This window comes from Periplaneta americana, chromosome 4 (genome assembly GCF_040183065.1).
Source record: "Periplaneta americana isolate PAMFEO1 chromosome 4, P.americana_PAMFEO1_priV1, whole genome shotgun sequence".
NCBI classification, from domain to species: domain Eukaryota; kingdom Metazoa; phylum Arthropoda; class Insecta; order Blattodea; family Blattidae; genus Periplaneta; species Periplaneta americana.
In genome coordinates, this window is record NC_091120.1 from 183,497,200 (window position 1) to 183,625,383 (window position 128,184).

Sequence of the window (128,184 nt, forward strand, 5' to 3'; positions counted from 1 at the left end):
CCCTTAACTTTTTACTCCACCTTCTCCGACTGACAAGCAAACTTTCTGATGGGGGCAGATAAAAAAATTAATTTTTTTCTTCCACCAGATTAATAATGTCAAAAGAAATGGTTATACAAATTTTGGCCACTCGACCGCAATTACGAGGGCCGTAAAAATAAATTCGTCAGGGGCCGTTAACAGAAAAAAAAACACAATATCAAGGACAAATTTATTGGAACAGACAAAGCAATTGTTGAGCTATCTTTCAACATATTTTCCACCGGAACTGAGACATTTCTCATATCATGGGATCGACAGAGAGAGGTGCAGACGCAGTCAAACGCTGGTTCCGATCTGAGGCGGCTGACTTCTACGACACAAAAATTGATCCCATTGTATGACAAATGTCTCAATTCCAGTAGAGGATATGTTGAAAAATAGCGCAACAATTGCTGTATCTGTTTGAATAAATATTTCCATGTAATTGTGCTTTTTTCTTTAAACGGCCCCAGGGAAAATCACTTTCTGAACGGCCTCGTAATTGCGGTTTGCCTGTGAGACAGTAATGTTTTGGTGCGGTACGAACAGTCAAAAAGGTCAGTGAAGTATTGTATCAAGCGAGCATTATATTTTTATGAACTTTCGGCTCTCGCTGGTCGTATAAAATCCACCACTGATGCACAGAGCTTTACTATATGTTTGTTTATAAGGCGGTATAGGTGAACTGGACATGGGCGGGAATTTATGCGTCCCTTTTACTTCCCTTCTTATGCCCAGGGCTGTTCCATATAATTTACGAATTTTAGTACGTTTTAGTTCCATAAAGAGGGAAGACAACAAAGAGAAACCGAACTATTGAATCCATTGCTAAGAACTGTTCTTAAATAATTCAGAGCTTAACTTCGGTTTCTGTGATAACTCCTCTTCACAACAGAACAAACAAATATATTCTCTTTTCTCTTTTTTTCCTCATAATATTGTGAATTGTAAATCCGAAACTTCCGACTTTTCTTCATCTAACATACAATTTCAGAAAACTAATATTGACACACCAGAATTAATAATGAAATACATCCCCGCATTTTATTGATCAAATCAGTCAGGTTGAACAAGGGAATATCGGTGATACTCTAATCGCTAGAAACTTGAAACAGAAGGAGGCAAGAACGACTTCGCTCAAGGACGACAATTGCCGATTAAAGCGACGTACTTAGAATTCACTACGTCCCAACATTATCGCTCGAGTTTCAATTTGAGCTCTTTTTGTATTTCATGCAAAGGCTACATCCTACTTACAGTCTCGTGAAACGTGTCTATGGCAAACAGCTAATATATATTTACACAGAGAAACGAGTGACATACCCCCAGGAAAACAGTCATGCTCAGGAACTTAAGTTTCATTGTACTTGTTCTCGCGTTGTACGAGGAAGTGAATGGTGACAGCAAAGACAATCCCGAGGCATTTCTGGACTTGGTGAGTCTCCATACGTACTCTACTGCCAACAAGATAATTTTATTTTAAAAAGTTCAATATCAGTGAAATAATGTGATAAACTGACAACAGAGGGAAATCTCGATCGCCAAACGCGGTATCTTACTAAAAACAATTCCAAATTAGTAGGTTCTCAAGTGTAGATTCCAGCATGCATTTTTTTTGGCGCAAAAGAGCAGCCATAGCAGATTGTACGGTCTAGGTAATACATCAGTTCTATTAATACTTTGACAGTGACATTCCAGTTAATAGTTCGTATAGATACATACATGTATTATCATCATTTAATTCGAGAAAAATTCGTTCCGGCACCGGGAATCGAACCCGGGACCTCTCAGCTCTGCGCGCTGAGTGCTCTTTCCAACTGAGCTATGCCGGGACACGATCCACTGTGCCGGCCGAACTCCTCTCGTTGTAATGTTTTACGGCCTTACTACCTGCACTTTAGACAATGTAAGTCATACATACCGATTCCCGGTGCCGGAACGAATTTTTCTCGAATTAAATGATGATAAAACACATTGGCTACTTCATAGTAGTCGTGTAATATTCAATGAGGTAGGCGAGACCTCATATATAATGAATATGTGATGTACATACATGTATGTTACAATCAGAACGCGAAATTTGTCAAAACCCGAAGTTTCTAGGATATTATAGTTCTAACAATGTTCTTTATGAAATTCTAGTTGGCCACCGGCGTAGCTCGGTCGGTTAAGGCGCTTACCTGCGGATCCGAAGTTGCGTTCGGGCGCGGGTTCGATTCCAGCTTGGGCTGATTACCTGGTTGGGTTCTTTCCGAGTTTTCTCCAACCATAAGGCAAATGTCAGGAAATCTATAGCGAATTCTCGGCCTCATCTCGTCAAATATCATCTCGCTGTCACCAATTTCATCGGCGCTAAATAACCTCGTAGTTGCTACAGCGTCGTTAAAGAACCAAGTAAAAAACAATCTAGGTTTGACTAATACAGGGACATCATTTTATTTTTACTAACATTTTTAATATTAACTTGCCTATACCTCTGGATCAACGCCGTTTGCTACCCCCTTCCACGGCTGGAGTTCGATGATACTGGCGTAATATATCAACAAATCACTTTACTAGGTATAGGAGGGAAGAAAAGTAGTTCATCCATTTACGTAAACTAGGAAATATTGCGCTTTTGAGTTCGATCACTTTCATTAGGTTTTTGTTTAATCAAAGTACAGTACTGTATTAATAATGAGTGTTTTTACTCACGAAGTGAGCTGTCCATGTGGACGTAAGCTTATTCATTATGCAGTGTATATTATACTATCTGCAGCACATTAGCGTACAATATAGAGAATGAAATTAAATTTAAAAATAATCATAATATGGATATTTAAACACATTTTTTAAAATGGTGGACGTTTATTTGGATACAGTCTTCAGTTCTTTTGTGCATATTATCGTACTATAGACTATTGTACCTAATTTCAAGTACCAGTTTCGTCCTTCGTACTAGTAACTCATGTTGAAATAATTCTGTACCTACTTTATAAAAGAGTACATTACGTACTGTAAATTCAAGCTTCACTTCTGCCAGATCCGAAAAGATAAAATTACTCAGACATATATCTACTGTCCGTGCAAGGGTTTTTTTATTGGGTTATTTTACGACGCTGTATCAACATCTAGGTTATTTAGCGTCTGAATGATATGAAAGTGATAATGCCGGTGAAATGAGTCCGGGGTCCGGCACCGAAAGTTACCCAGCATTTGCTCGTATTGGGTTGAGGGAAAACCCCGGAGAAAACCTACACCAGGTAACTTGCCCCTACCGGGATTCGAACCCGGGCCACCTGGTTTCGCAGCCAGACGCGCTGACCGTTACTCCACAGGTGTGGACCCAAGGGGTTTTGTCGTAGCGTCGTAGAAAGGGGGAAATCACGTGACAGTTAATTACATAACGAGGCCCTTTCATTTAAATTATTTTAATTAGTTGTATAATATTACGTAGACGTCCAATTCCTAACAGAAATTAATGTTTTCAGAAAAGAGCTAAGACAGCCTAGGCACTAGCTGGCGAATAAAAGCTGGTGGGGGAAACCGGAATGCGACGTAGGCAAATGGACGACAGTATCTGTCCGAAAATGATTCAAAATTGAAAGCTCTTTCGTCACTGGAAAACGCGAACATATTTTTGGAACGTACTGTTTACTGTGACCGTAAGGCTACTATGACTGTATATGCGGTCTTGGATCTGTGTGGAGGACTGTTGAACTTCATTAGTAGAAGGGGTGGGAGTGAAGTACAGGTACAATAAAAATTGAAGTAAAAATAAAATGATGTCCCTGTATAATTAAGTTAGATCTGGAAATAAATGATTGTTGTTAGTAAAAACCTGATGTAACGATTTCAGAACGTGTTTATGCATTTTTTGTTGAAGATCTGAATTGTTACTTCTTAAGAGGTTGTGGGAAAAATCTATATCCACCTACAAATTAATTTCAACAAATAAAATCACAGAAATTCTGGTAGGACTGATGTATGACATGTTCATATTATCCAATCAGAAACAATCTCTTACAACATGCCTTTGGTACATTAGATTTTTCGTTTATGGTAAATCAGTATCAGTCGCTACCAACTCGTTTCCACTTTCACGTGTACACCCAGTTATTTCTTTGTGTTTGTGTGACTACCTACATCGACATCCTTCTAGTGCAATTTTTACAAACGGTCCACGTGTAATATAATATATTTAGGCTATATGTGTTTATTTAAATATAAACAGTGAAACTGCCAAAGGTTAAATTATCGAAAAATGTGGTGATACAACAATGGATCGAGCATTTACCAGAACTTAACAGCGATGCAAAGTGATTTTTTTGTCAATATTGTAATAAAAAGGTACTGTAATGTTGTTAAATATGTGTATGTAGAAGGTGAACTTGAAACTATAATTGGACAGATGAATGCAAAGCCGGAAGGAAGATAAGCACAAGAATAAGAAGAAGGAGAATAAGATTAAGAGGTGTTGCTAGCTAGTACATCGTGAAACATCTACGTAGCCAGAAAGGAAGCCCAAGAAAATTTAAAGAAACAGGCGAAAAGGATGAAGCTGATTTCCGATGCAATGCATCCGGAGGTATCATCATAATATGCATTCCGGGTGTCAACAGGGGAAAAGCCGACTTGCGAAAAATCATAGGAATCGTGCTTGAGACAAATGGCGACCACTTGTAGAGAATGGGAACAAAGGATGGAATTTTGAATAAACTATATTGCAGGTAGGTTGACTGAACTTTAAAAACTGAGAGATTAGTTTAAGAATTGGTTTTTCTGAACCGACGCAAGCGACGTGCGAGATGCGAGGCACGCCTCGCACAAATCCGGACAACACGAGAGATAGTGAGTGGTTTCTATGAGCGTATTCCGAATCTCACCGGTGAGCAATCCGATTGCATCACGGTGTTCCGAATTCCACCGATGACGTCATTGATGCTCCACCAGGTGTCGCACCGGTGCCATCAACTTGCAGAGGTGGTGGCAGTCTCCATCAGCCGCCATCAGTGAATCTGATTGGTTCTTGTATAGGGCGGGAATTAGCAGACGAATAACATCATGCACTGTTGTGTCATGGCGGTGTGTTCTGCTTTAATTCTGCTGTATTGTTTGTAATGAGCACAACGTAAAAACAATATGTTAATGGCTTATGAGCGAACATGTTAACGGACCCGTTATTACTGCCGGTTCAAAGAAATAAATTGTTTATGCTATCTTTTCTTTGAACGAGATGGGAGTACGAAAATTTCGCAAAATTTTGCTAGCGTAGCACAGACAACAACTTGTACAGTCGCCATGACAGCCATCGATCCTTCCAGCAGTTTTGTTCCTTATTTCGCTGCAACGTGACGTCATCGATGCCACCGGACCGGTAAGATTCGGAATACGCTCAACAGGACTAACTGCGAGACGCGAGGTCTGCGCACCTCGCAACTATAGAAACCATTCACTATCTCACGTGTTGTCCGGATTTGTGCGAGGCGGGCTTCGCATCTCGCACGTCGCATGCGTCGGTTCAGTAAAACCAAGCCTTAATTTCATCAACACCCAGTACTTAACATTTTCTTTCTTTAGATCCGAATTTGATGTATGTATGTAACTTTTTTCAATGAGGTCCTGACGAAGGTAGGAAAGAGTCTTCAAAGTCCGGCATAACGATTAAACTATAATGATACTTTTCTTCGATCAGCCTGTGTGATATACTTCTTCGTTCCGTCGCCCTCGGTAGCGCAGTTGGTATAGCACTGGCCTTCTATGCTCGAGGTTGCGGCCGAGGTCGATGGCATTTAAGTGTGTTTGAATGCGACATGCTCATGTCAGTAGATTTACTGGCATGTAAAAACTCCTGCGGGACAAAATTCCGACATACCGGTGACGCTGATATAACCTCTGCAGTTGCGAGCGTCGTTAAATAAACCATAATTTAATCTTAATTTCTTCGTTCCGCTTGTGTAACATTTTCTAGACCTTCAAGTGTTGACAGTTGCTGCCCTCTCTCGCAATATCATTCATGGCACAGATCTTCTCATTACCATCAAATTATCTGCCAATTCTTCGTTCCTTCACGTTTCTCGACGTATCACACTCACTATAAAATTTCTTCCATTATTTTCTTTTGCATACTGAACTTCTACAATCAATAAATTAATTTCTTAACAAATATGGTGGTGGTCATGGCACACCTGTAGTGTAAAGGAAAGAAGTAATTAGTAACACTACATTTGAACTGGATTTGGACTTCGTGTGTTTCTTCCTTCAACCAATGGACTTCAAATGTTCTTAGTAAGAACACTAAGAACCATAAGTTTTGATGCGTGATTAAATTATACTATGATTTATTTTTTCAAATATATTATTCTCAAACGGAAGACCGGATCCTATTTCACAATATTCCGTCAAATTCTTAATTTTCGAATTTTTGGAGTTCAATTTTTGTTTCTGTCTAACCTTCAGTCCCATTGAACACAAAAAAATTTCTGAATATGTATGATAAGAACTTTCTTGTATTAAATTTTAACGTACCTTGTTAACATGTTTCGACCTATTTTGGGTCATCTTCAGAACAGGGCGTTGTTGGTCTTGGCGCCTCTTGTTTCCTGTGAGGGTGCGTTCATAGTGTAGAGTCAAAGAGTGTATGTCTTTTGAAATTGAGTTGTGTGTTGAGAATATCGTTGGGGTGTGTTTTCGTGTGTCTGTATATTTCATACTGTTCTAGTGTGTTGAGTTTCTGGCTTTTTGGTTGGATATGCAGTATTTCCATGTCTGTGTTGATGTCTTTGACTCTACACCACGAACGCACCCTCACAGGAAACATGAGGCGCCAAGACGAACAACGACCATTTCTGAAGATGACCCAAAATAGGTCGAAACATGTTAACAAGGCGACCCTCACAAGTTTTAACATTGTAACTCATTTTCTTCCATTTTTCAGGAGAAGCAAATAAAGTTTTTAAATTATCGTGTAAATCAGTGTATACAGATAGTAACAATAAGATTTTACATACGATTGGGAAGGTTTAGAGCTACAATGATAGTACTGGAAGAAAAAGAAACAATTTAAGACCATATTAACTAGCATAACTCAAAACCATAAAAAATTGAGTTACAATGTTAGTATTTGGGAGGGTCTAAGATACGTTAAAATTTAACACAAGAAAGTTCTTATCATACATATTCCGAAGTGGTACAGTGTTAAAAGTTGTGTAATCAAGATGTATGTACAAAAAAATTATTAGGTACGCCAACACCAGTACTTAAATCACAATATCCATAATTGTGAATGAATTAAAAATGATTATAAGTAACATGTTTAAAAACTGAACTAAGTTAGAAACAGGCCTACACTGAGGCAGGATAACAAAAAACGTTAACGTTTTCTAGGAACATACTGTCTAGCAGGTATGTAGCAGTAAGTTTCACAACTCTTGCTCCTGATTGGCAAGATTGTCCCTAACGTTTAAGGTGGGAAACGTTCTTCTTTATAACCATCAGACTATAAACAAGTTTATAAACTGTTTTCAAGGAATACGATCTCTCAGACAAGTACTCTGACGTTGCAGTCGGGGATGATAGTGTCCAACGGCTACCCCATGGAGACGCACATTGTGGTGACTGAGGACGGCTATGCCCTGACTGTACAGCGTATTCCTCACGGCCGTGACAAGGGTAATTCCAAGGACAGCGACAAAGGAGTCGTGTTACTGCAGCACGGAATATCCGGCAGCTCCGTCATCTGGGTGTTCAATGGAAAGGACAACGCACTCGGTGAGATATTTCATTTTACTTACACATGCGAATCTAATCTTCTAATTATATGTAACATGTAGTCATTTAAAATAATGCAAAGAATAAGGGGACTTTCATGTGACGGCATGAAAAAAGATCATAAATTTGGAACCATTTTAAACTATAGGGGAGACTGTTGTACCTTTAAACACATTTCACATTTTATTTTTTTTTAATTCTGTGAAATGATATTTTTTAAATTAAAAAATGCTTTAATAGTACATTATGCAACGAGCTTCTTAATTACCATTATAGGCGAGTTTCATACGACTTTTTATGCTCGACCTATTTCTAACTTGATATTATTAATTTTATTTGTATCTGACCTTGGCCAATGTCCCGTATGTTGTGAGATGTGCGCAGACGCGAAAGTATTGATTTTTTCCGAGGAACTGATGTCCACATTGACCTTGCTAGGCCATAAGAACCTACAGAGATAACATTGAAATTAAATTAGACATTGAAAAACGAGATGACAAATTGAATTTATTTGAATATTATTTACAATTAACGCTAATTATTATAGTAACAGAACATAACCTTCTGCGACAGTATTGGATTTCCAGCCTCCGTGACTTTTCGCTAATTCTGTTTCGATTGCATATCCGAGAATAATCGATACTTGCGGTTTTATAACGGTAGAAAGCTGACCTGTCATTGGCTGAACAGTTGTAACCTGAGTCGTCATTGGCTGAAAGACATGACCTTTAATGAGGTGTACTTTAATGACATGCATTAAAGGACTGCTACCAGGTGTATATATACCACATTTCGGCATGGTCGATCATAAATAATTATTGAAGATTCCTTTACAACTTCGTTTATATATTTTCCTGTTCTACACATCTATTAAGGATGGAAAAAATAAAATGTAAAATGTTCAAAGGTACAACAGGTTCATGTACCTTAGAACATACCCTCTTTTAAGTTGGAACACATGTAATATAGCAGGGAATATAGTTGTAAGAACTGACAACCATATTTAAAATGTATTTGCAATCATAAACCAGAGCGGGCTTCTCTGATTGAGATTTTATTTCCTGGAGGAGCAATAACTGCTTCAACAGTTTTCTTCAAGGCATCCGGATCAATTGGGGGCCTCTTAACTGCAGACTTACTTCGTGATATGATCTTAAAATAAAAGAAAGACAAAAACCAATAGTATTATGTACCTTGGAACATGTTCCATGGTACAAGATGTTCTGTGTTCAAAGGTACAAGAGGGTGCACGTCTAAACAAATGTGGCTACCAAAACTAGAGATTCGAATAAATCATGGAAATTAAAATGTGTTATTACTCACCAGATGATACGGAACACATTGTACTTAATGGATGGTAACAAATACAATCTGGTTTTATATATATCATTGAACGAAATGTTTACTTTTGGTACTAAAACTATTCTTTCGTTCACAGAACTCACACTTTGCAATAAATCAAACCATAACTACGACCAGAGCTACTTAGCGGCTTTCCCTACAATCTACTTCAGTTTGAGTCCTCTAGGTAGTAGCAAAAAATAAAAAAAAAACAAAACAAAAAATGTTCAAAGGTATGCTATGCTGAAAGTACAACAGTCTCCCCTACACGCATGAAAAGTTAGAGCCACAATTTGATGCAATTTTTGAAGAGTGAAATTGATCACTTAGTAACATTTTAGAATGCGTAACATAACTTTGATGTTCATAGTTTTCTTTACTCCTATTATACAGAGTGAACCGTAAGTAATGTCATTAATTTCCGGGGGTTATTCCTTGAGATATTTAAAAAAAGCTGAATTCAATTAGCTCGTTTTCCCTTCTTTTTAGAGATAAAAATTGCTGGGAAAGCTGTTCATTGAATTCCCAATATGCTCAGTGAATTTAAGAGAGCACTGAATTATGATAAAAGGAATTTTGTTTTGCCCTTTAAATGTTCAGCAATTTATGACTGGACACGGAAAATTTAATTCATATTTCGAACGTTTCAAAATTCACAACCCAAACGGCTCTTCATGTTCCTGTGAACACCCCACACAAACAGTCGACCACCTGTTATTGGAGTGTCCGCTACAAGAACGCAAGAGATACCGGCTAGAAACCCATCTTAGCATGTGCGATACAGCTTTCTTACCACCAATAACAAAAGTTTCTCTGAAGCAATGTTGCTTAAAGGAATTTCACAGATTTATTACAGATGTGTTTAAGACCTTGTAGAAGAATAGTAATTAGTAACAGTGTCCTATTTATTCTTCTTGGAGCCAAATTTGTAACTATTAAAAGTGTGGTTACTATGTTGAAGTGTATGTGTTGTAACGGATGCTTGATTTGTTATGTATGTGAGTCATAGTTATGGGATGCTTGATGTCGTCGCAATGTCGTAATTATAGTTTGATTGTGTTTGTGTGACTATTGTGTATTAATTTATGATGTATGGTAGTTAACATTTTAATATTAATACTATTCTACTATGGCAGATAAGTGCAATGGATTTAAGCTCCATATATAAAGTATTCCTGAAAACTTTTACTAGAAATAATGGCAACATGAGCCAATATAAATTTACAAGACAGAGCATCACCTATTATAGAACAATTAATCTATTTTCCGGAAAGCTGCATATTTGTATTATAGAAGTGTTACGTATGTGTGTTGTTAATTTGTGTGTATGTCTCAAATTGATGCCTGATGTTTGTTTTGCAATCGCAATGCCTAATTTACGGATTGTTTATGTTTGTTTACATCGCGTAAGCTAATTTAATTTTCTTTTCCATTTCTCTTTATGCTTAACTTTTTTGTGTAAAACTATAGCATACATATGTAAAATAGGGCTAACCCCCATTGGAGATACAATGATAATAATTTGATTAGAACGAATGTAATTTTCGTTCTGCAAACGAATTGTATAATGTTATATAGAAAATTCAGTCAATGGCTTTCCCAAAACACGCTATGAAATGTTTGATATAAAACAAGCAAAAACGAGCAAAATTATGTAGAACAATTTTGTTAGAAATATCTCAATGAATAGCCATTTGAAATTAATGGTATTACTTAAGGTTCACACTTTGTACGTTAAGGATAGAACATATTATGATTCCATACATCTAAAAACAAACTATTTTGCGACCTTCAGTTTTGGACTAGTAGTTCTTAACAAGTAGAGATGGAACAATTCCTTTATAAACAAGATACTCGTATTAGTAGCCTGTAACCATGACGCGAGTTTGAATACATGTTGTCAGGGGAAGGAGTGAGCGTATAGTCTCGTTTCAGGCAACTTCGCGTCAATGGTAGCGGAAGTTTCATCTGTATTAATAAGATAGCCGTTAAACCATACCATTGTAACAGTGTTCCTGTGATTAGTGGCGCTAAAATGTTATTTCATTATCACAATTCAGTCTACTTAAAATGAAAATAATTTCTGTAAAACAGTTAAAGACATGCTTGCATGAAAAAATTAAAAAGAGTCTAATTCTTTTGGAAGACATGAAATAAAATCACTGTACTATTTTTTTTATCAGGAGGGAGGCAAAAATATTTTTATGCTCGACCATGACGAAATGTAGTAATTATACACCTGGTAGCAGTCCTTTAATGAATGTCATTAAAGTACACCTATTCATTAAAGTTCAGATTTTCGATTATTCTCGGACAAGCAATCAAAACACAACTAGCAAACCGTCACGCAGGCTGGAAATTCAATTCTGTCGCAGAGGGTTATGTTCTGTTACTATAATAATTAGCGTTAATTGTAAATAATATTCAAATAAATTCAATTTGTCATCTCGTTTTTCAATGTCGAATTCAATTTCAAGGTTATATCAAGTTTATCTTACTAGATTATATCAAGGTCGTCGACATTCGTTGCCCTGAAAAAATCAATACCTTCGCGTCTGCGCACATCTCATAATTTACGAGATTGCACAAGGTCAGTTTTCTCCCTAGTCACATAAGAATAACATGAATACTTACGAATAATTTCAAGTTAGAAATATGGTCGAGCATAAAAAGTTGTATGAAACTTGCCTATAATGGTAATTAAGACGCTCGTATGAAAATTATGAAACTCGCCTGCGCTCGTTTCATAACATCCTCGCGTTTTAATTACTATCATTATAGACTCGTTGCATAATGTACTATTAGTTCCAATATGATGTTAAAAGACGGATGTTTTATATCATGGTATTTACGAACAAAAGAGACTATATTACTACATAGAAACTGCTGAATAAATAACACGCAGTTTTCTGTAAGACAACTAGCGACATGTGTTTAAGGTTTCCAAACTTTGATAGAGTACCATCAGTTCAATTTCGAACCAACCATGAGAATGATGTTGGGAAGGCTCCGAATTACAAGTCGGTAAGGTTATGGCACCGAACGTCTGAAGAAATTGTATCTGTTAACAAAGTCGTCTTAACCATGAGTCTGTCGTTGGAATGGCTCCGAATTACAAGTCGATAAGGTCATGGCACCGAACGTCTGAAGAAATTGGATCTGTTAACAAAGTCGTCTTAACCATGAGTCTGTCGTTGGAATGGCTCCGAATTACAAGTCGATAAGGTTATGGCACCGAACGTCTGAAGAAATTGGATCTGTTAACAAAGTCGTCTTAACCATGAGTCTGTCGTTTGAATGGCTCCGAATTACAAGTCGATAAGGTTATGGCACCGAACGTCTGAAGAAATTGGATCTGTTAACAAAGTCGTCTTAACCATGAGTCTGTCGTTGGAATGGCTCCGAATTACAAGTCGATAAGGTTATGGCACCGAACGTCTGAAGAAATTGTATCTGTTAACAAAGTCGTCTTAACCATGAGACTGTCGTTGGAATGGCTCCGAATTACAAGTCGATAAGGTTATGGCACCGAACGTCTGAAGAAATTAGTTCTGTTAACAATGTTGTCTTAACCATGAGTCTGTCGTTGGAATGGCTCCGAATTACAAGTCGATAAGGTTATGGCACCGAACGTCTGAAGAAATTGTATCTGTTAACAAAGTCGTCTTAACCATGAGACTGTCGTTGTAATGGCTCCGAATTACAAGTCGATAAGGTTATGGCACCGAACGTCTGAAGAAATTGGATCTGTTAACAATGTTGTCTTAACCATGAGTCTGTCGTTGCAATGGCTCCGAATTACAAGTCGATAAGGTTATGGCACCGAACGTCTGAAGAAATTGGATCTGTTAACAAAGTCGTCTTAACCATGAATCTGTCGTTGGAATGGCTCCTAATTACAAGTCGATAAGGTTATGGCACCGAACGTCTGAAGAAATTGTATCTGTTAACAAAGTCGTCTTAACCATGAGTCTGTCGTTGGAATGGCTCCGAATTACAAGTCGATAAGGTTATGGCACCGAACGTCTGAAGAAATTGTATCTGTTAACAAAGTCGTCTTAACCATGAGTCTGTCGTTGGAATGGCTCCGAATTACAAGTCGATAAGGATATGGCACCGAACGTCTGAAGAAATTGTATCTGTTAACAAAGTCGTCTTAACCATGAGTCTGTCGTTGGAATGGCACCGAATTACAAGTCGATAAGGTTATGGCACAGAACGTCTGAAGAAATTGTATCTGTTAACAAAGTCGTCTTAACCATGAGTCTGTTGTTGGAATGGCTCCAAATTACAAGTCGATAAGGTTATGGCACCGAACGTCTGAAGAAATTGGATCTGTTAACAAAGTCGTCTTAACCATGAGTCTGTCGTTGGAATGGCTCGGAATTACAAGTCGATAAGGTTATGGCACCGAACGTCTGAAGAAATTGTATCTGTTAACAAAGTCGTCTTAACCATGAGTCTGTCGTTGCAATGGCTCCGAATTACAAGTCGATAAGGTTATGGCACCGAACGTCTGAAGAAATTGTATCTGTTAACAAAGTCGTCTTAACCATGAGTCTGTCGTTGGAATGGCTCCGAATTACAAGTCGATAAGGTTATGGCACCGAACGTCTGAAGAAATTGTATCTGTTAACAAAGTCGTCTTAACCATGAGTCTGTCGTTGGAATGGCTCCGAATTACAAGTCGATAAGGATATGGCACCGAACGTCTGAAGAAATTGTATCTGTTAACAAAGTCGTCTTAACCATGAGTTTGTCGTTGGAATGGCTCCGAATTACAAGTCGATAAGGTTATGGCACCGAACGTCTGAAGAAATTGTATCTGTTAACAAAGTCGTCTTAACCATGAGTCTGTCGTTGGAATGGCACCGAATTACAAGTCGATAAGGTTATGGCACAGAACGTCTGAAGAAATTGTATCTGTTAACAAAGTCGTCTTAACCATGAGTCTGTTGTTGGAATGGCTCCAAATTACAAGTCGATAAGGTTATGGCACCGAACGTCTGAAGAAATTGGATCTGTTAACAAAGTCGTCTTAACCATGAGTCTGTGGTTGGAATGGCTCGGAATTACAAGTCGATAAGGTTATGGCACCGAACGTCTGAAGAAATTGTATCTGTTAACAAAGTCGTCTTAACCATGAGTCTGTCGTTGCAATGGCTCCGAATTACAAGTCGATAAGGTTATGGCACCGAACGTCTGAAGAAATTCGATCTGTTAACAATGTTGTCTTAACCATGAGTCTGTCGTTGGAATGGCTCCGAATTACAAGTCGATAAGTTTATGGCACCGCACGTCTGAAGAAATTGGATCTGTTAACAAAGCCGTCTTAACCATGAGTCTGTCGTTGGCATGGCTCCGAAATATAAGTCGATAAGGTTATGGCACCGCACGTCTGAAGAAATTGGATCTGTTAACAAATTCGTCTTAACCATGAGTCTGTCGTTGGCATGGCTCCGAATTATAAGTCGATAAGATTATGGCACCGCACGTCTTAAAAAGTAGTAGTTGTTCACAATGTCGTTTCAACCATGGGCATGACGTTGGGAAAGCTCCGACTTACAGGTTGATAAGATTATGGCACCGCATGTCTGAAAAACTTGGATTTGTTAACAATGTCGGTTTAACCAAGAGAATGACGTTGGCATGGCTCCTATTTACAAGTCGATAAGTTTATTGCACCGCACGTCTGAAGAAATTGGATCTGTTAACAATGTCGTTTCAACCATGAGTCTGTCGTTGGCATGGCTGTGAATTACAAGTCGAAAAGTTTGAAGAAATTAGATCTCTAAACATGACGTAGAAGCTACAGACGTAGGTCAGACGACTGAGGCGCTTGCCTAGTTTTCCAGATTTGAGCTCGGGCGTGGGTTACATTCCTGCTTGGGCTGATTACCTCGTTGGACTTTTTGCGAGGTTTTCCCCAACCTTTAAGCAAATGTCAAGTGAACTATGGCGACACCTCAGCCTCATCTCGCTATTACCATTCCAATCGGCGTTAAATAACTTTGTATTTGTTACAGCGCTGTCAAAATAACCAACTAAAAAGAAAGAATAACGTATACTGTTGGCCACAAGCGTGCCCTCGAAAATTGAACCTTCACATTTCCTATTATACGTGCAGGGTCTCCGAGAATCAGTGACGGGCTTTAGAGTGACTTTTATGAACAACATGAATATGAACGTAAAATTAGTAACCCTACGCTCTATACACGCGTGCGTTATGTGCATTTCTACTCATCACGTAATTTTGAGATAAGGAAGTATAATTTATTTGATGTAAATATGAACGTTATTCACATTTCTTCTCATTCTATATTGAATTTATGACTATTTCATTCATCAATATTTGAATTCCTTTATTTTCAGTGGGGATAACGGATGGTATTTCGAGCAAGAAAGAGTCATGTACTTGATGTATATTTTTGCTGTGAGTTTCAAATAGGAAAAATATGTTTATATATTTTACCTTAATCAGCCCATTTGTCTGGTGGCAATTCCGTCATGCACTGCACGTTACGATATGATACATAACGGTTTCCCTAGGCTGGCCTGCTTGATAATAAAAAGAACTCACTACAATCACATGATTATGAATTGTCACTATGACAACTTCAATCAGGAGGTGAGGTTTAACCTGGTTTGCATTGCATTTATTTGCATTCCATGGTATTCGTACATCGCTTCACAGTTAGAGTAAGGAACATATAAAAAAGTCTAAATAGTACAACAAAGTCTTCATTATAGTTATGGTCTAGTTGAAATATGAAGGGTGATTTAGACCACACGCATTAGGATTTTTTCTCGAAAACTATATTATGCTAGTAGTTGGTCACAAAAAATTTTTGACAACCAAAACCTATGTAAAGAATCGATTGGTGGTAGTACCATTTGCCGTAACAAACTGAAAGTAGGGGTACCTGTGGTCAACTTCGAAATTTCAAATGAGAACATAGGTCATTGAAGGTACTATTGGAAACTACATTTAAAAAGATACAACTTTTACTCGAGTTTTTTTTTTTCCAATTTTTATTGTTTACTCACAAAGCAACAAAAATTTTGTTTCTTCTCAGAAAATGTGTATGTACTACGCGACCAAGGCGGGACCCGTCGTGGCAGAATGAGGAACTCCGTGCTCGCTGCGTATGTTTACTGCTAGAGTGTAGTCACATCCAGTACCTAGCGTTTCAATCTGATCGCAGTGCCGCGTGTAGGAAGACGTGTGTTTCGTAGCCAAGTGCGGAGCATTATTTATAATGCCATAAAGTTTTGTGATGAAGAAAAGACAACTGGTTTATTCCTACCTCTATCGAAGACAATACAGCGTGCTGCAGCTATTGTGAAGTTAAATAAGGAAGCAATTAGTAGAATAAGAAAGGAAGGTAAAGAATGTGAGGAGAAGGGTGTAGAAATATTGACACCGAATTAAGTTAGAGACCTCCTGCAAATAAGGCTGCATTAGACGACATGGACAAATCTATCATAAGATGAGAAGTTCATAAATATTATAGTCTCTACAAAGAGCTTCCAACATTAGGAAAGTTGCATAAATTTTGTAATGAGAGAGAGAGAGAGAGATAGGTTTTAAAGGATGCAAGGCAACTTTACGAAAACTCATACCATTCATGGGGTTTTGCATTCAAAAAATGTAAAGATAAAAGGAAATATATAATAGAACGCTCTGATATATTTACAAGAACGAAATAAGGTTCCATACTCATTGCACTGTCCACAAATGTTGGCAAGACGTAAACGTATCAGAAGTTTATACTAATAGCAGTGCAGGTCAACGACTTATAGTAGCCCATGGTGGTGGTAGTGATGGTTTTATATTGGATGCATTCCTCATATATGACGCCGGAGTCCGGCCACTTTAAAATGCTAAGGTAAGAAATGTATATCAAATGAAATATTATATAAAATACAGTACCTACTTTAGTTTACGTTACTTTCGATTCATGTTCCCTCCTTTACGAACACCGATTTTATTATGTGTTTTCTGAGTAGATTCCTATGTGTGCAAGCTTATGATAAAATAAAACTAAACAACAAAGTTAATTATATATACGAACATATAACATAAAGCGTGTTAATAATAATGAAAGAAGAGCGCAGTTCAGCATGTGCTTCATTTTGCATCTGATGCGGACTTTACAACACGGCCTGTATTGTGAAGAGAATCGCAGGGCCACCAAACAAAACGGTTCCCGCCTTGGACGCGTAGTACGTCCTGTACCGGTTGTAGGTACAGCGTAATTGTAAATGCTGCAGGTCTTGAAACCAAGTCACTTTCCACCGTCTTATTTTGCATAGAAACAGTGAATTTTGTTTATTCGTTCATATCACGTCGTCTCTCTTTGGGTTTGTTATTTGGAAAATTCCATTAACAAATGAAGAAGCATTCGACATGTTAATGATACTTGAAGAATGCCATTGGAATTGCAGAGAAGGAGCACATATTTACGCAGAGAGCAATACATTGCGCGCCCATCATTTTTCCGTTTTCCAGCCTTTTGCAAAGCGTGTGCGTACAAACGGCGTGGTGCAACCGAAACACAACAGGGGTGAGCCTATCAGACGACCTGCGAGGAATGAGAAAGAAGCTGCCGATATCCTCATTGCGGCGATAGTTAATACTCATGACTCCACAAGAGGGAGTACCCGTGACTCAGGATTGCACAATGGTACAGCGTTTACAATTTTCAAAGACAACAAATTTCATCCATACCATATTCATCTCCATCAGGAACTTGGGGGACACGACTTCCAGACTCGTGTTGATTTCTGCAACTGGCTTCTCGACGCGGACCGTGATTTCGAGCTCAGAATTCTGTGGACAGATGAGGAACTTTCAAAGTTAATGGTCAGATGAAACTGTACAATTCCCATTACTAGTCTCCAGTTAATCCACACTGGCTACGTGAAGTGGACTACCAGCACGTGTGGAGACTCAACACCACCTCCTCGGACACCGAATCGTAGAACCATACTTTTTTATAGGAGAGCTTGAATGGTAGAATGTACGCACGCTTCCTCCGAAATATTTTGCACCAGTTGCTTCATGAGGCTTTCCTTGTGCTTCAGTTAATGTTGTGGCTTCAGCAGGACGGCTGTCAGGCTCACTTTTCACATAGGGTTCGGCGAGTTGTTAACCGGTTATTTCCCCTAAGGTGAATTGGACGAGGAGGACCAGTAGCTTGACTGGCCCGATCTCCTGACTTCGCTCCAAATGACTTCTACTTGTGGGGGAGAATTAAAGACATGGTCTCTCAGGTGCGTCGAGCAACTAGAGAGACATGAAACAAAAAATTATAGGAGCCTGTGTGTCTCTCTCAGGTGTGCAGAAATGCTGCGTGAAATCACGGATATTAGGAAATCAGAACGTTGTTTAGCACAGGGTGGCGGATATTTTGAACAGTTACTATAAAGAGTGTACATACATTAACAACGTACAGTATTTCTCAGAAGATATCATGTTTGTTGCTTTGTGGGTAAACAGAAAAATTAGAATAGAAAAAAAGACAGTTTTAGTAAAAGTTGTTTCTTTTTAAAAGTAGTTTCCAATGATACCTTCAAAGACCCATGTTCTCAATTTCAATTTCGAAATTGACCACAGCTACCTGTTACGGGAAGTGGCACTACTACCAATAGATTACTTGCATATGGTTTGGTTATCAAAATTTTTATGAACAACCAGTATCATATAGCTTTCGAGAAAAAAGGCTGATCCGGGTATTATGAAACATCCGGTATATATAAGAGTCTTACAGTATACTAGTGCAACACAAGGGGTTACTGTCGATACTTAATACGATACAGAAATATGCATGCAGCATTGTTGAATATCATAACTTCACCTTCAGAATAGAAGGCATGAAAACTTAGGTAGTCCTATTCCTTTAATTTTGTTCTAAATAATGTTACGTTTTGAGTTTGATTAGGCCTATTTACTGCCATATAACGCACTACTTTCGATAGCACGATAGATTTGTCGATGGAGTATACAAGTCATTTTTTCACGAGTATTTACGATATGAACTGCATTAGATGCAATGTTTTGACGATTACATACGGGGAAGTTCATTAATGGAAAATATATTGAAGAGCCATAGGCATTATTTGTAGTTTTTTTAATGGTTCTACACGATTTTCTAGATTCGGTACCTACTATTATTTTTATTACTCTTTCTTGTAGTAGGAATATACTCTTACTATATGTAGAATTTTCACAGATTATTCCAAAACTCATTACCGGTGGAAGTATGCAAAGTAGGCCTATATTGTTTTTAAGGTATATATATATATATATATATATATAAGTATATATGTATATTTACATATATATTATATCTTGCACAGATCTAGTAGCAAAACACTCGGACTCGGTAGCTGGCCTTCTATGCTCGAGGTTGCGGGTTCTATTCCGGCCCAAATCGATGGCATTTAAGTGTGTTTAAATGCTACAGGCTCATGTCAGTAGAGTTACTGCCATGTAAAATAACTGCGGGACAAAATTCCGGCATACCGGCGATGCTGATATAACCTCTGCAGTTGCGAGCGTCGTTAAATAAACCAGAATTTTAAAAAATAGCTAAACATGGTGAATTTAGGTTGGGGATAATTTCTTTAATACGACTTTTTAAATTTAACATCATATCGATTTGTGAGCCAAGACGTTTAGTTGTTTCAATTAGGGACCTATTTTTAATATTATTGAGCTTGAAATTTACGAGGTTGAATTTGGTCCGGATTTAAATTGGATTATGTTAGTTCTGTAACAATTTTATACTAATTTATTGGCTGAGAAGCAATCACATATTTTGAGAAGAATTGCCTCTGTTGAAAATTGGAGTGTGTTAGATATATTGGCTGTAATTACTACACTTGTATCACCTACAAATAATATGGGATGACCTACATTACATCTTTTATTAGAGGGGGCAAGATCTTTTTATGAACAGTAGGGTACCTAAAATTGATTCTTGTGGAATTCCATTATTAATAGTTCCAAAGAGTTCAATTTCCACTTTGCAATTCCCGCTCCGGCCACCACAATTTCCTTCACGTCTGGCCGGAGATCGAACCGGCCGCTTGGATGGAAGACCAGCGCGCTAATTTCTTCACCTTAAATACGATTTTGTTCCCATCATGCATGAAAATTGTATAAGTTATCGTTGCATGTTGACGTCATCACATATGGTACTTTTATTTTTCCAGCATACATGCTCGCAGATCAAGGCTACGATGTGTGGATGCCCAACCTACGTGGTAATGAGTACTCAACGATGTACACTCCTCAGAGAGACCCTCGGACAAAAGAGTTCTGGGATTTCAGGTAACACCTACAGCTCTTTCAGTTGACTCAGGAACAAAATGTATTTTTTTTCATGGTTCAGCTTATGCTTGCTCCCCGTCCGTTCATCGTCTCCTTTGTTTTCGCACATATTTTGATTCTTTGGTATCGATTACCCATTACTTTACAGTAGTTTATCAACTCTATTCCGATCTCCTTTGTGTTTACACCATAAGTTATAGACTTATTTTACACCAATTTATTCTCAGCCGTCTGTCCACGAGTACATTTAATTAATCTTCCATACATCCAATCGAATAGAACCATATTTTCGTTTACCAATTCATTATCCAAGCTTGCTCTTCCATCCATAAAGAGAACTAGCCAGCCATTCAAATATTCACCCATCCAACCGCCAACACGTTTATACAACCATTCATCCGCCAATTCACTCATCTATCAGCACACCTACCCACTCACCAACATGCCCATCCATTAATCCATCCATCCATCCCTTCGTCCATCCATCCACCAAATACACATTTATCCAAAAATTCAACAATATACCCAAACATCTACCAATCCTCCGAATGTCCTTCATCAACCTGTCCATTGATATATCTATCCATCCGCCCAATTATTATTCCAGCCATACAATCATCCCTCCTCTAATTCAAACACTTAACCATCAATAAATTTACCGAACCATTCTCCTGCCAAACGACCACCTACATAACTCTTGACCAATCCATCAAAGTATCGAGAGGAGAATTTTTGAGGAAAGAGAAAATACCGAGAGAACAGAAAATGACGAAAGAAGAGAAGGTAACGGGGGGAAAAGGAAATAACAGAAGAAGAAAAAATAACGAGAGAAGAGAAACTGATGAAAGAAGAGGAAATTATGAAGGAATACGAAGTGCGAAGCAAAAGAAACTTACGAAAGAAGAAAAAATGAAAAAGAACAGAAAATAACGAAAGAGAAAGCGATGAGAGAAAAGAAAGTGACGTGAGAAGATAAAATGATGAAAGAAGAAAAATGACGAAGGAAGAGAAAATTTCGAAACAAAGAAAATAACGAGAGAGGATAAATTGGCGGAAAAAGAGAAACTGACGAAAGAAGAGGAAATTATGAAGGAATACGAAGTTGCGAAGCAAAAGAAATTTACAAAAGAAGAAAAAATGACTAAAGAATAGAAAATGATGAAAGAAGAGAAAATGACGAAGGAAGAGAAAATTTCGAAAGAAAGAAAGGAGGAGAAATTGGCGGAAAAAGAGAAAATGACGAAAGAAGAGAAAATAACGTAGTTTCCTTGATTTTCTGGACAGTTCACAATATGTTCCGCACCAAAAAGAAATAGTGTTCCTAACATGGGGAGCTCCATATTCGGCATAACACAACTTCCTCATATTAGGAACAGACTACAGTACGTTTGCAATTACTTATATTTCTCATTTGTATAATATCCACAAATTAAATAACACATGGGATGAAAGCCCAACTGAAATTGATTCTATTATAATATTCAGATAATTACTTAAGCTTATATTTCTTCTATAATGAGTAAATGTGTGAAAGAGTTGAAAACTTCTGGCACAAACACAAACACAAACATAAACATAAACAGCAGACTGGCGCGAAGAAGGTAACGCTACGTGTGTTGGAATTTACAACTACAACACTTTCAAATATTTATCTTAAAGTAGTATTCATCACCGTTAGGCTACAGCACTTCCTTAGCATACATTTCACATCTCCCCATATTAGGAACACTCCCCATATTCGGCTCACTTCCAAGATTCAAACATGATTTTAAGTCAAATTGCAGCTTAATTATTTTAATTTAATAAGTTTGTATTGAAATCGTCTTAGATAACAGTATAGTCGTAATGAACCATTACGTAAGCAAAAGTGTTTCAAAATCACATAATAAACTTTTTATTGCTTGCATCGACTTCAATAAATAGAAATTCTGGATGTTCTTAGAATTCATTTGAAGACTGGTGAACAATTTTAAATGGTAAGTCCGATTGCACAAATACCGCAACACCACCTGCACGTTTACAGACATGATTATTTCTACAGAGGGCGTAATTATCTAAACTACAAGAGAATATGTTAGGAAAGACATTAACCACGTTTCAGAGATGAGAATAGCGTGAAAGGACAAGGGTAAAAAATAGATTGAATCTCAATGAAATGACAGAGAAAGCTTTGCGCACTTAAGTGGGCAACTTTTAAACTGTTAGGATGGAAGAGAAGAACATTTTTAACAAGCACGTGTTGAATGCTATAACACTGGTTATAATCCTGTAACACACTTTGTATATAAACATAGTAATGTACAGAGACATCATTTTATTTTTACTGACATTTTTAATATTAACTTGCCCATACCTCTGGATCAACGCCGTTTGCTACCCCCTTCCACGACTAGAGTTCCATGATTCTGGCGTAATATACAAACAAATCACTTTACTAGGTATAGGAGGGAAGAAAAGTAGTTCATCCATTTACGTAAACTAGAAAATATTGCGCTTTTGAGTTTGATCATTTTCATTAGGTTTTTGTTTAATCAAAATACAGTACAGTATTAACAATGAGTGTTTTTACTCACGAACTGAGCTGTCCATGTGGGCGTATTCATTATGCAGTGTATATTATACTGTCTACAGCACATTAGCGTACAATATAGAGAATGAAGTTAAATTGAAAAATAATCATAATATGGATATTTAAACACATTTTTTAAAATGGTAGCCGTTCATTTCGATACAGGCTTCAATTCTTTTGTGCATATTATCGCACTATAGACTATTGTACCTAATCCCAATTACAAGGTTCGTACTTCATATCAGTAACTCATGTTGAAATAATTCTGTACCTACTCTATAAAAGAGTACCTTACGTACTGTAAATTTAATCTTCACTTCTGCCCGATCCAAAAAGATAAAATTACTCACACATACTATGTACTGTCCGTCCAAGTGGTTATATCGTAGTGTCGTAGAAAGGGGAGAAATCACGTGAGAGTTAATTAGCTACTTAACGAGGCCCTTTAATTTAAGTTATTTTAAACAGTTCTATAGTATTACTTAAACGTCCAATTCCTAACAGAAATTAATGTTCTCAGAAAAGAGCTAAGACAGCCCGGCCACTAGCTGGCGAATAAAAGCTGGTGGGGGAAACCGGGATACGACGTAGGCAAACGGACGACAGTACCTGTGCGAAAATGATTCAATATTGAAAGCTCTTTCGTCACTGGAAAACGCGAACATATTTTGGAACGTACTGTTTACTACGACCGTAAGGCTACTATGACTGTATATGCGGTCTTGGATCTGTGTGGAGGACGGTTGAACTTCATTAGTGGAAGGGGTGGGAATGAAGTACATTAAAAAAATTAGGTACAATAAAAATTGAAGTAAAAATAAAATGATGTCCCCGTACAATGTACAAGTGGTTTAATATTTTAAATTGGATTCACACTACAGAAGAAACATAATCCAGAGGACCGTGCCGCCTAGGTTTGTTGTGATTCAAGCTGTATGAGGACAGTACATACTTAGAAAGAATTAATTTATTTTGTAATGCAAACTTCGCTTTCCTTTTCTCTGAAAAGAACAACTTTGCCTTATTTACGCTTTTAATACTTTTTATCCGTTGTTAGGTCCTACAAGATTCAAAAACTCATAGGTATGCTGTAATTTTCTAATTACGAAGTAAAGAAAAAAAATCATCCATTTTGAATCTTGCGTACACTACTTTTAATACTTGAATATAATTAATTGATTAACTAGCGGACTTACTCGTGTTAATTATGTAAGATTTGTGCGGTTTAGAGCTGTTTCAGTGCTTCACGCACCATCCTCAAAGCCTACTAAATCACGGCGTCATCTCGAACTTCTCTGCCTGTTATGTGGGTGTGTTTGATTGTTGAAAGGCGTTGAAGAGTGGAGTCAAATAGTGTGTGTATACTGAAATTGATCTGTGTGTTGAGAATTTGATCGGGGTGTGTTTCAGTGTGTTTGTATATTTCGTACTGTTCTAGTGTGTTGAGTTTTTGGTTCTTGGGTTGTATGTGTAGGATTTCCATGTCCGCATTTGTGTTATTGTATGTATGGTTAGCATTAAAAATAGATAGGTTAAAACATACAAATCTGAGTCCTACTTAAAGACGTATTATTATTATTGATTACAGTTTCAAACAACTCACTGACGTCATATTTATGTGTGAATTGTATCGACTACCAATTGCATTGCTGTCTTAAGACTAGACCCCACTGAATGGGGAAGCGATTATGAAGACGTTAACGGGACGAATAAAATTAACTACAATAAAAATGTTATTTCAAATTCAAAACATTCTTCAGTCCCAACTATGCTCAGCAACCATGAACGCTTAACGCTTAACGCTTAACTATTTTATGCAATTACACGGATTCGATGTTTTCTCTACTTTATTTTGTGTTTGTCATGCATTTATAAAATGTTCTAATTACGTTCATATATTTCTCGCTGTCTACTTAAGGACGATGATATAATCCATTTTTTTTAACTATAACGACTCGACCTACAGTCTCTTGATCACAACTCGATACATCCACTTCGGGATCCATCTACTTATTTGCTCAACTTGTGTCACAGCCGTGGCGAAAAGGCCATGGTGCGCCGAGCCACTGTGTAAGCTGCAACGTGCATAGCACCTATGGAGGGAGGCGGACAACCGAAGGGGAAGTTAATGTTTAGGACGTGTAACGAAGAAAGAAATGAACAAGAAAACATAGGACACATTATCACAACCTAAAATTAATTGTCTTCAGAATGTCTCTGCGACAAAGTTTCAAAATCAGGAATTATGTCACTTACTGCCAATCGTAGTTGATCACGAAGGTATTTGTCTGTCAGTCGTGATCTAAATTTGATTTGTACTATTTTCATTGTTGAAAATAATTTTTCACAAACGTAAGTTACAGCGAACATGGCTTCAACAGAGCAAGCGAAAGAACGAAGCTTCAAATATTTATTTTTTTCCAAAGGTTTGAAAAGTTCAATGTCTGTCAAGTCCTTACATCTAGCTTTCATTTAACGTCACATTGTAAATCTGTGAGTTTAAATTGAAAATCTAACCGCATTATTCGTACATCTGCTGTAAAAGAATCGACGTACAGAGATGATAATGATAATAATAATAATAATAATAATAATAATAATAATAATAATAATAATAATAATAATAATAACCCTTAACCTTTTAATGTTTCATCAGTAACATGTAACTTATAATGCCGTTTTATGTTATACAACCGTTTTCCTAGTAATATTTGTGAACAAATCATACATTTAATATTTTCATCATATTGTAAGCAAAAGAATGCATCCTCCCATCCTACTTGAAACTTTCGTTTTTTATAGAGGTACATGGTTTCGAGAGAGATATTGCGACGATACGCCACTCGCAGGTCCGAGACAAATACAAATAGAACGGAGTTTGACTCCAGTGAGTAAGAGGATGGGGGTTGTAGGTAGGAAGCGAGAGAAAAGCACTGCAAGCCACAATGTGCTCGTGAGTCGCATTTTCGCCGCGGCTGACTTATGATCTTCTACGCATTAACAGTGGCTAATTTTTCCAGCCTGGACGAAGGCAGTGTTTATGACTTGCCGGCTGTAATCGACTATATCCTGGAGAAGACCGGAAAAGAGAAGATCATTTATGTGGGGCACTCCATGGGCACTACCTTGTTCTACATCATGATGTCTCAACGGCCCGAATACAACGAGAAGATCACGGTCATGATCAGTTTAGCCCCTATCGCCTACGCGTGTCATTCAAAAAGTGGTGTGGGTTATGTGCTGGGCTATCTTTACGATCCACTCAGCGTAAGTATCAGTCTGTTATAGCATTACTATTTCAGTACGCGTGGGAGTCAACCGAATTGATTGTGACGTTGACAAAATCTGATGATAAGCAGATACAGTCAACGCAAACTGCACATGTAGATATGACACTCTCTGTAAGCTCGGCTGACGTCAGACTGAGAGTGGGGATTACCCCGCTACAACTCATTACAAAAATATCAGTTCAAGGAGGCATGATTAGCATAACGTCATTCCTTTGGAATAGGAGCTGAAAATTTTGTGAAGGATGTTTACGAATTAGAATATTTGGAATGATTAAAAACATTTTATTTTGCATATTTGTTTGTTTTTTTTTTGTTGTTGTTGTTGTTGTTATTGTAGTAGATATCTGAGAAAACCTCTGGCATATATTTACATAATTTAACACTTTATTATGACATTATCTGTAAGCTCGGCTGACGTCAGACTGAGAGTGGGGATTACCCCGCTACAACTCATTATAAAAATATCAGTTCAAGGAGGCATGCTTAGCATAACGTCATTCCTTTGGAATAGGAGCTGAAAATTTTGTGATGGATGTTTACGAATTAGGATATTTGGAATGATTAAAAACATTTTATTTTGCATATTTGTTTGCTTTTTTTTTGTTGTAGTAGATATCTGAGAAAACCTCTGGCACATATTTACATAATTTAACACTTTATTATGACACTATCTGTAAGCTCGGCTGACGTCAGACTGAGAGTGGGGATTACCCCGCTACAACTCATTACAAAAATATCAGTTCAAGGAGGCATGCTTAGCATAACGTCATTCCTTTGGAATAGGAGCTGAAAATTTTGTGAAGGATGTTTACGAATTAGAATATTTGGAATGATTAAAAGCATTTTATTTTGCATATTTGTTTGTTTTTTTTTTGTTGTTGTTGTAGATATCTGAGAAAACCTCTGGCATATATTTACATAATTTAACACTTTATTATGACATTATCTGTAAGCTCGGCTGACGTCAGACTGAGAGTGGGGATTACCCCGCTACAACTCATTACAAAAATATCAGTTCAAGGAGGCATGCTTAGCATAACGTCATTCCTTTGGAATAGGAGCTGAAAATTTTGTGATGGATGTTTACGAATTAGAATATTTGGAATGAATAAAAAAATTTTATTTTGCATATTTGTTTGTTTTTTTTTTGTTGTTGTTGTTGTTGTTGTAGTAGTAGATATCTGAGAAAACCTCTGGCATATATTTACATAATTTAACACTTTATTATGACACTATCTGTAAGCTCGGCTGACGTCAGACTGAGAGTGGGGATTACCCCGCTACAACTCATTACAAAAATATCAGTTTAAGGAGGCATGCTTAGCATAACGTCATTCCTTTGGAATAGGAGCTGAAAATTTTGTGATGGATGTTTACGAATTAGGATATCTGGAATGATTAAAAACATTTTATTTTGCAATTTTATTTTTGTTGTTGTTGTTGTAGACATCTAAGAAAACCTCTGGCATATATTTATATAATTTAACACTTTATTTCAAATATGATATATATTTTTTATTTCAAAGATATTCTTGTCAGTAAATCGCTTTAAATTTATTTTACTAGCATCACCCGCCACGCAAGGAAGTGTTCGGCGAATTGATATCATTGCCATTAAGAACAACTCGGCATACATTCTCGATCTCACCATCAGATTTGAGACACATGCAGATCAACCGCATGAGGTGGACAGTGAAAAGAAACGGATCTATGAACCAACAATCCCGTTCTATAAAGATAAATATAGCCTGTCCCGCATTGATGTAATAGGTCTGATGGTGGGAGCACGAGGTACCATACCCTTCTTCTTTGCCAACAAACGTAAAAACCTGGGCCTAACACACAGCATTGTGAAGGAAATAGCCATTAGTACCCTCAAAGAATCAGTTCGGATATTGAGAAATCACTTGTATGGGAGTGATAATGGAAATTTCAAGTTATCTTAACCGATGGCTGTTGGTGGTTTAGATATCAATGCCAATCAATCCGTACTAATATTTTTCTCGCGGTATATGGCATTCAAATCATTCTAACCTATCTGATGATATTCCCCCCCCCCTTTCTTAACTGTGAATGAGCACAAACCCTTCTTAAATGTAAATTTTTCTGACATTTTGTATATTCGATTCTCTAACAGTTTCAAATGTATATTATTTTACCTTTTAGGTGTGTTTCCAAATTATATGTAATACGGTTTGTCAAATCTGGCAACATTTTCATAAGGGAAGCTATATTTATTATTATATATATGGATTCTGGTATTCTGGGGATTTGAAGTTGCGACCCAATGAAGGAGAGCCCGACTCCTTAAAATATGGCATTAATTGTGTAAAAAAAAATTCATATTTAATAAATGTGAAACTCTTACATTCTATAACTAGCAAAGTCAAGTGCACAGGTTGTAACTTTAATAACGGCAACTATTTATTTATTTATTTATTTATTATTTATTACGTATCTTTCCTGCACGTTGTAATACGACAGATGCCATTGGCAATAATATACGATTGTCGTCTGGTCAAGTCTACTTACCAATCATAGAGTGGCGTTCAGGTTTAAAAGTTAAGCTAACAATCAATCTACGATTGTCGCCTGATCAAGTTCTTTTAATATTGATAGAGGGCAGTTCAGATTTAATAGCCTAGTAAACAAAATCCCTTTACGATTGTTGTCTGATCAATTCGATTTACCATTGATAGAGGGGGTGTTCAGGTTTAAGAGTTTTGCTGTAACATGTTCTCCTCTGTAGTTCACGAACCATCAACAGTCGTGTATGAGCTTCGAATGCATCTTTAGTGCGGTTTATACAGGGTGTTTCAAAAATACAAGGCATAATGTCAGGTATGTATTTCCCACATGTAGACAATCAAAATAGTTCATTACAACATGTGTCCGGAAATGCTTTATTTCCGAGTTATAGCCTTCACAACATTGAAATTCACCGGAACCATACCTTATGTTTTAGAAGACACTCCACTGATCAATCGTCAACACATTCACTTCTTGCTTGCATGATGGCGCTCCTGCACACTTCAGTCGTACGGCTCGTCGCCGGTACTTGGATCGAAGGTTTCCTGATCGATGGATAGGTAGAGGTGGCCCAATTGCTTGGCCTCCACGCTCACCTGATCTGAACCCTCTCGATTTCTACTTGTGGGGCCATTTAAAATCATTTGTTTATTCGTCTCCGGTGCCTGATTTGGAATCCCTTCGGAATCGAATTGTGGCATGTTCTGAGGACATACGCAATACTCCTGGAGTTTGGGATCGTGTTTGCAGGTAAATGAGACATCGATGCGAGGTCTGTATTCAAGCAGGAGGTGGACAGTTTGAACATCTTCTGTAATGACAACGACCTGCGGAAAGAAAAACGTTCCGGTGAATTTCAATGTTGTGAAGGCCATAACTCGGAAATGAAGCATTTCCGGACACATGTTGTAATGTACTCTTTTGATTGTCTAATTGTGGGAAATACATACCTGAAATTATGCCCCGTATTTTTTAAACACCCTGTATATTTCTTTTTTCGGCGTGATGAGCAGATAAAATGACACAAAATCATAAATCATCATTTTTTAAATTACGATTTTATATAAGTAGCCTATGAAAGATCTTTTACAAGTATAAACATTTCGTACTCTATAGACATCCTTTACATTATTTTGCAAAATTTTTATAAAATTTAACTTACAATTTAGTCCACATTTTGAAAAATGTTTCTCGATATGTCGGCCTATGTACTAGCGTCGTGCATTACAGACACTATGATCGGCTCAAGTTTATCGAATTTGGCGAAGTTAGATATTCGCCTATGTTCGCTCTGCAGGGCGAAGCCTGTCCTATTTGTTTCATCATGTTAAAAAATATTCGCTGTCCTTCACTCCAGCCTCTTCATGTTTTAAGCCCTAAAAATTCCAGCACATATCTTGCGATTAGTTTTTCATGTGAAAATAGTTTTGAGAATACATCTGGAAGATATGCCAATATACTTAGCCACATGTCATCAGCTGATGTGCAGGGAAAAGATGGCGAGAAACACCACGTTCATAGTGCTTTAAATCCCTCTTTTGTTGCTGAGAGTAGATTGGGAAGACGGTAGACAGGTAGGGTAATAAATTTTATAAAATGTCAGTACTGGGAGATCAAGTGAAAGGTGATTGACGTGTGTCATTTCCAAACTCTGAGATTTTCAGCTATAGTGTGATATGCAATTCGTTTTAATTTTATTTTTTCTTCTGTCCTTTTTGAAGGACCACAAGGGCAGATCTCGAGGACCACAGGTGGTCCACGAAACATAGTTTGAGAAACGCTGTATACCTGAGAGTGATTTTCATAATATTACATTACTAGCCGTACCCGTGCGCTCCGCTGCACCCGTTAGAAATAAATATAAAGTAATTACATAATTAAAATAGGACATTTGATCCTGGGAACATTCGTGTTTGATAGAGGGATAAATCGTTTAATATGTTACTTAATTTAAATGGCATTCAAATAATTAAAATGCGATCATTTTGGTTCAGAGACACTCATTTGGTGCAATGACAATTCCTTTAACATGTTTCTTAATTTTTATTTCATGCAACCACAGTTTAATGAAGATTGACATCATTTAGATTTAATGTGTATATTTTATTTTACTTGTTATAGGTTTCCATTGAATTATGGTAATAACTTAATTTTAACCATTGTTTTCTACGAATTCAGTAAATGGCGCTTGGCCCACTATGGTTCTGAACCCTTCAAATAACTTAAATTATATTATATAATATTACATATTATATTATATTATATTATATTATATTATATTATATTATATTATATTATATTATATTATATTATATTATATTATATTATATTATATTATATTATATTATATTGTTATATATCAGAAGTTACTGCAATAACATTATAGCATTATGTCCATCTAAAGAAACTACACTTTCCAATGGTGAAATAATAATTAATTATACAAATCGGTTAATTTAGCTTCCGATATTACTTCATACAAACACAGAAACATTCTCTGTAGGCTATCTTTCATAGCTTTCGATTGTTGCTGTCCAAGGCCCCTTATAGACGAAGTCATTTGTTTTTAATTCATTACACGGCCTTAGATGGCAATTATTTTAATTTTAAAACTCATTTATCTCATTAAATATCAGTCCTATAAAAATTTTTCAAGGAATAAAACTTATCGCAAATTATTTTTAAAGAAACATTTGTTATGTAACATTTTTCACAAAAATCAATAATAAGCGAGATATTTCGATTTATTTAATTCAGGCCCCCTTATAACCCCCCTTTTAAATAATGTATTTTGAATGTCATATAGCCTAAAATCTAAGTTACAACGAACTTAATTTATATTCCAATTTTCATCGAAATCTGTTCAGCCATTATCGCGTGAAAAGGTAACAAACATACAGACAGACAGACAGACAGACATACAAACAAAAATTTCAAAAAAGCGATTTTCGGTTTGAGGGTGGTTAATTATATATGTTAGGACCAATTATTTTTGGAAAATCGAAAATCACCAGAACAATTTCGGCTACAGATTTATTATTAGTATAGATTTACGAAATGACGGACTCACAGCTTTGATGGTTGAAAGTCACAGTCTCGACCTAGAATGTTAAGAGCCGTTTATTATCCTCAAAATAGTATCATCATTCAATTTTCAGATAATGTTCTAATTTCTTAGACATAATTGGGACAAATGTAAATGGTCTATAATTAATCTATATTTGAGTCTGAAGTTAAGTGAGTATTGATCTATAGTAGCTAATACAGAGACATCATTTTATTTTTACTTCAATTTTTATTGTACCCGAGTTTTTTAATGTACTTCACTCCCACTCCTTCTAGTAGCAGACTTCCACATATAATCAAAGCCGCAAAGTCGTCTTACGGTGAAAATAAACAGTACAGAGTGAGTGAGTATAGTATGTTTCAGAAATATGATCACATTTTTCAGTGAAGAAAGAGCATTCATTCACTATTGAATCATATTTTCGCACAGGTACTGTGCGTCCGTTTAGTTACGTCGCTTCCCGGTATCCCCCACCCGTTTCTGCTGACCCCTCTGTAAAGGCTAGTTGCTGGGCTGTCTTAGCTCTTTTCTGAAAACATTTGCTGTTAGGAATGGACTTCTACCTAATATTATACAACTATTTAAAATAATTTAAATAAAAGGGCATCGTTAAGTAAGGAATTGTCACGTGATTTCCCCCCTTTCTAAGACTTTCCTACATAACCACATGGACGGGCAGTAGTTAGCATATCTGAGTAAATTTATCAATGCGGATCGATCAGAAGTGAAGATTGAATTGACAGTACATAACGTACACCGTTATAGAGTAGGTACAGAATTATTTCAACAGGCGTAGGATTATGGCTCCCCCATATCTCCTGATTTGAGTGCTTTGCATTATTTCTTTGGGTTTACTGTGAAACAGTTGTGTTTGCTAAACATCCTACAACAATAGAAGAATTAAATAATTACATTCACGAAACCATACATTCAATTTCAGAAGATATGTTTGAAAACGTTTTTGATAATATGCACAAAAGATTTGAAGCCTGTATCGAAATGAACGACCACCATTTTCAATAATTTGTTTACATATCCATATTTTGATTATTTTTAAAATTTAAATGCACTGTAAATATTGTATGCAAATGTGCTTTAGACAGTATAGTATACACTGCATAATAAATACGTCCGATTGGATAATTCAGTTCGTGAGTAAAAACACTTATTGTTAATACTATACTGTATTTTGATTAAATAAAAACCCGACTGAAATGATCAAACTCAAAATCGTAACATTTGCTAGTTTACGTAATGGATGAACTAATTTTCTTCCCTCCTATACCTAGTAAAGTTATTTGTCTTGTATTTTACACTAGTGTCATGGAAGGAGTAGCAAACAGTGTTTCCGGTTCTCAATCATTATTCCAAAGGTGAAGTCAGGTTAATATTGAAAATATTAGTAAAAATAAAATGATGTGCCTGTATTTAATACTAATGGTTACGTTTTCCAGAAACTCCTGAATCTGATCGGTCTTAGCCACATCAAACCAATGCCGCACGGTCTGTCAAAGATTGGCCAGTTACTCTGCATTGATACGCCCGTGATCAATCTCATCTGCCAGAAAATTGTAACATCAGTTCTGGAGATTGACATACAAGGCATTAATCAAGTAAGTAGCAGTAGTACTAGTAGTAGTAGTTTTATTTTGCCTGGCAGAGTTAAGGCCATAAGGCCTTCTCTTCCAATCAACCAGGTTTCAATAATAGACATGAAATACAAAATAGTGATAGATTACAAAACAACAAAAGTAATCTTAAGTATTGAATAAATTAAACAGTCTGTGGTTATCTAGTATTACATTTATAGCATTAACGTTTTCAGTACGTGTGTACCACTTTCAAATGCGAATGCCTGTTACATTTAAATAGGTCTGCTTGACTGTGGAATTGGAACATTCGTGAACATCATTGATGCCGTTAATAAACTACATAAAAACACATCGAGGATGAAATAGATAAAAATATATATGTTAACAATAGTTCACGTGATCACTTCGATGACATGTTGTTAGAGTAGCCTTCTCTTAATGTGGATCATCGTAGTTAAATATTATAAGATCTATACTAATAATAAATCTGTAGCTGAAATTTTTCTGGTAATTTTCGATTTTCCAAAAATAATTGGTCCTAACATATATAATTAACCACCCTGAAACCGAAAATCGCTTTTTTGAAGTTTTTGTTTTTATGTCTGTCTGTCTGTATGTTTGTTACCTTTTCACGCGATAATGGCTGAACGGATTTCGATGAAAATTGGAATACAAATTAAGCTCGTTGTAACTTAGATTTTAGGCTATATGACATTCAAAATACATTATTTAAAAGGGGGGTTATAAGGGGACCTGAATTAAATAAATCGAAATATCTCGCTTATTATTGATTATTGTGAAAAATGTTACATAACAAAAGTTTCTTTAAAAATAATTTTCGATAAGTTTCATTCCTTAAAAAATTTTGTTAGGGCTGATATTTAATGAGATAAATGAGTTTTAAAATTAAAATAACTGCCATAAGGCCGTGTAATGAATTAAAAAACAAATGACTTCGTCTATAAGGGGCCTTGCACAGCAACAATCGAAAGCTATGAAAGATAGCCTACAGAGAATGTTTCTGTGTTTGTATGAAGTAATATCGGAAGCTAAATTAACCGATTTGTATAATTAATTATTAATTCACCATTGGAAAGTGTAGTTTCTCTAGATGGACATAATGCTATAATGTTATTACAGTAAATTCTGATATAATATAATACAATATAATATAATATAATATAATATAGTATAATATAATATAATATTACATATTATATAATATAATTTAAGTTATTTGAAGGGATCAGAACCATAGTGGGCTAAGCGCCATTTACTGAATACGTAGAAAACAAGGGTTAAAATTAAGTTATTACCATAATTCAATGGAAATCTATAACAAGTAAAATAAAATATACAAATTAAATTTAAATGATGTCAATCTTCATTAAACTATGTTTGCATGTAATAAAAATTAATAAACATGTTAAAGGAATTGTCATTGCACCAAATGAGTGGTCTCTGGGCCAAAATGATCGCATTTTAATTATTTGAATACAATTTAAATTAAGTAACATATTAAACGATTTATCCTTGTATCAATCACGAATGTTCCCGGGATCAAATGTCCTATTTTAATTATGTAATTACTTTATATTTATTTCTAACGGGTGCAGCGGAGCGCACGGGTACGGCTAGTATCCAATAAAATGGTAAATGTTAAAATTAACTTGCACTGATATTGGATATTTTATAATATTTAACCACGATGGTCCACATTAAGAGAAGACTACTCTAACAACATGTCATCGAAGTGATCACGTGAACTATTGTTAACATATATATTTTTATCTATTTCATCCTCAATATATTTTTATGTAGTTTATTAACAGCATCAATGATGTTCATGAATGTTCCAATTCCACAGTCAAGCAAACCTATTTAAATGTAACAGGCATTCGCATTTGAAAGTGGTACACACGTACTGAAAACGTTAATGCTATAAATGTAATACTAGATAAGCACAGACTGTTTAATTTATTCAATACTTAAGATTATAACTTGCTTATCGGAAACTTCATACATAATGAAATTAACATAAAATTAGTTACCTTAGAAATTACATAAAATATAGTAGAAAATTACAAATAGTCAAGATCAGTTATATAACATAAGGAGAATATAAAATAAAGTAGAAAAAAATTACACATAATCAAAATCAGTAACATAACATAAGGGGAATATATACAATTTATAAGACATAAACTGCTCGAGATAAATTCGACGATTAATTCACTAGAGTTATAGTATACCGTTAATATACTAATAGAATACATGTGGGTTACAAGACATAAGAAGTTGAGAAGCAAAAACGTACTATATGGCATACAGATACAAATGATTAAGTAAAATATCAAGATAACAAAAAGAAAAAAAAAGGAGAGAGAGGAGAAAAAAATAACAACTTGGTCATTTAAGATATTTAGAGACTTCCGCAAGAGTCTAGGTCTGTTCAATAAAAACATTTCTAAGTAGAGTGTACTTAAAAGATTTTAGACTCCGACTGCTCCTGATTTCCTGTGACAAGGAATTGCAGGAACGGACTGTGTGTATTGTGAACGAAGCAGAGTGGACAGATGTTTGATGATATGGAATTGATAGAACAAAGTTATGCTGTGAACGCGTATCACGGTTGTGGTGGGGTGCTAAAAGTGTGAAGCGAGGAACTAGGTAAATAGGTGTAGAATTATTTAGAACCTGATACAGCAAACAGAGTGAATGAACTGAATGTCTCTCTCGTAATTGAAGCCAAGATAATTGTAAGAAATACTCGGAGACATGATCATAGCGACGGCTGTTAAAAAAGAAACGGACACAAGCATTATGAACACGCTGAAGCCCCAATGATAATTCAACACCAAGGTCTCTATAAAAAATGTCGCAATAGTCAAAGTAAGGTATCACTAGGATATGTATCAAGATCTATATCAGTTTGGAAGGAAAGAAATTGTTCAGTCTTTTCAATGTTGCAAGATTGAGAAAGTTTTCTTACAGACATATTTTTACACGTACATTCTAGCTGAGATTCGAGTCGAAATGAAAACCTAAGTTTTTAACGGTAGTACTGAATGGTATTATAGTATTACTTATGTCACTGTCAAAAGTGTATTAATGCTGATGGAAGATATTAATCTTTGATGTCCTAGTAGAATTACTCGCGTTTTACCTGGATTAAGGTTTAGCCCGCATTTTCTAGCCCAGCTGCTGACTAACGTAAGATCGTGATTTAATTTTGAAAGCCTATCATTAAGTGAGTTTGGTCGTGAATGTATATATATCTGTAGATCATCTGCACAGAGATGATGCTGACAATATTTAAGAACAGTAGAGATGTCGTTAATGTAAATAGCGAAAAGTAGAGGCCCTAGTACAGATCCTTGAGGGATTCCTGCCTTCACGTCTCGCCATGAAGAAAACCGATAATTGTGAGACATACATTGGTGGCGATGGCGAAGGTAAGACTCCATCCACATGATTGCCGTGTCTGATAAATGCAACATTTTAAGCTTTGCAATAAGAATATCAATATCGATAGTCTCAAATGCTCGAGAAACGTCCTGTAGTGATAGTACGGTCACTTCGCGTCTGTCCATAGCTTCACGAGCATTTTCAGTGACCTTATGTAGGTAGTAGAGGTGCTATGATTTGGTCTGAAGCCGGACTGGAGTGGGTCAAGGAGATTATGCGAGTCAAGGTAGTCGGTGAGCTGCCTGTGGACTATACGTTCTAGTACTTTAGATAACGTCGGAAGAATACTTAGGCCTACTGGTCTGTAGTCGGTAGGAGTGGTAGGCTGAGTGACTTTAGGGAGGGGTCGAATAAGTGCATATTTCCATTGTACAGGGTAAGAGGATGTGATAAGAGAAGCGTTGACGATATGTGTAAGAGATGGAAAAATAATGTCGATTATTTTATTAAGCATTATTACGGTAATACCGTCGGTGTCTTGTGCTTTTGTTTTGATAGGTTTTAAAGATTTGATTACGTCTGTAGGAGATACATCAGACAGAAAAAAATTTCTCACGCATAGGGGGAGGTCGGGATATGAGTTAATTTATAACTTGTTGTTTTGTGACACTGTCAGGACAAATGGGTGGTGATGAAGTATAATGGTCATATGTTCGTCGAGTGAAATGCTAATAGTCTCAGTCTGTGGTTTTTGTTTACCTAGACCCATTGTCCGTAGGTTTTTCCATAAGATATTTGCTGTGGTTTCAGGTTCGATAAGTCTGTGGCTATGCTGGATTCTGGCATTACGTATTATTTGCGTCGTTCTGTTTCTCAGGCTTTTGTAATACTTCCCGTTATTAGCGGTTTTGTGACGCTTATAAGTACGAAAAGCCGCATCCCTTCTCGTCATTAGTTCTCTTATTATGTCGGTCATCCACGGGACAGGAAGTCTGGATACTCGTCTAGTCTTTATGGGTGCATGTTTGTTGTATAGTTGTAATACCACATAATTGAAATCTTCCACTTTCTCATTAACACTGTGCAAGCTCCAAATATAATTCCAAGACATTTCTAAAGCGTCAGCTGTAAGTTCAGTTTCATCAGTGTTATTCATGTCCCTGTAAGATATTATCTTGGATATCCGTTTAGGACATTGAAGCCAGTATTCTACGTAAATTAAGTCATGTACTGAGGTACCGGGCACTGGTAGTTGTCCGTGTCTTAGGATTCTCTGTGGATGAATGGTCACAATTAGGTCAAGTATTATGTATTAACATATATTTAAGTGTGGAGTGAGTTTTCTTATATTAATTGCAATTTTTACGAACAAAGGCTATTCATGTGCGATGAGATAATATTACAGAAAATAAAGCGAAAGTGGCAGAGAAAAACAAAACGCATGCAGAAAATGTATCTTTACTTTTGCATTGTTCACAACAAATTCCATACATTCCCTTGAATAAGGGAATGGGTTTCGTTGGTAGAATCTTGACAGCTTTATTTTCCTGAACAAGATCTTCTAAGGGTTAGTGACACACAGAATGAACAGTAAATAATTTAATTACTTTCAAAGGGATATTCTTTGAGTTATTCAAAATAAATATGTTTAATACAATTTTACTCGTTCTTACTTATAACAATATTCTTCGTTAAATGTTGACGTCTCGTGTTGCTATGCATTCGCTTGCGTTATAGTCCAAATTCAACATCGGAATTATGATGGCGAACTTCCTAGTTGTCATTACAATAGAAATGAAAAAATTGTCTCGAAAACAATTACGTGTTTAATATTATGTGCCACATACGAGATAGACTATTAGATTCACAAAGTAGTTGTTCACCTGATGATAGTAAGAAATACTGTATCATATTTAAAATTTGCTCCAGTAACATCTTCTGACGTAGAACGAATATTTTCAGAGTACATTGATTTCTTCTCAACATAAAAGCAGTTTTTCGATAAAATTAAAATCACAATTGTATACTTTCTATGTTATTTTATATATATATATATGAATAAATTATTTTAGTGTTGGGGGTAACGAGGTTTATAATTACATATTATTGTTTTTATATTATTTGCTTATTATTTTCTTATTCTAAGGCTGTGGACATTTGAAGCACATGTTTGGTTGCCTTCCGGATGTACATGTTTGTCGTTCTAGTTCACTGACATTGAGAGATGAGCGATTACTTTTTATTCGGTAGAGATATAGTCCAAGCTCACACAACTTAACAGTTTTGGTACCAACGTCCTAGCTCTGGTAATTATAATTTCATGTAGAATTCCTAACTATGCAGTTAAGAACAACATGAAATACAATTAAAATTAACGTAATGGTTGAAGAAAACATATTGTTTACTTACTTCATTCTATTTTATTTACAGTCTTTCATTCCTGTGTATCTAAACAACGCATTTGGGGGAGCGCCCATCAAGCAATTGATGCATTTAGTACAGCTCTATAATTCTGGTAAGCATTCATACAATTTCTCATTCAAAATAACATTTTCAGAATATGTTGGACCAATACTAAAGCCAGCGAGTAAAGTTTAGAGTATGGAAGATAGCATCTAGGAGGAAAAGTTAATTACCAGAATTGCATAAAAATACCTTTTCCAAAACCTTCTTAGTGCTGTACCATGTTACAAAAATATCTGTACATGCAGTAGCTAATGTTTGTGTCATTATGACAGTTATCTTTAAATAACTTGAAAACGATTAGAGATATCTCGAAACAGATTGCGCCATTGTTTCTTTTTTTTCAGAAAATTTCACATGATTTTGAGTGCCTAAGTGACCCCTTTCCATTTAAAATGTCAAAATCGCATCCAAAATGGCGGATTTTGAGATAGCTGAGGGCTAGAATCGAATGTGTCACTGTAGAGCATTTGGTCTTACAAATACCGGTAACACCTATAGTAGTCGAAAATCAAGCATATGGAAGACATTTATACGAGCCGTTCGGAGCAAAAGTGGTGTAAGTCAAAATTGGGTGATTAGGTTTAAAGTAAAAATTCTGTAAAATACATCGCAAAGTAGCAATTAATATATCCTTCTTGCTATCCACTGACTACTAATAGTTTAAAGGTCTGCGCACACCGACGCGGGATGCGGGAGCGGTAGCGAATGCGAAACCAGGCACCGTGCAAGCTCCTCTGGTGGCGATTGTTGTTACTAACTGCGGGACAGCAGCGATAGAGTTATGCTTGAAGCGTATGAATATACTTAACATCTCAGGTTAAATTATTAGAAATATGGATGATCCTAAAAAGCGGAAAGGTAATGCAAATTGCTGTGTTATTGAGTGTAGTAATGCTTATAGGAACACACCAACCGATACTGTCTTTATTCATTCCCAAAACAGAAAACTCAGGCTCAAAGACGCTAATTGTGGATCCATGCAGTACGCAGACGAAAGTAAATAAGGCTACACTGCTTGTAATCATAGTATTATTACATACTAGGCCTGATATAAACAATAGAATATAAGTTATATAGTATTATGTTTATAAATAACCATTAAGTTAACGACAGGAATTTATCATTTAAATTTAAAAAACTACATAATTACTGAGTTCTTTACATATATATTATGTATAATATTAGCAACAATAAATAATAACAAACGATCAATGTTTTCGTAATATGACTGTTCGCCCTCATTCAATGATCTGAAATCTGATTTAAATGCCAAACAACTTCACTGATATTTCAGGAAGTTTGTAGTTACATTTTTACACTCCTCTAGCAGTACTGAACTTTCCACTGAGTCTATAAAATAATTAAAGATTGGAGATTGCTGGGTTTGCAGTGAAAGACCTGCCATTGGGCAGAACACTATGAATCAATAAACCCATTCTTACTAATATTACAACTTTTTATCGGCAGAAAGCCGCATGTAATTTCTATATCACACATGACTAGTGAATGACTGCGAGCCTGTAGTTAATTAGGAATTGAGACACTGCGCGGCGCCACCAGTACGATTTTGAGACCCATGCACGGTGTCTTCGAGATATGAATCCATTCACACCGCAGCGACACAATCCCGCCTATACTGTTTTCGCTGTAAGAAAAATCCTCATGTAAACATAAGCACGTGGCTGTCATATCGTGATTGGCTACCAGTCGAAACACTCACACGACGCAGGAAAATATAGTCCGTATTTGGAAACCACAATCTTGTATTATTTGAAAATAAAAAATTGAATTCTAGTTGTTAAACACGATGAAACATATAACTTCATTCATATGTAAAACGATATGTAAAAGAAAAGCTACTTTTATATTTTGTTATTTACTATGAACGCGGATGAATACCAACAGTAATACCGAGGTAGTCTGTTCTTGTAACAAGCTGGCATCACTTGAGCTCGTAGTTCACGTAAGCACGTGGTACTGAAGTATGGCTTCTGTTATTAAACATAAAAGTGGAAAATCTCTCAAAAGCGGAGAAAAACAAATAGTTTTAAATGTATATAATAAGTTAAGTGAGTTGAATCCAACGTTACCTATTAAGCGGGACTGGAGCGTTTTCCCGCGTCCCGCATTCATGTTGGCAATGGCGACTGAACAGTTAATAGAGTGCGTTATGAGCGTTATTACAATTTCTGCCACTAGGTTCGCCTCGCAATGATGAATAGTTCCATTACTAAACACTGTGCATCGTGAAAATTCTTTAATTAATTTTGCATTACTCATCGAGTACGAAGATTTTAAACATGCCAAGCATATTTCAGTCTTATTTGAGATTTATTGATGACTTGTTAAATAATAATATACAGATTTTCAGTGTGATTTAGTTAAATTTACAATTTTGTTTCTCCTAAGTCTGGATTTGTTAAATTAAAAATGTTGCTTTCAAAGTACATTCTTCATCTGGTTCATTTACTTTGGAAAATTGATTGTTTTCAGTTATGTGTTTTCCCTTCAGATTTCGTTCTCTCTAATTCGTTTTAATTGTGAAAGTGAACCACCGGTGTCTTCTACTTTCAGACATTATTATTATTATTATTATTATTATTATTATTATTATTATTATTATTATACAGTAGTTATTGATGCAACAATAATAATAATAATATTGATTTACGTAAAATGTTATTGAAGCAAGGAAAAACAAGAATTGTTATTGCAAAAAAAACCTATGATATAATGCAATAATTATCAACAAGTAGGTACAATAAAATAAATATGTTACTATTTTAACATACGTAATCAAGACAATCATGGATTGCATACCACTGTATTAGAGGATGCGTGTTAAAGAAAACTTTACAAATTTTTCACCATCAGTGAAAGCAAAGACTTTATACTAACAAGATGGATGCTAGGAGCGCCACATGCAAGATGTCTCCCTATTATATCGTGCGAACCACTATAAGATGTCCGTCTTGTTAGTACAAAGTCTTTGATGAAAGCCACAGAGGGCGTAGTAATGAATGAGAACATGTTGTAAGAAAAAATAATGTCTGTTCTCTTAACCGGATTTTCGGTTAACAATGGTTCTGCTGTGACAGCATGAGTGTAGTACTATATGAACGAACCTATGATCATCTTCGGAAACTACAAGAAGCATCCTATTCGCGACTGCGTCCCGCTTTGGTGTGAAGACAACAACGAATTTCGCAGCGATCGCGGGATTACAAGTTTCGCCGTCGCTCCCGCGTCCCGCGTCCCGCGTTGGTGTGCGCAGACCTTAAATAAATTGAATATTAATTGCTACTTTTCGCTCTATTTTACAGAATGTTTACTTTAAACCTCATTACCCATTTTTGGCTTACACCACTTCTGCTCTGAACGGCTCATATGGTTCCAGACTTTAGCTTCATCCTGTATTACGTTTGAGTTTACGATGAACGTTTTGAGTACACTACAGTATGAGATAGCTCATATGTGCTTTATTATATTTGCTCACTGTCTATGAAAAGTTTCTACTCCACTGTTCGCGCAGAGGCGGCCAAACTAAAAATATACACCTGTAACAGATTTTATGTTGGAGTCAATTTGACTACGACATATTTTAGAATCCTGTATATTTTTCTAGTAACAAGCATTCACACAACTACAGTACTAGTAAAATCAATAGCTGTAATTGTATTTTACGTAGACGGGATTGTAACATTGTCTGCTGATATTTTTCAGGGCGTTTCTGTCAATATGACTACGGCAAATCTGAAAACCTCAAGCGCTACAACAGCACCCAACCACCCAGCTACAACATCAGTGAAACAAAAGTGCCTGTTGCTATACTCTACTCAGATGGCGATACTACCGCCGATGTAATTGTAAGTATAACTGTGTTGTGTCAGTAGAATAATTATTATGTAACCATGGCAGCCATATTGTAACACGTACCTTGTTTTATGTAACACTGTTGAGTGATAAGGGCAGCTATTTCCATAACGTTCAATAATAATAATACACCTATTATAAGTGATAAGGGCAGCTATTTCCATAACGTTCAATAATAATAATAATAATAATAATAATAATAATAATAATAATAATAATACACCTATTATAAGTGATAAGGGCAGCTATTTCCATAACGTTCAATAATAATAATAATAATAATAATAATAATAATAATAATAATAATAATAATACACCTATTATAAGTGATAAGGGCAGCTATTTCCATAACGTTCAATAATAATAATAATAATAATAATAATAATAATAATAATAATAATAATAATAATAATAATAATAATAATACACCTATTATAAGAGATAAGGGCAGCTATTTCCATAACGTTCAATAATAATAATACACCTATTATAAGTGATAAGGGCAGCTATTTCCATAACGTTCAATAATAATAATACACCTATTATAAGTGATAAGGGTAGCTATTTCCATAACGTTCAATAATAATAATAATAATAATATTAATAATAATAATAATAATAATAATAATAATAATACACCTATTATAAGTGATAAGGGCAGCTATTTCCATAATGTTCAATAATAATAATAATAATAATAATAATAATAATACACCTATTATAGGTGATAAGGGCAGCTATTTCCATAACGTTCAATAATAATAATACACCTATTATAAGTGATAAGGGCAGCTATTTCCATAACGTTCAATAATAATAATACACCTATTATAAGTGATAAGGGCAGCTATTTCCATAACGTTCAATAATAATAATACACCTATTATAAGTGATAAGGGCAGCTATTTCCATAACGTTCAATAATAATAATACACCTATTATAAGTGATAAGGGCAGCTATTTCCATAACGTTCAATAATAATAATACACCTATTATAAGTGATAAGGGCAGCTATTTCCATAACGTTCAATAATAATACACCTATTATAAGTGATAAGGGCAGCTATTTCCATAACGTTCAATAATAATAATACACCTATTATTATTATCGAACATTATGGAAATAGCTGCCCTTATCACTCAACAGTGTTACATAAAACAAGGTACGTGATACAATATGGCTGCCGTGGTTACTTAACACAAGAGTACGTGATATAGTAGGAGCCAGCGATTATGGCAGACGGATTTTTTTAATGTGAACTCCAGAGCGAGTTACTCACCGATGCAAGGTCGGCTTATATCTCCACAGCAGCGGTGACCAAAACTCGAGCTGCAGTGATTACATGCGACAGACAGCCTATGAAGTAAGGAGACGGAGGAAAGGTACTCGGCATAAATCTACAACCAGTGGTGGTTCCTGTATTAACATCTTCACGGATTCTGACGGATTTCGAGGTGTTAGACTGACGGGGATACAATTGATGTGTTGGCAACACTGCATTGAGGTCACCTGCCAAAATCGCTGCCTCCGACTGTACAATACGGCTGCCGTGGCACGGGATCTGCCTTCCGGGCGACAGGCCGAGCATCAGCCGGTAAAATGCTGTCTACAACGGCGGAAGCAGAGATGGATTAAAACATACCCTACAGTAGATGTTGAAAGCGTCGTCCTTTCGCCTGTATACAAGCTTCATATAGCGAGAATAAGCTGTCACAAACTCGTCTAAACTCATCAACTGAAATGATTCTCAATTCATGCTCAATATCAGCCTGGAGTTCTCTAATGAAGTGGTTTCCAAACTTTCTGAAGATTCGACTCACTTCGGTGAGACTTCTTTTGCGACCCCCCCCCCACCCCTCCTTGCCGTACAGGTACTAAACCCCAATAGAAAAATATAAATCCTTGTAAAATTGAAAATAATGATAATTTTACTCAAAACCAGTGGATACCACCCAAAGTATGCCCAAACTGAATTATATTTGGTGCAAAAATTACATGAAATATTAGGTAAACATCATTTCCAGTAGACCAAACCATTATCACCGTGACGTTGTGGTAATAGTTGAATACAAAGTGGTAAATTCCATCAAAGAAAGGGCGTTGCAAACTTGTATTTTAAGTAAAATTTGTGAAGGTATAGGTTCGTTATATGAAAATACTCTCTATCACACAAAAATGGCTTTCTTGTGGTAACGTGATGAAAAGATTTTTACATTTAGGAACATCATTTTTCATACACCTGACTTTTAATAAACAAGACGAGAAATCGGAATCTATGCAAACCTATTTGCCAATTGAAGAATGTGATCCCAAAACTCATTCAGTCCATTTGGTCATTTTTTATTAATTGTACATATATTATAATATGATTTTTTTTTTTTTTTTTTTTTTTTTTTAGATTTCTGTCACATTTTAAACTTCTTTTCTTCCAAAACAACGCCAATCCTTATCTAAAATTTTGTGTTATTTTATAAATACCAGATCACTTATCTGTGGCGCGTTAGTATACCTCTTCACAGAACACCTTGTTATTCATAATCTTTTACAGTATCCACCTCGCGGACAATTGAATTCCCAGTCACAAAGTATTAGGGGCTGCAAGACAATAAACACATTTAAAACAGCTTAAAAGATAACCTTCTTAGCATTTCACTCCAATCATATTGACTTAAACTATCACTGTCAACATTGTTATACTCTATTTTATTTCAAGGAGTGCAGTTCGGTGGTTCCTTTGAACACACACTTACAGATTTATGACTTCCTACATAATCACCTCTGACAATTCCATCCTGTCCCCTCGTCCCAACATTGCACAGTTGCCACAATCCTGGTGACTCTCGACGGGATTCTTGGAATTCGGAAAAGACGCGGCAACTCTGCCTCCACGTGGATTTGACGGGAGCCTGTCAATTCTTCTGCACGAGAGTTGTGATTGGTTACTGAGAGGAGAAGACAAGATTTCCGTCACAGTAAGGAAGACATTTATTTATGACAACCAATTAGTAGGGAGCAGTAGAAGGTCTGTCGGCAAAGACCTTTCTATGAAACTGCACTCCTTGAAATAAAATACAGTATACTCCTTCCTTTAGACATGCATCCTGATAGCGCTGTATTTTCAAAATTGTCTCATAATAATCTCTTTCTATTATCTAATATTATTTGAAATATATTAACATTCTATGTATTTTAGCTTAATTCTGCTACATAGTTTGTATTTCAGTATTTAATTAATAGTTTATAGTATTTTGTTGTTTAATTCGTAAATAACTCTTGTATATATGTAACTCTTACCTAAATCAAATTGTTGAATTCTTTATAAATTCATACATATGTATGTATACTTTTTGCTGGTTGAGTGGAAGAGAAGGCCTTACGGCCTTAACTCTGCCAGCTAAAATAAATTATTATTATTATCATTATTATTACTATTACTATTACTATTATTATTATTATTATTATTATTATTATTATCATCATATCACTTGAAAACAAGCTCAGTGAATTAAAAACTATTAGCCCAGTCCTTTCATAAAACTGGACTGAACGCGTTTTGAATAATAGTTTGCAAGACCAAGATTTAAAATTATAACAGCCAGAGGTAAAATTAACGGGTTTGCAAAGAAACTTGATTTTTGGTCAATATCATTTGACAAAAATATATTTGATTCATTCCAGTGTATTGAGGAGCTCATGGAAAATTTCGCTATTTATGGTAGGCAAATACTGTGTTTTACGGACATGCAACCGAGTTTCCACAATTTTAATCAACAACTTTCTGAGTAGGCTACATTCCGGAAGAAACTAAAAACAATTACGATTATCACGAAGAAGGTGAACCCGTTTTTAGACGGTTGCGTTCAACTACAGTAGTTGAAATTCCAGAAACTATTAAGGAAAAGCTCATTTAAATATGTGTCTAGAAATGGAATGTTTAAATTATAGCCTACTTTTTTCACAGAGCGTAGACCAGTTTTGGATAAAAAGAATGCAAGAATACCTCGAGCTTGCAAAAATACCCAATTCTTAATTTTTTTTAATATTTGCAACCTTGTATTTATGCAAAATGAATTTCTCGTCTACAGCATGTTCACCATCAAAACAAAAGTGAGACATTTCATGAACTTTATAATAATACACACTGTGTGTGCATGAAATGTTGAGTCCAAATGTGAGAATCTGCTTCTGAAAAACAGACATTAATAGCATTAATTATTTTTTGCATTATAACTACTGAAACAATTTTTATTATGTTCAATATTGTTTATGTTTATGTTTCTAAATACAAAATAAATGCCCCGCAGGAGTTCTTTTACATGCCAGTAAATCTCTTGACAGAAGCCTATCGCATTTAAGCAAACTTAAATACATCGACCTGGGCCGGAATCGAACCCATAACCCCTAGCACAGAAGGCCAGCGCTATACCTTAAAGTAAGCTATTTAGTTTTACGTTCAGATCTGACACAAAACATGACAAATCACTCTCTACGGAATTTCCAGTGGGATTCCTTGAATTTCGGTTCGAATATTGTGCTTGAAGTCTTGGTTCATATTACGTCGTTCTTGATACGCTTTTCCCGTGAGTTAACCCCACAGGAAGAAATCAGTTTCTGATAGATCAGCGATTGCACAGGCCAATTTATGCCGCCAAAGCGAGGAATTCGGAATACTGCATCCGTACACGACTTAATTTTTTGCACAATTTATAACTTAAATAGACGGAAGTGTAAGCCATTACGTAATACTTGAATTATGAAGAACAGACCGGCGAGGAATCTGCTGGAACGCCGTTCTCACTCTCGCCGCATTTTCTGAACTACGTGCGGTTGTAGGACGATGAGGAGTCTTCTTGCTGAAGACTGACACATTTCTCCTAAATGCATAAAACCCCATTCAGGATGGTCTAACGCATGGCTGGCAATTGACTTTTCGTTTAAGCGTTTTACCCGTACGGGCAAATGAAAACAGGTTTGTTCCCTAGCGGGAAGGACTGCCATCCCTCTTTAAGGGAGCGGTGAAGAGGAGAGCAGGGACTTCATTTCGTACAGATGAGGGGTGAAGTAGCCTATCTACTACGTACCTCCATGGATGTCGCAAAGCACAAATCTGGAACTTAGTTTAAAAATGACCGGAGATTGTTACTCTTTTTTAAATAATAATAGTAGGGAGATGGACAATGTCTTATTTGGGGATCAGTCGCATTTGCTACAAAGTTCAACAAAGAGGAAAAAGGCGACCAATTTTTTTTTTTGGGCCAGAAGAAGAGAATAGTCTACGATCAGAAATGTCCTTTTGTACCTGCAGTAGTGTGTAATTCGGATATAGGGGAGATTAAAAGTAGTAACAAAGAAGTCACACAACCGAAATACTGACATTAATATTTAAGCCGGTATTCTAAAATCTGATTGCTTGTCCGTTTCAGGATGTCATGAAGCTGTACAACGAACTACCCAACGTGATCAAGCTGCAAAAGGTGGCACACAAGGATTTCAACCACATAGACTTCATCACTCACAAAGATATCGCCACACTTGTCAACAAGCCCATCATAGAAATTTTAAACCTATACTGTACATAGTAGCGGTCTTAATCTCATGTAATTATGTATGAAATACAACATATTTTATTAAATAAATTATTTTTAAAATCGTAAAGGATATGCTCCCTCTCTCTATATTGTATATCTCTCTCTATCTCTCTCTTTTTTTTCGAAGGGAGAAGGGACCCAAAGGGTTACGCTGTACCCTGGGGCTTGACAGTTATGACACTGAATTTTTTAATTTAAATTTATTGTAATTACATATTAGTACATTATGCAACGAGCCTATGATAGTAATTAAGACGCAAGTATGTTTGTTTATGAAACGAGCGCAAGCGAGTTTCATAATATTCATACGAGCGTGTTAATTACCATTATAGGCCAGTTTCATACGACTTTTCATGCTCGACCATATTTCTAACTTGAAATTATTCAGAAGTATACATTTTATTTGTATCTGACAGAAGATCGGAAGTGACCTTGTTCATAGCTCGAAATTGTGAGATGTGCGCAGACGCGAAAGTATTGATTTTTTCCGAAGAACAATAATGTCATTGACCTTGATGTAATGCAGAGAATATATAACCCGGAAATTGATTTAGAATTGAAAAACGAGATGACAAATTGAATTTAATTGAATTATTATTTACAATTAACGCTAATTATTATAGTAACAGAACATAACCTTCTGCGACAGTATTGAATTTCCAGCCTCCGTGACGTTTCCCTCGTCTTTCGATTGCATATCCGAGGATAATCGAAAACCTGAACTTTAATGAATAGGTGTACTTTAATGACATGCATTAAAGGATTGCTACCAGGTGTATAATTACTACATTTCGGCATGGTCGAGCATAAACATATTTAAAATACATAGATTGTACCCAAAAGAGCAAAATGTCCTGATTGAGGCAGCCACATAGAAGTGACATAACTTAATTTGAATTTTAAATAGAAATAGGGGAAAAACAAAATAAAGAAAAAATATCTATAACAAGGAATTCAGGTAGTGAATAGAGTATCTGCGAGGCCATTATTATTATTATTATTATTATTATTATTATTATTATTATTATTATTATTATTATTCAGCGTGTTATTTCCGTATTGGAAAAACAACTCAGCCAGGAAGGTGAAACCCTAGTCATGTGTTGGGCTACTGCTCGAAATGGGATTTCGAAGCTTTACTGCAAACAGTCTTCGCAAGGCACAAGAGGTTCACAGCAGAGGATGGGTCACCAAAAAGAGCGGATATTGTGGTAATCGATTGACGCAACCAAAGGACTCTTATTTTAGATCTGAAGAAAAATATCAAAAGAAGAAAAACAAAACGGTTATTTTTCAACAGGACAATGCTACCCAACATACTTCCGAACGTTCAATGGACGCCATAAAGAAAATGTTCCAAGACCTGATAAGCTGAGGTTAGTGGCGCCCTAAATCCCCTGATCTCAGTTATCTTTGGGGAAACTTAAAGCGTAAAGCGTATAAAAATAATCCACATTACTTTAGTAGAACAGAGGAACGCAATACGACAGGTAGTGACAAAAATTGCTCAAGCTGAACTGAAGGATATGTGACGTAATTTATTTGTTTAACATATGTACAGCGTGTCTCATTGCAGAACGTAATTTTTAGCAGTATGTGCAATATTTCGTACCAGCCGAACCCGTGCGCTCCGCTGCACCTGTTAGAAATAAATGTAAAGTAATTACATAATTAAAATAGGACGTTTGATCCAGGAAACATTCGTGTTTGATAGAAGGATAAATCGTTTAATATGTTACTTAATTTAAATTGTATTTAAATAATTAAAATGCGGTCTATTTGGTCCAGAGAGCAATCATTTGGTGCAATGACAATATATTCCTTTAACATGTTTCTTAATTGTTATTACATGCAACCATAGTTTAATGAAGATTGACATATCATTTAGTTTTAATGTGTATACTTTATATTACTTGCTATATGTTTCAGAAGTTACTGTAATAACATTGTAGAATTATGTCCATCTAGAGAAACTACACTTTCCAATGGTGGAATAATAATTAAGCAATTAATTATTTTCCGATATTACTTCACACAAACACAGAAACATTCTCTTAGGCTATGTTTAATAGCTTTCGATTGCTGTTGTCCAAGGCCCCTTATAGACGAAGTCATTTGTTTTTATTTCAGTACAGCGCCTTAGATGACGTTGTTATTGTAATTTTAAAACTCATTTATCTCATTAAATATCAGTCCTATCAAAATTTTGTGTAGAATAAAACTTATTGGAAATAATGTTTAAAGAAACTTTTGTTATGTAACATTTTCATGAAAATAAATAATAATCGAGATATTTCGATCTATTTAATCCAGGTCCTCTCATAACCCCCTTTTATATATAAAGTATTTTGAATGCCATATAGCCTAAAATCTAAGTTACAACGAACTTCCATTATCGCGTGAAAAGGTAACAAACATCCAGACAGACAGACAGACAGACAGATAGAAATACATACATACATACATACATACATACAAACAAAAATTTCAAAAAAGCGATTTTCGGTTTCAGGATGGTTAATTAAACATATTAACACCAATTATTTTCGGAAAATCAAAACTTACCAGTAAAAATTTGGCTACAGATTTATTATTAGTATAGATTTGAAATCTAGCGACAGCAGCGGCACACAAGTGGCCAGTGACGCTACTCTCACACAGAGCTCTTAGCCCGGTTACACACTATACCGAGAGACGTGTAATGTGAAATGTGCGCCGAGAAATGCTTGAAATCGAAAGCATTGTTTTAAAAGGAACGTCACACACTACAACGAGTTTCTCGCTCACCTCGCGCGAGGTAATAGTAATATGCGTTACAAGAGCGGTATGTTGACGTTTTCACCTTCGAGGAAAAGATTGAAAAAGCGAAACGTAGTTGAGCTTTTTTAATTTCCGACAACATGAAAACAAACATACCGCTCGTGTATCGTACATTATTTTGTGCGAAGATCGTTTATTACATACCTGAAAGAGGAATTTCTAATTAGTTGGAATGAAATCTCCATCTTGGTTTCTGTTCAATGACGGCAACTTTGGAAAACAAATATATCTATCTTCAACATTGTTCCTATAAAATGTTTTCTGTGTTTACTATACTGCAGCAGGCCGTGATATAAGTCTGTCTTTTTTTCCCCCAGTCTATGATGAGTCTGGAATCTTGTTGATTTTTTCACGGCTTCCTTAATGTTACTTGCATTACAAATGCAGTAACTTTTGTGGAGTTGTAGAGTTTACTTAATTTTTGCAAATATTTAAAAACAATAATTAACAGTGCAATTTAAGTGAAATTGCAGTGGTAAGTTTCCAATTTATAATTGTTACCATATTGAACGTCTTTAAAAATAATATGTTAAAAGCCTAAAGCAGTAAAATGAATATGACGCTTAAGCGGTACGACTAGGGAAATTGTTATAAATTTCTTTTTGAAATAATACGTACAAACAACATTTAATTCCTCGCAGGCTATCTTTTAATGCAGCGTGTTTAAGGTATAATGTCGTATTTAGTATATTATGCAAATGTTAATATCATACATTTTCTTCGGAATAGTACGAAAAATATCATTTAGTTTGTCTTACCTTCTAATTCAGCATGTTCTTTATGGCATAAGGAGTAATGTCGTTGTATATTAAATTTATTAATGCCTAATAGGATTTTCGAGCATAACATACATGGTATGTTCTCCCCCTTCTAAACAGAAAAAAAAACTCTTCCTCCCATTTCTCATGAAATAATAGTTTTCTAACGCGTATACACTGCTTTGATAATGACATTATGCCACCACTGATATTGCTTATGAAACTGATATAGAACCTGCCCACACCTAGGAGCTACGTGAGGGAGGAACGGGGACTGTGAAGATAATGTCACTCAGAGCGATAAGCTCTGTGAAGGTCAGTGAGGCACAAATTCTCAAGTGAGGCACGATGCCCAAGTATGCTCTAGTGTAAAGCAGTGAGTTGCGTGTTTTCTTCTTGCTTCTTGGATATTTATGAAGCACCTTTGTTCGTACTTTAGGGCTGTATTCTTTACTACAAATCAGAATCAGCCGCTGTATTTATAAAATATGACTACTTCGAGACTTTCGATATTGCAAATTTATGAAACTATTGCTGCTCTATTACATAGTACAAGATTTCAATGGTCACCGCTAAGAGCACTGATTTACAGGATTGTTGCTATTACTTATCGGATTGCGTAACTAGCCAATCATATTCCATCACGTTGTCTACGTTTATTTTCTTGAATATTCTGGCGTTTATCAAGATTACTTAATAGATTTGCACGTTCTCGACCTAAAATAATTTCAGAAAATCATATTTCGTTTTCTACGCACATTAGATTTTTTTTTAAATTTATTTTGGAAATACTTACAAACATCATTTAATTCCTCGTAGGCTACCTTTTAATGCAGCGTGTTTAAGGTATAATGTCGTATTTAGTATACTGTGTAAATGTTAAGATCCTAAATTTTCTTCGGAATAGTACGAAAAAATAACATTTAATTTGTCTTACCTTCTAATTCAGCATGTTCTTTATGACATAAGGAGTAATGTCGTTGTATATTAAATTTATTAATGCCTAATAGGATTTTCGAGCATAACATACATCGTATGTTCTCCCCTTCTAAACAGCAAAAAAACTCTTCCTCCCATTTCTCATGAAATAATCGTTTTCTAACCCGTACACACGGCCTTGATAATGCCATTATGCCACCACTGATATTGCTTATGAAACTGATATAGAACCTGCCCACGCCTAGGAGCTACGTGAGGGAGGAACGGGGACTGTGAAGATGATGTCACTCAGAGCGATAATCTCTGTGAAGGTCAGTGAGGCACAAATTCTCAAGTGAGGCACGATGCCCATCTCTGCCTTATCGTAATCGCTAAGGCGGTCAGTGGCGAATTATTAGGAAAGCGCCTGGTTAACGTGAGACTCTCTAAAACTCTTATTTAATTTGGGCAAATTAATTCGGCAGCTTCAATCATAAACGTTTTACTATTTCTCCGTCACTGAATTGATTTAAATCACAGGAGGGTTCCCAAGAAATTGTATTACTAGCCAATATCATTCCATCACCTTGTCTACATTTATTCTCTTGAATATTCCGGCGTGTCTCAAGATTACTTAATAGACTTACACGTTCTCGACCTAGAAATAATTTCAAAAAATCATATTTCGTTTTCTACACACATTTAATGTTTATAAATTTCTTTGGGAAATAGTACGTACAAACAACATTTAATTTCTCATACCTTTCCTAATAATTCGCCACTGACCGCCATTACGATAAGGTGACGCAGGTCACAGCAGTTTATATTTCCCATCCTACTCTGCAGTCTCCTCTCCTAGTAAACAAACTATTTCAAATCGAGTGCCTCACGTAACCGAAAATTGTGGCTATGTATGCGATAAGGTGACGCAGGTCACAGCAACTTATACTGGGTGTTCATTTCAAAGAGTGTCATGACGTCACTGTTGTTGGGTCGCTGATTTGAAGCGAGTTTCAGCTTATATGTTAGAGAAGTTGCCTATTATTTAAGGCGTTCTTCAATCTGAACTTGAGAACGTGTACGGTATAACTTGAACGTCTGTACGGTCTGTGTGCTACCATAACCTCTTTCGAACTGTGTTTTGCGCCGGCAAGTCGTACGCAGGGTATTTGTTATCATCGGTTGCGTACGGTAACATTCCACAACACAAATCAAATGCTCCGTGTCCATGTTGACCGTCGAAGTTAATGTCAACAAATACGTAAGTAATCGTCTTAACCCTCTCCCCATATCCCGACAGTACGTATTTCCAAACAGTTCACATTCCTGCCACTACCGGCGTTACCGTACGTATCGGTACGTACTCTTCAGAATGAACGCAGTACTTGCTAGCCAAGTTCTCTGCCTCTTATGTTATACACCTGAGCTGCGGAAGTGTAGGAAGATTGAATTCTCTAGGCCAGTGGCCGGCAGATGCTGCAGTTGTGACGTAAGAGCCAGTCAGATCGCAAGAGCTTGGGAGAGCGAGCAGTTGAGTCGTATTAATGTTAGCACACACCAGCGCAGTGGCGTCAGTGCAGCAGTAGAGCGGGACTGTTGAAAACAAAAGGATCTATCTACATTTTATAGAAGATTTCCCCAGGCAAGATTCCCTCGATTGCATAGATTTGCTGCTAGGATGTTGAGCATATTCGGATCTACGTATGTATGCGAACAGTTCTTTTCTTGTATGAAGATCTGCAAACCACAACATAGAAACCACCTGTCTGATCTTAACTTGAAACATATTCTTCGCTTGTGTGTTAGCCAGGCTATGACTCCAAATATTGCAAAATTTGTACGCGAGAAAAGAGGAAAAAAATCTCGACAAAGCGTTTAGCTTGGGCATGGTAGTGACACAAAGTGATGGTGTGTTTCAAAAGCTGAAATATACTTTGCATACTACTCACCAAGATAGGGCCTATATAGTTTAATCTGTATATTATGTAGAAAAATGTGTGTTAAAAAACATGTTTTCAAGTTTCCGAGTAGATAAAGTGTTGCAGTACTGCTTAAAGTATTTATTTATATGTTTATATGATTATAGCAGTTTCGGAATTTCATTTATATATGCAAACGCTTCTGCAAGTGGCTGTATTATAAGTTTCATATTATTGTGAGTACATTAAATTTGATTACAAACCAAGATATTTTGTTACATTGATTTATCACGGTTGTACAGTTTTGTTTTCGTACAAATGTATTGTAATTGTGCTGTTCCCATACTATCTCAGAAGAATGGATTGCGCTCTGTCAGTGCATAGACCCGCACCACCAGTGTTCAGATGAACCTTCTCTCCACGCTGTGCTCAGTATGCAGAGATTGCCGAGCAAAGAGCAGGGCGGCTACGTCGTATGACGTCACAGAGCACGGAACATGCCGGTCACTGCTCTAGGCTCATCAGCTAGCCACATGACGGCCTACAGCGAGCCAAGACACATTTTGAACTGAACACACAGTATTTCCCATCCTACGCTGCAGTCTGCTCTCCTAGTAAACAAACTATTTCAAATCAATTGCCTCACGTAACAGAAAATTGTGTCCATGTTTGCTCTAATCGCTAGGAACTTAAAACAGACGAAGGCAAGGACGACTTCGCTCAAGGACGACAATTGCCGATTAAAGCGACATACTTAGAATTCAATACGTCCCAACATTATAACTTACAGTCTCGTGAAACGAGCCTATGTCAAATAGCTAGTATACTGTATATTTACATAGAGAAACGAGTGACAAACCCCCAGGAAAACCGTCATGCTCAGGAACTTTAGTTTAATTGTACTTATACTCGCGTTGTACAAGGAAGTGAATGGTGACAGCAAAGACAATCCCGAGGCATTTCTGGACGGGGTGAGTGTGCATACGTACTCTACTGCCAACAAACTAATTTTATTTTAAAAACTTCAATATCAATGAAATAATGTGATAAACTGGTAACAGAGGAAAATTTCAGTCGCCAAACGCGCTTCTTGCTAAAAAAAATTTCCGATTAGTAGGTTCTCAAGTGTAGATTCCAGCATGCCTTTGTTTTGGCGTGAAAGAGCAGCCATAGCATATCGTACGGCAGCCGTGGCGAAAATGTGATTCACGTGCACACTGTGACTCGCAATGATAGCCGTGCATTTCTCTTGCTTTCTATCTCCCACAACACCCACCCTCTCACTCACTGGAGTCAAACTCCGTTCCATTTGTATTTGTCTCTGATCTACGAGTGGCGTATCGTCGCAATGTCTCTCTCGAATACATGTACATCTACAAAAACGAAAGTTTCAAGTAGGATGGGAGGACGCATTTTTTGCTGCCAATATGGTGAAAATATTAAATGTATGATTTGTTCACCAGTATTACAAGGAAAACGGTTGCATAACATACAACGGCATTACACTACATGTTACTGATGAAACATTGAAAGGTTAAGAGTTATTATTATTATTATTATTATTATTATTATTATTATTATTATTATTATTTCTGTACGTCGATTCTTTTTCAGCAGATGTAAGAATAATGCGGTTAGATCTTCAATTTAAACTCACAGATTTACAATGTGACGTTAAATGAAAGCTAGATGTAAGGACTTGACAAATGTTGAACTTTTCAAATCGTTGCCAAAAAATAAATATCTGAAGCTTCGTTCTTTCGCTTTCTCTTTTGAAGCCATGTTCGCTGCAACTTACGTTTGTGAAATAGTAATATACGTTACAAGAGCGGTATGTTGACGATTTCATGGTCGAGGAAAAGATTGAAAAAGCGAAACGTAGTTGAGCTTTTTTAATTTCCGAGAACATGAAAACAAACATACCGCTCGTGTATCGTACATTATTTTGTGCGAAGATCGTTTATTACATACCTGAAAGACGAATTTCTAATTAGTTGCAATTAAATCTCCATGTTGGTTTCTGTTTAATGACGGCAACTTCGGAAAACTTAATATCTTTCTTCAACATTGTTGCTGTAAAATGTTTTCTGTGTTTACTATACTCCAGCAGGCCGTGATATACGTCTGTCTTTTTTTTTCCCCCAGTCTACAAATGCGAACTTAAAGCAAACGGTAAGGTTATGTAATAATTTATTTTTCATTTTAATATTTTAACAATATTATTTATATAACATATTGCAGTAATAACATCCGCATCTGGAATCTTGTTGATTTTTTCACGGCTTCCTTAATGTTACTTGTATCAGGAATGCAATAAGTTTCGTGGAGTAGTAGACTTTACTTAATTTTTGCAAATATTTAAAAACAATAATTAACATTGCAATTTAGGTGAAATTGCAGTGGTAAGTTTCCAATTTATAATTATTACTATGTTAAACGTCTCTAAAATAATATGTTAAAAGCCTAAAGCAGTAAAATGAATGTCGCGCTTAAGCGGTAAGAAGAGGGAAATTGTTATGAGTGTTACGTTGGGAATACTGAATGTGGTATTTCACACTTACCGCGTATTGGTTCACAGTTTTCACATACTTAATTTAGTTACATCTACAAATAACTATGGTTCTTTAGGAAATACTAGTTTTGACTAATATAATTAAGTTAGATCTGGAAATAACTAATTGTTATTAGTAAAAACCCGATGTAACGATTTCAGAACGTTTTTATGCATTTTTTTTCTTTTGAAGATCTGAATTGTTACTTTTTAAGAGGTTATGGGAAAAATCTATATCCACCTACAAATTAATTTCAACAAATGAAATCACAGAAATTCTGCTAGGACTGATGTATGACATGTTCATATTATCCAATCAGAAGCAACCTCTTACAATATCCCTTTAGTAGACCTACATTATATTTTTCGTTTATGGTAAATCAGTATCAGTCGCTATCAACTCGTTTCGACTTTCACATGTACAGTCAGTTATTTCTTTGTGTTTGTATGACTACCTACTGTCCTTTTAGTGCAATTTTTACAAATGGCCCACGTGTAATGTATTTGTATATGTTTATTTAAATACAAACAGTGAAACTGCCAAAGGTTAAATCATCAAAAATTGTGATGATACAGCATGGATCGAGCATTTACCAGAACTTAACAGCGATGCAAAGTGATTTTTTGTCAATATTGTAATAAAAAGATACTGGAGTCATTCCATGTCAAATCGACAAATTGGCTGTGGCGCAACTTTTTTGGATATTGGTCAAAATTGTTCCAGTTATTCATTAATATTGACTATGAGTACAGGCGAAGTATTTTGTGCAAAGTCCTACTCATTTCTGTTATATGCACGTGTTTGTACAGTACTTCAACCCTCGATATTGGTGTGCGCCTATTCGGAAAAAAATCCATAACTTAGAAATGAATGGAAATTTCTCTGTCAAAGTTAGTGACAATATATTAGAGAACATTTTGTACCATTTAGTGACAAAGTAGTACAAACTAAGTTTATATTATAATGGAAATAAAATAAAATATATAAAAATTGGGTCAATACTTTCATGCTGTATTGAAGATAAAGGCAAGGTGAAATAATAACGAAATTTTAATAGTAAAAACATTCAAGCATTCTGTATACATGGTCAAATTTTGAACTTGTATTTCGGCTCCCTTCCGTCTGGTCACGTAAGTACGTACATGCATGTTCAAACCTGCTCGGAGTTCGGAGCATAACTAAGCACGTCTTGGAGGTGACGACACTCCACTGCCAGTCTCGGAATAACCGAACTGCAGTATCTGCCATACCTGTTGTGTACAGTAACGTTCACTTTCGGATGTAATACATCAAACATGTGTCGGTATTAAGCGGTATTATCAGTAAATCTATCATTTGAAGAACTGTTAGGTTATAGGTCAGTGAATTAAAACTGTGCGCCGTTATTTGTAGAGTTGTGCATACTTTACAGTAGCTTGACGTTGAGACATTTTTATTTCAGTGTATTTCACGGGTGATGGTAGAAGTAGAATAGATAGTGTCCAAGAAAATGAATTCTTGTTCTGTACGACAATATTGACAGGGGATAGTTGTCACAAACTAACATAGACCCAATCTATTGCCTTGTTGGACGTGAAAACCTTGCCTGATCAAGATAGACAATTAATGTGATGCAGACTGAGAAAAACGAAGGGCTAGAGACTATTTATCATCATCTGAGGATATACTGCAGTAACAAATATACACATCTCTTTGGACAAAAATGTTGTGAGCCATATAGAAGATATAAGACGGTTATTAAGAAGAGTTTACGTCAGGTAACAGAAGACATCGCCGACAGAAAGAAAAAATTCTCTCTCACCTGGCCAGTGTGTATGTACAAATTGCTATAATAATAATAATAACAGTAATAATAATAATAATAATAATAATAATAATAATTTATTTAATCTGACAGGATTAAGGCCATCAGGCCTTCTCTTCCATCCTACCAGATAACACATATAAATACAAAAAATAAATACAAACACTGATGAAAATGATACAAATTAAGTTAAAGCACTATAGAGGGTTAACAGAGTCAAAAGTACATTATAGAGCTCTCATCGAGCTAATACAACGAAAAGAAAGAAAACAGAGATAGCAATGATGATATTGATAACTGACAATAATAATAATAATAATAATAATAATAATAATAATAATAATAATAATAATAATAATAATAATAATAATAATATACAAGATTACAAAACAATAGTGATGATTCTTATGAATTAATGGACGATCAGCCATTCTCAGTACCGCCAGAAAAAGAGCGAGAGTCAATAAATTTATCATTTTCTCAAGTAGGAATATCACCCTTTAAGCAGAGGAGGCTCAACAATAAACAGAAACTTGCTCTTGGGAAGAGAGAGTTAGCACAAGCTTCATCAGCTAAGGTAAAAACCCTTCAGGTTACATTGGATTCGAGTTAAAAAAAAATTCAGAAAAAGATTTGGTTGCACTTAGTAGGGACTATAAGGACCTTCTTGACTGTATTATAAGTACCTTACAAACGCCATTGACACTTCAAGAGAAAATACAACTAGTTTCAGTTGTGCCACGAAGCTGGTCATTAAAGAAAGTAGCTGAAGAATTTGAAGTAGCAGAGTGTATTGTAAGAAAGGCGAAATCACGTGGTTTGTACTTTGACATCACAAAGAATACTGGCCATCCTATGCCTGAGAATGTTAAGACATCAGTAGTTGAATTTTATGAAGATGATGGTTACAGTCGCGTATGTCCTGGGGAAAAAGGACTTTGTGTCTGTAAAACAGACTACAGCAGATTCTATTGTACGACACTAGGTGCAAAAGGGTTTAATATTGTGTAACTTGAAAGAATTGTACACATTATTATGCGAGAAAAACCCCTTAGTTTCTATTGGGTTTTCAAAATTTGCAGAGTTGCATCCAAAACACTGCATACTGACAGGTGCAAAAGGAACACATACAGTGTGCGTGTGTGCAATACACCAAAATGTAAGACTCATGGTGCAAAGTTTAAAATATATACTGATAGTTCATGGAATGGATGAAAAAAGTCTTCTTCAAATTATGGCTTGTTCTACACAAAATGAACCCTTACCACGGTGTGAAAAATGTCCTGGTCCTGGAAAAGCACATGAATTCTTACTGGAAAGTGAGAAAAGCATGCAGGGCGGTGAATATTAGCAGTAGGTGACAGTAGACCGATCTACATTGAAAACACTTGTTACACCATTCGAAGAATTCGTCGAAAAGATCATTGATAAGATATGGATAATTTATCGTCCTCATAGCTTCATTGCTCATAATCAGGCCCAATATTTGAAGCAGTGCAAGGAAACACTAAAGATACACGAATGTGTAGTACTAGTTGATTTTTTCGAAAAATTATACATTCATAGATCAACATGTGGTTCAAGGCTACCACTGGACAAATGACCAGGTGACTCTTCGCCTGGTAGTTATTTCTATGCACCAGGATGAAAGATCAACTGTTCCCAAGCCTATGTATAGTAAACGACTGTTTTTCCATTTTCAGAAAATTTTAACACTTCAAAACATTAGACGAGAATGTGAAGAAATGTAAAAACATTTCTTCAGTGACGGAGCCGCATCTCAGTATAAAAACAGGAAGAATTTTGTTAATTTATTTCATCATAAAATGATTTTGGAATAGATGCAAAATGTAATTTTTTGCCACAAGCCATGGGAAAGCCCTTGTGATGCTATTGGTGAAACAACGAAAAGACTCGCAACAAAAGCCAGCTTCCAGCGTTCATATATGGACCAAATTTTGACAGTCAGAAATCTATAGAAATTTGCAAATGAACATATTGCTGGAGTGAAATATTTTTATGTCAATAAAGATGATATTTGTCTCACGGAAGAGGAAATTATGGAACTATTTAATAATTCTGTACGAATTCCTGGTACAAGAAAAAACTACTCATATGTACCATTAGATGACGGACATTTGCGAGTTTCCAGAGTTTCATTGACATGTAAATTCGTTGATATACCTGGAATAAAATAGGCATGAAGTATACTAAGGAAATAAGCCCAAATATGCAATAAAAATATCATGGATCAGAGTCAGTAAAATTCATTGTCAGTGATTCATGTCAATGATAAAAATGTTGTATCTCTTCCAAGAATGGAAAATACAAGACAGTTTTATTTGTACTGAAAGTACAGATAATGAATAATCTTCTGTAAAAATTGCATAATGTTTTCCATGTGCCCTTTCACACAATAAATTTAAGAAAATATACTTGAAAAAATACATTTTATTTTAATTTCAGCCAAGGTCAAACAGTAGATCAAGATGCCTCACATGTCAGAATGAGTCAATAAAACACCACTATAACTGGAAGAAGTTTCATGAATTTCTCTGCAGTAGCCTATCTGTAATTAATTTTTTTCCTTTCAGACAGAGCGCCAAAAGTATGTACACCCCCGCATACTCAATTGAACATTTCTCGAAAACTACAGTCTCATAGAAAAAAATACTCTGTATCCCTTCTTATGATACATCAATAATTGTTCAGACTAAGTTTCACTCAAATTTGGAATTTGACCGCCACAGGTTTTCGGCGAAATTTGTTGATTTGAGATGGAATGACTCACTGTAATGTTATTAAATATGTGTATGTAGAGGATGAATTTGAAACTATAATTGGACAGATGAATGCAAAGCAGGAAGAAATAGAAGCTCAGGAATAAGAATAAGAATAAGAAGAAGAAGAAGATTAAGAGATGTTGCTAGCTAGCACATCTTGAAACATCTCCGGAGCCAAAAAGGAAGCCCAAGAATATTTAAAGAAACAGAAGAAAAGAATGAAGCTGATTTCCGATGCAATGCATCCGGAGGTATCATCATAATACGCATTCCGGATGTCGACTTGTACAGAATGGGAGCAAAGGATGAAATTTTGAATAAACTATATTGCAGGTAGGATAACTGAACTTTAAAAACTGACAGTGTAGTTAATTTCATCAACACCCAGTACATAACACTTTCTTTCATTAGATATGAATGAATGAATGAATTAATTAATTAATTAATTAATTAATTAATTAATTAATTAATTAATTAATTAATTAATTAATTAATTAATTAATTACTGTATGTATGTATGTATGTATGTATGTATGTATGTATGTATGTATGTATGTATGTATGTAACTTTTTTCAATAAAGTCCTGCCAAAACTAGCAAAGAGTCTTTAAAATCCGGCATAACGATTGAATATAATGATAATATGACATACTTCTTCCTTCCGCTTGTGTAACATTTTCTAGACACTTCAAGTGTTGATAGTTGCTGCCTCTCTCGCAATATTATTCATTGCACAAATCTTCTCGTTAACATCAAATTATCTGCCAATTCTTCGTTTCTCCTTCACGTTTCTCGACGTATCACACTCACTATGATTTTTTTTCCATTGTTTTCTTTTACTTACTGGGCTTCTACAATCAATAAATTCATTTATTAACAAAATTGGTAGTCGTCATGGCACACCTGTAGTGTAAAGGAAATAAATAATTAGTAACACTACATTTCAACTGAATTTGGACTTCGTGTGTTACTTACTTCAACCAATGGACTTCAATTGTTCTTCGTAAGAACTCTTAGTTTTGATGCCTGATTAAAGTGTACTATGATTTATTTTTTCAAATGTAATATTCCCAAAAGTAAGCCCGTGTCCTCTTTCACAATATTCCTTCAAATTCACAATTTACGAATTTTTGGACTTCAATTCTTCTTTCCATCTAACCTTCAGTCCTATTAAATACAAAATAATTATTAAGCACGCATTTAAATATCCATTATCCTGAATGAATTAAAAATAATTATAACTGACATGTTTAAAAACTGAACTAAACTAAGTTACAAATACGCCTACACTGAGGGAGGATAACAAAAAACGTTAACGTGTTGTAGGAACATCCTGTCTAGCAGGTATGCAGCAGTAAGAAGCACAACTCTTGCTCCTGATTGGCAAGGTTGTCCTTAACGTTTATATTTAAAGGTGGGAAACGTCTTTATAAACATCAGAGTATAAACACGTTTATAAGCTATCTTCAAGGAATACGTTCTAACAGACAACTGCTCTGACGTTGCAGTCGGGGATGATAGTGTACAACGGCTATCCCACCCAGACGCACACTGTGATGACTGAGGACGGCTATGCCCTGACTGTACAGCGCATTCCTCGCGGCCGCGGCAAGTGTAATTTCACGAGCTGCGAGAAAGGAGTCGTGTTACTGGTGCACGGACTCTCCGGTAGTTCCATCATCTGGGTGTTCACTGGAAAGGACAACGCACTCGGTGAGATATTTCATTTTACTTAGACATACGAACCTAATCTTCTAATATTATATCATAGTGTTTACGAACAAAAGAAGCTACATTATTACCTAGCAACTGCTGATTAAATAACATGCAGTTTTCTGTAAGGCAACTTTCGATATGTGTTTAAAGTTTTCAAATTTGATAGAGTACCATCAGTTCAATTTCGACCCAACCGTGAGAAAGACGTTGGGAAGTCTCCGAATTGCAAGTCGATAAGGTTATGGTACCGAAAGTCTGAAAAAGTTGTAGCTGTTCACAACGTCGTTTCAACCATGACGATGACGTTGGGAAGGCTCCCAATTACAAGTCGATAAGGTTATGGCACCGCACATCTGAAGAAACTGTAGCCTATCTGTTAACAATGTAGTTTTAACCATGAGTCTGTCGTTAGCATGGGTCCTAATTACAAGTCGATAAGGTTATTGCACCGCACATCTGAAGAAACTGTAGCCTATCTGTTAACAATGTAGTTTTAACCATGAGTCTGTCGTTGGCATGGGTCCTAATTACAAGTCGACAAGGTTATTGCACCGCACATCTGAAGAAATTGGATCTGTTAACAATGTAATTTTAACCATGAGTCTGTCGTTGGCATGGGGCCTAATTACAAGTCGATAAGGTTATTGCACCGCACATCTGAAGAAATTGGATCTGTTAACAATGTTGTTTTAACCATGAGTCTGTCGTTGGCATGATTCCTAATTATAAGTCGATAAGGTTATTGCACCGCACATCTGAAGAAATTGGATCTGTTAACAATGTAGTTTTAACCATGAGTCTGTCGTTCGCATGGGTCCCAATTACAAGTCGATAAGGTTATTGCACCACACATCAGAAGAAATTGGATCTGTTAACAATGTAGTTTTAACCATGAGTCTGTCGTTCGCACGGGTCCGAATTACAAGTCAATAAGGTTATTGCACCGCGCATCTGAAGAAATTGGATCTATTAACAATGTAGTTTTAACCATGAGTCTGTCGTTCGCACGGGTCCGAATTACAAGTCGATAAGGTTATTGCACCGCACATCTGAAGAAATTGGATCTGTTAACAATGTAGTTTTAACCATGAGTCTGTCGTTGGCATGGGTCCGAATTACAAGTCGATAAGGTTATTGCAACGCACATCTGAAGAAATTGGATCTGTTAACAATGTAGTTTTAACAATGAGTCTGTCGTTGGCATGGGTCCGAATTACAAGTCGATAAGGTTATTGCACCACACATCTGAAGAAATTGGATCTGTTAACAATGTAGTTTTAACCATGAGTCTGTCGTTGGCATGGGTCCTAATTACAAGTCGATAAGGTTATTGCACCGCACATCTGAAGAAATTGGATCTGTTAACAATGTAGTTTTAACCATGAGTCTGTCGTTCGCATGGGTCCGAATTACAAGTCGATAAGGTTATTGCAACGCACATCTGAAGAAATTGGATCTGTTAACAATGTAGTTTTAACCATGAGTCTGTCGTTCGCATGGGTCCCAATTACAAGTCGATAAGGTTATTGCACCACACATGTGAAGAAATTGTATCTGTTAACAATGTAGTTTTAACCATGAGTCTGTCGTTCGCATGGGTCCCAATTACAAGTCGATAAGGTTATTGCACCACACATCAGAAGAAATTGGATCTGTTAACAATGTAGTTTTAACCATGAGTCTGTCGTTCGCATGGGTCCGAATTACAAGTCGATAAGGTTATTGCACCGCGCATCTGAAGAAATTGGATCTGTTAACAATGTAGTTTTAACAATGAGTCTGTGGTTCGCATGGGTCCCGAATTACAAGTCGATAAGGTTATTGCACCACACATCTGAAGAAATTGGATCTGTTAACAATGTCGTATATCCATGAGTCTGTCGTTGGCATTGCTCCGAATTACAAGTCGAGTCTGAAGAAATTATACAGGGACATCATTTTATTTTTACTTCAATTTTTATTGTACCTGAGTTTTTGAATGTACTTCACTCCCACCCCTTCTACTAAGGAAGTTCCAACTCCACACAGAATCAAGACCGCAGATAGTAAGCAGTACTGAGTTACTGAGTATAGTACGTTCCAAAAATATGTTCGCGTTTTCCAGTGACGAAAGAGCTTTCAATATTGAATCATATTTTCGCACAGGTACTGTCCGTTTGCCTACGTCGCATCCCGATTTCCCCCACCTGCTTCTGCTCGCCCCTCTGTAATAGCTGGGCTGTCTTAGCTCTTTTCTGAAAACATTAATTTCTCTTAGGAATTGGAAGTTTACGTAATATTATACAGCTGTTTAATTTAACTTAAATAAAAGGGCCTCGTTAAGTAATTAACTGTCACGTGAGTTCCTCCCTTTCTACAATCCTGCGGCATAACCACTTGGACGGACAGTAGATAGCATGTCTGAGTAATTTTATATTTTCGGGTCGGGTAGAAGTGAAGATTGAATTTACAGTACGTAGAGTAGGTACAGAATTATTTCAACATGAGTTACTAGTACGAAGGACGAAACTGGCAATTGGAATTAGATGCAATAGTCTATAGTGCGATAATATGCACAAAAGAACTGAAGCCTGTATCGAAATGAACTGCCACCATTTTCAAAATTGTGTTTAAATATTCATATTATGATTATTTTTCAATTTAACTTCTTTCTCTATATTGTACGCTAATGTGCTGTAGACAGTATAATATACACTGCATAATGAATACTTTCGCATGGATAACTCACTTCGTGAGTAAAAACATTTATTCTTAATACAGTACTGTACTTTGATTAAAGAAAAACCTAATGAAAATTATCAAACTCAAAATCGCGATATTTCCTAGGTTGCGTAGGGGAGAGTCGGGTAGTATCGGACATCGGGTAATATCGGACAGTGAGTTTCTTTCATCTACCACACGATGATAGTACCTGATTGACATGGTTACGTTTCTGTGATGTCGCATAGAGAAACGTAACCATGTCATTCAGGTACTACCATATGGTGGTAGATGAAAGAAACGCACTGTCCGATATTAAGCGATGTCCGATACTACCCGACTCTCCCCTAAATGGATGAACTACTTTTCTTCCTTCCTATACCTAGTAGAGTGATTTGTGTTTTACGCCAGTATCATCGAACTCCAGTCTTGGAGGGGGGAGCAAGCGGTGTTTCCGGTTCTCTAAAGGTATAGACAGGTTAATATAAAAAATGTCAGTAAAAATAAAATTATGTCCCTGTATCTGTTAACATTACGTAGAAGCCACCGACGTAGGTCAGAGGAATCAGGAGCTTACTAATTTTGCTATCGGGCGTGGGTTACATTCCTGCTTGGGCTGATTACCTTGTTGGATTTTTTGCGAGGTTTTCCCCAACCATAAAGCAATTGTCAAGTGAACTATGGCGAATCCTCAGCCTCATCTCACTATTACCATTCCCATCGACGTTAAATAACTTAGTATTTGCTAAAGCGCCGTCAAAATAACCAACTGAAAAGAAAGAATAACGTAACGTGTTCTCGAAATTTGAACCTTCACATTTCCTATGATACGTGCAGGATCTCCGAGAATCGGTGGCGCACTTTGGATTTTTTTTATGAACAAAATTAATATGAAAGTAAAATTAGTAACCCTATGCTCTAAACACGCGTGCGTTATGTGCATTTCTACTCATCACGTAATTTTGAGATACAGAAGTATAATTTATTTGACGTAAATATGAAAGTTATTCACATTTCTTCTCATTCTATATTCAATTTATGACTGTTTCATTAATAAATATTTGAATTCCTTTATTTTAAGTGGTGATACCGGACGGTATTTCGAGCAAGAAAAGCTCATGTACTTTGTGTATATTTTTAAGTTGAGTTTCAAGAAGCAAAAATGTGTTTGCATATTTTACCTTAATTAGTCCATTTTGTGGTGCATTTCCATTATGCACTGCACGTGTACGATAAGACATATAACGGTTTCCCTAGGTTGACGTACACTGATAAGTAAAAAGAAGAACTCACTACAATCATATGATTGTAAACTGTCACTGTGACGTAGTTCAACAAGGAGGTGAGGTTTAACCTGGCTTGTATTGCGTTTACGAGTATTTACATTCCATGGTATTCGTACATCGCATCATAGCTAGAATAAGGAACATGTCAAAAAATCTCAATAGTACAACAAAGTCTTCATTATAGTTATGGTCTAGCTCAGCGTTTCTCAAACTATGGTCCACGGACCACCTGTGGTCCTAGAGGTCAGCCCTTATGGTCTTTCAAAAAAAAAAAAAAGACAGAAAAAAAATAAAATTCAAACGAATTGCGTATCGCATATAGCTTAAAATCTCAGAGTTTGGAAATGACGCAAGGCAACCGAATTTCACTTTTTCTCCCAGTACTGCATTTTATGAAATTTATCACCCTACCGTCTATCGACTTCCCATTCTACTCTCAGCAGCAAAAGAGGGATTTAAACACTATATACGTGGTGTTTCTCGACATCTTTTCCGTGCACATCTGGCGCCGCGCCCGTAACCCAGCCAAGGATCACCCGAATTCATAACAGAGGACCAAAATACCGAAACTTATTCAATTTTTAAATACAAGTAACCTGACAATAAAATATGCTACGAAAGTGATAAATTTGCTTTCGAAGGGAACAAGAGTACTGTGGTCCGCAGGACTGTTCTGACCTTTAAAAGTGGTCCCCACTTTAAAAAAGTTTGAGAAACGCTGGTCTAGTTGAAATTATGAAAGATTGTTTCAGACCATCCGCCTCAGACTTTTTTCTCAAAAACTATATGGTACTAGTTGTTCATAAAAAAATTTTGACAACCAAAACCTATGTAAAGAATCGATTGGTGGTATAGGTCTCGCAAGAACGGATTACCGACGGAAGGAATGCGAATCAAACACTGCGATAAGGAAGAGCGGGCGAGAGGAAAGGTCACGAGATAACTTGAATGATACTCACGAGTACAGTCGGAAGAGAAATGACATTGATACAATCAGTCTTGCGTTGTGATAGTTACATTACGACTTCAGTTTGTTCCATTGCATGTAAATACGTGTCTTGTATCGCACGGTATTATTATTTCATTCGTAAACATATGTTGCGCGTTTAATTAGCTTCGAATTTTTCTCTTCCTATGTTCTTTATTTCCACAGCGATGTCCTCATCTGTTCATGTTGTTGGAAGAGACAGTACTTCCATCGGCTCGCACCTCTCCTCCCTCGGCGTGCCTGCATACACACGTCAAAACAGACAGCAACACCACCATTGGTTTTCGGTAATCGTTTCTTGCGCGAGCTATAGTACCATTTGCCGCAACAAACCGGAAGTAGGGGTACCTGTGGTCAACTTCGAAATTTCAAATGACAACATAGGTCATTGAAGGTACTAATGGAAACTACTTTTAAAAAGAAACAACTTTTACTGAAACTTTATCTATTTTTTTATTGTTTACTCACAAAGCAACAAAAATTGTATCTTCTGAGAAAATATGTATGTACGTCCTATTCCGATTGTAGGTATAGCATAATTGTAAATACTGCAGGTCTTGAAACCAAGCCATTTTCCACTGTCTTATTTTGCATAACAAAAGTGAATTTTGTTTATTCGTTCATATCACGTCGTCTCCCTTTGGGTTTGTTATTTGGAAAATGCCATTCACAAATGAAGAAGTATTCGACATGTTAATGATACTTTGAGAATGCCATCGGAATTGCAGAGAAGGAGCACATGTTTACGCAGAGAGCAATACATTGCGCGCCCATCATTTTTCCGCTTTCCAGCCTTTTGCAAAGCGTGTGCGTGCAAACGGCGTGGTGCAACCGAAACACAACAGAGGTGAGCCTATCAGACGAACTGTGAGGAATGAGAAAGAAGCTGCCGATATCCTCATTCCGGCGATAGTTAATCCTCATGACTCCACAAGAGGGACTGTCCGAGACTCAGTATTGTACAATAGTACAGTGTTTACAATTTTAAAGACAACAAATTTCATCCATACCATACTCATCTCCATCAGGAACTTGGAGGGCACGACTTCCAGACTCGTGTTTATTTCTGCAACTGGTTTCTTGACACGGACCGTGACTTCCGAGCTCAGATTTCTGTGGACTGATGAGGCAACTTTCAAAACTAATGGTCAGGTGAAACTCTACAATGCCCATTACTGGTCTCCGGTTAATCCACACTGGCTACGAGCGTATTCCGAATCTCACCGGTGAGCAATCCGATGGCATCACGGTGTTCCGAATTCCACCGATGACGTCATTGATGCTCCACCGATGTCGCACCGATGCCATCAACTTGCAGAAGTGGTGGCAGTCTCCATCAGCCGCCATCAGTGAATCTGATTGGTTCTTGTATAGGGCGGGAATTAGCAGACGAATGACATCGTGCACTGTTGTGTCATGGCGGTGTGTTCTGCTGTATTGTTTGTAATGAGCATAACGTAAAAATAATATGTTAATGGCTTATGAGCGAACATGTCAACGGACCAGTTATTACTACCGGTTCAAGAAATAAATTGTTTATGCTATCTTTTCTTTGAACGAGATGGGAGAACAAAAATTTCGCAAAATTTTGCTAGCGTAGCACAGAAAACAACTTGTACAGTCGCCATGACAGCATCGATCCTTCCAGCAGTTTTGTTCCTTATTTCGCTGCAACGTGACGTCATTGATGCCACCGGACCGGTGACATTCGGAATACGATGTACGTGAAGTGGATTACCAGGACGTGTGCAGACTCAACACCACCTCCTCGGACACCGAATCGTAGAACCATACTTTTTTTTGAGGAGAGCTTGAATGGTAGAATGTACGCACGCTTCCTCCGAAATATTTTGCACCAGTTGCTTCATGAGGCTTTCCTTGTGCTTCAGTTAATGTTGTGGCTTCAGCAGGACGGCTGTTAGGCTCACTTTTCACATAGGGTTCGGCGAGTTGTTAACCGGTTATTTCCCCTACGGTGAATTGGACGAGGAGGATCAATAGCTTGACTGGCCCGATCTCCTGACTTCGCTCCAAATGACTTCTTCTTGTGGGGGAGAATTAAAGACATGATCTATCAGGTGCGTCCAGCAACTAGAGAAATCATGAAACAAAGAATTAGAGAAGTCTGTGTGTCTCTCAGGTGTGCAGAAGTGCTCCGTGCAATCACGGATGTTAGGAGGAGATCAGAACGTTGTTTAGCACAGGGTGGCGGACCGTTGAACAATTACTATGAAGAGTGTACATACAATAACTACGTACGGTATTTCTCAGAAGATACCATGTTTGTTGCTTTGTGAGTAAACAGAAAAATTAGAATAGAAAAAAGACAGTTTTAGTGAAAGTTGTTTCTTTTTCAAAGTAGTTTCCAATGGTACCTTCAAAGACCCATGTTCTCAATTTCAATTTCGAAATTGACCACAGGTACCTGTTACGGGAAATGGTACTACTACCAATCGATTAATTGCATATGGTTTGGATATCAAAATGTTTATGAACAAACCAGTATCATATAGCTTTCGAGAAAAAAGGCTGATGCGGGTATTCTGAAACACCCGGTATATAGAAAAGTCTTACAGCATACTAGTGGAACACAAAGGGTTATTGTCGATACTTAATACAATACAGAAATATTCATGCATTGTTGAATGTCATAATTTCACCTACAGAATAGAAGGCATGATCAAATTAGGTAGTTCTACTCCTTTCATTTTTTCCTAAATAATTTTATGTTTTGAGTTTGATTAGGCCTATTCACATCCATAGAAAAGCTATTAAAAATTGTTACAGCCATGTAATGCACTCATTTTGATAGCACGAGAGACTTGCCGATGAAGAATAAAAGCCTTTTTATAACGAGTATTTACGATAATGAACTGTTGTATTAGTTACAATGTTTTCACGATTACATACGAGGAAGTTTATTAATGAAAAAATATGCTAAAGAGTCATAGGTATTTTTTATAGTTTTCTTAAAATGGTCCTACACGATTTTCTAGAATTGGTACCTTCTATTATTCTAATTACTCTTTCTTGCAGTAGGAATACACACTTACTATCTGTAGAATTTCTAAAGAATATTATTCCAAAACTCATTACCGAGTGGAAATATGCAAAGTAGCCTATATTATTTTTAAGGTATTGATATTTATACTATATCTTGCATAGATCAAATATAAAAACTGTCGGCGTCGGTAGCGTAGTTGGTATAGCGCTGGCCTTCTATGCTCAAAGTTGCGGGTTTGATCCCGGCCTAAATCGATGGCATTTAAGTGTGTTTAAATGTGACAGGCTCATGTCAGTAGAGTTACTGGCATGTAAAAGAACTCCTGCGGGACAAAATTCCGGCACAATGGCGACGCTGATATAACTTCCGCAGTTGCGAGCGTCGTTTAATAAACCATAATTTAAAAAAGATAGCAAAACATGCTGAATTTACGTTGGGGGTAATTTTAAAAATATAATTATCTTTTAAATTTGGAATAATATCGATTTGTAAGCCAAGAAATTTAGTTGTTTCTATAACGAACATGTTTTTAATTATTGCGCTTGATTACGAGGTTGAATTTGGGCAGGATTTAAATTCGATTATGTTACTTTTGTTACAATTTAATACTAGTGTTGTAGGATTTAATGGATTAATCTAATCGATTAATCGATCTATTTCTGTTATAAGTTTAAGCGATCAAATATATTTAATCGAATAATCCAGTCGATTAAAATTAATGGGTCGTAGTTGATGTTAATTATTATTTTCTTAATACTCATACTAAAAATTCCGACAAAACTTCTCTCTCGGAAATTGCTTACTTAAAAGCACAATAGTACTGTTATTTTCTAACTGTAAACCAGGGGAAATCTTTGCACAAATACTTCAGAAAGAGATGGAGATATGAGGACAGTGACCTAGTCTACCTCTATTTTAAGTTAAAACACATTGCGAAATCCTGATTAAGTTGTATGGTTTTCCAAGAAAACTTCTACCTTGTTGTTACCATATGAAATACATACTATTCTGGAATTCATCCCCTTATAAAATAGCCAGTCTACACTGTGTGCAAGTGAGAGCGTAACTACCTTCTTCGCTTTCTAAAATCTGGTAATTCGATTACAATAGGGGCCAGTCGTTTGTTTCGACCGTTGTACTTTTGCAGTTGCAGTTTCTGTACTGAGTTTATATATGAAGGTTGTGTGTTTAGTTTGATAAAGAAAAAACAAATCAGTTTTCTGTGGTTTGTGAAAATATAAACTCCATTATGTCATATGAGAATTTGAGAGGTAAACTCGGTGAAACGTTTGGATTTAAATTGAACGATCATGGAGAAATGCTCTACAGAAAAAAAAAGTTTTTTCGTGTTTAGTGATGCAGGTAACATTGTTACTAAACGTAGAGCGGCACTTAATTCGGAGCATGTGAATGCACTCACATGTTTAAAGTCATGGATGAAGGAGTATTAACTAAGTGAGTCTTTATACTTTTTGCTATTTATGTTTATCTAAAAAATTCCCGAAGAAATTGACACAATAAATTCTAAGCCTCCTAATAAATACGTCAGTGAGTAATTAAAATAGTTGTTTTCTAATATAACGATACAATATATACATATAAAATACAACATTTAATACTTATGCTTATCATCGAACTCAAGTTAAATTTAACAATAATTGTGTATTACAGTATTTTAAAGCATTAATTCTTCAACTCGATCAAAACTCTATTAAATTCAAATAGTTAATCGATTAAATATTTTCATCCATCAACAGCACTATTTAATACTAATTTATTGCCTGAGAACCAATCACATATTTTGAAGAAAATTGCCTCTGTTGAAGATTGGAATGTGTTAGAACTATTGGCTGTAATTACTATACTTGTATCACCTGCAAATAATATGGGATGACCTACATCTTTTATTACAGGCGAGAAGATCTTTTTATGAACAGTAGGGTACCTAAAATTGATTCTTGTGGAATTCCATTATTAATAGTTCCAAAGAGTTCAATTTCCACTTTGCAATTCCCGCTCCGTTCACCACAATTTCCTTCACGTCTGGCCGGAGATCGAACCGGCCGCTTGGATGGAAGACCAGCGCCCTAATTTGTTCACCATAAATCCGATTTTGTTCCTATCATGCATGAAAATTGTATAAGTTATCGATGCATGTTAACGTCATCACATATGGTACTTTTATTTTTCCAGCATACATGCTCGCAGATCAAGGCTACGATGTGTGGATGCCCAACCTACGTGGTAATGAGTACTCAACGATGCACACTCGTCAAAGAGATCCTGGGACAAAGGAGTTCTGGGATTTCAGGTAATACCTACAGCTCTTTCAGTTGACTCAGGAACAAAATGTATTTTTTTCATGGTTCAGCTTATGCTTGCTCCCCGTCCGTTCATCGTCTCCTTTGTTTTCGCACATATTTTGATTCTTTGGTATCGATTACCCATTACTTTACAGTAGTTTATCAACTCTATTCCGATCTCCTTTGTGTTTACACCATAAGTTATAGACTTATTTTACACCAATTTATTCTCAGCCGTCTGTCCACCAGTTCATTTAATTAATCTTCCATATATCCAATCGAATAGAACCATATTTTCGTTTACCAATTCATTATCCAAGCTTGCTCTTCCATCCATACAGGGCACTAGCCAGCCAGTCAAATATTCAACCATCCAACCGCCAACACGTTTATACAACCATTCATCCGGCAATCCACTCATCTATCAGCACAACTACTCAACAACATGTCCATCCATCAATCCATCCATTTATCCCTTCGTCCATCCATTCACTAAATACACATTTATCCAAAAATTCAACAATATACCCAAACATCTACCAATCCTCCGAATATCCTTTATCGACCATAGTTATCTCGTGCCCGCTTCATTCCATCATTGTGCAGACCCAGAAACAAACTTAGGGCCACCTGAATATTCAAAGTTCCAGTTATAACATACTGCGCATGCTCAGTAAGTATGGAAAATTCAGATGGCTTAAATTTTGTTTCTGGGTCTGTACCAATCCAGTAGCCTCATTAACACTGAATGGATTTGGAAATCCGACGCCAAGGAGCGTGGACAATTTTTCACTTTTCATTTTCACTTAATTTATTGCATTCCACAGATCTGACATCAATATTGTATATATTATTTTATATATTATATACCATCGTATCAATATTGTAGCTTAGACATATGGAACAAGTGAAAACTTACACAAAAATATTTATTAATAGTATACAGCAAGCATATTAACTTAAATTACAAGCATTAATATTTTATCTTTTAAGTATAAGTTATGGTATGGAGAGATTTAGTTAATTCTTTTTTAAACTTTTCCTCTTGGCCCTTTAAAGCCTTAAGGTAATCGTACAGTACATTTAAGAGACAGATGAACAGTGAACTCCTCTTTCTTGACATCTCAGACGAACAGAGATTAGATGGAGATCTGATTAGCATCTTGTATTAAAATTACGAATGTTCTGATTAGTACAAAAAGTATCTTGAGATTTATACGTAAATAAATTTCTAAATTATAGACATCAGCTCAAAGAATTTTGAGTGACCACAAGGGTCCTGAATACAGTAAACATGTACAATATAATGTGATGTGATACATTAAAGAAAAAAGAAAGTTAATTGTTGAAGGCAAATATAAGTTGATTAATTGAAATAGAGATGATGATATAATTTAATAGATCTACTGGTAATATACCAGCACAGTAATATGATCTCCAGATTATATCAGAATTGTGGAATAATATGATCTCGAAAGCAATATAGTTGCATTACTGCTCCGGTTAATTTAACGAATGTCAGTCTTTTATCATCCAGTTTGCTGTCAAAAAATCTGAAAGTTAGAATTTGTAAAACAGTTATATTACCGGTAGTTCTTTATGGTTGCGAAACTTTGTCTCTCACTTTGAGAGAGGAACATAGGTTAAGGGTGTTTGAGAATAAGGTGCTTAGGAAAATATTTGGGGCTCAAAGGGATGAAGTTACAGGAGAATGGAGAAAGTTACACAACACAGAACTGCACGCATTGTATTCTTCATCTAACATAATTAGAAACATTAAATCCAGTCGTTTGAGATGTGCAGGGCATGTAGCACGTATGGGCGAATCCAGAAATGCATATAGAGCAGACGTCCCCAAAAGCGTCCTCGCGAGTAAGGCCCTGAACGCAACCGAAGCCAGTACGTAATGAGCGCGCTCCGCCTCACCCATCCCCACCTGTACTGTACTCAATGTTTATGCGCAAACGAAGAGCAGTGGCGAACTACCATTATCATTGTGTTGGTCGGAGTGTTCCACCGTTTCACAATGTCTTCTAATCATGGACGTAGCACATTCAAGGATGAATATGAAGAGAAACTTTTTTGTGTCAGTGGGGAGAATGTAAAATGCTTAATTTGTTCGAAAATTCTTAAGGGTGTGTTAAAATTCAACATGCGACGACAATACTCGATTCTTCACAAAGGATATCATGCAATTACAGGCATATTGGACATGTGAAAATAATTTATTTTGGGGCTATCTGTATAACTCTTGGTTATACATAATAATCAGTATATTACAATACGTTTACACTCAAATATATATTATTTTTAGTTTAATTTTAGATGAAATGCGTAGGCCTACAAATATTTTCATAAATAAAAAACAAGAAAATACAAACAAAAATCACACACGTATCCCCAGTATTAAAGAAAAAAAAAAGCTTCTTGCTAGCTATGTTCTAGCCTGGAATGTTGGAAAATCAATGAAGCCCTTTACAGAAGCATCATTTGTAATATCGTGCATACAGAACGTTACTAAAATACTGTGTCCAGAACAAAGTCAAAGTTTAAGAAAATTAAATTGGTTCCAATTACAGTTCAGAGAAGCAATTTCAAGATTGTAAATGTAATTGAATCTGAAGTCGAAACCACATTAACCAGTATGTAGCTTACTCACTTGCATTGGACGAAAGCACAGATAGAAATGAAAAGCTCACCTAGCCATTTTCATCCGAGGAGTTAATGAACATTTTACTGTGTCTGAATGTCTTCTAGATGTAATTACAAAATACAACTGGAGAAGATCTTTTCCAGGCACTGAAAGGCACCATAGAACAGAAGAGGTTGAATTTGCAATGGCTTGTGTCAATAGCAACAGACGGGGCTGCAGCTTCATAGTATGTCAAAATAATATACAAACGTATGATATTTCTTATTATTTTGATGTTATTATTTGTAAACATAAGCAGACCGTTGCCGCGATCCTTCACTGATAGCTCCCATCTGTTGAGGTACGAGTCCCTTCCCCTGCTCGAGCCAGCACGCTGTGTTCGGCGGGCAGCATCGAGAGCACGAATGACGATACGCTTTTTGGAGACCTCTGATATAGAGTGTTAGTTGGGAGGCCGGAGGGAACAAGATCTTTGGGGAGGCCGTGACGTAGATGGGAAGATAATATTAAAATGGATTTGTGGGAGATGGGATATGATGATAGAGACTGGATTAATCTTGCTCAGGATAGGGCTTATGTGAGGGCGGCAATGAACCTCCGGGTTCCTTAAAAGTAAGTAAGTATAATCATATTAATGTACTATGTACAGGTGGTTTAATATTTTAAAGTGGATTCACAGTACAGCAGAAATATGTAATCCAAACGATCGTACCACCTAGCTCTGCTGTGGTTCTGGCTATGTGAGGACAGTACACTGCACCGCATTACGTGCTCACAAAGAATTAATTTATTTTGTAATGCCAACTTTTTTTCCTGCAAAATACAATTTAGCCCCCTTTAGACTTTTAATACTTTTTATTCCTTGTTAGGTCCTCCTATCCAATAGGTTTGTCGCAATTTTCTAATTACGAAGTAAGGAAAACACAGATAGGTTGAAACCTACAAACTTAGGCCCTACTTAACGACGTATTATTAATGATTATAGTTTCAAACAACTTATTGACGTCATATTTATGTCTGAACTGTATGGACCAGAGGTCTCCTAAAAGCGTATCGTCATTCGTGCTCTCGATGCTGCCCGCCGAACACAGTGTGCTGTAAGGCTAGAGAAGGGGAAGGGAATCATACCTCAACACATGGGAGCGATCAGTGGGGTATCGCGGCAACGGTCTGCTTATGTTTACAAATAATAACATCAAAATAATAAGAAATATCATACGTTTGTATGAGCCCCGTCTGTTGCTATTGACACAAGCCATTGCAAATTCAACCTCTTCTGTTCTATGGTGCCTTTCAGTGCCTGGAAAAGTTCTTCTCCAGTTGTATTTTGTAATTACATCTAGAAGACATTCAGACACAGTAAAATGTTCATTAACTTCTCGGCTGAAAATGACTAGGTGAGCTTTGTCATTTCTATCTGTGCTTTCGCGCAATGCAAGTAAGCTACAAACTGGTTAATTGTGGATTCGACTTCAGATTCAATTACATTTACAATTTTGAAATTCCTTCTCTGAACTGTAATTGGAAATAATTTAATTTCCTTAAACTTTGACTTTGTTCTGGACATAGTATTTTAGTAACGTCCTGTATGCACGATTTTACAAATGATGCTCTGTAAAGGGCTTCATTGATTTTCCAATATTCCAAGCTACAACACGGCTAACAAGAAGCTTTTTCTTTAATACTGAGGATACGTGTGTGGTTTTTGTTTGTATTTTATTGTTTTTTATTTATCAAAATATTTGTAGGCCTACGCATTTCACCTAAAATTAAACGAAAAACTATATATTTATCATGCGGAGCTGAGTGTAAACGTATTGTAATATACTGATTATTATGTATAACCAACAGTTATACAGATAGCCACAAAATAAATTATTTTCACATGTCCAACATGCCTGTAATTGTATGATATTCTTTGTGAAGAATCGAGTATTGTCGTCGCATGTTGAATTTTAACACACCCTTAAGAATTTTCGAACAAATTAAGCATTTCACATTCTCTCCACTAACACAAAAAAGTTTCTCTTCCTATTCATTCTTGAATCTACTATCTACAAGACTAGAAGACATTGTGAAACGGTGGAACACTCCGACCAACACAATGATAATGGCAGTCCACCACTGCTCTTCGTTTGCGCATAAATATTGAGTACAGTACAGGTGGGATGGGTGAGGCGGAGTGCGCTCATTACGTACTGGCTTCGGTTCCGTTCAGGGGCTTACTCGCGAGTACGCTTTTGGAGACGTCTGGTATGGACTAAGCTACCAATTGCATTACTGTCTCGAGACTACGCCTCATTGAATGGGGAAGTGATTATGAAAAAGTTAATGGGACGCATAAAATGAACTACAATAAAAATTTTATTTCAAATCCAAAACATTCTTCAATCCCAACCATGATCAGCAACCACGAACAGCGTAAACGTTTTATGCAATTACACGGATTCGATGATTTCTCTGTCATGCATTTGTAATGTTCTAATTACATTCATATACTGTTCTCCAACCAGGAGATCAACCGTGAAAGGAATGTGCTTACTATTGCGTCATCTATAGGAACGAAGTCGATAAATAAAATTACCGTTATAACGCCAGTTTAAAAACCATGCGCTCTCCTGCATATGTTATTTCCTGTATGAAGAGATTAAAAGACCAGGAGATTAACTGTGATCTAATTTTGTAACTAGGATAGTATCAATATGTCTGTATCAATGTTATGGTTTGTGCTGTGGGAGCTAGCCAATAGAGATAAGAGTACCCACGTGTGTGACCTTATGTTATCTTATGATATCAGCATTCATTCACAGCATTACCCTCCTTCGTCTCATCCGGCAGAGACTTTCTCGTGGTTGGAGCGCAGTAATTCCCGTTGTCTACTTAAGGACGATCATATACTGTACTCCAACCAGGAGAAAGTCTCAGGGGAATGAGACGCATCGGGGCAATGTTGTGAGTGAATGTTGATGTCATAAGGTCACACACGTGGGTACAAGCATCTCCATTGGCTAACTCTCAAAGCACAAACGATAACACTGATACACACATACTTATACAGGGACATCATTTTATTTTTACTTCAATTTTTATTGTACCTGAGTTTTGGAATGTACTTCACTCTCACCCCTTCTACTAGTAAACTTCCAACCGTTCACGACACAGAGCCGAGGGCGCGTAAGCAGTACTGAGTTACTGTGTATAGTACGTTTCAGAAATATGTTAGCGTTTTCCAGTGACGAAAGAGCTTTCAATATTGAACCATATTTTCGTACGGGTACTTTCGTCCGTTTCCCTATGTCGCATCCCGGTTTCCTCCACCTGCTTCTGTTCGCCCCTTTGTAAAGTCTAGTAGCTGGGCTATCTCAGCTCTTTTCTGAAAACATTAATTTTTCTTAGGAATTGGACGTCTACGTAATATTATTCAAGTGTTTAAAATAACTTAAATAAAAGGGCCTCCTTAAGTAATTAACTGTCACGTGATTTCCCCCCCCCCTTTCTACAACCCTGCGACAAAACCACTTGAACGGACAGTAGATAGCATTTCTGAGTGATTTTATCTTTTCGGATCGGGCAGAAGTGAAGATTGAATTTACAGTACGTGAGGTACTCTTTTATAGAGTAGGTACAGAATTATTTCAACATTAGTTACTCGTATGAAGGACGAAACTGGTAATTGGAATTAGGTACAATAGTCTATAGTGCGATAATATGCACAAAAGAACTGAAGCCTGTATCGAAATGAACGGCCACGATTTTCTAAAATGTGTTTAAATATCCATATTATAATTATTTTTCAATTTAACTTCATTCTCTATATAGTACGCTAATGTGCTGTAACAGTACAATATGCACTGCATAATTAATACTTCCGAATGGATAGCTCAATTCGTGTGTAAAACACTAAGTGTTAATACAGTACTGTATTTTGATTAAACAAAAACCTAATGAAAATTATCAAACTCAAAATTGCGATATTTCCTAGTTTACATAAATGGATGAACTACTTTTCTTCCCTCCTATACCTAGTAAAGTGATTTGCATTTTACGCCAGTATCATCGAACTCCGTCGTGGAAAGGGTAGCAAACGGTGTTTCCTGTTTCAATCGTTAATAGAAAGGTATAGCCAGCTTAATATTAAAAATGTTAGTAAAAATAAAATGATGTCCCTGTACTACCCTAGTTACAAAATTAGATCACGGTTAATCTCCTAGTCTTTTATTCCCTCCATACAGGAGAGCGCATGTTTTTAAACTGACGTTGTTACGGTAATATTATCTATCTACTTCGCTCCAATAGATGACGCAATAGTAAGACATTCCTTTCACGGTTAATCTCCTGGTTGGAGAACAGTAAACCATTTTTTTTAACTATAACGACTCGACCTGCACTCTCTTGATCACAACTCGATATAGCCACTTCGGGATCCATCTACTTGTTTGCTCAACTTATGATGATCTACGTATTCAAAGTGGTGAATTTTTCCAGCCTGAACGAAGGTGGTGTTTATGACTTGCCGGCTGTAATCGACTATATCCTGGAGAAGACAGGAAAGGAGAAGATCATTTATGTGGGGCACTCCATGGGCACCACCATGTTCTACATCATGATGTCTCAACGGCCCGAATACAACCAGAAGTTCACCGTCATGATCAGCTTAGCCCCCATCGTCTACACGAGTCATATCAGACAGTTTGCGGTTAATGTGATCGCCTACCTATCCGATCCAGTCAGCGTAAGTAACAGTCTATTATAGCATTACTATTTCAGAAGTGTTGCCAACAGTTGTTCGTATAATCCCGCTAGATGGCTTTCGAAAACCCTGGATTTTTTAACAAATATCTCTAGATTTTAACACAGTCTACTATATACAGTCACGAAGCTCAATATGTAGTAAAAATGCAAACATCGGTAGTTGCCCACCACTAGGATCGCTACTATCGCCTCATCATCGCAGATCTCTCTCCTAGCAGGCGACAAAATATGTTACACTTTCGTTGTCGCGTTCTTTTGGAAAAATTAACACCTTCCTTCCGTTATTGAAATATTAAATGCATAAAGTTAATTTATTATTTTAATGAAGTATATTAAATTCCACCATAAACTCGGAGATACCTGCAAGAAATAAGTTAATATAATTTTTGTTTGTGCAAAACGAACTGAAATTTACTATAATAGCTTCACTCATTCAAGATTATAGCGATAATTAACTATGAAACCAATAAATATTAATTTGCATTTCTCTTTACAACAATAATAATGGAAATATGAATTAATGGAGTAACTTACGTGTACCGGTACTTGTAGTGTAGGCTTACGTAGTTAACAAAGTGGGATGAGGTTAAGCAATAATAATCACACCAGAATTGGAAATAAAACGTGGTCAATAAATTTTATTGTAACAGACTTTTCCTACATCTCTAGTAAAGCAACAAATAAAAATAACAACAAAATTAACAGCTATAATTAAAAACATATCTTTTGAAGAAAAAAGTGGGCCTAAGCAATAATAATCCCACCAGAATTGAAAATAAAACGTGATCAATAAATTTCATTAAAACAAACTTAATTTTTCGGTAACTGTGAATTACAGGAACGCCACTTCTAACCTTTTTCAAAATCGCTGAAATAACCTATAAAACGAAAGTATTTAAAAAAATGTGTTAGAAGATTGAATTTGTGTATTTTTGGTCCAGGGAGCATCCGCTTTTTGGTGCAAAGATAATTCGTTTGGCGTGTTTCTTAATTGAAATTATGAAATGGCGTTCCTGTGCTTCACATTTAATAATTTTTCTACGTCTTTAGTAAAATAACACATAAAAATAATAACAAAATTAATAGCTACAATTAAAAATATGTCCTCTGAAAAAAAAAAAGTAGACCTAACCTTTATTTCTCTGGAAATTTAGCAGCCTAAGTGACAGAACTTTAACCGGTATCTAATGTCCTTTCGGTTAGACTGAAACATTTCATTGTGAAATTTAAGGATATAATGTATTCTAACAGTCACAAAGAACTTCAAATTAACAGTTTTGTTTCTGCACAGCATTCTTGTGGAAACCCAGGAACATTTCTGAATCTTTCGGAAATCGGAAAAAGGATAACTCTGGCCTCTTTCTCTTACTGTTGCTACAATTTATAGCACTACAAACGTCTCCTCCTTGTCCCATATTATTATTATTCCAATTATTATATTTCAGCCATTAACATTTTCATTACAACCAATAACGAACATTTCACAAGCATCAATGTGAAATACGCAACGAGCTAGCACTCGATAGAAATACGACACAGTCCAAAGTCGACCATGGACAGTCTATTGTTTCTAGTTGCTAACCGCTTGGAGCGCTTTATCATGAGATTTGCAAAAAAACACCTCAAGCTTCGCGACTGTATATAGTAGACTGTGATTTTAATGTATACTTATTATTCAATAATAATAATAATAATAATAATAATAATAATAATAATAATAATAATAATAATAATAATAATAATCATTATTATTATTATTATTATTATTATTATTATAGTAATAATAATAATAGTAATAATAATAGTAATAAAAATAATAATAATAATAATAATAATAATAATAATAATAATAATGGTCAAGATAGAGCATCCACCCGCCAATGTAACGACATCCGTCCGCCAATGTAACGAATAATGCACACTATTATCATTGCCAATGTGGCGCTATAAAGCAATTTTGAACACTTTTATCACAGACACAACATATTTAAATTCTTATTGCACTATATATGTTACCGTTAAAACCCAAAATTCGACAGAACCAGTTTCAACTAGTAAAAACTATCTTAAAAGTATTTATTTCAGTCACTGACTTCACAGCATATGTATTAAGGTGCTACAACTTTACATTACATATTTGAAAGACGTATGAACGTTTTCGTTGGTCTTCAACATCATCAGATACGAAGTACATTTCAGAAATATCAGTGCTCTCTACATAATATCTACAAATACAGGGACATCATTTTATTTTTACTTCAATTTTTATTGTACCTGAGTTTTTAAATGTACTTCACTCCCACCCCTTCTACTAATGAAGTTTCAACTGTTCTCCAGACAGAATCAAGGCCGCTTATAGTAAACAGCACTGAGTTACTGAGTATAGTACGTTCCAGAAATATGTTCGAGTTTTCCAGTGACGAAAGAACTTTTAATATTGAATCATATTTTCGCACAGGTGTCGTCCGTTTGCCTACGTCGCATCCCGATTTCCCCCACCTGCTTCTGCACTCCTATCTGTAAAAGCAGGGCTGTCTTAGCTCTTTTCTGAAAACATTAATTTCTGTTAGGAATTGGACGTTTACGTAATATTATAAAACTGTTTAAAATAACTTAAATAAAAGGGCCTCGTTAAGTAATCAACTGTCACGTGATTTCCCTCCTTTCTACGATCCTGCGGCATAACCACTTTGACAGACAGTAGATAACATGTCTGAGTAATTTTATCTGTGCGTGTCGGGCAGAAGTGAAGATTGAATTTACAGTACATAAGGTACTCTTTTGTAGAGTAGGTACAGAATTATTTCAACATGAGTTACTAGTACGAAGGACGAAACTGGTAATTGGAATTAGATGCAATAGTCTATAGTGCGGTAATATGCACAAAAGAACTGAAGCCTGCAGGCTATCGGAATGAACGGCTACCATTTTCAAAAATGTGTTTAAATATCCATATTATGATTACTTTTCAATTGAACATCATTCTCTATAGTGTACGCTAATGTGGTGTAGACAGTATAATATACACTGCATAATGAACACGTTCGCATGGATAACTCAGTTCGTGAGTAAAAACACTTATTCTTAATACAGTACTGCATTTTGATTAAATAAAAACCTAATGAAAATTATCGAACTCAAAATCGCGATATTTCGTAGTTTACGTAAATGGATGAAGTACTTTTCTTCCCTCCTATACCTAGTGAAGTGATTTGTTTGTGTTTTACGCCAGTATCATCGAACTCCGGTTGTGGAAGGGGGTAGCGAAAGGTGTTTCCGGTTATCTAAAGGTATAGCCAGGTTAATATTAAAAATGTTAGTAAAAATAAAATGATGTCCCTGTACAATACATATTTAGTGGCATGCAAAATGAGACATATTAAAAACCAACATTGCTGTGATACACATTAACATTCTATGTGACTGCCTTGATTGTCACTTACTTAAAATACAAGTATAGATACAAAAAATATTGATTTACATATATATATATATATATATATATATATATATATATAAATGCAAGTCTTTACATATGGGATAATAAAATGACATGATTTAAAAGTGATAAAAATAATAAAATATAAAACTAAGATAAAAAGTATTATGAATGTGAAGAATTAAAAAAATTACAGTAATTACATTTATTATATTCCTATTTCTGTTTCACAATGATATATATATTTCCACCATTCAAAAACGTATCATGGTTTGTGTCACGTGATTATTTGAATGTTTTTCAATTTTATATGGTTTTTATGTTTATATGGTTCAAATAATCACGTGACACAAACCATGATACATACGTTTTTGAATGGTGGAAATATATATATCATTGTGAAACAGATATAGGAATATAATAAATAACACACTATACAACATATGACGTGATGTATTCATGCGCGCACTGTCCACATCTTCCTCAGACCATGATACACGTAGTCGTCACACAACCACCACATAATCAACATCTAAGAAGGCACGTCTACACTGATTAATTCTGATACTTGACTTGCGCCATACCACACGTTCATTACAATTACAGTATTGGATATCGACAATACATCGCCATATTGGAGGAACAGCATTATCGACAAAATCAAATATACATCATTAATCAACATCAAACAACCCAACGTATAATACATTGGCATTTATAATAAAACCATATAAACTTGAAAAATATTCAAATAATCACGTGACACAAACCATGATACATACGTTTTTTAATGGTTGAAATATATCATTGTGAAACAGAAATAGGATTAATGTAATTACTGTAATTTTGCAACTCTTCACATTCATAATACTTTTTATCTTAGTTTTATATTTTATTATTTTTATCACTCTTAAATCATGTCATTTTATTATCCCATAATGTGAAGACTTGTGTATATATATATATATATATATATATATATATATATATATATATATATATATGTAAATCAATATTTTTTGTAATCTATACTTGTATTTTAAGTAAGTGACAATCAAGGCAGTCATATAGAATGTCAATGTGTATCACAGCAATGTTGGTTTTTAATATGTCTCATTTTGCATGCCACTAAATATGTTTTGTATTTGTAGATATTATGTAGAGAGCACTGATATTCCTGAAATGTACTTCGTATCTGATGATGTTGGAGACCAACGAAAACGTTCATACGTCTTTTAAATATGTAATGTAAAGGTGTAGCACCTTAATACATATGCTGTGAAGTCAGTGACTGAAATAAATACTTTTAAGATACAATATAGACTTCTCTGAAAATTAAAAATGAATTGCAAAAAAATAGTAAAAACTAGTTTTAAAATACATATAGATCGAAAGCGAATTTTCGTAAGATATAGAATCAATGACAGGTCAGGTTTGGTTTGTTTAGGTTTTTTTTAGGCTTTTACCAAACAAAAACCTAAACAAACCAAACCTAACCTGATACTGATTCTAGATCATATGAAAACTCACTTTCTATCTATCTTTATTTGCTTAAACTAGTTTTTACTAGTTAAAACTGGTTTTGACGGATTTCAGGTTTTAACGGTAACATATGTCATATGGAATTATCACTGCATTAACACAGCCATTATTTTACAAAACACACGAACGAATTAAATGTAATTATGAAAACCGCTTATAATGCTAATATGAATTACAATTCAGAAACTTTAAAGATTAAAATCGCTACTATTCCACTAAGCGGTATAATATAATTTTACCCGCAAGACGGTTATCCAAAAACGCTAGATTTAGCGGGAAAACCGTTGAATTGGCAACACTGTATTTCAGTACGCGTGGGAGTCAAACGAATTGATGGTGACGTTCACAAACTGATGATAAGCAGTCACAGCCTAGATCACAGGTTACATATATGATCTAGGGTTACAGTCAACGCAAACTATACATGTAGATAAGACACTCTCTGTAAGCTCGGCTGACGTCAGATGGAGAGTGGGGATTGCCCCGCTACAACTCATTACAAAAATATCAGTTCAAGGAGGCATGCTTAGCATAACGTTACTCCTTTGGAATAGGAGCTGAATATGGTATTATCAGGGCTGGAATTTCTATGTAAATACATATATATCTTTTTCATTATATATACAGTTCAAATTTTATTATGCATATCTACATTCATTTTCCATATTTGCTTGTATTTCTTGTTGTAGTAGATATATCTGAGATAACCTATCGCATATCTTTACATAATTCAACATTTTATTTCAAATATGACCCATATTTTTTATTTAAAAGTTATTCTTGTCACAAAATCGCTTTGAATTTATTTTACTAGCATCAGTATTTCATAGATGGATTCTGGTTTTCTGGGGTTTCGAAGTTGAGACCCATTGAAGGAGAGCCCGACTCCTTAAAATATGGCATTAATTCTGTAAAAAGAAATTCATATTCAACAAATGTGAAACTCTTAGGCCCGGTTGCAGAAACACCGATCAAAATATGATTGGCAATCAAGGAGGGTTTGATTGGCCATCAGTTCTATTTCTGTTGCAGAAAGAACAATCAGTGTTTGATCGGAGATCAGTCTTCCATCAGATTTGGTTAACAGATTTTTGCTGGTTAAGTCACTGATCATCGATCAAGTAGGCTATTTATGTGTTCTGTTTATAATGCAGTTACTGTAATGTATATTGTAAATAGTTATAGCGTAACAATATTGTTTTCGACATAATGGATTCTTCTGATGAAAAAAATTTCAGAATGAAAAAAATATTATTAAGAAGAAGGCGTTTCCGTGATAGACATGAATAGTTTTTATGTGTAATGACAGAGCATTGAGCAAAGATTTAGATTAAGTAAGGATTCGTGTGTTTTGTTACTTTCAAAAATTGAAACAAATATTTGCAGACAGACAAATCGAAACCTTCCACTTTCTCCTATGAACCAAGTTCTAATAATGCTGAGATTCTATGCTGTTGGAATTTTTCAGGCGGTCTTGGGTTATCTTGTTAGGGTCCACAAATCAACTATTTCCCGAGTAGTTAGGAATGTTACGTATGAAATTGCTTCGTTATGGCAGGGTCTCATAAATCCTCAAACTTCAAACAGGGAACGATTTGAAATCCAGAGAGAATTTTCAGCCATGTCAGGATTTCCAAGAGTAGCCTAATATTGGTTGTATAGACTGGTCACATCCCCATCCAATCACCTGGTTGAAATGATGCCGAACTTTATCGAAATAGAAAAGGTTTCTTTTCTGTGAATATACAGGCAATATGTAGTCTACACCATCATTGAAATTCTGGAATGTTGTAGCCCGTTGGCATGACAACACAATATTTTTAATGAGTAGGTTACGAGCTCCATTTGTAAACAGAGAGATGGGAAATGGAATTCTTTTGGGCTATGGAGGCTATGCATATTCCAATTTCTTGTCGACTCCCCTAGCAAATCCCACAATAGAAGCTCCCTCAAGTTTTTTTTTTTTTTTTTTTTTTGTTTGCTTCATTTTTGTTTCACTGTATTGTTGTCTATATACAAATAGAATCCGTCTGTTTCCTTTCTACAAAAAACAGCAAAACATTCACTTGAACATTCACTTGTTTTCCTAGTCACTGCCCACTTGATGCATTCGTTTCGCGACTTTTAAAGACATCAAATTGGCTATGGTTGCTAAATAGCACTGTTGTCAAATGTATTTCTTTCTCAAATCAGAAATTAGTAAATTGAGACAAGTTGATTGGAGATTCACGTTTGTGCAACGCGATGAACAATCAAATAAATCAGACATCAACTGATTGGTGATCAGGGACTGATTTGATTTGCGTTTCTGCAACCGGGCCTTACTTTCTATAACTAGCAAATTCAAGTGTCTTTCCTGCACGTTGTGAGTAATAAGACAGATGCAATTGGCAACAATCTCTCTACGATTGTCGTCTGATCAAGTCGGTTTACCATTGATAGAGGGGTGTTCAGGTTTAAGGCCCGGTTGCAGAAATGCAAATCAAATCAGTTCCTGATCACCAATCAATTGATGTCTGATTTATTTGATTGTTCATTGCGTTGCACAAACGTGAATCTCCAATCAACTTGTCTCAATTTACTAATTTCTGATTTGAGAAAGAAGTGCATTTGACAACAGCGCTATTTAGAAACCACAGCCAATATGATGCTCTTTAAAAGTCGCGAAACGAATGCATCAAGTGGGCGGTGACTAGGAAAACAAGTGAATGCTCTGCTGTTTTGTTGCTTTTGTAGAAAAGAAACAGGCGGATTCTATTTCTATATAGATTGCAATATAGTGAAAAAATGAAGCAAACAAAAAACGTGAGGGGGTTTCTGTCGTGGGATTTGCTAGAGGAGTTGACAAGAAATTGGAACAAGCATAGCCTCCATAGCCCAAAGGAATTCCATTTCCCATCCCTCTATTTACGAATTGAGCTCGTAACATAATCATTAAAAATATTGTGCTGTCATGTGTAGAACCCTGCCAACGGGCTACAGCATTCCAGAATTTCAGTGATGGTGTACATATTGCCTGTACATTCACAGAAAATAAACCTTTTCTATTTCGATAAAGTTCTGCATCATTTCCACCAGATGATTGGATGGGGATGTGAGCAGTCTATACAACCAATTAATTCTTGGAAATTCTGACATGGCCGAAAATTCTCTCTGGATTTCAAATCGTTCCCTGTTTGAAGTTTGGGGATTTATGAGATCCTGCCATAACAGAGCAATATCATACGTAACATTTCTAACTACTTGGAAAATAATTGATTTGTGGACCCTAACAAGATAACTCAAGATCGCCTGAAAAATTCCAGCAGCATAAAATCTCAGCGTTATTAGAACTTGATTCATAGGAGAAACTGGAATGTTTCGATTTGTTTGTCTGCATTGTTTCAATTTTTGAAAGTAACAAACCACACGAATCCTTACTTAACCTAAATCTTTGCTCAAATTCTCTGTCATTATACATAAAAACATTTCATGTTTATCACGGAAATGCCTTCTTTTAATAATATTTTTCATCATTCTAAAATTTATTCATCAGAAGAATCCATTATGTCGAAAACAATATTATTACGCTGTAACTATTTACTATATATAAATTGCAGTAAGTGCACTATAAAGAGAGCAACATAAATACTTGATCAGTGATCAGTCATTTAACCAGCAAAAATCTGATGGAAGATTGATCTCCGATCAAATACTGATGGTTCTTTCTGCAACAGAAATAGAACTGATGGCCAATCAAACCCTACTCGATCGCCAATCATATTTGATCGGTGTTTCTGCAACCGGGCCTAAGACTTTTGCTGTAACATGTTCTCCTCTGTAGTTCACGAACCATCAACAGTCGTGTATGAGCTTCGAATGCGTCTTCAGTGCGGTTTATATATTTGTTTATTCGGCGTGATGAGCAGATAAAATGACACCAGATGGTAAATCATTTTTTAAAAAACGATTTTATATAAGTAGCCTATGAAAGACCTTTTACAAGTATAAACCTTTCGTACTCTATTGACATCCTTTACATTATTTTGCAAAATTTTTATACAGCTTTAGCTTATAATTTAGTCTACATTTTGAAAATATTTTCTCGATATGTAGGCCTATGTCTAGCGTCGTGCATTACAGAACTATGTTCGGTTCAAGTTTATCGAATATGGCGAAGTTAGATATTCGCTTTAACCCCTATACAATTCCAGCACATATCTTGTGATTAGATTTTTCATGTGAAATAAGGCGAAGTTTGTAATATCTTGGGTGCCTCTCTCATGTTCGAACATTGCAGGATAATACTTACTTACTGGCTTTTAAGGAACCCGGAGGTTCATTGCCGCCCTCACATAAGCCCGCCATTGGTCCCTATCCTGAGCAAGATTAATCCAGTCTCTACCATCATATCCCACCTCCCTCAAATCCATTTTAATATTATCTTCTCATCTACGTCTCGGCCACCCCAAAGGTCTTTTGCCCTCCGGCCTCCCAACTAACACTCTATATGCATTTCTGGATTCGCCCATACGTGCTACATGTCCTACCCATCTCAAACGTCTGGATTTCATGGTCCTAATTATGTCAGGTGAAGTATAAAATGCATGCAGCTCTGTGTTGTGTAACTTTCTCCATTCTCCTGTAACTTCATCCCTCTTAGCCCCAAATATTTTCCTAAGCACCTTATTCTCAAACACACTTAATCTCTGTTCCTCTCTCAAAGTGAGAGTCCAAGTTTCACAACCATACAGAACAATCGGTAATATAACTGTTTTATAAATTCTAACTTTCAGATTTTTTGACAGAAGACTAGACAACAAAAGCTTCTCAACCGAATAATAACACGCAGTTCCCATATTTATTCTGTGTTTAATTTCCTCCCGAGTGTCATTTATGTTTGTTACTGTTGCTCCAGGATATTTGAATTTTTCCACCTCTTCGAAGGATAAATCTCCAATTTTTATAGTTCAATTTCATACTATATTCTGGTCACGAGACATAATCATATACTTTGTCTTTTCGGGATTTACTTCCAACCCTATCGCTTTACTTGATTCAACTAGAATTTCCACGTTTCCCCTAATCGTTTGTGGATTTTCTCCTAATATATTCACGTCATCCGCATAGACAAGAAGCTGATGTAACCCGTTCAATTCCAAACCCTCTCTGTTATCCTCAACTTTCCTAATGGCATATTCTAGAGCGAAATTAAAAAGTAAAGGTGATAATGCATCTCCCTGCTTCAGCCCGCAGTGAATTGGAAAAGCATCAGATAGAAACTGGCCTACACGGACTCTGCTGTAAGTTTCACTAAGACACATTTTAATTAATCGGACTAGTTTCTTGGGAATACCAAATTCAATAAGAATATTATACAAAACCTCTCTCTTAACCGAGCCATACGCCTTTTTGAAATCTATGAATAATTGATGTACTGTATGTATGTCTATATATATATATATATATATGTATGTATGTATGCATGCATGTATGTATTCACACTGCAATGGGTTATACCCGGTGGCAGTGGTAACTAATTACACTCAATAAAGACAACAATAAACACAATTAATAAAAAATACAATTAACAATAATACTAATAATTAATACTAACAATTAATAATAATAATAATAATAATAACAGGGAACAACCTAAATTAAATGAAGCACGATCAGTTAAAATAACATTTGAAATAAATCTAATTTGTATATTAAAACTAAGATGGAACTAAAACCCACGAGTATGATATGTTCATATCTGCACAAGTACCTTTCAACACTACACTCATTTCGCTGTCAACTCACTCACTGCACTGGAACTACGACACATTTAACTGATTCTATCCTGATTTCACTAACACTTCAAAAACATTTCATTCTTCAAATACTTTGCACTGCCACTATAAGCTATAAAGCTTCACTGACAGGAACACGTTTCACTTACTCAATAACTTCACTGACACAACATAATTCTTCACTGATAGAACATTTCAATAACAAAATATCAATTACACCCTTTAAATACTGTGTATATTTACCGTCTATTAGTAAGGTCCTTAAGCCTATTTTTAAATACATTTTTGGTTGTTGGTAAAGCCTTTAGTAAGTCTGCAGGTAAAGCATTCCAGTCTCTAATAGTACGATTGAGAAAAGAAAACTTTCCAATGTCCGTCCTCTGTGTTCTTTCCCTCAATTTATAAGAGTACTGTACCCTTATACTCCCATTTTTTCTCCAATATTTGTCGAATACAAAAACTCTGATCAATAGTCGATCTATTACGCCTAAAACCACACTGATGATCCCCAATAATTTCATCTACATATGGAGTTAATCTACTCAGAAGGATATTCGACAAAATTGTGTACAACGTCAACAAAAGTGATATTCCTCGAAAGTTACTACAGTTAGTCTTGTCCCCCTTCTTAAAAATAGGTACGATTATGGACTCCTTCCATTGTTCTGGTACAATTTCCTTTTCCCAAATTGCAAGTACAAGTTTATAAATTTCGCAGGATAATAGTAAGTAAAATCTTAGAAAAAAGTTTTGTTGCGCAGACAATTTAAAGTCCCAGAAAGGAGGCAGTGCGCATGATCAGAGGACGAGCGACCTCGTTCACAAGAGGAGGACTAGTTGAGGTAATACAATTAGTTTTGTTTTGTTGTATATCTATTCATGCGCACTGCCTCCTTTTGGGACTAAGAATGTATCTGGGCGATAAAACGTTTTTCTAAGACTGCATATATTTAGCTATTTCATTACATACATGTAAATCCTAACCCTGACTATTATATTATGAATAATTTCAAGGGAAAAATTGTTCCGCGGCCGGGTATCGATCCCGGGGCATCTGGTTGAACGTACCAGCGCTCTACCAACTGAGCTACCCGGGAACTCCACCCGAGACCGTCTCAACTTTTCCCTCTATATCCACACAACTCGCGTGGGCTGACGAAACGCCAGAGACCCACATCGAGTGCACACAATCTCTGTGTGACTTGGAATTGTGGTTATCTGTTAACCCTAGATCATATATGTAACATATAACTCCTCGCTACGTTAAAATCGGCAGCACTTTGAAGAGAACAATCGCCAGCATCGCCACCCCTCCGCTGTAAACGAACACGAGATGGCAGCACAGTCGCTAATGCAATTCAAATGGGTATTATGATGTGATTGCAGCGTAGTAAACCTGACAAAAGTTGTTAACCTCAAAGCCTATAACCCCGACATATCTGTTACATATATGATCTAGGCTGTTAACGTACACAGTACGTATATATTATGCAAATCTAGTCTTTCAGGTCTTTTTTCCCTTAAAATTATTCAAATCTGCTTTACAGGGAGCTTTACCTGAAAGACTACATTTGCATATTATATTATGGTTCACAAGTTACATAAACACAAAAGAAGCTGGAAATATACGCTTTTAGAAACACCAGACAGGCACACGTGTTCCTTACTCTAACAGATAAACTGATGTTTTCTGGAAATGTGGTGGCCGCGAAGCTTGAGGTGATTTTTTTGCAAATCTCGTGATAAAGCGCTCCAAGCGGTTACCAACTAGAAACAATAGACTGTCCGCGGTCGACTTTGGACTGTGTCGTATTTCACATTGATGCTTGTGAAATGTTCGTTATTGGTTGTAATGAAAATGTTAATGGCTAAAATACAATAATTGGAATAATAATATTTTACTAGAGACGTAGAAAAATTAAGTTTGTTTTAATGAAATTTATTGATCACGTTTTATTTTCAATTCTGGTGGGATTATTATTGCTTAGGCCTACTTTTTTTTTTCAAAGGATGTTTTTAATTATAGCTGTTAATTTTGTTGTTATCTTTATTTGTTGCTTTACTAGAGTCGTAGAAAAAGTCTGTTACAATAAAATTTATTGATCACGTTTTATTTCCAATTATGGTGTGATTATTATTGCTTAACCTCATCCCACTTTGTTAACTACGTAAGCCTACACTACAAGTACCGGTACACGTAAGTTACTCCATTAATTCATATTTCCATTATTATTGTTGTAAAGGGAAATGCAAATTAATATTTACTGGTTTCATTGTTAGTTATCGCTATAATCTTGAATCAGTGAAGCGATTATAGTAAATTTCAGTTCGTTTTGCACAAACAAAAATAATATTAACTTATTTCTTGCAGGTATCTTCGAGTTTATGGTGGAATTTAATATACTTCATTAAAATAATAAATTAACTTCATGCATTTAATATTTCAATAATGGAAGGAAGGTGTTAATATTTCCAAAAGAACACAACGAAAGTGTAACATATTTTGTCGTCTACTAGGAGAGAGATCTGCGATGATGAGGCGATAGTAGCGATCCTAGTGGTGGGCAACTACCGATGTTTGCATTTTTACTACATATTGAGCTTCGCGACTGTATATAGTAGACTGTGGTGCTATTCTACGCATGCATGGTCTTTCTTCTCTCTCTTTCATAGTCCTTCTGGGAAAAACGTAATATGGCGAACGCAAAGCTCCGCCCACGTCCCCTTTCCACTTTTCCCCTAGAAGCTCACCACACACCCTAGCGGGAAAGAGTGAAAATAGGGGTTTAGGGTGGGGTGACATCTAGTGTAGGAAAGTGGAACAAAAAGAGTAACGACACCTACGAAGCAAAAGGAACTTCGTCCTGTCACTGTCACTCTCTCTCTCTCTCTCTCTCCCCAGTCTCTCCTTCTCTGTTCCTTGCTTAATGTCTCCCTCTTTTTTTTTTCTTACGACTTCGCAGGAGGAGAGATTCGATCCGTGAAAGTTCGTAACTAAACCTAAACGCCTAAACGCACGCCTTTTGTTCACGCTTTAGACCTCTCGGCTACCGAGGCGAGTTGGGGGTAGAAGGGAAAATGAATCTATTTATGTTTAAGAGAACTGCCATAACGTATTGTAGAAGGGGACAATGACCGAATAGCGTGGGTAGAAACTGGTGGGCTTGTGAATGTCGCTTGGTAGGGGTTGACTACGGGGGTGGTTTCATTGTGTCCGTGTCCAACTTCGTGTACAGACGTAACCACGTGTAGTGATGATCCGTACCGAAGACGTGTTCTCATTACGAGTGTCCAACCTGTGGGAAAAAAAGACTATTGTGTTACTTCGAGGACATGCAAAGTTAACAGGTGAGTGTTGTTTAATGAAAACCACATTACATTGTGTTGTGTTGTGTCAGTACATGTTGTAGACAGTTGTCTAATGCGTATTGTCTAATGCGTATTGCATTGTGGTTGTGGACAGTTGTCTAATGCGTATTACATAGTGGTAGGCAGTGATCCATCGAAGCGGGACAGATAGTAGAGAGAGACAGTAGAGAGAGAGAGCATGCGAGCGAAGTGCCGAGCGGCGCGGGTGGGGATAACTTCCCCTACTGGCGTTCGCCGTAATACGTTTTTGCCTTCTCTCTCACACACTAATGGTCGAAATCGCATAGGTATAAAGTTAGAAGTCTAAGGCCCAATTGTATAAAACTCCCTGACTAAAGATCAACTTTGATCGAAGATCGAAAAGTGAACCGAGTTCAGACACTTCTTGTATTGTATAAAACTTTTCTGCGATCAAATTATCTTGGTTCAAATGCAATCTAAGTTCACGTCAAAAGGATTTGGCAACATCGCATAAACAGGTGAAATACGTGATGTGCGGACCATGTTACACAGGTTTGTTCAGTGTTGCCAATCTAGTGACTTTAACTCTTTTTCAACAACAATTACTTTTAACTTTTATATTGCTTAAATAGGGATTTAGTGACCTTTGTAGCACCCCATAGTGACAAAATTTAATCTTTCTTTGTTGATAATGAGAAATCTAGCGACTTTACAACTACTTTTTGGCGACTTTCCGTATTACATTCTGTTGGAGACACTGGTTTTTTGTGCTATGTAAATAATGGCGGACAATAAGAAGAAGGTTGACTGTTCTCCGAGTTGTTATCATGTTATGGTGTTTGATACTGCTAAACATAATAAAGCTTTATAAAACGACAATTTTCCTTTATTAATACGGTTAATTGAACATTTATGAATGCACCTGTCATATCCATTAATAATTAATGGTTGTTATAAACATAATATAATTATAGGTTATGTTATTTGATACTGCTGAACACGATAGAGCCTTATAAAATATAAGCATGTTTGCGTATTAAGGCAAGAAATTGAAAGAAATATATATAAATGTACCTAACATATCTATTAAAATTAATAATAATGGATATTTTATTTGCACAATCTGTCACTCGTATATTTCAAACAGAAAAGAAATAACTGAACTTGGATCATCTAACTTAATCGGAGAAATTTCTTCAGTCAAAGTTGACTTTAGTTTGAGACAAATTAATCTCAGATTAGACTTTATACAACACAAAATTCCAAGTTCAGCTGAAACAAGGTTCAATTTAACCTCTGATCTAAGATTAAATGGTTTATACAATCGGGCCTAAAGCGTTAAGAACTCCGTCACCGAGTCCCGTATCGAGGTATGCTCTGTTCAGTTCACAATTATAAGCTGTTCGGTCGAATCTTGAAATCGGGTGATTTAATTATCACGTTCCGTATAGTTAAGATTTATAATTTAGTAAATTAAAGTAGAACCTGTTGTTATTTAGTATAGTTAAAATCCTTTCAATACACAGTGGGCGTAATCTCCATAATGTAATTAACATATTAGTAAGCCTAAGACACAGTCTCAACCCACACTGTTAAAAGCAGTTTATTCTCCTCAAAATAATCATAATTAAATTTTCAGACAATGTTCTAATTTCTTAGACACAATTGGGACAAATGTAAATGATCTATAATTACTGTATATTTGAGTCCTAGGTTAAATGACATTGGTCTATAGTAGTTAATATTTAATAATCTTTACGTTTTCCAGAAACTCCTGAATCTGATCAGTCTTAGCCACATCAAACCAATGCCGCACGTGCTGTCAAAGATTGGCCAGTTGCTCTGCATTGATACGCCCGTGATCAGTGTCATCTGCCAGAAATTTTTAACATTATTTATGGAGATTGACTTACAAAAAATGAATCAAGTAAGTAGTAGTAGCAGCAGTAGTAGTAATAGCAGCAGTAGCAGTAGTAGTTGTAGTTGTAGTAGCAGCAGTAACAGTAGTAGTAGTAGTAGTAGTAGTAGTAGCAGTAGTAGTTATTGTTTTATTTTTCCTGGCAGAGTTAAACCCATAAGGCCTTCTCTTCCACTCAACCAGGTTTCAATAATATACATGAAGTACAAAAATTATGTGACAGTTTACAAGACAACACAAAAGGAGATACCTTAGAAATTACATAAAATATAGTAGAAAATTACAAATAGTCAAGATCAGTTGCATAACATAAGGAGAATATAAAATAAAGTAGAAAATTACATACAATAAAAATCAGTAACTTAACATAAGGGGAATGTATACAATTTATAAGACATGGTCTGTTCAAGATAAATTCGATGAGTAATTCACTTGAGATATATTATACAGTTAATATACTAATAGGGAAATATATGTGGGTTACAAGACATAAAAAGTTGAATAGTAAAATGGTACTATATCGCATACAGATTCAAATGATTAAGTAAAATATCAAGAATAAAAAGGAAAAAAAAAGAAGGTAAAAGATATAAGGTAACATGCCATGAAGGCACTTGTGGGGGATGGAGGTAGAGCTCCATGCTTTCCATGACCTCGGCACTAGAATGAGGTGGTGTGGTCGGCACCACGCTCTGACCGCCTTTTACCTCCGGGAAAGACCCGGTACTAAATTTTATAGGAGGCTGAGTGAACCTCGGGGCCGTTCTGAAAGTTTAGCAAAGAGAAAAAATCCTGTCACCACCTGGGATCGAACCCCGGACCTCCAGTCCGTAGCCAGCTGCTCTACCAACTGAGCTACCCGGCCGCCAAAAGAGAGAGGACAAAAATAAAAACTTAGTCATTTAAGACTATTTAGGGACATCCGCAAGAGTCTAGTTCTGTTCAATAAAAACATTTCTAAGTAGAGTGTGCTTAAAAGATTTTAGACTCCGATTGCCCCTGACGTCCTGTGACAAGGAATTCCAGGAACGGGCTGTGTGTATTGTGAACGAAGGAGAGTGGACAGATGTTTCATGATATGGAATTGATAGAACAAAGTTATGCTGTGAACGCGTATCACGGTTGTGGTGGGATGCTAAAAGTGTGAAGCGAGGAATTAGGTAAATACAGTAGGTGTGGAATTATTTAAAATCTGATACAGCAAACAGAGTGAATGAACTGAATGTCTCTCTTGTAAATGAAGCCAAGATAATTGTAAGAAATACTCGGAGACATGATCAAAGCGACGACTGTTAAAAATGAAACGGACACAAGCATTATGAACACGCTGAAGCCCCAATGACAATTCAACACTAAGATCACTATACAAAACGTCGCAATAGTCAAAGTAAGGCATCACCAGGGTCTGTATCAAGATCTATATCAGTTTGGAAGGAAAGAAAGTGTTCACTCTTTTCAATGACTGCAAGATCGACAAAGTTTTGTTAGACATATTTTATCTGTGCATTCCAGCTGAGATTAGAGTCGAAATGGAAACCTAAGTTTTTAACGGTAGTACTGAATGGTATTATAATATTATTTAAAGTCACTGGCAAAAGTGTATTAATGCTGATGGAAGATAGTAATCTTTGATGTCATAGTAGAATTACTTGCATTTTACTTGGATTAAGGTTTAGCCCCATTTTCTAGCTGACTAACGTAAGATCGTGATTTAATTTTGATAGGCTATCATTAATTGAGTTTTGTCGTGAATGTATATATCTCTGAAGATCATCTGCATAGTGATGGTGCTGACAATGTTTAAGGACAGTAGAGATGTTGTTAATCTAAACTGCGAAAAGTAGAGGCCCTAGTACAGATTCTTGAGGGATTCCTGTCTTCACGTCTCGCTATGAAGAAACCCGATTATTGTGAGACACACATTGATGGCGATCGCGAAGGTAATACTCCATCCACATGATTGCCGTTTCTGATAAATGTAACATTTTATGCTTTGCAATAAGTATATCAATATCGATAGTCTCAAATGCTCGAGAAAAGTCCAGTAGTGATAATATGGTCACTTCGTGTCTGTCTATAGCTCCACGAGGATCTTCAGTGATCTTTTGTAGGACGTAGAGGTGCTATGATTTGGTCTGAAACCAGACTGGAGTGGGTCAAGGAGATTATGGCACCAACATGCGCGAAGTTTTAAATTGCCGCCCAGCAGGGTACAGGAGTGGGGGTTGTTTGGGTTACGGTTCTCAAGCTCAGAGCGGCAGGCATATCCATTTCATCTCTTTCTAAAAACATTCGTCTTACCTTAGTATCACCACTTTCCTACTCAAGAGTCCGAAGGTACCTAATGGAATTACGCCCGGTATTCCATCTTTACATTCTTATTCTTATGGAAATGTTCTAAAAAATACTGTCCATCACGTGCTCAATTTCAATGTAATTAATCTCTACTTTCTTCACATAATCATACACTGATATTCATTCTTGGAAGAAGCGATTGCAGAGTCGGCCTCTGCTTATGCGTAGCGTAGAAATTATAAATGAGTCTTCTTATGACTTCCTCATCAAAACTGTCTACAGCTGCAACAATCTTCTTCTTCGGCTGTGATTTTTCCGGACTGGAGAAAGATCTGCTGTTCCTGCCTCAATATTTTTTCCCTTCTTTCCTGATTCTTGCCAAGGTTCGCTTTGAAATACCAGTGGCAGCCAGTACTCTTGCACACACGCTTTTCAATGGAATTGGTATTCCGTTTACAACCAACTAACCCAACACCCCTCCAGTTGAGTGTGAGGGCGAGTCCAAGCAAACGAACTAAAATGCGTCCCTCGCGCCGATGCCATAACTTCTCGTCCGGGCTCTAGTCGGTGAGCTGCCTGTGGCCTATACGTTCTAGTACCTTAGATAATGTCGGAAGAATACTTATTGGTCTGTAGTCGGTAGGAGTGGTAGGCTGAGTGACTTTAGGGACGGGTCGAACAAGAGCATATTTCCATTGTACAGGGTAGGAGGATGTGATAAGAGAAGCGTTGACGATATGTGTAAGAGTTGGATAAACAATGTCGATTATTTTATTAAGCGTTATTGCGGTAATACCGTCGGTGTCTTGTGCTTTTGTTTTGATAGGTTTTAAAGATTTAATTATGTCTCTAGGAGATACATCAGACAGAAAAAAATTTCTCACGCATAGGGGGAGGTCGGGATATGAGTTAATTTATAACTTGTTATGTGACACTGTCAGGACAAATGGGTGGTGACGAAGTATAATGGTCATTTAGTTCGTCGAGTGAAATGCTAATAGTCTCAGTCTGTGGTTTTTGTTTACCTAGACCCATTGTCCGTAGGTTTTTCCATAAGATATTTGCTGTGGTTTCAGGTTCGATAAGTCTGGGGCTATGCTGGATTTTGGCATTGCATATTATTTGCGTCGTTCTGTTTCTCAGGCTTTTGTAATACTGCCCGTTATTAGCGGTTTTGTGACGTTTATAAGTACGAAAAGGCGCATCCTTCTCGCCATTAGTTCTCTTATTATGTCGGTCATCCACGGGACAGGAAGTCTGGATACTCGTCTAGTCTTTACGGGTACATGTTTGTTGTATAGTTGTAGTACCATATAATTGAAAGCTTCCACTTTCTCATTAACAGTATGTAAGTTCCAAATAGAATTCAAAGGCATTTCTAAAGCGTCAGCTGTAAGTTGAGTTTCGTCAATGTTATTCATGTCCCTGTAAGATATTATCTTGGATATCCATGTAGGACACTGAAGCGAGTATTCTACGTAAATTAAGTCATGTTCTGAGGTACCGGGCGCTGGTAGTTGTCCGTGTCTTAGGATTCTCTGTGGATGAATGGTCACAATTAGGTCAAGTATTAAGTATTAACATATATTTAAGTGTGGAGTGAGTTTTTTATATTAATTGCAATTTTTATGAACAAAGGCTATTCATGTGCGATGAAATAATATTACAGAAAATAAAATGAAAGTGGCAGGGAAAAACAAAACGCGTGCAGAAAATGTATCTTTACTTTTGCATTGTTCACAACAAATTCCATACGTTCCCTTGAATAAGCGATTGGGTTTCGTTGGTAGAATTCTTGACAGCTTTATTTTCCTGAACAAGATCATCTAAGGGTTAGTGACACACAGAGTGAACCGTAAATAATTTAATTAATTTCAGAGGGTTATTCTTTGAGTTATTCCAAACAAATAAGTTTAATAGAATTGTACTCATTCTTGCTTTTTTTCCAATATAACATACTGAATCACTAAATATGAAAAAGGAATAAGTCACAGTTTTGGAAAAAATGAGTTAAGACTGTAGTCATACTAATTTCGGCATATTCTTTCATTCTGCATCAAAAAGGGACAGGTCCCGCATCTCCTTAGTCTAGATTTGAACACTTTAATTTTCACGTTTACTTTGAAAAGGAGCTTAGTCCACGACTTGTTCCCTTCTCATAAGGAATTCGAGTTTGTTGTCCCTGCCATCTAGAGGAAAAAATATGTATCATGAGTAAAATGGCGTCAAACGATGAAACTAGTACTTCTTCCTGCTAAACGAAGAAAGGTGTTGCCTCACATTCCGGTCCAAGAGATATTTTCCTTGAGACAACTCTGGTGTTTTGTGTTTGGTATAAAAAATCTTAAAACAGGAAAATCCCAATTCTACACGTATCATGAAGGTCTTGGAAGAAAAGGGCCCAATGAGGTTTGCACTCTCTTGAATGACTACATTCAAAGCAATATTCCTATTAATGTGAAATATCTATAGGCTATGTATTTACTTACAGTGCTCCAGACCAAAATCGCAATCACACAGTAGCTCGTGTCTTACTAACATTAATATTTTACATTATTTAATGTGTGTGTATGAGAGCTCATATCCTGGTAGAATTGTGGCATATGAGAACATTGATGATTTGATCTCCCCTATGGTTTGCAGTTAAGAACAACATGAAATACAATTAAAATGAACGTAATGGTTGAAGAAAACATATTGTTTACTTACTTCATGCTATTTTATTTACAGTCTTTCATTGCTGTGTATATAAACAACGCATTTTCGGGAGCGCCCGTCAAGCAAATGATGCATTTGGTACAGCTCAATAAATCTGGTAAGAATTCATACAATTTCTCATTCTAAATAACATTTTCAGACTATGTTGGACCAATACTAAAGGCCGCGAATGAAGTTTAGAGTATGGAAGATAGCTTCAAATTAAACATTAAAATGGAATCAATTGTATTTTCCATTAGACTAGACGGCAATTCGGAAGGCGGGCGGCTACTAGATGCGCCGTGGCCTGTATGGCATGTGACGTCACAAGCTTGAACAAGAGAGCCAATCAGAATCAGTCAGTAACAAGTGCTTCTCGAGTTACTTTGTTCACGTGTGAGTGTTTTAAAACATCGAATAAGTAAAACTAACATATACTGTGTATGTGTAAGATAAATAAATGGAAGGAGTACTATAAAAAGACAAATACTGCACAGGCAGACGCGGTAAATAGTGTTTAAGGTGTATAATTATATTAAAACATTAACGAGCAGAACTCTGCTGGGCATCATGGTGCTGCAACGTCCAACGCGCAGGGACGACTGCAGAAGCATGTGGTGTGGGATTGCGAGCCGTACAAAAAATTGTTAGTGTAGGAAACAAATCTTTTAATATGAGTGGAACTTCCACGTTTCGTTCTTCTGGAAAATATCATCGTCGTGAAAAAAACAGTCTCTGAATTAGAGGATTTTAATAAAAGTGTGCTGCGACGTACAGTTAGATATGTACCTTCGAGAATCCGACTCTGAAGAATCTGACGGGACTGATGAGAGAATCAGCGACTTCGATTAAAACCAGGTACTGAATATTCATTAAATCCTAATTTATCTGAAATGTGACAATATAACATGGTACTCGTAATTATTGTTTTAGGGTATTTAACTAGCTAAAATAATTTGAGCCTAGAAATAGACCTAAATACACTTTCTACTTAAATAGTGTATCATTTTTTTCTAGTAATACACCGCATACATTTCGTATTAAAACTGTGCGATAATAATAATAATGATAATAATAATAATAATAATAATAATAATTATTATTATATTATTATTATTATTATTATTATTATTATTATTATTATTATACCGCACATAAAAATCTTAAAACTTGGTATAAGCATTATTAATAGAACGCAAGATTTGATAATGTTCTGATAAAAGGTTTGTCATGCTTGCAGTAATCAACGGATAAGGTTATTATTATCTTTTTAAAATTGAAATTCTCTCCTCAGCTACTTGCATTGCGCGCGCGCGTGAAGTACGATGTGGCAATGCTGTACATTGCCTTTGAGCGTATTCCGAATCTCACCGGTGAGCAATCCGATGGCATCACAGTGTTCCGAATTCCACCGATGACGTCATTGATGCTCCACCGGTGTCGCACCGGTGCCATCAGCTTGCACAGGTGGTGGCAGTCTCCATCAGCCGCCATCAGTGAATCTGATTGGTTCTTGTATAGGGCAGGAATTAGGAGACGAATAACATCGTGCACTGTTGTGTCATGGCGGTGTGTTCTGCTTTAGTTCTGCTGCTTTGTTTGTAATGAGCATAACGTAAAAACAATATGTTAATGGCTTATGAGCGAACATGTCAACGGACCAGTTATTACTACTGGTTCAAGAAATAAATTGTTTATGCTCTCTTTTCTTTGAACGAGATGGGAGAACGAAAATTTCGCAAAATTTTGCTAGCGTAGCACAGACAACAACTTGTACAGTCGCCATGACAGCATCGATCCTTCCAGCAGTTTTGTTCCTTATTTCGCTGCAACGTGACGTCATTGATGCCACCGGACCGGTGAGATTCGGAATACGTTTCTCTCACTATCTGTCTCTTTCGACGCAAACGCTAGCAGCCGACCGCCTTCCCAACTGGCGTCTAGTTTTTTTTCTAGTAATGCTGTTATCGTAACGATTCTAAGTTCAGAATCTATTTGTAGCATACCATATATTCTAAACAAGAAATGCATTGTATTTATTAAATCTGTGAACGTGAACAAAAGACATCTCTCATTTTCGCTCAAAATACGTTTTCGTGTTTTGAAGAAAAACTTTGAAATATAATTTTTGACCTTCTTGAAACGAATGTTCATATGTAGGACCAATATTAGGCTATACATAAATCTCGATGAAATATTCTTTTTTATTTTCTATGTCTGATTTTGACATTAAAGGTCTGTTCTGACTGTAATTTAATATTCTCCATATGCCTTTTGGTAATACACTGTTTCTCAAAAGGATAGCGTTCTGTCTATCCTTATATCTTTTTGCACAACTTGCAAAATGCAGTTTTTTTTTCCTTTACTAAAAAAAATATTCCTTTCCGAACTTCTCTATAAGTTCGTTCTGAAGGAAACGCTAGATACTCTTAATTTTCGACATTTTCCTCAGTACTGTGAATTATAAAACATCGAAATTAACACTCACATAAATATGCCTAAATAAAGTCAAAATGAAAAGACAAAGAAGAAATAAAGCAGTCAAGAAATGAAAGAAGAAACGAAAAATGAAATAATAGGAGAAATAAAAAATTATACATGGTGGGCCAGTCAAACGGAAACATTTGATGGGAGTATACTGTTCATATGGATAGGGTGAGAATGATTGGGTGAGATTGGATTGGATAAAAAGTAATGGCTACAGTTCGATATTTCTGACATGGCTTTATTCACAGGGGTACAACATTTATGTACCTTCTATATAGTCGCACCCCTTAATTATTATGTTTTGCCAAATGTTTGGAAGGCGTCGTACACCATCAGCGCGTCCATCTTTGTTGATGTTCCGTATTGACCGCCCTAAAGCACGGATAAGTTCATCTCTGGTATTGTACCGGGTCCCTCGCAGTGGTTCTTTCACTTTGGTGAAAAAGATCGTAATCGCATGGATCATATCGGGTGAGTACGGTGGATGTTCCAGTAGTCCGCGTTTTCCGTCTGCCTTGGAGGTACAGCGTGGTGCAGTATTACCCCATCAGTGTCATACGCCACAATGAACATCTCCTTCACAGCACTTTGTGTAGGGCGCACTTTCTTTGGGCGAGGAGAACCGGGATGCCTCCATTCATTCGATTGGCGTTTCAAGTTTGGTTCATACGAGCGAGTCCAGTTTTCATCCATAGCGACGATTCGTTCAAGAAAGTCGTCACCTTCCCTTTGGTGCCGGTGCAACAAGGCCTTCCCAGAACGCTTTAACCCATCGTGCAACTGTGCGATATGGCAACGCTGCATCGCCACATGCTTCACGCAGTCCCTGAAAACATTCTTGTGCACTATGACCTCGTGCCATTTCAATTTTGATCCAGGAACGTTGCTCTAGTTTTGTAAGGATGGTCTTAGGGCGCTCGCACTATCCCTATGAAAGTGAACGTTCTACACACTGCAGTAGATTGATGGAGCACTGTCGCCGCTGGCTGCACTAACTCATCTAACAGTCCTTGTTCATGTCTACATAGCTGGCAGCTCTCGAACGCACCATCGTCACGTGACAGCAGTGTTGCCATTACTTTTTATCCAACCTATGTATAACCGTCTCTTCTCTACCTACTTGCTTTACAATTCATGACACAGGCGGTGACGTCACTATCTCCGCGTTCCCTAGCAACCAAGTTGTTTGCCTCTATTGTGTTTTGTTAAATGGTGCTCATCGTTACTGCAAACTGCAATTAATTAATTTCATTGGAACGTTGGGCCGCGGAACAGCGCGGCTAGACACATAAAGCGCATTATATTCATAACGAGTAATGTTGCAAGGTGTTGGTAAAATAATGGTTTGGTGTGCAATTTGGAAAAATCGTATTGTTAGGCCGTATTTTATTGAGCAGAACCTGAGTGCCATTTCTTATTTGAACATGTTGCAAGGAAAACATCTTTCCTGATTTATTAAACGAAGAGGTGAATTCCCATATTTTTTTAACAAGATGGCACTCCACCCCACTATGGTCTTGCTGTTCGAAACTATCAGTCCACACCTGTGAAGTAACGGTCAGCGCGTCTCGCCGCGAAACCAGGTGGCCCGGGTTCGAATCCCGATCGGGGAAAGTTACCTGGTTGAGGTTTTTTCCGGAGTTTTGCCTCAACACAATACGAGCAAATGCTGGGTAACATTCGGTGCTGGACCCCGGACTCATTTCACCGGCATTATCACCTTCATATCACTCAGACGCTAAATAACCTAGATGTTGATACAGCATCGTAAAATAACCCAATAAAATAAAATAAGAAAACTATCTGGAATAACAGTTTCCTGGACACTGGCTTGGTTGGCGTGGACCAGTAGAATGGCCGGCCACATCTCTAGATTTAACACCCCTTGATTTTCTCTTTTGGGGTTTATAAAGAGCTCGGTATATGAAGATAAAATTGAGAATGTGGAACATCTAAAGAACCCTATCATTTAGGCCTGTGCTAAAGTCACCCGGAAATGCTACAAAATGTTCTCTCTGACTGCATCGTCGAAAATGGACAACATATTGAGCACATTTGTAGAATTTTCTTTATGTGTCATTGTGACAATTATCATTTAATGAACTGAAAATGATTACAGATAACTCAAAACAGATTCCACCATTGTTAATACATTGAAACTGTCATAGGTTAACCAAACAGTAATGGAGGAAAAGTTAATTACCAGAATTGCATAAAAATACCTTTTCCAAAGCCTTCTTAGTACTGTACCATGTTATAAAATATCTGTACATGCAGTAACTAATGTTTGTGTCATTATGACAGTCATCTTTAAATAACTTGAAAACGATTAGATATGTCTCGAAACAGATTGTGTCATTATTTCTTTTTTCAGAAAATTTCACATGATTCTGAGTACCTACATGACCCCTTTCCATTCAAAATTTCAAAATTGCATCCAAAATTGCGGCTTTTGAGATAGCTGAGGGCTAGAATCGAATGTGTCACTGGTAGAGCATTCGGTCTTACAAATACCGGTAATAATCGAAAATCAAGCATATGGAAGATATTTATATGGTTCCAGACTTTTGATTCATCCTGCATTACGTGTGAGTTTACGATGAACGTTTTGAGTACACTACAGCATGAGATAGCTCATATGTGCTTTATTATATTTGCTCACTGTCTATGAAAAGTTTCTACTCCACTGTTCGCGCAGAGGCGGCCAAACTAAAAATATACACCTGTAACAGATTTTATGTTGGAGTCAATATGACTACGACATATTTCAGAATCCTGTATGCTTTTCTGGTGACACGCATTCACACACCTACAATGCTAGTAAAATCAATAGCTGTAATTGTATTTTACGTAGACGGAATTGTAACATTGTCGGCTGATATTTTTCAGGGCGTTTCTGTCAATATGACTACGGAAAATCTGAAAACCTAAAACGCTACAACAGGACACAACCACCCAGCTACAATATCAGTGAAACAAAAGTGCCTGTTGCTATACTCTACTCAGATGGCGATGCTTCCGCCGATGTAACTGTAAGTATATCTGTGTTGCGTCAGTAGAATAATTATTATTTATCACCTATTATTATTATTGAACGTTATGGAAATAGGTGCCCTTATCACTCAACAGTGTTACATAAAACAAGGTACGTGATACAATATGGCTGCCGTGGTTACATAACACAAGGATACGTGATATAGTAGGAGCCAGCGATTTTGGCAGACGGATTTTTTAATGTGAACTCCAAAGCGAGTTACTCACCGATGCAAGGTCGGCTTATATCTCCACAGCAGCGGTTACCAAAACTCCAGCTGCAGTGATTACACGCGACAGACAGCCTATGAAGTAAGGAGACGGAGGAGAGGTACTTGGCATGAAAACTACAACCAGTGGTGGTTCCTGTACTAACATCTTGATCAATCCCGCGGATAAAAATCTCAAGCTTTGCTGTATCAGTAATGTCACTGCTGTCATCAATAGCCAGTGAATAATATACGATTTTTCGTGCCTCGTTTTTTTAACCTTCCTCTTGAATATAATCAGGAATTTTCTAAATTCTTCTTTCGATACTTGTTCCAGAAATTCGTAGTTTTTCAAAATTAGAAACTTCTTATGGACAAGTTACTTAAGCTATTTTACTCATTACTCTTTTGAGAAATTTTATTCTATTAAAAGGCTCTAGAGCACGAGATATTTCAAACCCCATTAGCTGACTTCCTTACATTTATTTATCTCATCTTTCTCTTCATGGCTATGATTTAAGACATGTCAATTTCTGGCGTTTAACAGTTCGTTGGCACATAATATTGAATCAGTTTTTCTACAATATTATTATTAAAAGAATAACTAATAAATAGTTACCCTCATCTAAAAATTAAGAAGATTAAAATTGAGATAAAACCTAATAATTTTCCATAAAATTTATTTAGTCTTACGTTAAAAAAGTGTAAAATTGTTAAAAAAAAAAGGCATATACCTTCGACAGACGGCCGTTTCAACGCTATGTCACGTCATCTTCAGTGTCTCTTGAACTACTGGCGATCTTGACTCTATGATGTGCACTTGTCGATGGTAGGGGTGGGGGTGTGTTGTTCCTATGGTGGGGGCTGGCTGTGTGTGTTATGATGTATTATGACGTCGAATAATGTGTGTATATTAAACTGCAATTGTGTGTTAAGTATATATTGTGGGTATGCTATTGTATTCTTATATATTTCGTACTGTTCTAGGATGTTTAATTGTGAACTTTTTGGTGTGATGTGTAATATTTCCATATCCTATTAAACATCCATATTAAACATCCTACAACAGTACGAAATATACAGGGACATAATTTTATTTTTACTTCAATTTTTATTGTACCTGAGTTTTTTAATGTACTTCACTCCCACCCCTTCTACTAAGGAAGTTCCAACTCCACACAGAACCAAGACCGCAGATAGTAAGCAGTACTGAGTTACTGGGTATAGTACGTTCCAGAAATATGTTCGCGTTTTCCAGTGACGAAAGAGCTTTCAATATTGAATCATATTTTCGCACAGGTACTGTCCGTTTGCCTACGTAGCATCCCGATTTCCCCCACCTGCTTCTGCTCGCCCCTCTGTAATAGCTGGGCTGTCTTAGATCTTTTCTGAAAACATTAATTTCTCTTAGGAATTGGAAGTTTACGTAATATTATACAGCTGTTTAATTTAACTTAAATAAAAGGGCCTCGTTAAGTAATTAACTGTCACGTGAGTTCCTCCCTTTCTACAATCCTGCGGCATAACCACTTGGACGGACAGTAGATAGCATGTCTGAGTAATTTTATATTTTCGGGTCGGGCAGAAGTGAAGATTGAATTTACAGTACGTAGAATAGGTACAGAATTATTTCAACATGAGTTACTAGTACGAAGGACGAAACTGGCAATTGGAATTAGATGCAATAGTCTATAGTGCGATAATATGCAAAAAAGAACTGAAGCCTGTAACGAAATGAACGGCCACCATTTTCAAAATTGTGTTTAAATATTCATATTATGATTATTTTTCAATTTAACTTCTTTCTCTATATTGTACGGTAATGTGCTGTAGACAGTATAATATACACTGCATAATGAATACGTTCGCATGGATAACTCACTTCGTGAGTAAAAACACTTATTCTTAATACAGTACTGTACTTTGATTAAAGAAAAACCTAATGAAAATTATCAAACTCAAAATCGCGATATTTTCTAATTTACGTAAATGGATGAACTACTTTTCTTCCATCCTAAACCTAGTAGAGTGATTTGTGTTTTACGCCAGTATCATCGAACTCCAGTCTTGGAGGGGGGAGCAAGCGGTGTTTCCGGTTCTCTAAAGGTATAGACAGGTTAATATTAAAAATGTTAGTAAAAATAAAATGATGTTCCTGTATAAGAATACACAATACACAATATATACTTAACACACAATTGCAGTTTAATACACACACATTATTCGACGTCATAATACATCATAACACACAAACAGCCAGCCCCCACCATAGGAACAACACACCCCCACCCCTACCATCGACAAGTGCACATCATAGAGTCAAGATCGCCAGTGGTTCAAGAGACACTGAAGATGATGTGACATAGCGTTGAAACGGGCCGTCTGTCGAAGGTATATGCCTTTTTTAACAATTTTACACTTTTAATAAAGTGTTAACGAGAACTTTAATCAATGAATAACTAATAATTTTATCCTTCTAGGGAGAGCTCTAAAAATATCAATATTCATCCACGCACAGAAGAATTATACAAACACATACTTAGTGGCCAATAATAATAATAATAATAATAATAATAATAATAACAACAACAATAATAATACATTATTCAGCGTGTCAATTATGGTTTCTATACGTACTCCTAATTGAACCGTTGAGCAAAGTAAACATATTACATTTTGCCCGACAGAACAACAATAGTAATATGCGTTACAAGAGCGGTATGTTGACGTTTTCATGTTCGAGGAAAAGACTGAAAAAGCGAAACGTAGTTGAGCTTTTTTAATTTCCGAGAACATGAAAACAAACATACCTCTCGTCTATCGTACATTATTTTGTGCGAAGATCGTTTATTACATACCTGAAAGACGAATTTCTAATTAGTTGCAATGAAATCTCCATCTTGGTTTCTGTTTAATGACGCCAACTTCGGAACACCAAAATATCTTTCTTCAACATTGTTGCTGTAAAATGTTTTCTGTGTTTACTATACTCCAGCAGGCCGTGATATACGTCTGTCTTTTTTTTCCCCCCCAGTCTATAAATGCGAACTTAAAACAAACGGTAAGGTTATGTAATGATTTATTTTTCATTTTAATATTTTAACAATATTATTTATATAACATATTGCAGTAATAACATCGGCATCTGGAATCTCGTTGATTTTTTCACGGCTTCCTTAATGTTACTTGTATCAGGAATGCAATAAGTTTCGTGGAGTAGTAGAATTTACTTAATTTTTGCAAATATTTAAAAACAATAATTAACATTGCAATTTAGGTGAAATTGCAGTGGTAAGTTTCCAATTTATAATTATTACTATGTTAAACGTCTCTAAAAAATAATATGTTTAAAGCCTAAAGCAGTAAAATGAATGTCGCGCTTAAGCGGTAAGAAGAGGCAAATTGTTATGTGTGTTACGTTGGGAATACTGAATGTGGTATTTCACACTTACCGCGTATTGGTTCTGTGCGGAAAACAAGCAAATACGCACAATCTCGCACAAAAAAATTCTCCTCATTCTTTACGAAACCACCTCTTACTGCTTGTAGAGAGAGTTTGTAAAGCGACATGATACCGCCACTGCTTGCCCTGAGTACGTGAATTATACACACAGCAATGTACAGGAAACTCCTCGTACCCGTTTTAATGTCTGTGATTACACGATGTAATCACGACACGCGCTTTGGTCACCGCTGCTCTACAGCAAGCAAACTGAAGCTGGAATGGGTAGGACATAAGAGTAAACATAAAGGCTCGAGATTCGATTGGACTTAGATGGACAGTCACTTCTAAAAACTATGCACATATAGCTAAACTATAGAACTACAATAATCTATAATGTGTGCATGTACGTATATGAAAAGAAACCAGTTTAGTATTTAAGGTATTTTTTGAATCGGACTGTACCGTGGTGTGTTTAATAATAATAATAATAATAATAATAATAATAATAATAATAATAATAATAATAATAATAATAATAATAATAATAAAAGCTGCGGGTATGAAAATATAAACAACGACTCAGAACGTTATCGCCTGTCATTCATGCAGCTTACATAAACAATATTGGCTCGCCTACTGGAAATGTCATCGAGGCAGTGTTGCCAACTGGACAGAAATTCCGTCAAACCTGACGGAATTTCAACGTAGCGGACGAGAAAAGAATGGCTTTGACGGGTGACGGATTATCCAATTGGAATTACGATTTACATCGTCTTTTGACTTTTTTAGCTGCTGTGATTTTTAATTGTTTAATTTTTGGGGAAGCGTAGACCACCCCAGCACATCAACTGCAGAACTAGAGGTATACTTGTTTTTTTGAAAGATGGGATATGTCAGTTCAGCGGCCGAGCTTGAAACAACAGTGCTATACTGCCAATATGGACTACCATGCTGCCGGCTGATGGAAGCTAGCAATTTACATTAAGATAGCTGACGTCCTAGATCATATATGTAACAGATAACTCATTCCTATGTTAAAATCGGCAGCACTTTGAAGAGAACAACCGCCAGGATCGCCACCCGTCCGCCGTAAACGAACACGAGATGGCAGTACAGTCGCTAATGCAATTCAAATGGGAATTATGACGTGACTCCTTATGTAACAACAAGATGGCAGCGTAGTAAACCTGACAAAAGTTAACCTCAAAGCCTATGAGACCGACCTATCTAGGTATATATGATCTAGGCTGACGTTAAAACATTCATTGACAATTGAAGCGATACAAAAATCGACAGAGAATCAAACACGAAACGTACCAATGCTAATATTGTGTGCACAATAAATGTCGCCAAGAGAGCTATTAAGCACTCGCCATGTAAGTTTGGCAACTCAACCGCTGTTACCATAGCAACAGGCCTACCACGCTATGTGACATTCAGTTGTTTTTCCGATCGCAACGCTCCTGTCATGTTCCATCTTTCAAAAAGAAATAAGTATAGATGATGTGGATGAACTATTATTTTATTTCAAGATTGGTAAGTAAATTGTGTTAAAATTTGCTTCTTATTTGTGTAAGTATATATATATATATATATATATATATATATATATATATATATATATATATATATATATATATTGGGTCTTATTATTTTTTTTTTTTTTAATTTTGACGGATTCTGACGGATTTCGAGGTGTTAGACTGACGGGGATACAATTGATGTGTTGGCAACACTGCATCGAGGTCACCTGCCAAAATCGCTGCCTCCGACTGTACAATACGGCTGCCGTGGCACGGGATCTGCCTTCCGGCCGACAGGCCGAGCATTAGCCGGTAAACTGTTGCCTACAACGGCGGAAGCAGAGATGGATTAAAACCTACCCTACAGTAGATGTTGAAAATATCGTCCTTTCGCCTGCATACAAGCTTCATATAGCGAGAATAAGCTGTCACAAACTCGTCTAAACTCATCAACTAAAATTATTCTCAATTCATGCTCAATATCAGCCTGGAGTTCCTTTAATGAAGTGGTTTCTAAACTTTCTGAAGATTCGACTCACTTTTCGGTGAGACTTTCTTTTGCGGCCCCTCCCCCTCCTTGCCGTACAGGTACTAAACCCCAATAGAAAAATATAAATCCTTGTAAAATTGAAAATAATGATAATTTTACTCAAAACCAGTGGATACCATCCAAAGTATGCCCAAACTGAATTATATTTGGTGCAAAAATTACATGAAATATTAGTTAAACATCATTTCCAGTACTTCAAACCATTATCACCGTGACGTTGTGGTAATAGTTCAGTACAAAGTGGTAAATTCTATCAAAGAAAGGGCGTCGCAAACTTGTATTTTAAGTAAAATTTGTGAAGGTATAGGTTCGTTATATGAAAATACTCTTTATCACGTAGAAATGGCTTTGTTGTGGTAACGTGTTCAAAAGATTTTTACATTTAAGAATAGAATTTTTAATATACCTGACTTTTAATATACAAGACGAAAAATCGGAATCTATGCAAAACTACTTCCCAATTGAAGAATGTGATCCCAAAACTCACTCAATCCTTTTGGTCACTTTCATTAATTGTACATATATTATATGATTTTTTTTAGATTTCTGTCACATTTTAAGCTTCTTTTCTTCCAAAACAACGCCAATCCTTGTCTAAAATGTTGTTATTGTGTATATCACATGAAAACAAGCTCAGTCCGTAGACCGGCGGATAAAAAACTATTAGCCCAGTCCTTTCATAAAAGTGGACTGAACGCGTTTTGAATAACAGTTTGCAAGGCCAAGATTTAACATTATAACAGCCAGAGCTAAAATTAACGGGTTTGCAAAGAAACTTGATTTTTGGTCAATATCATTTGACAAAAATATATTTGTTTCGTTCCAGTGTATTGAAGAGCTCATGGAAAATTTCGCTACATATGATAGGCAAATACTGTGTTTTGCGGACATGCAACCAAGTTTCCACAATTTTAATCAACAACTCTCTGAGTACATTCCGGAAGAAACTAAATACAATTACGATTATCACAAAGGTGGTGAACCCGTTTTCAGGCAGTTGCGTTCAACTGGTTGAAATTCCATAAATTACAGTATTAAGGAAAATCTCATTTAAATATGTATCTAGAAATGGAATGTTTAAATTATACTTTTTTCACAGAGCATAGACCAATTTTGGATAAAAAGAATGCAAGAATACCTCGAGCTTGTAAAAATATCCAAATTCTTAAATTTTTTAATATTTGCAACCTTGTATTTATGCAAAATAAATTTCTCGTCTACAGTATGTTCACCATCAAAACAAATGTGAGCCATTTCATGAATTTTATAATATCACTGTGTGTGTATGAAATGCTGAGTCCAAATGTGAGAATCTACTTCTGAAAAACAGGGATAATAATAGCATTAATTATTTTTTACATTATAACTACAGAAAGATTTTTTATTGTGTTCAAGATTATGTTTGTGTTTCTAAATACAAAATAAATGTCCCGCAGGAGTTCTTTTACATGCCAGTAAATCTACTGACATGAGCCTGTCGCATTTAAGCACACTTAAATGCATCGACATGGCCCGGAATCGAACCCGTAACCCCTAGTACAGAAGGCCAGCGCTATACCGACTACGCTACCGAGGACGACAAAAAATAGTCTTGAACATCAAAATAAAGTTATACCTTAAAATATGCTATTTAGTTTTACGTTCAGACCTGACACAAAACATAATACATAGATTGGATAAAAAGTAATGGCAACACTGCTGTCACGTGACGATGGTGCGTTTGAGAGCTGCCAGCTGTGTGAACATGAACAAGGACTGTTAGATGAGTTAGTGCAGCCAGCGGCGACAGTACTCCATCAATCCACTGCAGTGTGTACAACGTTCACTTTCATAGGGATAGTGCGAGCACCCTAAGACCATCCTTACAAAACTAGAGCAACGATCGTGGATCAAAATTGAAATGGCACGAGGTCATAGTGCACAAGAATGTTTTCAGGGACTGCGTGAAGTATGTGGCGATGCAGCGTTGCCATATCGCACAGTTGCATGATGGGTTAAAGCGTTTCGGGAAGGCCTTGTTGCACCGGTACCAAAGTGAAGATGACGGCTTTCTTGGACGAATCGTCTCTATGGACGAAACCTGGACTCGCTCGTATGAACCAAACTTGAAACGCCAATCAAATGAATGGAGGCAACCCGGTTCTCCTCGCCCAAAGAAAGTGCGCCCTACACAAAGTGGTGTGAAGGAGATGTTCATTGTGGCGTATGACATTGATGGGGTAATACTGCACCACGCTGTACCTCCAAGGCAGACGGAAAACACGGACTACTGGAACATCCACCGTACTCACCCGATATGATCCATGCGATTACGATCTTTTCATCAAAGTGAAAGAACTACTGCGAGGGACCCGATACAATACCAGAGATGAACTTATCCGTGCTTTAGGGCGGTCAATACGGAACATCAACAAATATGGACGCACTGATGGTGTACGACGCCTTCCAAACATTTGGCAAAAGGTAATAAATAAGGAGGGGGCGACTATATAGAAGTTACGTAAATGTTGTACCCCCGTGAATAAAGCCATGTTAGAAATATTGAACTGTTGCCATTACTTTTTATCCAACCCAAGTATATTACTCTCTACGGCATGGCATGTTCTGTACAACAATGGTAGATTACGTAACACAAGGGAATTATGCATTATTTAAATCGTCTGTTGCTGCCGGACCTAGAACATCTGAATTTAAAAAAAAAATGAAATCTCTACAGGTCTGTCGAAGAACACGGAAAGAAAAATGCTTAATATTCGTTTGAGAGACAGAATAAAAAACGAAAAAAATAGCAAGAAGGGGCGGTCTGAAAGATGTAGCAGCCATGTCACAGCAATTAAAAATGGAGATGGGGAGACCATCTTAGCAAGACTACAAGATGGCAGAAGGGCATACACGGCGATAACATGGGACCCCAGACTAGGGAAGAGAAGCAGAGGACGTCCCAAAGCAGAGACGGTTCGAAGTCTTCAAGAACGTTTGTGGGAATACGTGGACAAGGACTGCACGAGACAGAACAAGATTGAAAGAACTAGGCAGAAGACTGCTACAAAGTTATAGTGAGAGACAGTGCCAGTGAAACCAAAGGACTGAACGTGGTTCATATTTAAGTCCAAATAAAATAAAAATACAGACAATAAGACAGTTATGGATGTAGACGGTGTTTCGTTTTAAGCGTTGTAAGTGAAAACAGTCTGACAATACAGAAAAGAAATTCATGCAAAAGGTTTATGGTTTAGATATTGCTCGAGAAACGAAAGAAGGACGATGAAAAAGCTGTAGCCGCTTAGATTTGTAGCTTTAGGTAGTGTTAGGGAAACAGAAAGACTGAAATTGTAGCAAGGTTATACATGTATAAGATGTATACTTTTAAGGCCAAGATAGATAAGGTTTAAAGTTCAAGCATGAGGGTTGTGCTTGCGTTCGTGCGTGCGTGCGTGAGAGAGTTCAAAAAATAGACTTAAATTCTCTTATGGTCTGGTTCAACATAATATGAGAAAACTTGAGCCACTCTTACACTAGTAAGATGCCCCTGCCCTTCAGGCATTATCTGGGTCATATCATTATGATTATCATCATCATCATGATCATAAACGTCAATGTCCTTACTGTATGTTCAATATTGCCCCGCAAATTTATTTATTTATTTATTATTTTGGTAATAATCGTAACATAAAATGTAATATATACAGAAAAACTTTAGCTCGCCCCTGAAAGAGAAGAACTCGTGCTCAGGGGCGGATTCCTGAATTGAAATTAATAATTATACAATACAATTTGTCTTATTTCTATTGTGCAATTATAGTATATAAATTTAAATTTACAATTTTTCAATTTTTATAAAATCCATACATAACTTTTTTAATTTAATAGTAGAACTATTAGAATTGACAAGATTAGGATATTTATATTTAAATTTGTTATATATTCTTGGGCCTAAATTACTACTATGATTAAATACTGTAACAGTGTTGCATTTTGGTTCAAACAATCTTAAAGAATACGTACCTTTTGTTTCATAGCTATGAGAATACAATTCAAAATTATTTCGATTTTTATGTATGAATTTTATTAATACAATATAATAAATTTGTCTTACGTTATGTACATTGAAGTCTAGAAACAAATTTTGAGATGGAAAATCAATAGGTTTATGAAGACATATTTTAATTATTTTCTTCTGTAATAAATAAAGTGGATTAAAATTGGATTTAAATGAGCTACCCGATCCTATAATTCCATACATAATTACCGATTGAAATAAAGTTAAATATATTGTACGTAATAAAAATTGAATGTGACACTGTTCCAAATTTTCAGATATTTGTTATATTGTACCGGTATATTGGAAGGAGTATGTGAAACTGTTTCCTGCAGCTGTACAATCTACAATGTGGAGGAGAGTGGAAAACATCAAAGGCGCGCCATTTTTTTCTTGACCACAAGAAGAGCATAGTGTACGATCAGAATAATGTCCCTTTTGTATCCGCAGTAGTGTGTAATTCGGATATAGGGGAGATTAAAAGTAGTAACAAAGAAGTCACACAACCGAAATACTGACATTAATATTTAAGCCGGTATTCTAAAATCTGATTGCTTGTCCGTTTCAGGATGTCATGAAGCTGTACAACGAACTACCCAACGTGATCAAGCTGCAAAAGGTGGCACACAAGGATTTCAAGCACGAAGACTTCGTCACTCACAAAGATATAGCCACACTTGTCAACAAGCCCGTCATAGACATCTTACACCAATATTGTACATAGTAGCGGTCTTAATCTCATGTAAATTCTGTATCAAATGCAACATATTTTATTAAATAAATGATTTTAAAAAATCGTAACGGATATTCTCTCTATCTCTCTATAATATATCTCTCTGTACCTCTCCCTATTTCTCTATCTCTCTCTCTTTGTTTCATAATGAGGAGGGACCCGAAGGCTTACATTGTAGCCTGGGGCATGAAAGGTAATGTTTCTGAATTTTTAAATTTGAATTTATTGTAATTACTAATTACATATACATATTTAAAAACATAGTTCGTACCCAAAAGAGCAAAATGTCATGATTGGGGCAGTTCTAGAAGTGACATAACTTAATTTGGATTTTAAATAGAAATAGAGGGAAAAAATGGGGCAGTTCTAGAAATGACATAACTTAATTTGAATTTTAAATAGAAATAGAGGAAAAACATGGGGCAGTTCTAGAAGTGACAAAACTTAATTTGAATTTTAAATAGAAACAGAGGAAAAACATGGGGCAGTTCTAGAAGTGACATAACTTAATTTGAATTTTAAATAGAAACAGAGGAAAAACATGGGGCAGTTCTAGAAGTGACATAACTTAATTTGAATTTTAAATATAAATAGAGGAAATCATGGGGCAGTTCTAGAAGTGACATAACTTAATTTGAACGTTAAATAGAAACAGAGGAAAAGCATGGGGCAGTTCTAGAAGTGACATAACTTAATTTTAATTTTAAATAGAAATAGAGGAAAAACAAACTACTTGAAAAAAGAAAATAAAGAAAAATTATCTATAACAAGTAAATCAAGTAATGGACAGAGCAGATTGTGGATTTTCTCCTAACATATTCACGTCATTCGCATAAACAAGCAGCTGATGTAACCCGTTCAATTCCAAACCCTCTCTGTTATCCTGGATTTTACTAGTGATATACTCTAGAGGAAAATTAAGTGACAGTGCATCTCCTTGCTTTAGCCCACAGTGAATTAGAAAAGCATCTGACAGAAGCTGACCGATACGGACTGTGCTGTACGTTTCTTTTTTTTTTTTTTTATTTTATTGGGTTATTTTACGACGCTGTATCAACATCTAGGTTATTTAGCGTCTGAATGATATGAAGGTGGTAATGCCGGTGAAATGAGTCCGGGGTCCAACACGGAAAGTTACCCAGCATTTGCTCGTATTGGGTTGAGGGAAAACCCCGGAAAAAACCTCAACCAGATAACTTGCCCCGACCGGGATTCGAACCCGGGCCACCTGGTTTCGCGGCCAGACGCGCTGACCGTTACTCCACAGTTGTGGACCTGTACGTTTCACTAAGACACATTTTAATTAATCGAACTAGTTTCTTAGGAATAATAAATTCAATAAGAATATTATATAAAACTTCTCTCTTAACCGAGTCATATGTCTAAGATACTGGTACAACGTGTCATATAAAAATAATAATGAAGATGTTTAAAAAAGAAAAAAAAAAGACAAATTTAATTGTTTTTTATGCGGAACAATAAAACACCTCAGCACATATGTGGACTTCGGTCCTAGGTTCATAGATATCTATGACGTAGTGCAGAGGGCGGCCACTAGAGGGAACCCAAGAGTTGGAACTTAAAACTGAGACGATTCTTCCGATGCCGGGGTGGAATCCGGTGTGGCTTAGTGGATAAAGCGTCAGCACGTAGAGCTGAAAACCCGGGTTCAAATCCCGGCGCCGGAGAGAATTTTTCTCCGTTCCATTACTCTTTCATCGTACGATGACGCAGAAAATCTGCATGGAAATATCATATGTACTTCGGTACATTATATAATAATATAAATAAAATGAAGTTCGTAGGGAAATACAAAAGAAATTATTCAAAAATACTATAAGAAAATGGTTGTTCTAGCACTGTTATGCAAGTCAGAATAGTAACGTCCGAAAGTCTTATTTGTATGTTGATGTGCATCCATTTCGAACATGTCATAGCAGATGTGTGACAGTGGTTGATACTTTACGTTCCAGCTTGTTTAGTGATCCAGAACATCAGTATGGGACCATCATTGTCGCGGCACAAAATGATGCGGTGCCATGTCCTTTGTGAAATGTTCCGCAGCAAAGGCGGTGTGATTTCCCTGAATGCCTCCCTAACAGCTTGCTTCAAATGTTCAATTGTCTGGTATCGATGTTTCGAGACACGCTGCTTAATTATTCTCCACAGGGAAATCACACCGCCTTTGCTGCGGAAAATTTCACAAAGGACATGGTGCCGCATCATTTTGTGCCGCGACAATGATGGTGCTCATACTGTACTCCAACCACGAGAAAGTCTCCAGGGAATGAAGGGGAGCGGGAAGATGCTGTGAATGGTAGTCTGTATAGCTCAATTGATGAATTGTATATGCTGTAAATTGTATAGTAGTGTGTATAGCTCAATTGATGAATTGCATATGCTGTAAATTGTATAGTAGTGTGTATAGCTCAATTGATGAATTGTATATGCTGTAAATTGTATAGTAGTGTGTATAGCTCAATTGATGAATTGTATATGCTGTAAATTGTATAGTAGTGTGTATAGCTCAAGTGATGAATTGTATATGCTGTAAATTGTATAGTAGTGTGTATAGCTCAATTGATGAATTGTATATGCTGTAAATTGTATAGTAGTCTGTATAGCTCAATTGATGAATTGTATATGCTGTAAATTGTATAGTAGTGTGTATAGCTCAATTGATGAATTGTATATGCTGTAAATTGTATAGTAGTGTGTATAGCTCAATTGATGAATTGTATATGCTGTAAATTGTATAGTAGTGTGTATAGCTCAATTGATGAATTGTATATGCTGTAAATTGTATAGTAGTCTGTATAGCTCAATTGATGAATTGTATATGCTGTAAATTGTATAGTAGTGTGTATAGCTCAATTGATGAATTGCATATGCTGTAAATTGTATAGTAGTGTGTATAGCTCAATTGATGAATTGTATATGCTGTAAATTGTATAGTAGTGTGTATAGCTCAACTGATGAATTGTATATGCTGTAAATTGTATAGTAGTGTGTATAGCTCAAGTGATGAATTGTATATGCTGTAAATTGTATAGTAGTGTGTATAGCTCAACTGATGAATTGTATATGCTGTAAATTGTATAGTAGTGTGTATAGCTCAATTGATGAATTGTATATGCTGTAAATTGTATAGTAGTGTGTATAGCTCAATTGATGAATTGTATATGCTGTAAATTGTATAGTAGTGTGTATAGCTCAATTGATGAATTGTATATGCTGTAAATTGTATAGTAGTGTGTATAGCTCAACTGATGAATTGTATATGCTGTAAATTGTAGTGTGTATAGCTCAATTGATGAATTGTATATGCTGTAAATTGTATAGTAGTGTGTATAGCTCAACTGATGAATTGTATATGCTGTAAATTGTATAGTAGTGTGTATAGCTCAATTGATGAATTGCATATGCTGTAAATTGTATAGTAGTGTGTATAGCTCAATTGATGAATGTATATGCTGTAAATTGTATAGTAGTGTGTATAGCTCAACTGATGAATTGTATATGCTGTAAATTGTATAGTAGTGTGTATAGCTCAAGTGATGAATTGTATATGCTGTAAATTGTATAGTAGTGTGTATAGCTCAACTGATGAATTGTATATGCTGTAAATTGTATAGTAGTGTGTATAGCTCAATTGATGAATTGTATATGCTGTAAATTGTATAGTAGTGTGTATAGCTCAATTGATGAATTGTATATGCTGTAAATTGTATAGTAGTGTGTATAGCTCAACTGATGAATTGTATATGCTGTAAATTGTAGTGTGTATAGCTCAATTGATGAATTGTATATGCTGTAAATTGTATAGTAGTGTGTATAGCTCAACTGATGAATTGTATATGCTGTAAATTGTATAGTAGTGTGTATAGCTCAATTGATGAATTGTATATGCTGTAAATTGTATAGTAGTGTGTATAGCTCAATTGATGAATTGTATATGCTGTAAATTGTATAGTAGTGTGTATAGCTCAATTGATGAATTGTATATGCTGTAAATTGTATAGTAGTGTGTATAGCTCAATTGATGAATTGTATATGCTGTAAATTGTATAGTAGTGTGTATAGCTCAATTGATGAATTGTATATGCTGTATATTGTATAGTAGTGTGTATAGCTCAATTGATGAATTGTATATGCTGTAAATTGTATAGTAGTCTGTATAGCTCAACTGATGAATTGTATATGCTGTAAATTGTATAGTAGTGTGTATAGCTCAACTGATGAATTGTATATGCTGTAAATTGTATAGTAGTCTGTATAGCTCCATTGATGAATTGCATATGCTGTAAATTGTATAGTAGTCTGTATAGCTCAATTGATGAATTGTATATGCTGTAAATTGTATAGTAGTGTGTATAGCTCAATTGATGAATTGTATATGCTGTAAATTGTATAGTAGTGTGTATAGCTCAATTGATGAATTGTATATGCTGTAAATTGTATAGTAGTGTGTATAGCTCAATTGATGAATTGTATATGCTGTAAATTGTATAGTAGTGTGTATAGCTCAATTGATGAATTGTATATGCTGTAAATTGTATAGTAGTGTGTATAGCTCAACTGATGAATTGTTTGTGACTATAAATTAAATTAATCTACTTGATATGAATTTCACAATTTTGTATAGCTTAATGAAAGTATGCTACTTTGTATTGTATATATTTGTATAGTTTTGGCCGATGAATTGTATATGCTTTAAATTGAATAGTAATCTATATAGCTCTATTGATAAATTGTTTGTGTTTGTAATTTGAAGTAGTTTGCATGATATGTATTATCAATGTCTGTATATCACAACTGGTTGAATTGTTTATGCCTTAAATTTAATTAACTTATTTGTTTTGTATTATACACTAGCCGTACCCGTGGCTCCGCTGCACCTGTTAGAAATAAATATAAAGTAATTACATAATTAAAATAGGACGTTTGATCCAGGGAACAGCTTTTACAACAGCGCAAGATAATCTGCTTCGCTCATTACCCAAATTTTTTTTTGCATTGCACTTATTGCATATATATTTTATGTATTTTAACACGATTCAATTGGGCATAGTTAAAATTTGAATTATAAAATAATGGATTGCTAAGCTAACGTACTATTACTGCATACTAAATCAATACACTCTCGTTGTTCGTTAATTCTCTGAGATTAAAATGAGTGTACATAAATATTATTTTAAGAAATACAGAAAACGAATGTACAAAATAGCCTATCAAATTTTCTGTGCATAAGAAGCTATTTTAATCTTACCTGTCCTCGATTTACTCAGACGTTACTGTAATAACATTATAGCATTATGTCCATCTAGAGAAACAACACTTTCCAATTAATAATTAATTATGCAAATAGGTTAATTTAGCTTGTGATATTACTTCATGCAAACACAGAAACATTGTCTGCAAGCTATGTTTAATAGCTTTCGATTGTTGCTGTCCAAGGCCGCTTATAGAGTAAGTCATTTGTTTTTTAATTCATTACACGGCCTTAGATGGCAGTTATTTTAATTTTAAAACTCATTTATCTCATTAAATATCATTCCTATCAAAATTTTTCAGGGAATAAAACTTATCGGAAATTATTTTTAAAGAAACTTCTGTTATGTAACATATTTCATAAAAATCAATAATAAGCGAGATATTTCGATTTATTTAATTCAGGCCCCCTTATAACCCCCTTTTAAATAATGTATTTTGAATGACATATAGCCTAAAATCTAAGTTACAACGAACTTAATTTATATTCCAATTTTCATCGGAATCCGTTCAGCCATTATCGCGTGAAAAGGTAACAAACATACAGACAGACAGACAGACAGACAGACATACAAACAAAAATTTCAAAAAAGCGATTTTCGGTTTCAGGGTGGTTAATTATATATGTCAGGACCAATTATTTTTGGAAAATCGAAAATTGCCAGAAAAATTTCGGCTACAGATTTATTATTAGTATAGATATAGCTCAACTGATGAATGATCGTTTGCGTTTGTAAATTTAATAATCTGATTGGCTATATATTGTATACTTTTAGTAGAGCCATCGATGTAGCTCAGTCGGCAGACTCGCTGGGCGGCTGATCCGGAGCTGCGTTCGGGCTTGGGTTGGATCCCCCTTTGGTCTTTGGTTTCCTCCGAGGTTTTCCACAGCCGTGGGATTGAAACCGGATGGTCTATGGCGAGTCCTTGGCATCAACCCCTTTGATGGGATTACCCTCCTTTGATTTTATTACCTGGTTCGGGTTTTCGGAGGTTTTCCCCAACCAAAAGGCAAATGCCGGGTAATATTTTGGCGAATCCTCGGACCTCACCTCATCTCACTACATCTCGCCAAAATATTGTAAAAAAATTGCACAAAATTGTAAAAATTGTAGAAAATTACTAAATTGTAAAACTATAAAATTTTGTAAAAATTATAACTGTAATATTGTAAAATTTTGACTTGTTCCACATCTTAAAGCTTCATTGCTCATGTAAGATCTATGGAATGAAATAAATGAATGAATGAATGAATGAATGAATGTTGATGTCATAAGATGTCATAAGGTCACACACGTGGGTACTCTTATCTCTATTGGCTAGCTCTCACAGCACAAACCATAACATTGATACAGACATATTGATACTACCCTAGTTACAAAATTAGATCACAGTTAATCACCTGGTCTTTTAATCTCTTCATACAGGAAATAACATATGCAGGAGAGCGCATGGTTTTTAAACTGACATAACGATAATATTATTTATCTACTTCGTTCCAATAGATGACGCAATAGTAAGCATATTCCTTTCACGGTTGATCTCCTGGTTGGAGAACAGTACTGATGTTCTGGATCACTAAACAAGGTGAAACAAAGTATCAACCATTGTCACACATCTCCTATGACATGTTCAAAATGAATGCACATCAACATACCAATAAGGGGGGACGCCAAGACTTTCGGACCTTACAGTATATCAGGCCTGGGTGTAAATAACTCGATTAAGTCACTGCATACCACCCCTTAACTTTCAATTGCGCCTTCTCCGACTGAGACAGTAATGTTTTGGTGCGATACGAACAGGTAAAAAGGTCAGTGACGTATTGTATCAAGCGAGAATTGTAGTTTTTACGAATTTAGAATCTCGCTGATCGTCTAACATCCACCACCGATGCACAGAGCCTTACTGTGTCCTTGCTTATTAGACGGTATAGTCGAAATGGAGATAAGTTGGAGTTTATGCGTCCCTTTTACTTCCCCTCTTATGACCAGGACTGTTCTATATAGTTTACGAATTTTTGTACGTTTTATTTCCATAATGAGGAAAGACAAGAAAGAGAAACCTGACTATAGGATTCAATGCTAAGAGTTGTTCTTAAACATTTCAGAGCTAACATTCGGTTTCTCTGTTGAATAACTTCTCTTCAAAACAGAACCTACAGATATATTCTCTATTCTCTTTCTTCCCTCAAGTAACCCATATTCAAGTAACCCACATTACCAAAAAAACGTGATTTCCATACTACATTCCTTAAACAGCATTAGAAAATTCCTTCCGCTATCACTCAAGCAACTACTAGTGGAAACAATAGTAATGCTCCACTTCGATTATTGTGATTTTCTACTGACTGACCTCAATGTCAACCAGTCGCAAAAATTACAACGTGTTCATAATTCTTGTGTTCGCTTCGTCTGCGATGTCCGTCGCGCTGACCACATTATCCCATCCTTCCAAACTCTAAACTGGCTACGGCTTAACGAACGTAGAAATTTTCATTCTCTTGTTCTCCTTTTCGAAGTCCTTCTACACCTAACTACCTTGCCTCTCGTTTTAGTTACCTGTCATCATATCATACTCTCTTCACACGCACGCAAAATAGCCGCATACTAGCCATACCAACACATAAGACATCATCGTGTTCATCATCATACACAATCTCGCTCTCGCGCTTGTCGAATACCCTAACCAGTGACATCAGAGACTGTCGGAATTTAGTAGCGTTCAAAAGCAAGCTTATTAAGCATTTTCTTACTGCGTAGAGGAGGTTTAATTTGTAATTAATCGATAAGAAAAATGCTTCTCTCCTCTTAACTTTTACAATAAACTGTCTAGCTTTTATTAATCAGTTGATCTTTTAGTGCTTTGACTTTTATTGTATCTGTAAATTTAATATTAAATGTAATTATTAGACTTCGTGGAATTGCCACGAGAATCGTAAGGTTTACTACGCACGCGGTATAGACTGTATGAGAAAGGGGCGTGCAACGGGTGAAGAATGCCTCTAATGTAAATACTGAGCAGTATACTGCGGTTACAATAAAACCTGTATCCTGCATTCAAGATATGTAATGAATGATCTTTGAAATAGGAAATATCTAAACATGTAAATACACAATTATTTTATAGTGAGATATATTAACTCTTAAAATTTAATGTAATATACTCACATCATCCTTGAATATTTGCATTGCAGTGAAGAGTTACGTACATTTTGAGCGATTGCAAAGTGAACCTCCTACGATGGTCACTTAAACAGTTTTTATATTGGGAAAATGTACGTTCAACATCACACGATATAACAGGTGCATATTTGAAGAACGGAAAGTCACTACTTTTTAGTAAATCAACTTCAGACGTCTTATCGTGACCTGATAATACATAATTTATAATACGAATTTGAGAATAGGCAGAATTATTAGCAATAATATTTCTCAACTTACATTTCACTTTTTCTGAAATTAATGAATAGTTATTTTGGATTACGGTTTGTGATACTTTATCCGCTATATTAAAGGCTTCTGAGAGTTGTAGTTTAGACGATTCTAACAGGGTGATGCTTTTGGATACGATTTTAAAATTAGAATCAATGAACAGAATATCTTCCAATAGCTGTTCAGAAGGCAATGATTTTACAGCTGCAACAGCGGAACTGTCTATGCTATCCAATGCATCAATTACCTCCATTATTGTGCCGTAATATTTTGCATAATAATTAACAGCATCCAACCACGTTTCTCAACGTGGTCAAGACTGGCTGCGGGGGTATTCCAGGGGCAATTGTTTGGAACAGCAACACACTCATTGTAGCATGTTTGATTGAATTCTTGTCTACACTGAACGCATGTTAAGCTTTGACTATTCCAACCACAGTAATGCAAAAACAAGTGCTTACATAGGTATACATTAGCTGTAGCTGCTCTATCTATTTGGACCGGTCACAACTCTTAACATGAACTGCTTATACTACGAGACCGGGCGGTCGCTCACCTCCTCTATACTACCGTACATCGGCAACCTGATTGCATGCTGCGTGTAGCAATTCAACGAAGTCTAGTAATTATAATTGTAATTGTGTTCTTAATATTGTAGTTGTAATCCCCTGGT

The 128,184-nt window shown here is 36.1% G+C and overlaps 2 protein-coding genes and 1 non-coding gene across 3 annotated transcripts; 2 read left to right on the plus strand and 1 right to left on the minus strand.

Moving 5' to 3' along the window:
• Positions 1 to 1,292: 1,292 nt before the first annotated feature.
• On the plus strand, positions 1,293 to 48,890 carry LOC138698519 (lipase 3-like). Its single transcript, XM_069824503.1, has 8 exons — positions 1,293 to 1,456; positions 7,566 to 7,770; positions 20,332 to 20,449; positions 26,039 to 26,285; positions 33,359 to 33,517; positions 39,335 to 39,419; positions 43,094 to 43,236; positions 48,669 to 48,890. The coding sequence occupies exons 1-8, from the start codon at positions 1,361 to 1,363 to the stop codon at positions 48,822 to 48,824; spliced, it is 1,209 nt and encodes a 402-aa protein (XP_069680604.1). The 5' UTR covers positions 1,293 to 1,360; the 3' UTR covers positions 48,825 to 48,890.
• Positions 1,778 to 1,854, minus strand: TRNAC-GCA (transfer RNA cysteine (anticodon GCA)). The gene has a single exon. It is a non-coding gene; the product is annotated as a tRNA-Cys (tRNA).
• A 7,134-nt stretch (positions 48,891 to 56,024) lies between the features above and the next one.
• On the plus strand, positions 56,025 to 118,870 carry LOC138698977 (lipase member K-like). Its single transcript, XM_069825165.1, has 8 exons — positions 56,025 to 56,219; positions 63,896 to 64,100; positions 74,275 to 74,392; positions 81,523 to 81,769; positions 97,646 to 97,804; positions 102,821 to 102,905; positions 108,164 to 108,306; positions 118,642 to 118,870. Exons 1-8 carry the CDS (start codon positions 56,124 to 56,126, stop codon positions 118,795 to 118,797), a joined length of 1,209 nt encoding a protein of 402 aa, XP_069681266.1. The 5' UTR covers positions 56,025 to 56,123; the 3' UTR covers positions 118,798 to 118,870.
• Positions 118,871 to 128,184: the final 9,314 nt, after the last annotated feature.

What these genes read in the sequence shown, in the direction of transcription:
- LOC138698519 (XM_069824503.1), top strand. Translation starts at nt 1,361, where the DNA reads ATGCTCAGGAACTTAAGTTTCATTGTACTTGTTCTCGCGTTGTACGAG. An exon ending in CCGAGGCATTTCTGGACTTG is followed by an intron (nt 1,457 to 7,565) that starts GTGAGTCTCCAT and finishes CTGACGTTGCAG; the next exon opens with TCGGGGATGATAGTGTCCAA. An exon ending in TGGAAAGGACAACGCACTCG is followed by an intron (nt 7,771 to 20,331) that starts GTGAGATATTTC and finishes TTATTTTTCCAG; the next exon opens with CATACATGCTCGCAGATCAA.
- LOC138698977 (XM_069825165.1), top strand. Translation starts at nt 56,124, where the DNA reads ATGCTCAGGAACTTTAGTTTAATTGTACTTATACTCGCGTTGTACAAG. An exon ending in CCGAGGCATTTCTGGACGGG is followed by an intron (nt 56,220 to 63,895) that starts GTGAGTGTGCAT and finishes CTGACGTTGCAG; the next exon opens with TCGGGGATGATAGTGTACAA. An exon ending in ACTTACAAAAAATGAATCAA is followed by an intron (nt 97,805 to 102,820) that starts GTAAGTAGTAGT and finishes TTTTATTTACAG; the next exon opens with TCTTTCATTGCTGTGTATAT.